The 144,179-nt window shown below is 44.2% G+C and overlaps 2 protein-coding genes across 3 annotated transcripts; both read left to right on the top strand.

Moving 5' to 3' along the window:
• The first annotated feature begins 3,516 nt into the window (after nt 1–3,516).
• Nucleotides 3,517–93,237, top strand: CEP126 (centrosomal protein 126). Its single transcript, XM_032844082.1, is given in 13 exon segments — nt 3,517–3,807; nt 8,038–8,157; nt 50,487–50,632; nt 56,201–56,312; nt 66,101–66,299; nt 69,417–71,364; nt 79,064–79,176; nt 83,334–83,409; nt 84,960–85,100; nt 85,103–85,144; nt 85,147–85,167; nt 88,962–89,026; nt 92,767–93,237. Coding segments are annotated over 13 exon segments (3,174 nt in total). The 5' UTR covers nt 3,517–3,679; the 3' UTR covers nt 92,830–93,237.
• A 22,629-nt stretch (nt 93,238–115,866) lies between these two features.
• CFAP300 (cilia and flagella associated protein 300) lies at nt 115,867–137,156 on the top strand. 2 transcript variants are annotated; one of them, XM_032844083.1, is made up of 7 exons: nt 115,867–116,039; nt 116,653–116,734; nt 122,603–122,678; nt 127,524–127,690; nt 130,487–130,659; nt 135,368–135,434; nt 136,481–137,156. In XM_032844083.1, exons 1-7 carry the CDS (start codon nt 115,930–115,932, stop codon nt 136,607–136,609), a joined length of 804 nt encoding a protein of 267 aa, XP_032699974.1. In that variant the 5' UTR covers nt 115,867–115,929; the 3' UTR covers nt 136,610–137,156. The 2 variants fall into 2 exon arrangements, with proteins under 2 accessions (XP_032699974.1, XP_032699975.1); XM_032844084.1 differs by lacking the exons at nt 135,368–135,434; nt 136,481–137,156 and adding an exon at nt 131,119–131,184 and having other exon boundaries at nt 115,869–116,039.
• Nucleotides 137,157–144,179: the final 7,023 nt, after the last annotated feature.

The following is a 144,179-nucleotide window of genomic DNA, read 5'->3' on the forward strand; positions in this document are numbered from 1 at the left end:
TTGTAATTTTAAATCAGCCAGATGTTAAAATTCTTTGTCCTTTCATAGCTTTCCCAGAAACAAATCCAGGAAATTCTTACTGGAGCAAGAAAATACTTCAGCAGAAGATGGAAAAAAATTGGTCTCAGCCAAGATGAAAGTGAAAGCTCAGAAAATGGTCCCTCACAGGCTGCTTTGCATAACTTACAAGGTTATCACAGTATTCAAGTTAGGTAAGTTATATGGACATGCTTTGTAACCACAAAGGGGTTATTGTTTCTTTTGTAAACAGAACATCGTTAACAATTTATGAGGCATGTTAATGACCTTAGATGTCTACTAGGCATCTCCTCCCTAGCTCATGTCTGAAGCCCAAATCTTACTCCTTCCACTTTCAACCTGTTGCTCCCCATCTCAGTACGAGGCAGTACCCTTCATCCAGTTGGTCCAGCCCCAAATCACAGAGTCACATTTAATTCTTTTTTCACTCACATGAAACACAACCATTTCACCCCCTTGCCACCACCATTCATCAAGACCTCTTACCAGCCCAAGGCTTAAAATTCTGAACACTTCTGGGGCGCCTGGGTGGCTCAGTCGGTTATGTGACTGCCTTGGGCTCAGGTCGTGATCCCACTGTCCTGGGATAGAGCCTCCCGTGGGCTTCTGGTTCAGTGGGGAGCCTGCTTCTCCTTCTTCCTCTACCCCTTCCCCCACTTATGCTTGCTCTCTTTCCAATAAAAATAAAATCTCTAAAAATAAATAAAATTTGAACACTTCTTAGCACCTCAATTACCATCATCTTACTCCCAGCCTCCATTATCTCTCACCTACTATAACAACACTCAAACTAGTCTCATCGTGTCTAGTCTTATCAACTATGGTCTAAGCTTCCCTACAGTAGCTGGAGGGATTCTTTCTAAAAGTTAACTTAAGGTCATATTGTGCTCTAGCTCAAAACTCTCCGAGGGCTTCCTCTTCATTTGAGGTTGGATTTTACACTGATTCCTTGAATACCGTATCAGTCCCCACTAAACCTGAGGTACATCCCCAAAGCAGTTCTCCAATCTCGTGTGTTAGCACACTTCCCTTCCCTCACCCTGTTCTAGATGGTGTCTTCCTGCTGCTCTATGAACACAGCAAATGTAATTCTGCCCTCGGAGCCTTTTGTGCCAACAGCATCCTCTGCCTATAATATTCTACATCCGACTCTCTGAATGGCAGCCTCTTTCTTCATTTAGACTCTGCCCTAATTTCCTTTAATCAGAGGCTTTCCCTGAGCACCATTGCTAAAATAGAGCTCTATCAGTCTCTAGCCCGCTACAGTTCTCCATTTTTCCTCAGAGTACTTTTCACTACCTCATATATTCTGGGGGGAGGGGGGAGAGAAAAATGAATACAAGCTTCATGAGCATAGGGATTTTGAAGTTTTGTTCACCACTGTATCCCCAGCAGCTAGAAAGTCTTTGGCACATTCTAGATGCTCAATATACATTTCCTTAATAGAAGAATGAATTATATATGTTATAAAAGAATGAATAAAATATTTACAAAATAAAAATATTATTTAACATATACATAGTGTTATACTGTGGGTTTTTTTTTTAACATTTTATTTATTTATTTGACAGAGAGAGAGATCACAAGTAGGCAGAGGCAGGCAGAGAGAGAGGAGGAAGCAGGCTCCCTGCCAAGCAGAGAGCCCGATGCGGGGCTTGATCCCAGGACTCTGGGATCATGACCTGAGCCAAAGGCAGAGGCTTTAACCCACTGAGCCACCCAGGTGCCCCTATACTGTGGTTTTAAAGTACAAAAGAATTAAGCATTATACTCAATTCAGATGTCTCTTCTGACAAAATATAGAGATTTAGCATAACATTCTTTTTTTATTGCTTGAATCATACTTGACTTTCCTATCAAGAGATAAAGTTTACAAATGCCTCAAATTATCTATTGTCCAAATATCTAATCTTAAGCCCTCTTTTTTTAAAATCTAGGACTATACAACTTAAATAAATGTGGAAACTTGATTAATATTTTGAAGAAATAATTGAAAGGTTTAAAAGAAAACATACTGTGATTTTAAAAAGCTAACAACACTGTGTTTAAAATTTATCTTTTTCTTGGTCACCATTGCAAAGCAACATTTGAATGAAGAATAATTAATATGAATGAACATTTCTAGGCATTTGAGAAACCAAGACATGCTTCTTAATGCTAACAGTCCATGCAACAAAGCAAGAAAGTGCTTAGTAATTACAAAATGCCCAGCTAATAAGACAGTGAAAGCTCGATGCCTAACTACTCTCACCAGCAAATCCGGTCTTCTCACTTTTGCATGCACTTGGCAGTGCCGGCTTCTCTTACTCTGATTGAAAGACGCCCTAGAGAACAGTAGGAACAGAATCAAGGTCAACGCCATGGCTAGGCCGGTCTAAAATTTGCCAAGATAGCTAATGGTCTGTGTATACACATTTAGCCTTTCTTTGCCAAAATTATATATTCTATATTCTTGGCATTGTCCTGAGTATGTGCTTTGTGCGTTCAATCAAAACTGGGTATGTTGTGGTACTTTAAAATCTCTGTCACCAGATGACATTTCAATCTGGGTCACTGCATCCAACTTTGCAAAATCGGTCTTAAATAGTTTCAACGGGAAAGTTTATTGACCTCTAAAAATGAAATTAGTTCACAAAGGCAGAGACATTTTAATGCTGGGCGAGCGATTTTTATTGGGTTTGTGCGTTCTGCTTCCAATCCGGGAGTCTCCCCCCACCCCCACACACACACCTGGCTGAAACACAGTCGGGATTTATATGTAATTTCCTATTGAGCTCCAACCACAGTTTTCAGCCTTTTTTCAGAGTTTCGCTTGCAAAGCCATTACGCGGACGGCTCGGAAGTCACCGGGTTTGCGCCCTTCCCGCTGCCGCGGAGCTCTGCGCTGTGCGTGGGCGCACCCCCCCGGGGATCTCCGACTTAAATACCGACTCCTTCCAGGCCGCCGACGCGACGACGGGCCGTGTCCGAATCCTGCAGCCGCGGCAGGACCCGTCGCGAGTGGGGGCAGGGACAAGGCAAGAGAGAGACCGCGGAGGGGCCGGTGCGCGGACGCAGAGCGAGGGAAGTCGCCCATCAAGCGGAGGGAGGGGCGGTGTCTGGGGATCCGGACGCCCCCCAAGACCCCCAGCTCGAACCCCACAAGCTTCGGTGGTCCCACCGACAATCCCTACCCTCCTACCCTGAACGACCCCGCGGCAACCCTCCCACCGCTCGACACCCGCACAACACCCTCGGCACCAGGGAGTGAGGACTGAGCCGGGGACTCTCACGCCACGCAGCTCGGGGCTGCTGCGCAGACTCGTTCCCGCGAGGCCGGGCCCCGCCCACGCCGCCTATTGGCCGCCCTGCGCTTGGCCCCGCCCCGCCCCGCCCCGCGCCCGGGTTTCCGTCGCCAAGGACGCGGCGTCCGTTGGTTGCCAAGATGGCGGCGGCGTCCGCGGGGTTGCTGCCGCCCCCTCCGCCAGTGCCGGGCAAGGTCGCCGCCGCAGCCGCCGCAGCCACCACCGCTGCTGCACGGAAACCGGGACTGGCGCGGCCAACCCCTCCGCGCCCGTGACGCGAGGCCTGAGGGACGGAGTGGAGGGGGGAAGCGAAGGACGCCGGGGCTGCCATGAGGGAGGCGACGCTGAGGTGAAGGATGCTGGCCTGGAGGCCTGGGGCCCGGAGCGTGGTCGCTGGACGGGGCCCCGAGTCGTCGGACGCCCGCGACGGAGCCCCCCTCAGCCCCCGCTTGGGCCGCGGGAGCTGCCGGCCTGCCGCCGACCTGTATCCTTCCCGGGGGTGGTGGCCGGGGTGCTGGCCTGGGCGGCGGACCCTCGCCCCCTGGGGGCCCGGACGTGGGGCAGGACGGGCGGTGGGGTTCGCCGTTCCTCCGCCGGCCGGCTCAGTCAGCCCCCTGCGCCCCCGCCCCCTCCCCCTCCCCGCCGCCGTCCGGGCCCGCGCGCGCGGGTCCCAGCCCCTGTCCCGGCCGCGTCTGTGCGCCCGCACCCCCAACACGGCCGTCCGGCTCTGTGCGCGCCGGGCCCCCGCTCCGCCGTCGGGGTCCGTCCAGCCCGGTGCCCCCCTACCCATCCCGTCCGGGTCCGTGCGCGCCCCCCACCCCGCCGCCCGGGTCCGTGAGTCCCGTCCCTCCATCCCGACTAGGGTGTCCTGCCCCGCGCCGGGCGTCGCAGCTAGATGTCCTGGAACGTCGGGGCGCTGCCGTGTTCTGTGCACCCCCCTTCGGCGTGCCACGGGGAGGGAAGAATCCCCCAAGTGCAGCGTCTCCCTGTCCTTCGAGAGTCCCAGTTAGCAGGTTAAGCTAGCACAGCCGGGTTCTTTCGCAGAGCGGTGGGTTCGCGGCGTGGGTGTCCGGCTGTGCGGGGGCCGCCCTCCCCAGCGCCAGCTGCAGCCCGGTGGGAGCCGCCACGGCTGCGCCGCAGAGAGCTCAGCAGGAAAGAGTTCGGGGTGCGCAACATGCGAGCGTGTGTCCGCCTTCTGAGGACGCTAGGACGGTGACAAGTCGCGTGGGTGCTGCCCGGGGCCGGGACTGGCGGTGAAGGCGGTGACTCCGCGCTCGCTCCCGCCGCAGAGTGCGGGGACTTCTGTCTCGGCTCTGCGGGTGCCCTTAACCAATCCCCCTTCCCCCCCAACCCCGCCCCCGCGCTCGACCCCCGGTTCTGAGAGGCCGCGCTTTCACTGCGACCGAGCAGGGCCTCTGACAGCGGGTGCGGACTCGGGCCGGCGCTGCGCTGGGTTCTGGGGTGCGGACCCCGTGACAGTGAGGACGGCAGGTGTGGTCGGAGCTGCGGCTGGCCTCTCGCCAAGCCATCATCATTCCTGCCGGCCCATGCTGGTCCCCAAAGCTGCGCGCTCAGACGTGTGTTCTGAAGTAAATGGGATCCTTGCGTTTGGATTTGATCTTGTTCCCCTGACACTGTATTCTCATGCACACTACGCCGACCCTGATTTAGTCCCAACTGGAAAGGAGGGAAGCAGGGTCGATGGCTCATTGACAGGGTCAGGAATGAAAAGGTCATAGACTTCATTTTTTAAATTTATGTCGTAAGAACACTGGCTCAACATCAGAGAAAATATTTGTGAATAGAATTAGTAGCATCTCAAAGGAACAAAACCCAACATTAATTCCAGAATTGTAATCATGGTTTCTTGTAAAGAAATACATTACTACAAATATACCTAAATGCTACATCTGTGGTTAAAAGTAAGCAAGTTGTAAACGGCTATTTCAGTAGACGCCCGAGAGGCGTTAATGAAATCCAGCAAGTTCTGCTAATACGTGTTTGTGTATATAATACACGTACAAATGTACCTGCATATCTATCTGCCAGTTTATACGTAAAATATATCTATGGAAGTTTAAATTGGGATAGAGGAATTCTTTTTGAACATTGTAAGGGCTATGACACTAAATCAAGAATATCATATTACTAATTGGAAAAACACTTAAGTACCTTTTGGAAGTATTTGAATGTTCTTAGTGTCTGTGATGTTTTCCGCTGTATGCCTGTTACAGAGTAGGAGCTCAGATTTATTGCACAAATAACTAAATGGGGGGAGAAAAAATGAAAAAACTTTAGTCATGAAATAAGCAAGTGCCTTGGTAAAATTTCTACATGTAATTTCTGAATATGAATCCAATTTTCAGAGACCATCCGGCTTTCTGTTGAAGATGTTTTCTTTCTTGAGTCAGAATCCCCTGACTGTAAAGACTATGAAAGAACAAAACCCTATCAAGTTCATCCAATTAAAATTAACTAAATTTCATTTCGATCTAGAATAGAAATAGAATAAATTTTTCTTTAACAAAATGTGAAAGATCTCTCATGTTCCCTTCATACTGGGCCTCTTTTTTCTCATAAATGTCTCCTCTTCTCCCCTTCATTTTATTTGAGTGCACACCTTGCCTGCCCCTTCTCTACCTGGTTTGTTCCCTATTTTTGATGACCTGCACATGTTCTCCCACCCACATCCTTGGTCCTTTGCACCCCTGTTCCTCTGCCTCAACCACCCAAAAACTACAGAGTCCTACTTCTCTGCTCCTTCACTCGAGTAATAAAAATGCTGTCAGAGAAAAACCATGAAACAATACAGACTGGCTTCACTCAGATGCATGGTTTCCAAGCTTTCTCTGAACAGGAATAGGGATCTCTGCTGTGCCTCTTAATGCCCATGCCAGATCTTTATCATTTCCCGCAGCTCTCAGTAGACTGTCTTAGTACATCATGAGACAACGGACACCAGGAAGGCTCTCAGGTCCCTCTTCACAAACAACACAAATCCACATACTACCAACCACCACTCCCTGCCCCCAACCCCATCTTTTTTTCTAAGCTCACTGATGGGCTATCACTTTTACTATAGAAGATGAGTCTGTTCCCCTGTGTCTTATTATCCTTTTTTCCCCTTCCTCTGTACCCCCAGATTATAAATTGTCCCGCCTTATAATTTACTTTGAACTTATAATGGCATTCTCTCCCTCCAGCCTAAAAACACACTCAGGTCTTGGCTATCCTTAAAATGAACTAAACTAACAGTCAAACCCTTTGATCATAAGAACCCTTTTAACTTTATTCTAGTATCTCCTGTCTCCGTATTCAGAAAAAAGAGTAGTCTAAATTCACTATCTCTACTTTGAGTCACAGTCGGTACACATTCCAAAATTCTAATAAAATGTAAATATGAAATTGTAAAAGAATACTGACAGAAAATAGAATTTCATATTTTTCATGTGTCCAAAGGTATAGTAAGTTTACCTTTTGAAAGGAGAGAAATTTTAAGGGACAAGTGTTTCAATGGTGATTGATTAGTTTAAAACTTTAGTGGAAGGAGAAATTGTATAACTATAATGATCTGGGAAAAATATTTAATACTATAACAGGATTAATATCTACACTATCTATTGAATTTATTAAAATTCATTTTTTAAAAAAATCAAGTTCTCAATAGATGAATGGCCAATGACTGTGAGCTAACAACTCACCAAAGAGGAAAATAAAAATTAGTAATCATACATGGAAAGTAGTCTATTGTGCTAATACATGTATAATAAAACATGGTTTTCTACACGGTCTTTCTAGGAAAAAAAAGTACTATCCTATGCTTATGAGGTTTTGAAACATATATGCATTTTTAATGACCTAAGTTTGTATAACCCTTTTAGAAACCTATTTTTGTCTATAAGTCACCAAAAGCTGTAAAAGAATGCATATATCTTTTGTCCTGTGTATCTACTGCAAATTTTCTGCAAGGAAATTGTTCAGTGACATTTTATTAAGCCATTATTGTATTTTAAGCACCGTGTCAGGCATTGGAATTACAGAAATATGGAGGAGACATGTACTCATAGGATGTACTCATGAAGGTGTCGGGTCGTCCAGTGAGGGTTTTCTCCTAGAAAAGAGGAGGGGAACTGCTCCAGGTGGCCCTGAACCACGGGTGGAGTTGGCCATGCTTGTGCTGGGAGATGATGGCATGATGTGCTGTGACTGGTTCTGTTAGTATCTTTGTGTGTGGGGCCATAGGATTCATGCAGGGAAGTGCTGAGAATTGAAGTTGAAAATACAGACCAGATTATAATGCTTTATATACTAGGTCAGGAGCTTTGGAGTTTATCGTGAGTGTGACAGGGAGCTTTAAGAAAACAACAATGAATGAGAAATCCAATCAGATTTGCATTTAGCAGGTTTCGTGAGGTTCCTAATGAATGAGAAGATATATATGCAGTCTCCTTATCGGAGCTCATGATGTCCAAAAGAACAATTTTTTTTTTCCCCAGGGAAAGTGAGATATATTTCAGTTCTAATACCGAATCAGCTTTTTTGTTTCCACAGAACATTTGCTGGTCACATACTAACACTGCTGTGTACACCGATTAGTTGTTCCACAAAAAATCATCGCATCCTTAGTATGAGGCCATAGTCATATTTATCAGGTGGCGCTGACACTCATCCCCTGAGGTAAAAGCTGTTGTCCTTAACTTTGTGCTATCATTAGAGATATGAAAATGCATCTGGAGAAAAATCTAGAAGAAGAGCGTCAGATATTACTGCAGCAACAAAAAATATGTCGAATTCGAGCACGTAAATATTTTGTGGAATCAAACCGGAGAAAAAAGTAAGTGTATTTTCTTCAGAAGTGTAGAAATTCAGTCATTTTAAGTTAATAGTTTCTCTACTTTGTAGCATTTTATGAACCTAAGTCATGACATTGCTTTAACTGTAAAACACTGATCGAGATTTGTGTGCCTTCATGAATTTTCTTACTGTGTCTCTGCCTAAAGCACAAAGGTGGTGGTGTGCTCATTCCACTGTGGGGGCCATAGCAGTCTTTCTTGTCACAGAACTTCTTGTCGCACTGCCACAGGATGGCTGAAAAATGTGCTGTCTTCCTTGTTTTCTGTATCCTTTCACTGTAAAGTAAAAGATGACTAATTAGTGTTTAGTCTCTAATGGAATGTAATTTGATTTTTTTTTAAGATTTTTATTTATTTATTTGACAGACAGAGATCACAAGCAGGCAGAGAGGCAGGCAGAGAGAGAGGAAGGGAAGCAGGCTCCCTGCTGAGCAGAGAGCCCGGTGCGGGACTCGATCCCAGACCGGGATCATGCCCTGAGCCGAAGGCAGAGGCTTAACCCACTGAGCCACCCGGGTGCCCCGGAATGTAATTTGATTTTAATTTACTATGCACTTTTATATAACTTTTCTAGATAGCTATGCTCATTCATCCAATCAGAAAATGGGTGAAAATGTAAATAATGGTGGAAATAGGTTGCAAAGACTATTGTGACTACCATAAAAAAAAAAAGCTTTCTAAGCTGAAAGCCTAATAAAGTGGAAGTATGAACCATCCAGTCACTGCTCACCATTTTTCCAGATTTCTTTGAATAATTAATTTTGTTTTTTAGACAGATTGTTAATAATGTTTTCGCTACCTTGTCTGTATTTCGTCAGTACATCAATAGCACATCCCTAGAGTGTATAAACTACATCATTGGGCATGTGTTGCAAATCCTGTTTGGGGAATACAGAATTGTTTACCTGTAACTTTTTCTGGCATTGTATTTCTCTTTAGATTAACTCTTATATTGTCTGGTATAGTTGAAGTTACTTAATGAAGCTTGTGTTTTGTATTTGTGTCTTCCTGTTTTTCTCCTACCTCTTATCTCTGGGGGCATATAAAAGGCACATGACAGGTGTTCAGTAAAGACACGTAGTCATATGCTGAATCAGTCATGGGCTCTGGAGTCAGAAATCTAGGTTTAAGTCCCCATTCCATGAGTTAGAGCAATTTAATCTCTTTGAGCCTCGGTTTCTCAGTTATGATTAGAATTAATAGCATCCATTTCAAGGGATTATTATGTAAAGCAAAAAGGTAGTGTTAGGAATAGTTGAAAACATGTGGAAAATATTTATCACACTGACCAGTAGTGCTTCTTCCTTAGTTTATTTTGTTGAATAAGAATTAATATTTGTCAATTGTGTGTTTTCTAACAATTGAGCTACTTTGTAAAATAGCACAAAGTACCTTCCTGTCTTCTCTCATCATCAAACACTTTTCTCTTTAAAAAAACAAAATTCTAATGTAGAAAGAAGACAAATTTTGGTTTAAAATTCTAAGAAGCAGAACATTTTCCAATATAATTTATGTTTTATATTTCTGTTACCCTACAGTGCTGTGTAAAGATACTTTAAAATTTCTTTTTAAAGCTAATAGTTTTTCTTTTTAAAAGGGAGCCAAATTATTTGTGCACTTCCTAATTTCAGAATATGTCTATCATCATGGCCTTTTTGACCTTGCCAATATCTATCCATTTATGTTTTACATCATCTAAGGTTATGCTGTCCACTTACATTATGGTCACACTGTTTTTCTTTAAAAAACCATTTTTCTTACAAGCAGAAACGTTCTCCTTCCACTCTTAGTGAGTTATGTTTTGACATTAACAGTGCTGTGTCCCCTGTAGTTTTCAAAGGAAAACGTTCACAACATCAGCTTCTCTACTTATTGCCATCAATTGCTTAAAATTACACACATTGTAATTTTCTGGTTATTTGCTACTGCTTGGCCTTCCTATTTGCCAGTATTTTTCTTATATGTTTTTATTATATTCTCAAGTTTTCTATTCTCTCATTTAGTATCTATAGAAGGGAGTCCCCTTTGTTTTACTCCCAAGACCTCTACCTTCACCACTACCTTCAGTAGACACTGCCCGGTATGCACTGGTTATCTTTAGGCCTAATGTGTAACTGGCATTCTGGGACTTCCCTTTCTTGCTCTTGCCTCCACAGCATCCCTTTTGTTTTGTTTTACAACATTAGTTCACTGGATCACGTCTTCCCAGAGTTCTCCAATATGCTGTTGTGTAGACCAAATGATCTTTAGACATCACGTAAAGAAATGAACTATTTCCTACATTTTTTTAATTTTCAATTTTAGAACTGTCTTTGGTCAGTAACTGAACAGGCATTTATGTACTGAATGAGCATAACTGGCTGAGTACCACCGATTAAGCATTGTGTCAGGAAAAAAAATTGTTTATTCTATTATTAAACTTCAGAAATGGCAATATGATTTAATGTGATTTCATAAGGAAAAAATTGAAATACATTTTAAGAAGTATGCAAAAGGAGTCTCAGGTAGTTTTTTTTAAGTTTGTTATAATTTTGTTTTTCAATTTTTTTTTTTTTAAGATTTTACTTATTTAATTGACAGAACAGGAAAGCACAAGCAGGGGAAGCAGCAGAGGGAGAGGGAGAAGCAGTGGAGCAGGGAGCCCGATGTGGGGCTCGATCCTAGGACCCTGGGATCGTGACCTGGGCCGAAGTCAGTTGTTTAACTGAGCCACCCAGATGCCCCTAGATTTTAAGAAGTGTGCAAAAGGAGCTTCAGATAGTTTTAAGTTTGTTTTAATTTTGTTTCTTCAATTTGTGTTTTTCGATTTCAGATATGAGTGAAATCATGTGGCATTTGTTTTTCTCCTTTTGGTTCATTTCACTTAACATAATACTCTGAGGTTTCATGCATGTTGTCACCATTGGCAGGATTTCATTACATTTTATGGCTGAGTAGTATTCCAATGTATCAATATATCTTTTTTATTCATTTGTCTACTGATAGGCACTCAATATGTTGACTATTTTAATTACTGCTGCAGTGAACATAAGAATGCATATATTTTTTAAATTACTGTTTTTACGTTATTCAGATAAATATCTGGAAACGGAAGAGCTGGGTCATAATGTAGTTCTATTCTTCGTTTATTGCGGAATCTACATGTGAGTTTCCATAGTGTTTGCACCAATTTGCAATGTCAGCGGTAGTGGGTAAGAGTTCCCCCTTCTCCGTATCCTCCCCAATGGCTCTGATTTCTCCTCGATAGCAGCCATTCTTGCCGTGAGGTGATTTCTTACAGGGGTTCTGACTTGAATTGCTCTAGTGATTAGTGGTGCCGAGCATCCTATTCAGATGCCTGTCGACCATCTGTGTGTCTTTGGAAAAATTTCTTTCAGATCCTCCGCCCATTTTTAACCAAGTTGTTCATTTTTTTGTTCTTGAGTTGCATGAATTCTTTACATATTTTAGATGTTAACCCCTTATTGGATATACGGTTTGAGAGTCAGCTATATGGTGTGCAATTCAGCAGGCTGCCTTTTCACTTTGCTGACGGTTTCCTTTGCTGTGCGGAAGCATTTGTTGGATGTGGTTCCATTTGTCGATTTTTTCTTTTTGTTGTAGTTGTTCCCTTTGCTTTTGTTCCCTTTGCTTTCAAAAAACCAGTAGCTGTGACTGACATGAAGGAGCTTACTGCCTGTGTTTTCTTCTAGGAGTTTTACGGCTTCAGGTCTTACATTCAAGCATTTAATCCATTTTAAGTTAGTTTGTGTGTATGGTGTAAGACAGTAGTCTAATTCCATTCTTTTGCAGTTTTTTTTGTTTTGAAGTTCTTCCGTTTCCTCAGCACCATTAATCAAAGAGACTGTCCTTTCTCCATTGTGTGTTCTTGGCTTCTTTGTCATACATTAATTATCTGTATATGTGTAGGTGTATTTCTGGTTTCTCAATCCGGTTCCATTATCTGTGTGTCTCTTTTTATACCAGTAACATACCGTTTTGATTACTATAGGTTTGTAGTATAGTGCGATATCAGGGGGTGTGATACCTCCAGCTCTGTTCTTTCTCAATATTGTTTTGACTATTTCACATCTTTTGTGATCCCATACAAATTTTAGAACGATTCTGTTCTGCAAAGTATGCCGTTGGTGTTTTGATAGGGATTGCTTTGAATCTATAGATTGCTTGATGTGGTGTGGACATTCTCCATGCTCTATGTAGTATGGGATTCTTCTAATTCTTCTAATCTGTGATCATAGAATACCTTTACATTTATTTGTGTCTTCAGTTTCTTTCACCAGTGTCTTATAGCTTTCAGTGTAGAGGGCTTTATGCCCTTGGTTACATTTATTGCCAGATATCTTACTCTTTTTGATGCAGTTGTAAATGGGATTGTTTTCTTGATTTATCCTTCTGACGCATCATTATTAGTGTAGAGAAATGCAGTGGATTTCTGTATATTGATTTTGTAACCTGCAACTTTACTGAATTTATTTATTCTAACAGTTTTTTTTTTGGTAGATTCTTTAGGGTTTTCTGTATATAGTATCATGTCATCTGATAATAGTGACAATATTGTTTCTATCTTTGTGATTCGAATGCCTTGTTTTTTCCTTGCCTAAGTGCCTTGGCTGGGACTTCCAGGACTCTGTTGGATACTAGTGCCAAGAGTGAGCATCCACATCTTGCTCCTGTTCTTAGAGGATCACCATTATGATATTAGCAGTGGGATTATCGTGTGTGGCTTTTATTATGTTTAGGTACTTTCCCTCTCTACCCACTTTGAGTTTTTATCATAAATGTTGAATTTTGTCAAATGCTTTTTCTGCATGTATTGACATGATCATATAATTTTTATCTTTCATTTTGTTAATGTGGTGACTCTGTTTAACTGATTGCGGGTGTTGAACCATCCTTACATCCCAGGAATACATCCCGTTTGATCCTGGCGTATAATCCTTTTAATGTATTGTTGGATTTGGTTTTCTAAAATACGTTGATGATTCTTCCATCTGTGTTCATCAAGGATTTTGGCCTGTAGTTTTCCTTTTTTGTGATGTCTTTTTCTGGTTCTCATATCAGGGCAATGCTGGCCTTGTAGAATTGTTTGGGCTTTCATTCCTCTTCAATTTTTTTGGAAGAGTTTGAGAAGTATACATAATAAATCTTCTTTGAATATTTGGTAGAGTATGCCGGTGACGTCTTTTGGTCCTGGACTTTTGTTTTGGAGGGAGATTTTTGATTATTGATTCATTCTCCTTACTAATAATTTGTCAGTTCTAATTTTTTATTTCATTATGATTCAGTCTTGGAAGATTGTATGTTCATAGGAAATTATCTGTTTCTTCCAGATTTTCCAGTTTATTGAAGTATAATTGCTCCTAATAATCTGGTATGATCCTTTGTATATCTGTAATGTCAGTTGTAATTTCTCCTCTTTCATTTCTAATTGTATTTATTTGGGTTCTCTCTCTCTCTTCTCTTCTTGGTTAGTCTAGTCCTAGCTGGAGTTTGCTGATTTTGTTTATCTTTTCAAAGAACCAGCTCTTAGTAGTTTCATTGATCTTTTCTACTATCCTTTTAGTCTCCATGCATTTCTTTCCACTCTGAACCTATTTTCCTCCTTCTACTACTTTGGGACTTTGTTGTTCTTTTTCTAGTTCCTTTAGATATAAAGTTAGATTGTTTCACCTTTTTTTTTTTGTATTTTGAGGAAGATCTGTCTTGCTATGAACTTCCCTCTTAGAATAGCTTTTGCTGTATATAGATTTTGGCATGTTATATTTCTGTTTTTATTTCTCCCTAGGTTTTTTTTTTAAATTTCTTCTATTACCCAGTAGTTGCTCAGTAACATGCTCTTTAATTTCCACATACCTGTAGTTTTCCCATTTGTCTTCTCATAATTAACTTCTAGTTTTATACAATTATGTTTGGAAAAGATATTTGATTGATATGTTTTTAATCTTCTTGAATTTATTGAGATTGTTTTGTAGTCCAACATGTGATCTATCCTAGAGAATGTTTTATGTACACTTGAAAAGAATGTGTATTTTGCTGCTTTTGGATGGAATGTTCTGTAAATATTAAGTCCATCTCATCTAATGTGTTTTTGAAGGCTGATGTTTCCTTGTTGATTATTTTGTCTGAAAGATCTATCCATTAATGAAACATGGATATTGAAGTTTCCTACTATTAGGATATTGTTTTCAATTTCTCTCTTTAAGTCTGTTAATGTTCGCTTTATATATTTTGGTACTTCTATCCTGGGTACATGTATATTTGTAAATGTTATATTTTTTGGTGGATTAACCCCTTTATCATTATACAGTGCCCTCTTTGCCTCAAGTTACAGTCTTTGTTTTAAAGTGTATTTTGTCCGATAATGAGTATAATAACTACTCCAGCTTTCTTTTCATTTTCATTTACATGAAATATCTTTTTCCATTCCTTTACTTTTCAGGTCCATGTGTGCTTATTTCTCAAGCTAGTCTCTCGTAGGCAACATACAGATAAGTCTTGGTTTTTTAAATCCATTCAGTTACTCTTTTGATTGGTGAATTTAGGCCATTTACATTTAAAATAATTATTGATAAATGTGCACTTATTGCAATTTTGTTAATTGTTTTATGGCTATTTCTGTTGTTTCTCTTTGTTCCTTTCTTCTCTTGTCTTTTGTGGTGTGGCTTTCTGTAGTGTTATGTTTAGATTCCTTTTTTTTTTTCTTTTGGTATTTACTATAAGTTATTTCCTTGTGATTACTGTGAGATGCGTATAAAATATCCTATGTAAATAGCATCCTTTTTTAGTTGATAGCAACTAAATTTTAAACACATTCCAAAGCTTTATCTTTTTATAACCCCCCTATGTTTTATATTTTCAATGACCTATTTTACATCTTTTTATCTCATGTTTCCCTTAACTATTTATTGTACTTTTAATTAATTTTACTACTTTTGTCTTTTAACCTTCATGCTGGCTTTATAAGTGATTGATCTACTACCATTGTTATATATTTACCTTTTCCAATGAGGTTTTTACTTTTCTGTGTTTCCTTATTAATTAGTGCCATTTTTTTTTCAGCTTAAAGAAATTTCTCTAACATTTCTTATAAGGCTAGTTTAGTGGTGATGAACTCCTTTTACTCTAAATCTGTCCTTCAAGTCTGAGTGGTAACTTGGCTCTGTAGAGAATTTTCAATTGAAATGTGTTGTTTTGTTTGTTTGTCTGTATAGCACCTTCAGTTTATGTCATGCCACTCTCTTCTGGCCTGTCACGTTTCTGCTGGAAGATCTCCTGAGAGTTTGTGGAGTTTCCCTTGTATATAACAAATTGTTTTTCCTTGCTGCTTTTAGGATTCTCTCTTTATATTTAACTTTTACCATTTTAATTATAATATGTCTCATATGGATTTCTTTGTGTTCATCTTATTTGGAACTCTCTGGGCTTCCTGGGTCTGGGTGTCTGATTCCTTCCCCAGGTTGAGGAAGGTTCCAGCCATTATTTCTCAGATATTTTTTCTGGCTCTTTCTATATGTTGTCATCTTCTAGGCTCTCTATAATATGAATGTTGTTCTGCCTGCTCTTGTCCCAAAGGTCCCTTACAGTGTCTTCACTGTTATTATTTTTATAATGATTTTATTTATTCATTGGCGAGAGATACAGAGACAGACAGAGGGAGCACAAGCAGGGGGAGAGGCAGAGGGGGAGGGAGAAGCAGACTCCCTGCAGAGCTGGGAGCCCACATGGGGCTTGATCCCAGGACCTGGAAATCATGACCTGAGCCGAAGGCAGACGCTTAACCATCTGAGCCACCCAGGCACCCCTGTCTTCACCGTTCTTAATCCCTGTTTAATTTTACTGCTCAGTCTGTGTGGGTTCCACTGCTTTGTCTTCTGGCTCATTGATTTGTTCAGCTTCATTCAGGCTGCTGTCGAGCCCTTCTGGCAGAGTTTTCAGTTCAGTTACAACTTCTGTTTGCTACATGATGTTTATCCATTCTTCTTCCAAGTGTGGTGAACATCTTTATAACCATTACTTTGAACTCTTTATCAGGTAGATTTCTTATTACCATTTCATTAGCTTTTTCTAAGCTATTATCTTGTTCTTTCTTTTGGAACACATTCATCTTTGTCCTCATTTTTCCTAATGCTTTATGTTTGTTTCTACATATTTATATAAGGCAGCAACCTCTCCCAGTCTTGAAGGGGTGGCCTCGTGTAAAAGATGTCCTATGAGGCCGAGAAGCACAGTCTCCCTCGTCAGCAGAGCAAGACACTCAGGAACTATCTCCTGTGTGGCCTGTGTGCACTCTTACTGTGGTGAGACCATGGCTGTGCACGCTCGTAGGCAGGGCTGAAGCTCAGTCTGGCTGCAGGAAGCATCTGAGACTGTTGCCATGTTTCAGCAGGCTAGGATAGCCTCTGACCCCAGCTGTGACACATTCCTGACCATGCACACACTGTGGGCATGACTCCTGGGGACACACCCACTGTTGCTAGCAGCAGATTAGAGGGAAATTCCAAAAGGCTGCTCCCTGGTGCTGGAGTTAGTAAGGTCAACTGAGATAACAAAAATGGCCTTCTGCCATTGTCTCAGTCCCAGGGGAGAGTCCCTACTGTTTCCCAACCCTCTGGCAGACACGTAAAGGTTCATAAATGGGTCACTCTTACCTGTTGTCTGTGCGCAGTTCAGATTGGTGTTTGAGTCCTTGCAAAAGCCTTTTAGAGTGAGTTTTCTCTTCCCTACAGTTTTATAGTTTTCCTGAACATAATCCCTGTTGATTTTCGAAGACTGGTATTTCGGGGCTCATCTCTCCTGTGCAGAATCTAAGGTTTGAGGCACCTGGTATGAAGCTGGAAGCTCTTACTCCTCAGGGAAATATTCCATACCTTTTATATCCCTTCTGATTATGACTCACAGCAACTGGGGTGCCATTTTTCCCCTAGCAAATTTGTATTTCTGCCTCTTTCCCTTACTGATGTTGTCCTTTTATCTTTTGTTGTGGAGGCTCCATTCATTCCATTTTCAGGTCCCTTTCAGAGGGAGTTATTCCATATGTAGTTGTAAATTTGTGTCCATGGGAGAAGGTGGTTCAGGATCTTGCTAGGGTTTTATCTTGAACCCAACTCAGCCTTCAGATAGTTTTAAAATACTAAAGTAAGCATATAGACTTAAAAGTTCAGATGATGATCAGAAAAAATTTCTGTGTAACTAACCAGCAGAATAAGAGAGAAAAGGACAGAATGCAGAAAATTCCCCAAGTAAAGAGAAGAAAGACTACCAGGTAATAAGTGAGGGGCAAGGACTTGGGAAGACTCACTAAAATCTATGATAAAAAAAAAAAAAATACCCTAAAGGCAGAAGGAAATTACCTAAAGAATCATGGAATGAATACCTGTTGATCATGAAATAATGGGGTATCTGCATTATCTGTTTGTGAAAATGATGGAGTTTGAAGTTTCCCATGAAGCAGAAAATTTGTACCCTTTAATAAATAAGAAGAAATTATACTTTAAGCAATAAGTCATACTTATCACATTTATCACTTGAATATATATCATAAGCTAAAAAATATACAATGATTCAAATTAGGTCAGATGTCAGTATGTGTAAATATCCCTGGGTGTATTATGCATAATATGTTAATAGAAAATTAAAGGAATTTAGGATATTTACAAGTAATCTTTGACCATTTAACAATGTTCTAGGGGATAGCCATTTCCTCACCAAACTCAAAATCATGTTTGCTGGGAGACTTAAAGATTCATATACTAAAGATAAAAAATAAAATGCATGATTCTTGCCCTGAAATTGCTACTAGTGAAGTAATAAAGGTTGGCAACGCTGTGTATTAAATACTGTGACAGTCTCCTATGTGGTTCTGTGTCACGGCCAGCGTGACAAATCGATCAGGAACATGAGGGTAAGAGGATGGTGAAAAGAAATTAAGAGACAAAGAGATGGGGGCAGGAGGAGCACTGAGGAGGATGTCCAACAGTACCGATTTTATTCCACATCTTACAAGCATTTATAAGGCAGATCACAATAGGAGGAGTAATACATCAGTACCTAGTCAGATGACCGCAAGTTTCTATAACAAGTTTACATTAACTACAAACAAATCTCGTGATGCCAGGTAGTCACGGCTAATGCCATTAGCTACTATTGATACTAAGAAGTTACAATCAACCAGGGAGTGGATTATGGGAGGTACAGGAACAACAAGGACCAACTAAGAATATGACCCTAACCACATTGTTCCCTTCTATAGGGAGAGCATGTGGGAAGTCACGTAGGCGAGCGCACGACACATAGCACAGACCCTTTCTCAGTGCTACTCAACCTTTCCTGTCCGTAACCCTTTATTAAGGCATTTGGACTTAAGGGAGACACAAGTCAGGGCCTGGTTTGGTCCTCGTCTCAAGCCTTATTGTGGCCTCCAACAGTTCTGTGGGAACATACTCACACGCTGCAGGATGAGAGAAGAACTCCAGGAAGAATAAAGTCTTATTGGATGACCAGGAGTTTCCAGGGTCCTGAGGGGTAAGCATGTTTAACACAAAGAGGACAATATGTGAAAAAGTTTAATGTTGTAAAATACAAGACAAAAATTTTATGTCATTTATACAGGAAAATGTGAAAAAGTATCAGGAGATGAAATTATAGAGTTGGTTGGAAATATTTCATAACATAACTTCTTTGCCAAGCTAAAGAAATTAAACCCTATCCTTAGTACTTGGGAGATGCTGTTGAAGGAGGAAAATCAGAGTGTCATAATCAGATTTATATTTTAGCTCATCACAGCAAAGGGTTGGAGGGTGAAATGAAAGCAATTGGTGGCAGAGAGAACAAGTTAGAAAGTTGTTTTACTGACCTGGGGAGAACATGAGCGCAGAAGCAGGGTTGTGACTGAGTGGGTAGGGTCTGTAGGAGTCCAAGGTCAGGTATGGGCGGTATGTGGAGAGCATTGTCAGAAAGGGAATACTTAAAGCTTATATTTTTATATTTTTCATATAAGTCATTCTAAATTACAGTGTACATTTCTGTGATCTTTTATACAGATTATAATAAATATTGTTTGAGTTTTCCTTTACACCCTAGGATGATGATTATAAGCATCAAATATTCTTTGTTTTCTTGCTGTTTTTCCCTTGAGCTGTTAAGCTTTATTTAGTTCAAGATAGTGGCCTGACAGTAAGTTTGGTGCATTTATCTGTTAAAGATTTTCTCTTTCACTGTTAGCTGAAATTTCTCTTTTTTAAATTAAAGTCTTTATTTTAAGATAATTGTAGATTCACAAGCAGTTGTAAAAAAATAGAGATCCCATAGTACCCTTTACTCAGTTTCCCCCAGTGATAGAATCTTGAAAAATTATAGTTCAGTCTCACAACCCGAACCATGCCCTCTTCACAGTCAAGATACAGAACACCTGCGTCATCGCCAAGATTCCTCGCACTGCCCTTTCATAGTGACACCCACTTCCCTCCCACTCCTACCCCTGGAAATCACTAATCTGTCCTGATTTCTATAGTTTTTTCATTTCGAGGGTGTTATATAAATGCCATCATACTGTATGTAATGTTTTGGAATTGACTTTTTTCACTCGGCACAATACTCTGGAATTCATCCAGGTTGTCGTGTGCGTCAGTAGTTCATCTTGTTTTATTGCTGTGTGTTTTCCGTGATACAGATGCACCAAAGTGTGCTTAGCCGTTCCTTCATTGAAGGGCATCTGGCTGATTTCCTGTTTGGGTTACTATGAATAAAGCTGCTATAAACATTCATGTATAGGTTTTTGTGTGATTATAAATTTTTATTTCTTTGTATAAATGACTGGAAGTACAACTGCTGGATCATGGTGGTTGCACGTTACTGTGTTAAGAAATTGCCAGACTGGGTTTCACAGTGACTGTGCCCACTAACACTGTCAGATCCCAGTTTTCCACATTCTCACCAGCATTGATGGTGTTAGTGTTTTTTTATTTTAACCACTTTTATGGGTGTGTAGTAATATCTCACTGTATTTTTAATTTTCATTTCCCTAATGGCTAGTGATGTACCATATTTTTTCATGCATATATTTGCTATCTGCTTAACCTCTTTAATGACATTTTTGTTAGTGTCTTTTGTATGTTTTCTAATCAGATTACATGCTTTTTCACTGTTGAGTGTGAGAGGACTATATACATTCTAGATACTTTGACAGACATCTACTCTGGATCTTCTCTTTTCATCTTCTTCACTGGGTCTTTCCTGGAGCAACACTGACTATTTTTATAAAGTCTGGTTTGTCCGTTTTTCTTTTTATACATTGTGCTTTGGTGTCAAGTCTAAGAACTCTTTGCTTAACCCTAGATCTAGAACATTTTCTCCTGTTTTTTTTTTCTAAAAGTTTATATTTTTATATTTCATGGTTTTATAGTCCATGATTCATTGTGAGTTAATTTCTGTATAAAAAATAAGACTTAGGACCCCATCTTCAAAATTCAGTTGAGCATATTCATGTGGGTCTATTTCTGGGTTTTCTTTTCTGTTTATCTGTATATTGTTGTGTCCACCAATACCTTAATTTTGATTGTGATTGTGTAGCCATATAATATGTAGTTACAGAATTATGATTGTACTGCCATATCATGTCTAGTTATGGAATTGTGATTGTGGCGCGGTATCGTGTGTAGTTATGGAATTGTATCGAGTGTAGTTATAGAATTGTATCATATGTAGTTATGGAATTGTATCGAGTGTAGTTACAGAATTGTGATTGTGCCACCATATCGTGTGTAGGTATGGAATTGTGATTGTGTCGCCATCTCAAGTGTAGTTATGGAACTGTGATTGTGTACCTATAAGGTCAGTCTCCAAATCATATAGACTGATTCCTCCCACTTGATTCTTTTTTAGAATTCTTTTAGGTATTCTAATTCCTTTGTCTTTATATGTAATATTTAGCATTCCTTATCTGTAAAAAATATTGATGAGATTTTTATAAATTGCCTTCTACCTTTATATCTACATGGTGTGGGGAGAACTGACATGTTTGTTGAGTCTCCTAATAAATTTACTGAGTTTTTTATTTCAGTTATTCCTTTTTTCAATTCTAAAATTTTGAGTTGATTCTTCTTTATATTGATTCTTGATATCTTCTACTTTTTGAGACTTTGTATTTTTCCATTTGTGCACATGTTCATAATTTCTCATTGAGCACCATTAGCAAGGCCGCTTTACAGTCTTTGTCAGATCATCCTAACCTCTCTGTCATCTTGGTGTTGGCATCTGGTTTTTCACTCAGTTTGAGATCTTCCTGGTTCTTGGAATAAGTGGTTTTCTGTTGAAAGCTGGGTGCTGTCCTATTGAGGAGTATGGAGGTGGACACTGTGTCTGTGCTGACGGACGGAGGTGGACACCCGGCTGCGGCAGGGTCCCCCTGACTGCAGCAGTAGTGGGCGCTGCACTGGCCCCTGCTGTGGTTCCCATGGACTCCCCAGTGCGAGTGGCCTTAGGACTGTTCTTGGGGAGCGCTGGGTGCCTTATGGCATCTGGACCCTGCAGGGGAACGGAGGCGAGGGGTGCAAGCCCACCACTGCAGCAGGAGTTCTGGGGGTACAGGTCGCAGCGGGCAAGTCCCAGCCCTGCACTCACCTGCCGTCTGTAGGCCTGGCTTCTCCTTGTCCCGTCCAGGGGCACAAAGAGCAAGCTTCAGCTGCGGCTGGTTTTGGGGGTTGTTGACCTGGACCCGCTGCCCGCTTCTTCCACTGATGGGCTATATGAAGTCCTTGGTAAGGCCCTACAGTCCCAAGTTGGTCTGCTTCCTACTTTCCCCCGTTTACAGGCCCCTTCTTTCTTCTTAAATCATGTCTAGGATTTGCATTTGCATTTGCACTTAGTAGGAAAACTAGCAGAAAGTAGTTCTACCTCTGTCTTACCTGAAGCAGAATTTGTTTCTTTTCAATGTCAGTATTTCTCTTTGAGAACTGGCTCCTTAACTGGATGCCTGGGGAGCTTAGCGGGTTGAGCAGGGACTCTTGGTTTCTGCTCAGGTCCTGACCTGCGCTCAGCAGGGAGTCTGCTCCTCCCTCTCCTTCTGCTCCTTGCCCCCTCCCCTGCTCACTGGTGTGCTCTCTCAAATAAATAAAATCCAATAAATAAATAAATAAATAAATAAATAAATAAGAACCAACCCCCACGCTTTTCTTCTTTTATATTTCTAATACATTGTGACCTAGTAAATAGAGGATCTTCTTAGAACTGAATCTGAGAGGGGCACCTGGGTGGCTCAGTGGGTTAAAGCCTCTGCCTTCAGCTCAGGTCATGATCCCAGAGTCCTGGGATCAAGCCCCGCATCGGGCTCTCTGCTCAGCGGGAAGCCTGCTTCCCCACCCCCGCTGCCTGCCTCTCTGCCTACTTGTGATTTCTGTCGTCAAATAAACAAATAAAATCTTAAAAAAAAAAAAAAAAGAACTGAATCTGAGATAAGAATATATGTGAATACTAATACGTGGAACATAAGAGATAGTGCGGAGGACCACAGGGGAAGGGTGGGGAAACCGCGTGGGAAGAAATCAAAGAGGGAGACAAACTGTGAGAGACCCTGGACTCCAGGAAACAGACTGGTTGCTGGAGTGGGGAAGAGTCAAGGGCTGGGGTAACTGGGTGATGGGCATGAAGGAGGGCATGTGATGTGATGAGCACTGGGTGTTTCACGCAACTGATAAATCACTGAACATTACCCTAAAAACTAATGGTGTACTGTATGTTGACTAGTTGAATTTAAATTTAAAAAGAAGGGGCTCCTGGGGGGCTCAGTGGGTTAAACCTCTGCTCAGGTCATGGTCACAGCGTCCTGGGATTGAGCTCTGCATTGGGCTCTCTGCTCAGCAGGGAGCCTGCTTCCCCCTCTCTCTCTGCCTGCCTCTCTGCCTACTTGTGATCTCTCTCTCTGTCAAATAAATAAAATCTTTAAAAAAAAGAAAAAAATATATGTGAATAAGAACCTAAGAGACTCTCTAATGATTAAAAGTTATAGCTCAGTCATTAAGTATCTGCTTTTCGACTAGAATCATGATCCCAGGGTCCTGGGGTCGAGCCCTGCATCAGGCTCTCTGTTGGGTGGGGAGCCTGCTTTTTCCTCTCCCACGCCCTCTGCTTGTGTTGCCTCTCTTGCTGTGTGTCTCTCTGTCAAATAAATAAATAAACATTAAAAAAAAGTTATTAACTTTAGATAATTGGTATTGGCATGTTATTTTGGCTGACACATAAATCTGTAAAAGAAATGAGGTACTATTTTGGTAGTTTCCCTTTGTAGTATGTGCATTACTAGTTCTGTGTGGCAAATTGGAATATAGATGTTTGTTGTTTGGGTGTTTTTTCCTCCCGTAGTGTGTTAAAGGTTGTTTTAAAAATCTCACTTACTTTCTAGTCAAGGAAAAGATAATCAGTTGGAAATACAATTTGCAATACAGGTTTTTGGAATTTCAAATAATTTTAAGTGTTAGCAAGTATGGAATTAACAATCTGTGATACATGTTTCTTTGTCAAGCAGTGAAAAGTGAAAGTATATTCTTGGGGTTAATTTTATTTCTTATAGGCTGTTGGCATTATTATTTATTTAAGATGTAATTATGCTTTATTCCTGAAAACTACTTTTTCTCCAGTTGTATGTTTTTAATTGGAGTGATATTCTATTTTTAAAGGTCTTTAATTTCTAATTATCGCAAAATAGTTTTTAAACTTAAATATGATCATATCTTTAAAAAAGATCATATCTCTAGAAATTTGTAACTACCTAAATCTGAAATATAGTTCCATCTAGGAAAAAAAATTACGTTACAAAAGGCCAGCTTTCCAATTTTGCCTATGTCTCTTGTGGCCTCAGGAACTCTTAATAGTATACATCAGTCCTGTTGTTAAAGTTATTGCCATTGACAGCTATTTCTTCACTTTTCAGCAGTATTTCCAGCAGATGAAAATGATATTCCATAACTGTGAATTCCTGGGAAACCAAAACAAACAATTTGACATGTGCTGTCAATGATGCAGGGGCTCGCTTTGAGCCCAGGGGCCATACAAGTTTAAGAGGCACAGTTGCATGTGTTAAACACACCCTTCAAAATTTGCTAAGGAACATTATGCATAGTACCCAAGTTTGGAAGACAGTCGAAATGTCCATCAACAGGTGAATATACAAAGAAAATGTGATAGGTATACACACCATGTAACGTGACTTCAGCCTTAAGAAAAGAGGGCTATCCTGCCATTTGTGACACCGTGAATGAACTTGGAGGACATTATGCTAAGTGAAATGAGCCAAAGACAGACGAGTATCATAGGATCTCACTTACATGTGGAATCCAAAAAAAAGTTGAACTCATAGTAGCAGAGTGGATTGGTGGTTACCGGAGGCTGGGAGGAGGGGCTGGGGAAAAGAAGACATAATGATCACAGGGTACAGACTTTCAGCTATAAGATGAGTAAGTTCTGGAAATCTACAGCGTGATGTACCAGCATGATGTACAGTACAACATGATGACTGTAGTTAATAACATATTCTATGCCCGAAATTTGCAAGTTTTCTCACCACCCAAAAACCAAACAAACAAACAACTATGGGAAGAGAAAGATGTGTGTACAACTTCGTTGTGGCAATCATTTCACAATGTATCCACATAAAGACATATAGACATGTTGTACAGCTTAAATATGTTGTTTTTATTTTTCAAAAATAAATGAGTTTTTTTAAGTTGCAAAGACAGATCATTTTTCTTCTGTGAGAAAGGTTAATTCCAGGCTTAATGGGAAGCAGCAACATACTCTTCCAGCTCTGAATCCTGCAACGGCAGAGAAGCTGTCTTTCTTGTTTTTGTCACCAGATATTTTGATTCCTGTAGCGCTTCCTGTAGCACCGGGCATATAACAGCATAAAAGGAACTCGGGAACTAGGGAAAGAACTCTATTCATCATCTCTACAATTTCTTATTAAAACTTTTTTATTAGGTCCGTCATTGAGTTCAGGAGCAAAAACGTTTGCTTCTTGGTCATGTTCCATCCCTGGTTTAATTTTATTCAGTCTAGCACATGTTTTCTTTCCTATGGTCCTGGGAAGTACCGTGTGAAATTATTACTAAGCTCTATATACATTGGAGTTCAGAGAACAATATGAGATAATAGTGATGATAACTTACTATCAAAACCACTCTCTGGTTATAGCAAGGAAAACATCACATGTTAGCTTTAGAGATTCATTATTCCTCATTACCAAACTTTGCTGAACTGGTATTATTTTTGTTTTCTCAAAATGCTAGTTTCTCTCCTCCTCCTGTCCCCCACCCCAAACTCAGGACCTCAACATGCTGTTTCTTCTACCTAGAGCACTTTTCCCTACCGACTTCTTTCCATGACTGGCCTTATTCTGAATTTTTAAACTTTTAAAATTGTTTCCAGAAATATTCCCTGTTTCACCTTATTTAAAGTGAGTTCCCTTGGCTCTCTGTCTTAGACTAGTGTTTTTCACTTCACAGCACTTCTGACAATCAGTAATTCGTTGTTAATTGGTTTTGTTAGCTTGCTTCATGAGATTATGAATAACTGCACAGACCATTGCTGTTGTATCCCCAGCAGGTAATAGTAAGTCAAAATAATAGATAAGCACTCTTCACGTGCTCTGATTATATTTGCAGTTGACACGTGGTCAAGCGTCCATCCCACAGTTATTTATTAAACATCTTTGAAGTGCAAGGCTTGGTGTTAGGCACAGAAATTCCAGAATTTAAAATTTTAGTCCCTGTACTCAATAAACTTATAGTCAGATGGAGGAGACAGTTAAAATGAATGACTTCTTTTATGCAGCAATTCTGTGTATTTCCAGATATGTTTGTTTCAAACACTGTGTTTTGTACTGACACAGACATTATCCTTATGATACTTTGAGTCTAATAAGCAATACAGAAAAGTAAACAGATAGTTACAATTGAGCGAGATAAACACTGCGATAAAGGTAAGCTTAGGGTCCCATAGGAAGGCAAATTTGTGTTCTGTGTGGATGTTGGGGATAGAGATGCCTTAAAGGGAAGAGACAGGTTATGCCGTCTGCAGTAAAGTCATTAAAACCCAGGAGGAGTCAGAGTCAATTCTTCTATTTAGTGATTATGTGACCCTGAAAAACTAACCCTTCTAACTGCTTTGTCATTCATTCAACTCACGGAACTGTTGTGGCCAAAGCAAGGTCGTAGGCACAAACTCTTTGTAGAGTGCCCCGCCGCAGTGAGCTCTTGTGAGAAATGAGGCCTATTCTCACTGCAGCCCCACGGCTCACCCTCTGCTGTGAGGATCGGCGCTTGGCCAGCTGCCTTCTTTCTCCCCAACTTTCCATCTAGATCGGTCCCTAGAATCCTGATTGCATCCCCTGTCCAGAAGATGGAAGTCAGCTATATAAACAGTGACCCATAAATATAGTGTCTTTGGAGAGAGAGCAGACATGGGAAGTGTTCACCCCCTAAAAAAGAAAAGTAAGGCCAAGCAGTTGAAGACATGTGGTTGTATCAGAAATTTACTAGAACTCAAATTGAGGTAAATCTGGATGCAAGTAATTTTTAGGTGTGTAACGGATTCTTCACTTACAGCTTCTATTTTTGTCTGTAATGAAGAATGTGAGTAGGGCACCTGCATGGCTCAGTTGGTTGAGGGGCTCAGGTCATGATCTTGGGGTCCTGAGATCAAGCCCTGTGTCGTGCTCCCTGCTCAACGAAAGTGTGCTTCTCCCTCTCCCTCTGGTGCTCACCCGGCTCATTCATTCTCTCTCTCCCTCTCTCTCTCTCTTTCTCTCTCTCTCTGTCAAACAAATAAATAAAATCTTAAAAAAAAAAAAAAAAGAATGTGAGAGGGAAGTAGACGGTGGTATTGTGGAAGGTGTGGTAAGACGGGTAGGTATTTGATAGGTATGAAGGATGAAGCATGAAGAGTCATTACTGCTCCTCATTGTCACTTCTAACCATGGCTCACTCTTTAAAATCCATCACCTCTTTTATTTTTTAACATTCTTTTTACTGAAGTGTAGTCGACATACGCAATGTTACATGAGTTTTAGGCATGCAACATAATGATTGCACATCTCCATACCTTGTGTTCACCACAAGTCTGGACGCCATCTGTCCCCATATGACCCTGTCACAATGTCATTGACTCTTCCTATACTGTGCCTTCCCTCCCCTGACTTACTCATTCCATAACTAGAATGCTGTGCCTCCCCCGCCCTCCGCCCATTTTGCCCATCTGCCCACCCCTCCCCTTTGGCATCTACCAGTTTTTTTCTCTATTTAATATGTATATGTTTCTGCTTTGTTTGTTTCTTTTGTCTTTTGGATTCCACATATGGGTGAAGTCATGTGGTATTTGTCTTTCTCAGTTGGACTTATTTCACTTAGCATAACACCTTCTAGTTCCGTATGTTGTCGCCTATGGCAAGCTCATTCCTTTTTATGGTTAATATCCCATGGTATATGTGCGTGCGTGTGTGCATGTGTGTCGATAGACAGAGAGAATAAACACATCTTTATCCATGCCTTTATCGATGCAACTGAGGTTGCTTCCATACTGTGGCTATTGTAAATAATGCTACAGTAAACATAGGGGTGCATATATCTTTTTAAATTAGTGTTTTATTTTCTTTTTTTAAGGATTTTGTTTATTTATTAGAGAGAGACAGCAGACAGGGACAGAGGGAAATGGAGAGACAGGGACCGGATGTGGGACTCAATCCTAGGACTGTGAGATCATGCCCTGAGCTGATGCAGATACTTAATCAATCGAGCCACTCAGGCACCCCACGTGTTTTGTTTTCTTTAGATATGTATCCAGTAGTAGAATTACTGGATCATAGGATATTTCTATTTTTAACCTTTTGAGGAGACTCCATACTGTTTTCCACAGTGGCTGCACCGGCTTGCATTCCCACCAACAGTGCGTGAGGGTTCCCTTTTCTCCACATCCTCGCCAATACTTGTTTCTTACAGTTTGGATTTTGGCCATTCTGACCGGTGTGAGGTGATATCTCATTGTGGTTTTGGTTTTCATTTCCCTGATGATGAGTGATGTGGAGCATCTTTTCATGTCCTTGTTGGCCATCTGTGTGTCCTTTTTGGGAAAATGTCTACGCAGGTCTTCCAACCATGTTTAATGGGATTGTTTATTTTTTTGGTGTTGAGTGGTATAAGTTCTTTATTTATTTTGGATATTTACCCCTTATCAGATGTATCATTTTGTAAATATCTTCTCCCATTCAGTAGATTGCCTTTTCATTCTGTCAGTGGTTTCCTTCACTGTGCCAGGGATTTTTACAAAAGATGTAGTCCCAATAGTTTATTTTTGCTTTTCTTTTTCTTGCCTAAGGAGACATATCTTGAAAAATGTTGCTATGGCTGACATCCTAGAGATTACTGCCTCTGCTTTCTTTTAGGAGTTTGATGGTTTCAAGTCTGACATTTAGGTCTTTAAACCATTTTGAGTTTATTTTTGTGTCTGATGTAAGAAAGTGGTCCAGTTTCATTCTTTTGCATGTAGCTGTTCGGTTTTCTGCCAGCTCATTTGTTCTCAGAGAAGTCTCCTGAAGGTTCCCTCCCCTCCAGCAAACTTCTGGGGTTAGTCCACAGGTCTCCTTCCTGTCTGCCCTAGGCGTCTTCCAAACTGCTGCTTGGGCGTGCATCTCAGTGGGGTTCTCTGTTCCACTCCCTCCTTCCAGCGGAGACTCCAGTCCCTATTGCCTTTGGGCTCTCCCAGAGCTAAACACACTGGTTTTAAAGTACCGGGAGTTAAGCCCCACTGATTGTAAAATCTCAAGAAGTTAAGCCCCACTGGTTTTCAAGGCCAAATGTTACAGGGATTTGTCTTCCCAGGACAGGACCCCCCCCCCCACCCCGTGTCTGGGTACCCGGTGGGGGGTGTTTTTTCCTCCCTTCTTTGTGGTGCTTGCGGTGTCCCTTCCATTTGTGGTTAATCTCCCTGGGAGTCTGGCTCCTGACCACATCTCCACCCCTGCTGCCCTCTCTGATGGGGCCTCCTCTCTACCATCAACTGTGGAGAGTCTGTTCTGCTTGTCTTGGGGTGGGTTTCTTGGTGGGTTGACTGACTGAGGTGGCTTGTTACCAAGGTGTATCTGTGGGATGAGGTAAGCCTAGGAGATCCTCCTCCTCCGCCATCTTCCCGGATTCCCACCTCGACTTCTATTATGAGGCTTGTCCTGGGTGGCCTCAGGATGGCTCAAACTGTCTCTTCTGCTGTGTCTGACCACACTCCCCTCCCCTGGCTGCTGCAGCCACACTGGCCAAGGCCTGCCTTCTGAGCCCTGGAAAAGGACTAGTTTGAATGGAAATGTGTCTTCCTCAACTGGAGATGGTGAGGTCCGTCTGTCATCCCCAAGAACTCCAGGTCTCAAGTCCTTCGAGCTACACCCACAGCTCAGCACTGATCATATGCTCTTGACACTGGTGGGGAGGGGAGATGGATCTCCACACGGGATCAAGCCTTCCCCTGTGGAAAAATTGGCCCCCACGGCACAAAGGGGAGGCAGTGAACCCTCACTCTCCAATCCTTGTTCTCTCTTGGAGACTCCCCTATATCTTTTGATTGGAGCATTTAGACCATTTACATTTAATTATTGAAAGATACGTACTTACTGCCATTTTGTTCATTGTTTTCTGGTTTTTATAGTTCTCTGTTCGTTTCTTCTTTTGCTTTCTTTCCATGTGATTGATGACTTTCTTTAGTGTTATGCTTGGCTTGCTTTCTCTATTTTTTGTGTCTATTATAGGTTTTTGGCTTGTGGTTGCTCTGAGATTCATATATAACATCCTAAGTATATAGAAGTCTGTATTAAGTTGATATCACTTAAGTTCAAACACATTGTAAAAGAACTTTATTTTTACTGCCTTCTCCATGTTTTATGTAAATGTTGTCATATTTTACATCCTCTTTATTTTGAGTTCCCTTAATTTTTTAGATATAATAATTTTACCTCTTTTGTCTTTTAACTGTCATACTAGCTTTGTGAGTGATTGCTCTATTACCTTTACTGTATGTTTCCTTTTACTCATTTTTTCTTTTTATAATTTTCTTCTATTTATGGCCTTCCCGTCCCCCCACCCCCAAAAGAAGTCCCTTTCACATTTCTTGTAAGGCTGGTTTAGTGGTGATGAACTCCTTTAGATTTTTTTTTTTTTTTTTTTTGGTCTGGGAAGCTCTCTCTCATTCAATTCTGAATGATAACCTTGCCAAGTAGAGTATTCTTAGTTCTAGGGTTGTTCCTTTTAGCATTTTAAATATATCATGACACCCTCTTCTGGCCTGCAAAGTTTCTGTTGAAAAAATCAGATGACAGATTTCAGCTTATAGGGTTTCCCTTGTACCTAATTAGTTTCTTTTTTGCTGCTTTTAAAATTTTCTCTTGGTCTTTAATCTTTGACATTTTAATTATTATGCATCATGGTGTAGACCTCTATGGGTTCATCCTGTCTGGAACTCTCTGTGCTTCCTGAACCTGGATCTCTGTTTCCTCCCCAGGTTAGGAAGGTTTTCTGCTATTATTTCTTCAAATAAGCTTTCTACCCCTTTCTCTCTCTCTCTCTTCTCCTTAGGAGATCCCTATGATACAAATATTTGTTTGCTTGATGTCGTCCAAGAGATCCTTTAACCTATCTTTTTTTTTCTTTTCATTTTGCTGTTCAGCTTGAGTGTGCTGATCCATTCTCCTGCATCCTCTAATGTACTGTTGATTCCTTCTAGTGTATTTTTTCATTTCAGTTATTATATGCTTTGATTCTTGATTGGTTCTCTTTTATATTTTCTGTCTGAATTTAAAGTTTTCACTGAGTTCATCCACTCTCCTCTCCAATGAGGTAAGCATCTTGAAGACCATTACTTTGAATTCTTTATCAGGTTATCTCCATTTCATTTAGTTCTTTTTCTGAGGATTTTGTCTTGTTATTTGAAGCATATTCCTTTGTCTTCATTTTGCTTGACTTTCTGTGTTTGTTTCTATGAATTAGATGGAACATCGAATTTTCCTAAATGTAAAGGAATCATCTTATGTATCGTTCATTGTCCCTTGTGTAGATTGTGCATGCCTGGTGACTTGGCTGGCTGACTAGAGCTATTATGGCTGACATAGTCTGGGGACCCCGGGGCAACCTATGCTGTGGCGACCCTGGTGGGATAGCCAGAGCTAAAATGGGTGTGGGCCAGAGTGGGCAGAGGGTGCCCTGGTCCCCAGGATCTTTTAAAACATATGCTATCTAACTATACTGTTCACTACTATCTCTCATTATTAAAGTGATCTATAGATCCTCTGTGTCATTGCTTGGAAGTTTTAGCACCTGGCTATTCTTACCTCCTTACCACCATTCCAGTGATCATTCTTGGTAATTTCAGTATCTTCATAGATCATCCATCCATCATAGTGACCCATCATTTTCTTGAACTTACCCCATTCAGTGGCATCTCACCTCATCTACTACCAATTATTCCTCCCCCTCCAAAATTTCAATTTTAGGAATCTCAGTCTGTGATCTGTACCTCCTATCTGTGTCACTTCTGTTAGTAACCTGAGTTTATCAATTCTAAGACCCCATCCCAGTCCATTTCTCTTATCATCTTAACTTTGTTGTCCTTATCTCTCATATTCTCACTTCTGTTCAAACTGAGCTTCTTACTCTGTGGTTTGCTATTGTCATTCCCTTGCATATACCTTCAAATCCCCTGTAGTTGGTCTCCACCCCTCAGCAACCACTGTTCTAATTTCTGTCATCAGAATTCGTTTTGCCAGTTCCTGCACTTTTGTTAATGGTCTCTTTCACTAATATTGAAATTTATTCATGTCATTACATACATCAGTAGTTCATTTTTTTTTTATTACTGAGGGGTATTGCGTTGTAAGGATATACCATAATTTGTTTATCCATTCTCCTATTGATGGACCATAAGTTGTTCTAATTGGGGGCTATTAATAAAGCTGCTGACTGAAAGATAATTCCAGCTGAAATTGTAAAGACATGAAAGAATCAGTAAGAGATCTTTTTGTGGACATATGTTTCATTTCCCCTGAGTAAAGGTAGAATTGCTAGATCCTAGGGCACATGTATGTGTCCCATATATGAACCTGTCAAAAAGCTTTCCGAAAGGACTGACCATTTTACCTACCAGCAGTGTACATGTGCGTGAGCTCCTGTCGCTTCGTAACTTTCCCACTGAATCTTTTTAATTTTAGCCGTATAGTAAATATGTCGTGGCTTTAATTTGCACTTCCCTTATTAGTGCTTTTTATGTGATTTTTGTGACATCTCTCAAATGTTTTGTCCATTTTTAATGGACTGTTTGTCTTATTGCATTGTAAGATTTTTTATGTACTCTGGATAGAGTTCCTTTGTCAGAGACACATACTGCAAGTATCTTCTTCCAATCTGTGGCCTGCCTTTTTATTTTCTTAATGAAATCTTTCAAAAAGCAGTTTTAAGTTTTGATGAAGTATAGTTTGTCAATTTTTTGTTATGTAGTTAGTGCTTTTTCTGTACTCCCTAAGACGTTTTGCCTATCCCAAGATTATGAAGTGTTTTCTTGTTATTCTTCTGGAAAGTTCATACTTTTAGCTTTTATTTATCGTCTATCTCAATTATTCGTATGTGGTGTTATGTAAGGTTGAGTTTCACTTTTTTAAGTTGAGTTAGTTGTTCCAGCCGCATTTGTTTAAAAAAAAAATCCATTCTACATTTAGAGGTTTTGTCACCTTTTTTTAAAAATGAGTGTACGTGAGGGTGTATTTCTGTGTTCCATATTATATTCCATTGGTCTGTTTATCTTATACCAATACTGCACTGCCTTGATTACTGTGACGTTGTGTCAGAAATTGTCAACAGTACTGTTAACATTTGGGTTAAGATTGTGCTTTGTCATGGGGGACTACCTCCGTGTTACAAGATGGTGAGCAGCGTCCTGGCCTCTACTACTAGATATCATGAGTGCACCCCAGTGGCAGCAATTACAACATTTCCAGACATTGCCCAATGTTTACTGAGAGGGAAAGGGACAAATTGCCCCCAGTTGAGAACCACTGTTTTAGAGTGAAATAATGTAGTGCGCACTCTCCTGTTTTGTTTTAATTCAAGATTGTTTGGCCTATTGTAAGTATTTTTGCTTTTCCATACACATAAACCTGCCTGGTTTTGAGTGGGATTATGATGAACATACAGATCAATTTAGGGAGAATTGGTATAACAATATTGAGTATTGTAATACGTGAAATTCATGAACATAGTATATTTCTCCCTCTTTCCTCTGTGTACGTGTGTGCAGTTTCTCACAGCTGTTTTTTCTCGGTATTATTGGAAAGTTCTTACACGTCTTTTGTTATGTAACTTAGGCACTTCATATTCTGTGATGCTGTTGTAAATTGATTTATTTAAATTTCATTTTCCATTGTTATGTAGAAATACAATTGATTTTTCTATGTTGACCTGGTATTCTGAGAACTTGTTAAATCCACTCATTAATTCTAAATTCCTTAGTGTATTCCATTTGTATAATCATGTCATCTGCAAATAAAAGGAATCTAACAGGGGTGCCTGGGTGGCTCAGTGGGTTAGAGCCTCTGCCTTGGGCTTGGGTCATGGTCCCAGGGTCCTGGGATAGAGCCCCGCATCGGGCTCTAGCCCCGCATCGGGCTCTAGCCCCGCATCGGGCTCTCTGCTCCGTGGAGAGCCTGCTTCCTCCTCTCTCTCTGCCTGCCTCTCTGTCTACTTGTGATCTCTCTCTGTCAAATAAATAAAAAAATAAAATGTTTAAAAAAAAAAAAAGGAATCTAACATCTACCTTTCCAGTTGATGCCTTTTATTTTTATGTTGGCCTTACTGAACTTTCTAGGACTCCAGTGTAATGAGCAGTCAAAGCAATCTGAGTGAGATTTTTTTGCCATCTGTCCCTTTGGAGGGAAGTAGTAACCATTTTACTGTTAACCGCCCAGCTCGCTATGGATTTGGGTAGATGCCCCTTATCAGACAGAGTTTCGTTTCATTCCTAGTTTGCTAGCAATGTTCTTATCGCGAACATGCATTGACTATTATCATATACCTTCCTCCTTTATTCAGTCAGTGTGGTTAATTTCCCTGATAAATATTGCTGTGTCAAGTCACCCTTGCCTTCCAGGGGTGGCTCTCATTTGGTAATGATATGGGAGTGTTTTAATAGACTGAGGGATTTTATTTGCTAGTATTCTGTGAATGATTTTTGTGTGATGTTTGAGAGATGTTGACCTATAAATTCCTTATAGAATCTTTGTCAGGTTTGGAAATCAGGGGTTATTCAGGCCTTATGAACTATGTTGGGGAAGTGTTTCCTCCACTTTGTATTTGGAAAAAGGTTGTATGATTGTTATTTATCCTTTAAATGTTTGACAGAGATGATAATAAAATATCTGAACCTGGAGTTTTCTTTGTAGGAAGCTTACTAATTGTAAATTATTTTTAATAATAAGTACAAAGTTTTTCACATTTTTCTTTGTCAGTTTTGGTAAATTGATTTTTTTCAAGAAATTGGTCCATTTTATCTAAGTTGTTAAATTTATTAGCATAAAGTTCATATTATTCTTTTAATGTCTGTGATACATATTTGTAGTGATATATCCGGTCTTTTATTCATGATAGTGGTAATTTTTGTTTGCTATTTTTTTCTTCATTCTTTTTTTTTTTTCATTCATCATTCTTGGTAGCTTATCAATTTTACTAAAATTTTCGTGCACAACTTTAGTCTGTGTGGTCTCTATTTTTTAGTTAACTGTTTCATTAGTTTCTTTATAAGTTCTTTTCACTTCAGGATAAATTTGTACATCTTCTAGCCTTTTAAGGTGGGAACTAAAATCATTGATTTTAAACTTCTCCTTTACCACTATAGGCATTTAAGGTCATAAGTTCTCTCTGAATCACTGCACTTGGTAAGCCCGGTGCGTGGCGCTTCCACGTTTGTGTAGTTTAAAAAGCTTTGCTACTTCCCTTTTGATTTCATTTTTGAACTCTAACTTATTTAGAAACTTTTTTTAAAATTTCCAATTATTGAGGTTTTCTAGACATTATAATTGATTTCTGATGCAAATCTGTTTTGATCAGAGAACATTCTTCTGTAAGATTTAAGTCTTAGGAAATTCATTAACATTTGTTTTATGGCCCAATGTAAGAGTTCTTATGTTGTACTTATGTAAGTATATTCTTATAACATATTCTTATGTAAGAATATGTCTTACAGTTGTTGGGTATAAATAGTTGTTCTGTAAATACAATAAGGTCAAGGTAGTCGATAGTTTTGTTCATATCTTCTGTATTATGATCCTTTTTTATCTGACTAGTCTGTCAATTACTGAGAGATGTTACGATATGCAACTATAATCATGGACTCATCAGTTTCTCCCTTTAGTTCTGTGTTTGTTTCATGTGTTTTGGAAGTCTCTTACTAGGTGTATACATACTTACTATTTTTATGTTTTCCTGATGAATTAACTCTTCTATCATTATCAAATGTTGTTTTCATCTCTGCTAACAGCCCTTTTCTTAAAGCCTGCTTTGATGTTAATATAGTCAAATGTCTTCTACTGTTTGATCTTTTTTGCTTTCAGAAACTACCTGTATTTGTGGAGGTCTTCCTCGGTCTTACTTTATATTCAGTCTAGCAAGAGCTGAATCAGAAACTGAAGAACTGTAAAGGATCTGAGATACTGACCTACATTCAAGCTAATGATTACCAAGATTTCGTCTGTGGGTGTCAGGCTGATAGAAAGCAAATCCCCTCATTCAGAGACAAAGACTGTATATTGTCATGGAAAAAGCAGCAGCCAAAGCTCTCTTGCATGGTTTCCTAAACTCCAGTCCCCAAAGGGCAGTGCCCTGTGGGTCCGGTGGTTCCTGCACAGAGTAGGAACTAGTGCATTACAATATAGGAACCACAAAATGTGGAAACTCTGATCTTACATATCCAGAGAGAAAGAAACCTTATCTTTGCTCTGGGATATGAGCACTCTCTGGAGCCAGGAAGGAGAGATCTTTGTCTCCAGGAAGGGAGAGCTCTCTAAGCTTTACTATCCTGGAATGTCTCTTTATACAAACACTTTTTTTTTTAATTTAACTTTATTTTTTCAGTGTTCCAAGATTGTTTATGCACCACACCCAGTGCTCCATGCAATACGTGCCCTCCTTAATACCCATGGCCAGGCTCACCCAACCTTCCCCCTCCCTCCCCTCCAAAACCCTCAGTGTATATACAAACACTTTGAACTTGGCTGTGAATGTCTTCATTTGGAGGATCATGAATATTTGTGGAGAATTGTCTCCCAAAAACAAGACTCTGCCTTGTAAATGGAGTGTTTAGTCCATTGACATCTAACAATTCCTAAAACTGTTTGATGTGGGTGTGTCATTTAGCTATTTGTTTTCTGTCCATTCTATATTTTTCCTCTTTATTTTTCCTCCTTTCCTGCCTCCCTTTCAGTTAGTAAAAAAAAAAAAATTAATTTTACTTTTCTTTAGTGGCTCCTCTAGGGGTTATAGTATTCATTCTTAACTATTTAGAGTTATAATTGGACCATTTCACATAAATATAAAGGTCCTTCAAGTTTACAATTCTGTCTGTCCTCCTCCCCCATCCTGATACCCTTTGTGCTAATGAATTTCCATATATCCGCATGTTATAAAGTTCAAATACAGTGCTGTAATTTCTGCATTAAACCTCAGTTGTCTTTTTACCAGTGAGACAGACAGAAGAACTTGCTCTTTTCCATTCACCCGCATATTTGTTGTTTCTGGTGGTGTTGGCTGGGGTCTGTAGGTCCGTGTTTCCGTCTTTGACCTGAAGAACTTCCTTGTGCACTTTTTGCAGGGCAGGATTGTGTCCATAAACACTCTGAGTTTTTACTTATCTAAACATAACTTTATTCTGCTTTTGTTTTTGAAAGATAGTTGCACTGAATATGGAATTCTGAGTTCACAGCCATTTTCTTTAGCACTATCAAAATGCCATTCCGTCTGCTGACCTCCACCCTTCTGAGAAGTTAGCAGTCGTTGGGAGTGCTGTTCTCCACATATAATGTGTCTTTTCTATGACAACTTTGAAGGTACATTTTTTTTAATTTTATTTTTTTTTTCAGTGTTCCAAAATTCACTGTGTTTGTACCACACCCAGTGCTCCGTGCAATCCGTGCCCTCCTTAATACCCACCACCAGGCTCACCCAACCCCCCACCCCCTCCCCTCAAAACCCTCAGATTGTTTCTCAGAGTCCACAGTCTCTCATGGTTTGTCTCCCCCTCCGATTTCCCCCGACTCACTTCTCCTCTCCATCTCCCAACGTCCTCCGTGTTATTCTTTATGCTCCACAAGTAAGTGAAACCATATGATAATTGACTTTCTCTGCTTGACTTATTTCACTCAGCATAATCTCTTCCAGTCCTGTCCATGTTGCTACAAAAGTTGGGTACTCATCCTTTCTGATGGAGGCATAATACTCCATAGTGTATATGGACCACATCTTCCTTATCCATTCGTCCGTTGAAGGGCATCTTGGTTCTTTCCACAGTTTGGCGACTGTGGCCATTGCTGATATGAACACTGGGGTACAGATGGCCCTTCTTTTCACTACATCTGGATCTTTGGGGTAAATACCCAGTAGTGCAATTGCAGGGTCATAGGGAAGCTCTATTTTTAATTTCTTAAGGAATCTCCACACTGTTCTCCAAAGTGACTGCACCAACCTTGGATTCCCATCAACAGTGTAAGAGGGTTCCCCTTTCTCCACATCCTCTCCAACACACGTTGTTTCCTGTCTTGCTAATTTTGGCCATTCTAACTGGTGTAAGGTCGTATCTCAATGTGGTTTTGATTTGAATCTTCCTGATGGCTAATGATGAATATTTTTTCATGTGTCTGTTAACCATTTGCATGTCTTCTTTGGAGAAGTGTCTGTTCATGTCTTCTGCCCATTTTTTGACATGATTATCTGTTTCGTGTGTGTTGAGTTTGAGGAGTTTGAGGAGTTCTTTATAGATCTTGGGTATCAGCCTTTGTCTGTAGTGTCATTTGTGAATATCTTCTCACATTCCACGGGTTGCCTCTTTGTTTTGTTGACTGTTTCCTTTGCTGTGCAGAAGCTTTTGACCTTGATGAAGTTCCAAAAGTTCATTTTCACTTTTGTTTCCTTTGCCTTTGGAGACATATCTTGAAAGAAGTTGCTGTGGCCAATGTCGAAGAGGTTACTGCCTATGTTCTGCTCTAGGATTTTGATAGATTCTTGCCTCACGTTGAGGTCTTTTATCCATTTCGAGTTTATCTTTGTGTATGGTGTAAGAGAGTGGTTGGGTTTCTTTCTTCTTCACATAGCTGTCCCAATTTTCCCAGCACCATTTATTGAAGAGACTATCTTTTTTCCACTCTATATTTTTTCCTGCTTTGACGAAGATTATTTGGACCATAGAGTTGAGGGTCCATATCTGACCTCTCTACTCTATTCCACTGGTCTATGTGTCTGTTTTTGTGTCAGTACCATGCTGTCTTGGTGATCACAGCTTTGTAGTAAAGCTTGAAATCAGGCAACATGAGGCCCCCAGTTTTGTTTTTCTTTTTCAACATTTCCTTAGTAATTCTGGGTCTCTTCTGGTTCCGTACACATCCTGATCTCAAAGGGAAGGCTGTCAGCTTTTCCCCATTGAGGATATTCACTGTGGGTTTTTCATAGATAGATTTTATGAAGTTGAGGAATGTTCCCTCTATCCCTATACTTCGAAGCCTTTAATCAGGAACCGATGCTGTATCTTGTCAAATGTTTTTTCTGCATCAATTGAGAGAACCATGTGGTTCTTCTCTCTTCTCTTATTGATTTGTTCTATCACATTGACTGATTGGCAAATGTTGAACCACCCTTGCATCCCATGGATAAATCCCACCTGGTCATGGTGGATAATCTTTTTAATGTACTGTTGGATCCTATTAGCTAGGATCTTGTTGAGAATCCTGGCATCCATATTCATCGGGGATATTGGTCTTAAATTCTTCTTTTTGGTGGGGTCTTTGCCTGGTTTGGGGATCAGGGTAATGCTGGCTTCATAAAAGAGTCCAGAAGTCTTCCTTCTGTTTCTATTTTTTGAAATAGCTTCAGGAGAATAGATATTATTTCTTTTTTGAAAGTTTGGTAGAATTCCCCAGGGAATCCGTCAAGTCCTGGGCTCTTGTTTTTTGGGAGGTTTTTGATCACTGCTTCAATCTCGTTACTAGATATTGGTCTATTCAGGTTGTCAGTTTCTTCCTGATTCAGTTTTGGAAGTTTATAGGATTCCGTTTTGTCTAAGTTGCTTAACTTATTGGCATATAGCTGTTGATAATAATTTCTGGTGATTCTATTTCCTTGGTGTTGGTCGTGATGTCCCCCTTTTCACTCATAATTTTATTAACTTGGGTCCTCTCTGTCTCTCTCTCTTTTTTGGGGTGGGGGGATTAGTTTGGCCAGTGGTTTATAGATCTTATTGATTCTTTCAAAAAACCAGCTTCTAGTTTCGTTGGTGTGTTCTACTATATCTCTAGTTACTATCTCATTGATCTCTGCTCTAATCTTGATTATTTCCCTTCTTGTGTGGGGGTTGACTTAATTTGTTATTGATTCTCCGGTTCTTTAAGATGTAAAGAGAGCTGGTGTATTCTGGATTTTTTTTTTTTTTTTTTTTTTTTTTGAGGGAGGCTTGGATTGCTATGTATTTCCCTCTTAGGACTGCCTGTGCCGTATCCCATAGGTTTTGGACTGAAATGTCTTCATTCTCATTGGTTTCCATGAATTGTTTAAGTTCTTCTTGATTTTCTGGTTGATCCAAACATTCTTCAGCAGGGTGATCTTTAGCTTCCAAGTGTTTGAATTCCTTCCAAACTTTTTCTTATGGTTGAGTTCCAGTTTCAAAGCATTATAGTCTGAGAATATGCAGGGAATAATCTCAGTCTTTTTGTATCAGTTGAGCCCTGATTTGTGACCCAGTTTGTGGTCTATTCTGGAGAAAGTTCCATGCGCACTAGAGAAGAATGAGTATTCTGTTGCTTTAGGATGGAATGTTCTGTGTATATCTGTGAGGTCCATCTGGTCCAATGTGTCATTCAGTGCTCTTGTTTCTTTATTGATTTTCTGCTTCGATGATCTGTCTATTACTGAGAGAGGCGTGTTAAGATCTCCTACTATTACTGTATTCATATCAGTGTGGCTCTTTATCTTGATTAACAGTTGTCTTATGTAGTTGGCTGCTCCCGTATGGTGCGCATAAGTATTTACAATTATTAGATCTTCTTGGTGGATAGACCCTTTAAGAATGATGTAGTGTCCTTCTTTATCTCTGACTACAGTCTTTAGTTTAAAATCTAATTTATTTGATACGAGAATCACTACCCCAGCTTTCTTTTGAGTCCCATTGGCATGAAAGATGCTTCTCCATCCCTTCATTTTTCAGTCTGATGTATCCTTAGGTTCCAAATGGGTCTCTTGTAGACAACATATGGACAGGTGCTGTCGTTTTATCCAATCTGCCACCCTGTGCCATTTTATGGGAGCATTTAGGCCATTCACATTGAGAGTAATTATTGAAAGATACATTTTTATTGACATCATGTTGCCTGTGAAGTCCTTGTTTCTATAGATTGTCTCTGTAAATTTCTATTCGTGACACTCTTGGGTTCTTTCTTCTTTTATAGAGCCCCCCACCCCACTTAATATTTCTTGTAGTGCCAGCTTGATGGTCACATACTCTTTTAAACCTTGCCAGTCTTGGAAGCTCTTTATCTCTCCATGCATTCTGAATGTCAGCCTTGCTGGATAAAGTATTCTTGGCTGCATGTTCTTCTCATTTAGTTCCCTGAATATGGCTTGTCAGCCCTTTCTGACTTGCCAGGTTTCTGTGGACAGGTCTGACGTTATTCTGATGTACCTTCCCCTGTATGTAAGGAATCTCTTCCCCCTAACTGCTCTCAAAAGCTCTTGTCTAAAAATTACGATTCGTCAGTCTTCCAATCAGGTACCTCGAGGTCTTTCTAGATTCGTTGATCTTGGTGGGGGTGTTCTTTCTACCTCTAGGACATGAACGCTGGTTCCATTCCCCAGATTGGGAAAATTTTCATGGATAATTTGTTCAACTATATCTTCTAGTCTTCTTTCTTTCTCCTCCCCCTCAGGGATCCCAAAAATCTGACATTGGAACGTTTCATGGAGACATTTATTTCCCTAATTCTGTTTCTGTGGCTTCTAAGCTGTTTGTTCCAGGCCTCCTCCTGATCCTTTTTGTCTATCAGTTTGTCCTCTAGATCACTAATTCTATATTCTGCTTTGGTTACCCTAGCTGTTAGAGTATTTAGATTAGATTGCATCTCATTAGTAGCATTTTTAACTTCTTCCCAAACAGCTTTCACTTCTGCCCTAATGGATTCCATGCTGTCACTAATGGGTTTTCTCTAACCTAGCCATTGCCTGGATAATTGTTACCCTGAATTCCCTCTCCAACATAATGTTTATGTCCATACCCAATAGCTCTGATGGAGAGGGCCCAGTCGCTGAATTTTTCCTCTGTTGGGTGTTCCTCCTCCTAGTCATTTTGGTGAGAGGTGGTTGAGGGGATGTGTAGCTGATTATATCAACCACGATCCAGGCAAGGTGCAGCCTGGAATGCTTCTGAGCAGTCAGAAGTCACCACCAAAAAGAAAGAAAAAAGAAAAAAAGAGAGAAAGAGACAGAAAAAAAAAAAAAAGGACCCAGCCAGAATGGGCCCCAAGGTAAGATTTATAAGGTATACAAACAAAAACGGACAAACAAAAAGACCGACTAAAGTAAATGACGAGAAAAAAAAAAAAGAATCCTGTTAAAAAGACCCCAAGGATAAGATTTATACGATAACCAGAACAAAAACAAATCTAGAGAAACACTAACAGAAGACAAAGATGGGAGGAGGGTGTTTATAAATCCTCCGTGTGGGGAGGAAGCTTATTTCGTGCTTCCTGGGTGTATCTTGATATCTTTGTTAAAGGACTCCACTTTCCAGAGATAAAGGGGGGACTAAAGCTGGTTTATATATAGGGGTAGAATTGATTAGGAAAATAGGATTACCTTGAAGCTTATATCTATATATATATTTTAAAAAATAGAAAAGAAAAAGACACAGGTATATGTATGCAAAAAGGTTATTATGGAATATGTTGTATTAAACCTCTAGTTGTAATGGTAAGTAGGTTAAAAAAATTAAAAAGAACAAGAATAGTGAGAACAAATTAAAAATTAAAGTTGTATCTATGAAATATACAGGTTTTAGGGCAACACCAGGAGCTTAATATATTGTTTTCCCCTGATATTGGGGTTTTACAGCTTTATGGGGACCCTGTGGTGGTTGTCCTCTCGTTCTTTTGGCTGACTTTGGGGGGAGGCTGCCTCATTGTTTTTCAGTCAGTCTTGCTTGGGTTGAGTCCTCCTGCCCCCCTATCAAGGGGCTGGGCTCTGGAATCCGGTTTTTCAGGCTTTTGTTCTCTGGAGGTTTTTGTTCTTTGGTGGCTTTTCATGGCTTTTCTGAGGTTGAGGGGAAAGCGAACTGCACCCAGATCTCCATCTCAGAGAGAAGCCTCAGTCTGCTCCCCTCTGGGTGGTCCAGAACACACAGACTCGCCCTCTGTAAACTCTGCTGAGCCATGGAACCTCCCACAGGCAGTGCACATCCCCAGCCACTGTCTCAGGGGTTGCCCAAAGCGCCTGCTTGTCTCTGCACCTGCTTGTCTCTGCTACTAAAACTGTGAGCGATGTGGGTCCAGGGAACCCGCTTCTGGTGGCTGCCTTTGCCGGGACTGCTGTGTGGTTTTCGCAGGTTGCTGCCCAGAGATCTTGCTGAGTTCCTGGGAGTGTCCAGACCCTCTGCTGGTCCACTGGCTAGCGCCAACAAAGAGCACTCAGGCGCGGGTAGGGAGCGAGGTAAGCGCAGAGTGCAAAAGGCTGTGGTTCTAGAGAGCGCCCACCAGACTCCCTCATGGGGTTAGGGTTAAACCAGCCAAGCCCCAGCCTATGGGGCAAGCTGCGCAACCCTGGGGGCTCCCGGACCAGGAGCTGGATGCCCTGCCGCTGCACTCTCTCTGGCACAGGTGGTCCCCGGCGGTGGCCATCCTAGGACCATGGGCTTAGGCCCGAGGCCATGACTGCCCGATTTCACCAGCTGCCCTTTAAGATCTTGTGCTCTTTTTGAGTGCTTTTAACCAGACTCCAAGTTACTGCTGGTCCCCAACCACAGGGCACTTTCATACTGGGGTATTACTTTCCAATGGGTCCCTCCCCGTTCTGTTTATCCTCTTTATCAGCCCGAACTCACTCTGCTTTCTTTACCTCTCCACTGAGGTCTTCTGTCCCTGTAGAGATCCAAAAGTGTATAATCCTACGTCTCAGGCTGATTTCATGGGTGTTCAGAGTGTTCTGGTAGATGACCAGCTGGCTTTAGGGGACCGGTTGAAACAGCCTCCACTACTTCTCCACCATCTTGCCCCTCCTCCCTGAAGATACTATTTTTATCTTTTGTTCCCAGGGGTTTGACTAAAATCTGCTTAGGCCTACTTTGTTGGTTATTATCTAGTAGTTCGCTGAGATTCTCTCATCTGTGATTTAACATTTTTTCATCAGATTTGGGATATTTTAGGCCAGAGTCTTCAAATGTTTTCTGCCCTACTCGCTCTCTTTTTTCCTTAATTTCTGGGACTCCAGTTACACATGTATTGTACACTTTACACATAATAATGACCACTTATCATTTAGAGACCCACAGGTCACTAAACCTGCTACATGTTCTTTTCTTCATCTTTTTTGTTTTGTTCTCAGTTTAGATAATTTCTGTGAATCTGTCCTCAAGTTTATGGATTTTCTTCTGATATCCCCAATCTGCTGTTCACCTACTAGGCACATTTTTATTTCAGATTTTATCATTTCAGTTGCAAAATTTTCATTTGTTTTTTTTTTTTTTTAGTAATTTTCATTTTTCTTTTATGTTTTTTGTCTTTTCAGTGCTCAAACTGTAACAAGTCCTCACAATTTACTATTTTACATTTTCTAATATAAAACCATTGTGAATATCAATTACATTTTATCTCTCATTCTAGTAATAATGGATAGTGTGTAACAAATTTTTTATTGTTATTCCTTCCTCACTGGAATCTTCTCAGGATCTCTTATCTTTACAATACCTATGGGATAGTTATTCATTCATTTTGCCAGTTTTGAGATACTAAACAATGAATAACTTTTGCTTCTTTTTTTGTGTGTCTGATACTCCACATAAATATTTAATGTCTTAATTTGATGACTCAGGTAAGAGATCTAACTGAACTACTTCAGATACCTGAGATAGAGGAGAGTTTACAAAACCATTATTTAACAAATTCCCTTAAGCATTTAGACAGCCCTGGATTTCTCAAGACAACTCACAGGTATATAATTTTTTCTAGAGTTAGCTTCATATCAGCTCTCAAAGAAAGCATTTTCCCTGAGGTTGGGGGAGAATCTAAAAGGATCACTGAGGCATCACTAAAATAAATCAGTAATACATACCAGCTAAGATTTCCTTCTTATCTAACTAGATAAATGTAAATTGTTCTTATTACCAGTGAAATGGTACTTTAGAAGAAAAATACAAAAATAAAAAGAAACCTGAAACAGACTTCTCTGTTAAAAAAAAAAAGATGTGATAAGTGTAAGGAGTTTTGTACAGTTACTTGCTGCACTCTCAATGGTGAGAAATAAAGATGACAGCTGTCTGCGTTGGTGACGGTAGTTCACGGACACTCTGAAACTGAATTCATGACCTCGTGCTCTTTACTGAGAATACTCTACTATAAAAATAGTAACTTCCTATATGCCCCCTAAATTTTCTTAGTCAGAAAAGCATATATAGTAAGTGGATTAATAAATCCTTTATAATTAGCATAATTAAATTAAATAATTTTTATTAATAAAGATTTGTCCCCATCCTCACTAAATAAATGTTAACTGGGGAAAAGAATTGGTTAAAAGTTGTTATTCTGGTCATTTACTGCTGTATAACAAGCACCCTGCAGTGGAGTGGCTTCCGACGACAGTTCATTACCGTGGTGTGTGCAGTGGCTCACTCGGAGGTCTGCTGCTGGCGCCCCAGGATCCCTGCTGTGAGCAATATTACCCGAAGGCCTGCTGAGCTGCACCCCTGAGATGGCTTCTGGTCATTTGCTCCTGGGCTTGGGTGCCAAGGAGAGCTGGAGGATAGCCACGCCTCTCTTTCCATGCTCCCTCTCCCTTTTGCTAGCGGGGCCTGACCAGCGTGGTGATGTCAAGGTTGCCAAATTTCTTACAGGGTCTGGCTTTTTCTAGAGCAAGCATGCCACAGACCAAATTGGAAGCTGCAAGGTTTCGAAGCTAGCAACACTTCTCTAAAGGTCTGTTGGTGAGCAGAGAGTCACAGGTCCAGGCTGATTGGAGCAGAGAGGACTGCATGATCTTGGTTCTTTGGAGATGAGCTACCAGAGGAGTGCGCTCACATTGGAGCCCCTTGACACTGCCGTCTTAGCCTCAAGGGAAAGCATATGAATTTAGAACATCCCGAGTTCATTCTGTTGGCTTCTGGCTTCTGCCCAGTGCAGCTTAGCCCCCTGTGCATAAAGGAAACTAGAATACTAGTTAATGCCTCCATTTAGTGGCCTCTCTTCTATCTCCTTTCAAAGGCTGCATCAAAACAAAAAGCGGTCTGCCATATATTTTATTTTTCTTTTCTCAACTCCCAATTCTCTCTTTATAGTTATTTCCAATTTAGATATCATAAGATTCATGTGCAACTTGAACCCCTGCCTTTCTCCTCCCTCAAAGGTTACCTTCATCTAATCGAGTGGAAATCAAGGGCAAGAGTAGGAAAGTAGCTTTTTGTCTTACCTCCCACCCTAATTGTTCATATGCTATCATTTCCCCACATCAGCTGGCCCTAGCTGTCCCCGGTGTTGTTGGGGCTTGCTGCTAGTTATTGCCCAGAATTTTTGGATTGGTTCCCTTGATAGTCTGCCTGTGTGGCAGCAGAAGTATCAGCGTCTGTCTGGCAGGTCCACTGGTCCAGGATCCCCTCACGCAAGGCTGTCGGGGGTATCCCACTTTATTGAAGGGGTTGAACGGGTGAAGCTTTAGTTTTCGGGGTGGAATAATTCCTTCTTGGGTGGACACGGCTCATGTGTTATATAACATTCGCATCCCTGGTCCTGGGGAACTGAAATCTGGTGGCCCACCCTAATTATTGTGATAGCCACAGCTCTTCCAGACGCTCCCAAGCACTCCTGGTGAAGGCAAATGTTGCAGATTTAAAACTACTAGATTAGAGTCATTAAAGAAAACTCTATTTAAAAACAGAAAAATTTCATAAAATTAACAACTATATGTTTTCCTGTAATCAAAGGGAAAACTGCGAAGTTTCGCGAATCCCTTTAAAGGCCTTCTTAGTTTTTAACCTGGTTTCCTTGTCTTTCCCTGTCTCTAAAATCCTTTCCTCTTCACAAAACCACACTGCCTACCAGCAGAGATTCTAGTCTGTTAATACAGCCACTAACCTCATGTGTCTGCTGAGCACTTAAAATGTGACTAATCCAAACTGAAATATGAAAATACACTTAGTACAAAAAAGATAAAATATTCTAATAATTTTTATATTGATACATTTTGAAATATTTTTGATATAAGGTAAATAAATTGTTGAAATTAATTTCTACCAGTTTTTTAAATGTGACTACCAGGAAATTTTAAATTACATGTGTAGCTTACAGGTTTGTCTTGTTTTTTTTTAAAGGTTTTATTTATTTATTTGACAGAGAGAGCACAAGCAAGGGGAGCAGCAGAGGAAGAGGGAGAAGGCGGCTCCCCACTGAGCAGGGACCTGGGGTCATGACATGAGCCAAAGGCAGATGCTTAACTTACTAAGCCACCCAGGCGCCCCTGGGTTATGTTCTGTTTCCAGTGGGCAGTGCTGATAAATTATGTCTCACTGTGGGGCCCAGGGGTTCGGTCTGGTGGGGTAAAGGAACTTAAAGCTGAACTTGCACTGTACATTATATAAGGTTGGGGAAGCACAGTCAGTCTGAAAGACCTGGGGGATTCTTATTTTTTACTCTGATAAAACACACATAACACAACATTTACCATTTTTAAGTAAGCCACGTAAGTGGTACGAAGTACATTCACATTGCTGTACAACTGTCACCATCATCTTCCCAACTGAATATACCTGTTAGACACTTAACGCCCCACACCCTTTCACCCAGCCCCTGGCAGCCACTTTACTGCTTTCTGTCTTTGAATTTGACTAGTCTAGGTAATATGATGGTGGAGTAAGAATATTTGTCCTTCTACGATTGGCTTATTTTACTTAGTGGGATGTATTCAGGGTTCGTCCATGTTGTGGCATATGTCAGGGCTTCCTTCCTCTCTCATTCTGTTGTATGTGTACGCCACTTTTGTTTATGCATCTGTCAAGGGACACTTCAGTTGTTTCCACCTTCTCGCTGTTGTGAACAATGCTTTTATGAACATAAGTACACAAACATTTGTTTGAGCCGCTGCTCTCACTTCCTTGGGGTATGTTCCCAGGGGTGGAATTGCCAGATCATACTGGGATTCTCAGTAATTTTTTGAGGACTCACCATACCCTTTTTACAACAACTGCCTGTTTTGCATTCCCACCAGCTTACAAGGATTCCACTTTCTTTATATCCTCATAAGTACTTAAAACTTTCTGGGTTTTGTTCTGTTTTGTTTTTAACAGTGGCCATCCTAATGGGCATGAAGTGGTATCTCATTGCAGTTTTGATTTGCATTTTCCTAATGTTTAGTGAAGTTGAGCATCTTTTCATGATCTTGTTGATATTTGTATATCTTCTTTGGAGAAATATGTGTTCCAGTCCTTTGCCTGTTGTTAAAGCAGATTATTTTTGTTGTTGTCCAAATGTGGGAGTTTTTTAATATATTCCTGAATCAATTGTTTAACAGATAGATGATTTGTAAATATGTTTTTGCATTCTCTCAGTTGCCTTTTCACTTTTGATAGTGTTCTTTGATGCATAAACACCCTTTAATTTTTATATAGTCCAACTTTTTCTTTTGTTGACTATGCTTTTGACATCCTATCCAAGAAATCATTTACAAATCCAATGAAGCTTTCTCCCTATGTTTTTCTCTAAGAGTTCATAGTTTTAGCTCTTATGTTTAGGTCTTTTATCTATTTTGAGTTAATTTTTGCATATGTTGTAAGATAAGGGTCCATTTTCATTCTTTTGCATATGGATATCCAGTTTTCCCACCATCATTTGTTGAAAAAGACTGCTTCTTCTTCATTGAATGGTTTTGGCACCCTTGTGGAAAATTATTTTACCACACAAGGGTTTATTTCTAGGCTCTCTAATCTATTCCACTGACGTATCTGTCTTTATGCTGTGGCTGTACTACCTTGATTACCATAAATTTGAAGTAAGTTTTTAAATCAGAATGTTGTGGCTATTTGCGGGTCCCTCGAGATTTCATATAAATTTTAAGGTGAATTTTTTAATTAAGTCTACTAGTGCATGAACATAGGATATCTTTCCATTTACGTGTATTTTTTTAAAAAATTTCAGCAATGTTTTGTATTTTTGGTGTCCAAGTCTTTTACCTGTTTGGCTAAGTTTATTCCCAAGCATTTTATTCTTTTTGATGCTACTGTAAATGGGATTGCTTTCTTAATTTCCTATCTAGATTATTAATTGTTAGTATATAGAAATGCAACTGATTCTTGTGTATTGATTTTATATCCTACAACTTTGCTGAATTTATTTACTAGTCCTAACAGTGTTTTTGTGGAACCTTTAAAGTTTTCTGCATATAATATGCCACCTGTGAACAGAGATAATTTTGCCTTTTTTCTCTCCATTTTGGATGCCTTTTATTTACTCCTCTTGCTCTGACTAGGACTTCCAGTATTATGTTGAATCAAGTGCTGAAAGCAGGCTTCCTTACCTTGACTTGAGGGGACTCTTGAAGGAGATTATGTGGGAGTGCCTACCTGTGGCACTCCTCCACTATCTCCTACCTGCCACAGGGGTAGGACTGTTAGAAGATTTGTAACCTACTTCCCAGAATTGTAGTTCCCTAAATCTCAGTTACTTGGACAATAATAATGCTCAGGCCAGTGAATGTCTTTGGAAGGATGGTTACTAGTAACCCATGACACTAAAAATCTTGAAGAGTTCTTATCTACCCATACATCCCATACATTCCAAAGAGCAGAACCACTTGGCAGTTTCTTAACCAGTGAGTCACCAGCTTCCTTCTTCATTTTTCTCATTGTCCAGTAAATAATTACTGAAACACACATACACACGTTTTCCACAAACAAAATTAATTTTTTGAAACAGTTGAAAGTAGAGAACATGAACTCAAGTGCCCAGGCAATCAGAAATAAATGAAATAGGAAAGTTAAGAAAAATAGGGACTGATAAAGGTTATGGGCAGGTGTTTGTTGTCATGTCTGGATAGGAGTTCAGGGTTGACAAATCTTGCAGATTTTCAAGAGAAGGTGGAGTCAAGATTTTTATGTAAGTTGTAAGGATTTCTAGCATAGTTCAGACTTAATATGACAGTCAATTTTAAACTTTTGGTCTAAAAGAAGAAGAAAGATCCATGGTATTATCTTTTTTTTTTTTTTTAAGATTTTATTAATTTATTTGACAAGAGAGAGAGATCACAAGTAGGCAGAAAGGCAATCAGAGAGAGAGGAGGAAGAAGCAGGCTCCCCGCTGAGCAGAGAGCCCCATGCGGGCCTCGATCCCAGGACCCTGGGACCATGACCTGAGCCAAAGGCAGAGGCTTTAATCCACTGAGCCACCCAGGCACCCACCGTGGTATTATCTTAATTGCCCTATGATTTGCAAGGCTGCTTCTTTCACCAATGAATTTATTTTTCTCATTCCAGAAAATAGTGTAGCTTTTTAGTAAAGAATTCTTCCACAGCAGGCTTTCAGAGGTGAGAACATGGATGCAGGCCTGTGAGAAATTAGAAATAAGAGCCTTCCCTTAGTTGCAAAAGGCCTGGATAAAGTTCTGGAATTGCTACATATAAAGATACTAAGATTGTTAGTGAAGAGCCCTTTTTTTTTTTTTTAATTTAAAATGTGTTGTTTCTAAGTAAGTAGACTTTTGAAATATGAAAACATAACAAATCATTAGTTTGAAACTATTTTCTGTGTTCAGATTTTTAAGACTTATTCCCTCATTCAGTTATCTACTTTGTGTTTCACATATAGAGCTTTTGAAGAAAAACGAAAAGAACAAGAAGAAAAAGAACAACAAATCAGAGAACAAATACTTCAACAAAGAAAAGAGAAGTTTGAAGAAGTCACTGAAAAATTCCAGCGCGCTCATATTCCTCTTTCACAACGGAGGAGAGCAGGTATCTGAACTTCTAGAACAATATGAGGATAAAAACGAAAATGAAGGGCTCCTGGGTGGCTCAGTTGATTAAGCTTATGCTTTCAGCTCAGGTCATGATACAGGGTCCTGGGCTCAAGCCCCACACTGGGCTCCCTGCTTAGTGGGGATCTGCTTCTCCTTCTCCCTCTGTCTGCCTGTTTGTACTCTCTCTCTGTCAAATTAAAAAAAAAAAAATCTTAAAAAAATGAAAATGTTATATTCAACCTGAGTAGACAATAAAATGGTAAATTAAGAAAAAGAAGTATAAATTCAAACTAAAAAGCATACCTTTTGAGCAATAAGACTTGAACCAAATGAAAAATTATAATTTGATTTAGGTTTAATTTGGAGAATATATTGTTGGCTCCATTAGTAAATTTTGAAAGTTCACAAGTGTGATTCTACTTCATACCAGCTTACAGTGTTTTGTCTTTTCTAAAACTGATGAAGTAAACAGGGAATTTAACGTTTAGATTTAGCAAATTAGCATCACATTCATTCTGGCATTTTATTCACATTTTGGTTGAAATTCTTACCTAAGAGACTGACAAAATAAAAAGAAATTGTACAGAGTATTATAATCTAACAATCTAAGGCCAGGAATCAATTAAGAATTTAAATACGATTATAGTTGATTCTTTGGTACCATATCTACATTTTTTATGCCTTAAATAGTAACACGGAATTAAGTATAAAATGTCAAAGCTTCACAAAGAAAAGGACAGGGGCACCTGAGTGGCTCAGTTGGTTAGTATCTGACTCTTGATTTCAGCTCAGGTCATGATCTAAGGGTCATGAGATTGAGACCCATGTCAGGCTCTGCACACTGGGCATGGAACCTACCTAAGATTCTCTTCTCTTCCTCTGCCCCTTTCCTAACCCCTCCTTACACACATGTGCTCTCTCTAAGAGGAAGGAAGGAAGGAAGGAAGGAAGGACGGACGGACAAGCAGAACCTTTATATTCAGCAAACGAATGTTGTACTAGACTGTACTTAGCCCTGGGCTGAGATAGAAAGATAACCATTCTCTACCATTAAAGATCTCACAGCTTATTTTGGAGATGAAAATAATGTAAACAATATCAATAAATGTATTGAGAATCTCTGTGGTAACAGAATGTGTAAATTTCTGTGTGAACATAAAAGGAAGAATGCTAACCCTATACGGGAACATCGAGGACACCATCCCTGGAAAAATGACTGAATTTGCATCTTGAAGAATGAGCATTTTGCCAAGCAAAGAGAAAAAAAATTAAAATCCCCAACAGGGGGCGCCTGGGTGGCTCAGTGGGTTAAAGCCTCTGCCTCCGGCTCAGGTCACGAACTCAGGGTCCTGGGATGGGCTCTCTGCTTGGCAGGGAGCCTGCTTCCCCATCTCTCTCTCGCTGCCTCTCTGCCTACTTGTGATCTCTTTCTGTCAAATAAATAAATAAAATCTTTTAAAAAAATAAAATAAAATCCCCAACAGAAGGAAAAACTTTTACAAATAAATTATGTATTTTAATGCATCCTGAAGCATAGGATGGGAGAAGATGAAGAAGAATGAATGTGAGACTAGAAAACAAGCTAGAACCAATGCTCAAAGCGCTTGGCATATCATGCTAGAAATTTCACTCATATCCAAAATATAATCCACCTAAAGTTTTTTTAAAAGCAACCTATTACTGGGGCACCTGGGTGGCTCAGTGGGTTAAAGCCTCTGCCTTCGGCTCAGGTCATGATCTCAGGGTCCTGGGATCGAGGCCCACATCGGGCTCTCTGCTCAGCGGGGAGCCTGCTGTCTCTCTCTGTCTGCCTCTCTGCCTACTTGTGATCTCTGTCTGTCAAATAAATAAGTAAAATCTTTAAAAAAAAAAAAAAAAGCAACCTATTACTGTGTAAGAGTCCCTACTGTAATTGAAAAGCAATCTGATAACATTAAGTGAGGATGATATGAGACCGCTAGTAATACCCCTAAAAATAACAATGGCTTAAATATGATATGGGTTTATTTTTCTCTTGTATAATGTGAAGTCCTGAGGTAAGCAGTCACAGCTGGTTTGAGGACTATGGGGTGTCACTGGGAGCTCAGATGCCTTCTGTCTCTCGGCTCAACTATCCTTAGTTTGTGATTTTTATCTTCACCCTCCTGGTCACATTTTAGCTGCTGAAGCTCCAGCATCACACCAATGTTGTAGGCAGGAAGAAGGGAGAATTGTAAAGAACAAAAGGTTGTACCTCTGAGCTCCTTTTAAATTATTTTCCTAACAGTGTCCATCTGTCTACTTCTGTATAATCAGCAACGCCATGGGCAGGGAAGACTGACAGAACAAAAGTGTTGAGTAATTCTGCATCGCTGCTCTGACTGTGAGTGTGCGGTCTGTTGCCAAGAAAGGAAGGGAAGATGGATAGTGGTAGGTGGGAAACTTGAGGGTCTCTACTACAATTAGATCTGTTTATGAGAAAGATAATTACTGTGACAACATGGAGGTAGATGGAAGTGAAAACATACTGAAGTAGATAGACTAGCACGAGACTGTTCTAGTGCTTATGGCAGGAGGGGGGGCAAGCTGTCCTGCATATTGAGAAAAGTGGTAGTATATTCAAGAGATAGAATCCGTAGATTTCAGTTACTAATTGATGGAGAGTGGGGAAAGTCTAGATGGAGAGCATTGCCCCTAGGACTTAGCAGAGAGTCTCACATATTTTTATACTTTTTTAAGGAATTAATTATTTTGATAGATGATGATAATATCAAGATTATGGATAAAGAAGGAGAATCAGATTAGAGGTGTGAATGATCATTAAGTTTTAAATGCATTGATTTTGAGCCTTCTGTCAGCAACTAGAAATATGGGTCTGTGGGGAACCTAGGGGACTCAGTCGGTTGGGCATCTGCCTTCAGCTCAGGTCATGATTCCAGGGTCCTGGGATCAAATCCCTCATTGGGCTCCTTACTCAGCAGGGAGCCTGCTTCTCCCCTACCCTCTGCCTGCCGCTCCCCCTGCTTGTGCTCGCTCACACTCTCTTTTCTCTCTGTGTCAAGTAAATAAAGTCTTATTAAAAAAAAAAGAAAAGAAATATGGGTCTGAAATTTAAGAAAAAAATGGAATAGAGATGTATATTTAAGAGTCACTAAGAGGGGCGCCTGGGTGGCCCAGTTGGTTAAGCGACTGCCTTCCGCTCAGGTCATGATCCTGGAATCCTGGGATCAAGTCCGGTATCAGGCTCTCTGCTTGGCAGGGAATTTGCTTCTCCCTCTGACCCTCCCCTTTCTAATGCTCTCTCCCTCTCTCTCTCTCTCTCTCTCATTCTCTCTCTCTTTCAAATAAATAAATAAAATCTTAAAAAAAAAAAAAGATTCACTAATGAGTGATATATACTTGATAAATGAAGCCATGGGGGAGAAACGCTAAACCACAGGGTATAGACCACAGATTGAGGGTAGGGCCTAACATAGAATCTTTTTTTTTTTTTTCCTAAAATAGAATCATACACTACTATTTACTGTAGATAGACAAGAGAAACTAAAAGACTTTTGAGAAGTCCTTCTCAAGAATGCACAATGGCAAAAGCAAACAAAGAAAATAATGTATAAGAAGGCATAGGAGAAGGTAGTTTGAAGAAAGATGATGTGGTCAGTTACTATAAATGCCTGAGAAAATTACTTACCACTTATGGGAATTATTTGCCCCAAAGAGGGCGCCAACTACCAAAAGGTCTGGGTACAAAGAGTCAGGAGTTTTAGCAAAAACAAATGACACACTCACACAATGGAATAATATACAGTTATTAGAAGAAGTGATGGAGAAACTTTGTGGACTGATGTGGAAAGTTTTCTAGCAGAAGGAGGTTTACTGTGAAGTTACTAAGGCTTGAGTTTCATGAGCCCTCACTGTCACAGCCCCTACACCTCATTTTATATGACTACTTTTGCATTATTTTTTTCTTTTTTTTTTTAAGATTTATTTATTTTTTTGACAGAGATCACAAGTAGGCGGAGAGACAGGCAGAGAGAGAGGAGGAAGCAGGCTCCCCGCTGAGCAGAGAGCCCGATGCGGGGCTCGATCCCAGGATCCTGGGATCATGACCTGGGCGGAAGGCAGAGGCTTAACCCACTGAGCCACCCAGGCACCCCTGCATTATTTTTTCTTAATGAAGTCCCCCAAGTTACATAAGCTGTATGCTCATATAAAACTTGTATCTATCCCTGATTTTCAGGACATATTGTTAGTCATTAAAAAACGGTCCAGATCACAAGATATAATATTCTGCCTTCCGGTGAGAAAAGGGGGAAATTAGAGTACATATTTATATTTGCATAAAGAAACAGTTATAGTATATACAAATGATCAAGAGCAAGACTTCCAAATGTGTATTATGTATATTTTTTAGCTTCTAATATGGATATATTATGCAAAATACCAAGTTAATATTTTAAGAAAATTCAGTGTTGTGAATGAAGAGCAGAAACAGCTATGAAGGACAACTATTACGTAATTGTCTTATTCGTTTAGTTTATTCCCAAACCCGAAGGTTGCCCGAGACAGTTTGGAGGTGTCCGTGGAGAGCTCGAGAGTCGGCTCCCCCACCTCCATGCCTTGAGTTTTCTGCGGTCGGTGACTGCGGGAAAACCTACCCTCCGCTTAAGCGGACGGCGGGAGAAGCCGCGCCACTGGCAGGCGGCCGTGCTTCCCCTGGAGCAGCAGGGCGGGAAGAGCGCTGGGCGACGTAGGACCAGAAGGGCGCTCTGAGTGCCGTGCACCGCCGAAGGCTGCGGGGGGCGGGCGCTCACGGGCAGCAGGGCTGGTTAGAGGAGGTGCCGCACGTATGTAGACAAACGTCCACAGACTCTCTGACCCTGAACTGGGGCCCAGTCTCCTCCGTTGCAAAATGGACATTGAAATAGCGTCAGCTTCATGGGCCGTAGTGAGGATTAAATTAGTTAACACAGCACGCTTGAAAATAATGTCTGTAACAGTAAGCGCCCCGTGAACAGTAGTTGGTGTTTTTTACACTCCCCATTTTCTTCTTAAAAATATTAGTAAGCTTTGGGGCACGTGGGTAGCTCAGTTGGTTGAATGGCGGACTCTTATTTCGCTCAGGTCGTGGCCTCAGGGTTGAGGGATGCAGCCCGCCTCTGGCTTCGCCGTCTGCAGGAAGTCTACTTAAGAGTCTCTCCCTCTCCCTCTCTCCTCCCTCTGCTGGGGCACTCTTGTTCTCTCCCCCCGCCCCAATAAATAAATCTTTAAAAAATAAAAAAATATTCGTAAATTTTGTCAGAATCAAATCTAGATCAAATATAGTGGGGTTTACATGCCAGAATGAAGAGCCTGGACATTTCTCAAAGTCTTTTCCGGTTAAATATTCTCAAAATTGGCGACGTAACAGTTTCTGTGTGGGGAATTAGATATCTAAATTTAAAATAGTTACACTATTTTAAAAGATACTTTCTTTTTACAAAAGCTTTAAAGTACTATTTTATTATTGCCCAATCTTATATAAGAAAGAGATAATTGAAGATGAAGTGATTCTGTACTATTTGATTTTTCTCTATTATCCCTTTAGTTTTTCAAAAACGAGTTCCTCTGTTGGAAGACGCCCTCAAGCAAATTCAAGAATCCAATTTAAAATCAGAAGTAAACCTCCTCCCTTCCTACAGACCAACAATAAATTGGAGGTAAGTAATTTATTATTACAATGTATAATTATTAATATGTAACAATTATACAGCTTTCTGCTGAGTTTGTAGGCCTTTTCATCAGTTACTTCTCACCTTTGTTGTAGAGTTTACTATTTTATTTTCATAGATTAATTTGAGGTAGAGGAGAATATAAGTTGCCCAAGAATAAGGCAAAATTCTAACTCATCTTTGGTATTACAGTGCTGCCTATATTGAATATTTTTTAATGGAAGCCATCACTAAAACCGTTTTAAAATACTGATGTTCATTATTTATCTTTACTGAGAGGAAAAAATGTGTTGAATTGTAGTAATATAAGTTTAGATAAAAGGAGTAATTTATGGTAGAAATGGGTTTTTCCTCACGGAAAAATATTTCTTGGATGTCTTGAAAAAGCGAATGTCTCCTGGTTCCTCTCTAGAGTAGCTTAAATGAATCACCAAGGAGCAGTAGGATGGATCAAACCAGAGTACCCTGGACCATCTTATATTTTCCATTTATTTATTATAATTGTTTATTGAAGCTACAACATGCATAGCACTAGATCAGGCATTGTAAAGGGGATGTGGGGAGTATAACCCTATAAAATGCAATTCCTAGTATACGATCTAGGAAAGAAGCGAAAGTGCTTCAAAAAGTATAGAAGAGTGCTGGGGCACCTGGGTGGCTCAGTGGGTTGAGCCTCTGCATTCGGCTCAGGTCATGATCTCGAGGTCCTGGGATCGAGTCTAGATCAGCTTTTCGTTTTTAATAGGTCATTCCAGTCTCCTGTGAACAAATGTGAATAATGGATTGAAAGAGGACAAAACAGGAGACTATTTCAATATATGTCATTGAAATTACGTGAGCTCAGAGCGCTAGAGAAAGAGGTGGGCTTCTGGTCACAGAACACCGCACAGTGGATGGGACACAGCCACGAGGGTGTGTACTGTGATGACAGATCTAGGACAGAGCACCGAGAACAGCCACATTTAAGGAAGCAGAAGACAGAGGCCTCCAGATAGGAGCAGAAGGGTTGATGCAGGACTAGGAGAGGGTTGTATCACAGAAACTGAGGAAGGGTAGGGTTTCTTGGGGAAAAAAAGCAGTTTATAGAGATCAGATGGCTTCTAGGGAGTCAGTAACACAGTTGTTATCCTGCCCCGGAACAGGTGGCACATTTAAGAGGGGTGATGGGAGAGGGGTTAATGAAGGAACTGGAAAGCCAGAACAGGTTGGAGGAGCCCCCCAAGAACTGGCCACCACAGAATCAGTATTACCCTCACAGACCTGACCTGTTGATGTGTGTACCCGCAGAAGAGGGCTGCCAGACAGACCCTCGTGTCCTCGGTGGAGGAGCCCAGCACAGTGGAAGCTAGAAGACCAATGATCAAAAACGTCTTTCTCCTGTCACCTTGGCTCTTGCTAGTGCCTTCCATTGGCCAAACCGAGCCATAAACCAAAAGACAAAGGATCATTTCATCTCTGCCAAGCAGAGACAAGTGGAGAAGCATGGAAAGTGAATCTGGAAAAGAGAGGGTATCCAGTGCAGATGCAGTGTGTCCCCTCTGTTGCATAGGAAGCAGTCAGCCTGGGACTGCTGTCACAGTAGTGTAAGGGAGGGGGTGGGAACAGAAAAGAGAGTGCCATGGGTGGAAAAGAAATGGAGAGTGAGACAGTAAAGATAAGTGTTTGTCTATGAAAGGAAAAGAGTGATAGAACAATAGCCTGAAAGGATGACATCAAACTGGTGAGTCCCAGAACTGAGGCCAGAAAGATAGAGGAGGAAACTATGTTGAGTGTCTTACATTCCTCTTTTGAGCATGACAGTGATCGGCATGGTTGACCCTGTGAGTGAGATGCGGTTCTCCTCTCAGGACAGGTCTGCAGCTACATTATAATGCACATGTAATACATGTAAGGGGGTCTGTTACAGAAATATTAGCAAAGCGATCAAGTATGAAATGTAAAGTTGGGAAGAAGCTTGAAGGACAAGTACCAGATGTCCAATGAGGGGGCGTAGGTTGGGTTGAGCACCTCCAGGCCTGCAGTGCGGTAGAAGACACAGACCCCTAAGGACGTAGAGCTTGTCTGGAGTGGCAGGATTGTAGGGTATGTTGCTAGTAGGAGGAGATATACTAGAAATGTAGATTGAGATACAATGTGAAATATTTTTATGGCTAGCTGGGAAGTTTGAAGTTTGTTCTGTAACTGGTAGAGAAGCAGTGAAGGTTTTTAATCAAGGACTGATTTTTTTTAAACTTATTTATTTGAGAGAGAGAGAGAGAGAGAGAGCAGGAGAGGAGTGTAGGGGAGGAGCAGAGGGAGAGGGAGAAGCAGACTCCCCGCTGAGCAAGGAGTCTGACTCAGTTTCCGTCCCAGGATCCTGGGATCATGACCCGAGCCAAAGGCAGACGCTTCACTGACTGAGCCCCCCAGGATCCCCAATCAGGGACTGATAAAATCCTCTTTGTCATTGTAGAAAGATATTGGTGTGAATGTTGGAAAATGAAAGGATGGAAAGAAACTGAAGGCGACAAGAGAAGATTAATGGGATAATCCAAAGGATAGATCATTACTGCTTAAACTGGAATAGTACTATTCTATATAGCAGGAAAATGATAGGTCTGTAAAGGAATAAAAATATTGTGAGTGGGTAGAAGGAAAGGATGAGAGAAGGAATGATACACCTTTTCACAGCACAGAGAAGTGATGTAAGAAAGAGGATTTAAGAATGTTGACCAGATAGAAGGATAAAATGTGGAACATGGAGTGATTAATGGCAGGGAAATTAGGAGGTATCCAGCCATGAATTTAAAAGGACTTACGTTAAAAGGATAGTAGTAGTGAAGTCGGAAAGAAGGATAGAAGGAAAATACATTTCATAGAAATAGATTATGGAGGGGCACCTGGGTGGCTCTGTGGGTTGAGCCTCTGCCTTCGGCTCAGGTCATGATCCCAAGGTCCTGGGATCGAGCCCCACATCAGGCTCTCTGCTCAGCAGGGAGCCTGCTTTACCCCCTCTCTCTGCCTGCCCCTCTGCCTACTTGGGATCTTCGTCTGTCAGATAAATAAATAAAATCTTAAAAAAAAAAAAAAAAAGAAATAGATTATGGAAGTTAAATGATGAGTTTGGTGTATGATAGGATAAAGAAAATGAAAAAAAAAGCAAAAATGATCCAAAGAAGCTGAAATTTTGAGTCTTGATGATTGAGAGAATTTGTTGACTTTAAAAATAAAAAGAAATGAAATGGTACAAGTTTGGCAAGATATTGCTAAATTTCCTTGCAGGTGTCTGAATTGAGGGGATACATATCCAAGTACAAATGTATAAAAACAACTGGACCTAAAATGAAGTGAGAGACCCAGACTATGTAAATATAGTTGAAAGTCATGAATTGTTTATGTTGTTGCTTCATTTTTGTATGTAGTTATGTCCCCCCAGCCCGACCATGATATTCTAGGGAACAGTTGCTATAAATGGTACACAAGCAGGTACTCCCTGCGGCAGACCACAGAGCAGTCAGTCCTTGCTATGCCCCTCTCCCCACACATGACAGCTCAGCTACGAGCAACAAGCTACGGGCGTGGGTGTGTAGCCACCTTCATTAGACCCCATGTTCCAAACAGGAACCATGTTGATGGCTCCATGTGGATAATGTCTAGGTCCATGGGAGAGACATGTCCAGTCGTAAGAATTCCCACACTTGGGGAAAACCAAAGTTGTAGCTTCACATCAGCTCTCTGTGGTTGATGCAGTCCTCTGGGTTACACAGAGTGTGGGTGGATAAGCAAAGAGGAGGGTCCCATAACCCTCACAAATTTCAGCATAATAATTAAAAGTGATTCTTCAGATCAAGTGCACCTTGTAAAAACTCACCAAAATGCATAGTAGTTTTGTTAAGTTAGATGAAATTTCAGAACTTTACTGGATTTCAATACATTAGTGCTTTTTAAAATTTATTTATTTATTTATTTATTTGAGAGAGAGAGAGAGAGAGAGAATAAGCAGTGGGACGGGCAGAGGGAGAGGGAGAGAGAAGCAGACTCCCACCTGAGCAGGAAGACCGATGGCAGGGTTCGATCCCAGGACTCCGAGATCACGACATGAGCCGAAGGCAGGTGCTTCACCAACTGAGCCACCCAGGTGCCCCAGTACATTTGCTTTGACACCAAAACTTCACAGATTAAAACTGCAGTTCAGTCAGTATCTTCTTAACAGAATTACCTGGAGTAAGGAGATAAAATAATTATGTCTCTTTTGACCTTTTGGAAGTTTTTTTTTTTTTTTTAGTTTTACAAGCATATTTAATAGATCATTTATAAAGCAAGGGTCCAGTTCAATGTTTGGCTGCTCTCTGGATTTCGGGAGCAAAGCTCCAGGTCTTCATAAGATGGTGCCCATGGGGATGAGCTTCCCCTAAGGGCATGGGGACCAACGGAGTGAGTTCCTAATCTTGATGATGCTTGAGATTTGTCCTGCCATGTTAGGTCAAGCAAATCACATTAATTTTCTTTGGAACTTAGTCCCCCAGCACTTAATATGACTGCACAATATTTACCAGATGCTTAACGAGGTGCTCTGTTTGGGAAAAAACACCACTTATTCAAAAACACTATTGATGTGCAACACCAGATTATACTGTGTAGCTGTCAAGTCCCTTCGAGTTTGTTTGTTGTTTTTTTTTTTTTTCAATTGCGGGTCATTTTCTGATTCTCACTTTTGGGGTTCTTAAATCTTAACAAGCATCACCAATAATAAATACCAAGAGTCCATTTAAACTTTTTTTTAAGTTGCAGCAAATAGCTGTTCTGATAAAATAAAAGTAACAATCAGTGATGGAGCTCTGAGCTCCCAAAAGGAATCCACACCCTCCGTCAGTCCGCTTTGTCTTTCCCAGGACCTGCAGCATTTTTCCCCCTCCCTAAATAACCAAGATAAATAAGTTAGAATGTGGCCGTTTTGTCATGCTTATGAGACTACAGTTCTCAATTTGGGGTTAAAGGTTTGGGCTGCTATAAAAATGTCGTTTTAAAATACATTTTGAATTGTAAGAACAAAAGTAATTTTTTGTTTTTTTTTTTTCATTTAATTGGAATAATTTTCAGGTTCTACATATAGGGTAGTTATAAATTTAAAGCATTAGGCATTTATTGGTGAATAATGTATATATCCCCATTCAAAGAAATATAAGTGAATGACATTGAAATAAAGTCTTGGAGTTTACTATAAAAAAGAAATTCCAGGGATGCCTGGGTGGCTCAGTTCATTAAGCAGCTGCCTTCTGCTCAGGTCGTGATCCCAGGCATCATCGACCCTTGGGATCCAGTCCCACATCCGGCTCCTGACTTAGCAGGAAGCCTGTTTCTCCCTCCCACTCTGCCTGCTGCGCTCCCTGCCGGTACTCTCCCTCTCTGTTAAATGAATAAATAAAATTTAAAAAAAAAAAAAAAAAAGAAAGAAAGAAAGGAAGGAAGGAAGGAAGGAAGGAAGAAAGAAAGAAATTAATTCCAGCATATAAAGGACGTGCAAAGAAAGGAACTCAAGAAAGAACCTGAGAAGGAACAACTAGAAAAGTAGGAAAATAACCAGGAAAGCATGGGGACATGCAAACCAAGGGGATTAAAGTAAAAAAGACAGCAGCGATGCAGAAGTGTCTGTTTTTAGTTAATCTCCAGCAAAAGCAGTACCTGGGGGCGCGGGAAGAAGCCAGGCAGCAGTGGCTGAGGAAGCTGCGGAGGTGAAGGCCGCTTAGCTCTAGAGTACTCCGTGGGGAAGGCAAGATGACAGACATTGAGAGGGGGAGTTCAGAGTATTAAAAATTCCAAATCACTTTGCATTGTTGTGTACGGGTTTTCCTTGCTCACAGGCTTCTTTTTCTGCATATCCGTTCTCAGCCTTCGTGTTGTCAGATATTTTCTTTTTTTTTTTTTTAAGATTTTATTCATTTGACAGACAGAGATCACAAGTTGGCACAGAGAGAGGAGGAAGCAGATTCCCCGCTGAGCAGGGAGCCCAGTGCGGGTCTCAGTCCCAGAACCCTGAGATCATGACCTGAGCCCAGTGGCTCAACCCACTGAGCCACCCAGGTGCCCCCAGATATTTTCAATTAAAAAAAAAGGCTCTGTAGTGCTAGGAATGAAGGTATAGACATTTTTCACTCGACACTGTACCTTTCCTTAAAGTCTTAGAAGAGATGAAGTGTGAGAACAACTCTGATTTCCCTGTAGCACCCAAACGTATAGTTAGCATTATCCACATCTATGCTGGGGCCCCTGAGTAACATACATCGTTTGTTTTCCGAGAGATGACCTCCATTCTAAATTAGAGTACATAGTTTTCACTTATCATTGTAATGTGCTATTTTGACTATGACAGTCTATACCTATCTGTATGTATACACACGCACATGAGTGTTATATATCTGGAAAACAACAAATGTATAGAATTTACAGAGAGAACACTATGACTAACTTATTAAAACACTGAATTTCTCTCCACAGATAACTAACAGTGTTCAATAACGTGTATGAAAATGCTTTGTAAATTATAAAATGCTATACAAATATGAAATATTAGAATATTAAGGATCAGGTGTTAGGTTAATAGAAATACATTTTTTATTTATTGAAAATATGATTAAGGTACAATATTGATAAGCTATTGTCACATTAAAAATCCACTATATGTGGAATATAAAACCTAGAACGTGTTAAGGAATAAAGTAATGGCAGGAAACAGGGAGCATCCAAAGTAGTTGATGCTGTCAGTACTCATACACAATTGTTCCAATGTGGAAAATACTAGTGGCAGGTAAACATAATTTAAGATATCAGCAATACGATCATCTAAAGGCAAAAAATTGTACGAAAAACTAGAAGGCATTTAATGCTAAAGCCTCAAGAGCAATCAGAGAATATACCTACGAAGACGGAACCTGCCTCAGGAAATAATGAGATGTAAGAATGTTAATAAAGAACTAACATTAAAATCAGCTTCCGTCACAGCCAAATCCTTATCACGTTTGTGTAATGTACTTCACCCTTCTGACAGATGCAAGGGAGAAGAAGCTGTATTTTCCCCCATATTAAGTTTTTATACTTTAAAATGCTGTTGTCAGATATCTATCTCCAATATCCATGTATGTGCAGCGACACAGCTGATCTGAGCCACAGGCAACCCTGAGAGATCTGGCCAGAGCTGAGCAGTGATCTATTTGACCTCTGTTTTTCCTTTGTACCAGTAATTTAAACCAGATTTTCTAGCCCACATTCATTACCTATATGACCACCAGACTTCTAAAAGATGAAAATACTCTTGAGAGGAGTCAGAAGAAGGGAGCGTGAGTAAGCTGCACACACGGCTCAGCACATGTGAGAGGACACTGGTTGGTCAGACGAACACATGCATGGACCCTCAGGACAAAAATATACTAGGAATCAAAAGCCTAGAGGCAGCCTGAAAAGCGTCAACAACAAAAAGAACATCTTAACAAGGCTTTCTCTCTGCCTGCCTGTCCATATGCTTTCCAACCTGTGCAGATCCATTCCTGCCTGTCCGGCTGTCTCCGCACCTTATCCCTACTTAGCTCAGCTCTCCCCTCCACGGGCCCCGTTGCTATCTCACCATTCCCAGATTCTTCCTAGCTGTCCGACTGTCTCTGCCCCTCACCAGCCCCAAACCTTGCCTGTCCGTCCATCTGTCCCCTCTGCTCTCCCAAAGACCTCTTTACCGGCCTCGGTACTATCCTACCCAGTCAAATATCTTCCTCACCCTCCAGCGCCAGGGACCCCTAGCTTCCCCAGCAGTTTCCCACATCTACCAGCCCCGGTTCCTTCCGGCCCACCTGACTGTCTACCCCACCCACCCCGAAGTTCCACAATCACCCCTCATCCTGACTCACAGAGCAAGTTACTTTACACAACTTTCAGACCCAAACATTTCCCTCCACAGCGTTCTCCTCCAGCCACTCTAATGCCTGCCCTCATTCGTCGTTCCCTTCCAGCTCGACTGGTTGTTTCCCCAACCCCTTTGGAAGCTCTCCCCGTCCTGAAGCCTTCCTGTTTATCCGCTCATCCCCCTCCTCAACCAGTCCCCACTCTTTCTGATCTCGGCCAGTTGCCTGAACACCCCGCCACCTTGGATCCTCTTTGGTCCATCGAGCGGTCTGTTCCACAACCCCCCCCAGTGTCAGATCTGCCGCAGGCCTTTGTAGACCATCGTCTCGCCTCAGTTCACTGCCACCCACCTCTCTGCCGCTCCCCAGGCTCTTCCTTGTCTTCATCACCTTCTGCTTCCACACCTTCTTTGTCCCCCGTGCAGTCCTCTTCCTCCATCCTTTCCTCTTCTTTACCCTCCTCTCCCGCCTCTCCGTCCTTACCTCCTCCATCTGACTATCTGTTTTCTCCTCTGCGTTCAGCTCCCTCTCTAATCCATCCCATGTCTTCCTCCTTTCCCCCCACGCTTTACTCTCCCTCTCTTCCTACATCCTCATCTTTTATTCCTGGTCATCCCCTCAACCTTCCTCACTGGGGGAAGAAAGTAGAGAAGAGAAGAGAAGCAAGTGGAGTAGAGAAGAAAGAAATAGAGAAGAAAAAGTTGAGAGACATCAACTTTAAAGGTAAATAAATTGGGTTTATTAGATATTTTGTAGATCTAGCAATATTTTGTTTGGGAAAGGTGACTGAAGGGGAAGGAGTCTGTGAGAATAGGAAAACCTGAAAGGCAGAGAGAGAAACACACTCTCAGCGCTCAGGAACTTGTGTTAAATACCTTCTTGCTCTCCATCACCTCCCTGCGGTCACAAAAAAAGATAGGCTGGAATCCAGTAACCATACACCTTGACTATTCCAGTTTGTCCAAATAAAGATATATATGTGTATTGGAGATAGGTATATGTTACATGTGGCTATGTATCCTACAAACATTTTTATCCTCATTAAAACAGGAGTCATCGAAGTGAGCTGGGGCTGAGTGCTCTTGGGAATCCCGCTGCCTGCCAGTGCAGTGCATCAGGAGTCAGCTGTTTGATACCCTTCCTTCCCACCCCCAAAACAGTGCTGCTCTGCTCTTTGCTTCTCACTCTGTACCTGTGCTGAAGTAGAACTTGCTAGACCTTTCCAGAAGACGCAGAATTCTAATAGAAGGTGGCGTCGCCCACTGATGTCCTGTGGGTGGCACTTCAGCACACTACAGGCAGAGCCTGCGCTAAAGATACACCTTGTGTGGCCTGAAAACCAGCTGGTCTTTGTGACACAGCTGAAAACAAGTGTGATTATCCTCCTTCATCAAGGAAGAATCCAGGCTTCCGAACTTCGTAAAGTAGGATGGAAATTCCTGTCTGCCCCAAACAGGCAGTTTTCATATTTTCTATCTGCTTGACTCTTCAACCAACTTTATTTAGGTTACGGGAATACCTACCAGCGCTAACATCAGCTCAGAGCTAAGGGTAGTGCAGCACATTTTTATCCAGATAGGAACGCTCTTGTAGAACTAAGGAACGACTCTCCGTATCTACAGGAGTTCCTTCTCCATCTGGTCCAAACAGTAAGAGAAACAGGACTTTGTAATCGAAGCCATGAATAATTGGGTATTCTTACATGAAGGTGGGCTGCTTTATTGGCACTATAACCCCACAACCATTTTTATTCTACTAGTGACTGCCTTAAATTCCCTTTCCAATATCCTTAGATCTGAACACAGACCCCCCCCACACACCCAGACAACATAAATGTGTCATTTGTATAGATAGGGAGAGGTTAACTTTATTTAAATGTACTAAATATTTTTTATGTATGGTTCACAGAGCTATAGATAATGCCTTGCCTTCATCATTGTCAAAAAATGATCACAAGCATCAGAAACATCTCTTATCCAAAATCAATTGTGGTAAAGAATTGAAGGAAAACAACAGGGCAAACTTGGCTACTAACAAAGATGCGTTCCAGCTTAAACTGGAAGAAACTCAGAAACTCCTAGAAGATCAGCATCTAAGCAGTTTGCAAGTATGAAACTATAAATATGTTAATAATAATTTAGTATCTAGTAATAAATGTCCCATCTCTGCCGTGATTTACACTAAAGAAAAGTATGCCATTAACCAAGGATAGGATGTGGATGAGTCAGTACAAATTCATCATAGATACTACGGAAATAATTGTTTAGATTTCTCTACCTTTTTGATCCTTTCTCACTCTGCTTTCTCTATTCTTTTTCCATCTCTTATATTTGGAAAAATACGCTCTATGAATGTTATTTTCTGATGAAACATGAAAGCTATTTAAAACTACAATGTAATATAAGTATCATTGTTGGAGACTGGATTATAAAAAGCATCCTGAAAATTCTAATACTTGTGGACATTAGGTTCTTAATGAAAATATATCACAATTAGCTAGAAATGGCCTTTCTGTTCTATCTCTGTTCATGCCTTCACTTAGGTTTTTTTCCCACAAAGTCTGGATTTCACCTGATTTTCCTGAAATGTTCATGTACTTTATTTTTCATGAGTAATTACACCCATTTATGAGATTCTTAGTAGGCTGATATCAAGATTAAACTCATAACCTTGGCCTGATTGATCCAGTAACTAAATAATAATAACAAGGCTTTAAAAAAAAAAAGGAAAGCAGGAGGCTGCTTCTGGCTACGATGAAATGCCTTCCTGTCATAAACAACGATAATTCTGAATAAAACATATGAAACAGCTGTTTTTAGACATTAGGCAATAGACAATATAGGACAGGATCTTGAAAAAAGGAAAACCAATGAGATAAGCCCTATAATCTCATAGGCTTTTTACCTGGACATATCCTTTGGCCAAGCCTCAGAAAAAAATCCACACCCCCTGCAGAGGCACATGAACATTAAATTAAGCTACGCAGCACAGGGAGTGTGGTCGGTCAGTGGTATGGTGCAGGGACAGACACAGCCACACTTGGGGTGAACAGAGCGTGGTGTGTGGGCCTGTCAAGTCCCTGTGTTGCACACCCAAAACTCAGGGAACATTGTGTGTCAGCCGATCTCAAGTCTAAAAAAATGAAAAATTTGAAAATTTATCTAGAGGGGAAAAGAAAGATCCATAGCACGTGAGTAAACAAAGATAAGACAGACCACATTAAGGTTGGGCCAGAATACAGTAAAGTATTTTTGAAGTTCTGAGATCTGAAAACTCCCGGCCTAAAATTCTATATCCAGCTGGCAATATCCTTCTGGAACGAAGGCAAAATGGGCATCTTCCGACAAACAGAGCCGACCAGCCCGCACTCCCCAGCTCTCGCCCAGCATCGGCACTATACGAAATGTCCCTGGAGGCTTTTCAGGCAGAAGGAAAATGGTATCAGATGAAAACTCAGATCTGTCGTGATAGCGGGTTAGTGGTGGTTAGTGGTGGATAGGTGTGGACTGCCAGCAGATGGTTCTGGATTGTTTGATAAGGTGGGTATGGGTGACTGATTTGTCAAAATCCATCAAACTATACATTTAAAATGGGTGCATTTGGCAGATAAGTCTACCTCAAGGGCATTGATTTTAAAACTGAAACAAAGACAAACTAAAAGTGTAAACCAGTACAATTCGCATATCAGTAACTTACAAGCAAACGTTGAAGTTGATAATGTTTCATTTCTTAGTGATGAGACAAAATCTGGGGGGAAAAGTATAGTGAAATCAGAAACTTGCTAAACAACTTCTCAGGCGCTTTGGGGTATGAGGCCATCACAGACCTGTAACAACAAAAATCTTAGAGCCATGAATATCACACATACATCTAGAAAGACCCTCAGACCCAGAGTTCTACATCTCATTAGATTCATCTCAAAGGAAGCTCTCGAGGGTTTGCTTGTGACTGTCTGTCAAAGCAGCTCGGCCTCAGAAACAGGTGTGCACGGAGTGTGCTCTATTTTGTTCCCATGAGGCTGAGTGCCCATCATTTTCAAAAAACACCAAAGCACCGAGGATGTATATAAGTAGGTGGTAGATGCCAGTAATGTCAAACTCTCATTTCAAAACTTATTTCATGTTAATATGTCAATAAGCGTTAACTATAGAGACTAAAATGTTTTATTCTGGAATTGATTTACTGGGCTTCTTCATTTATTTAATGGGCTAGAAAAATAAGATATTTTTGTTCAATATCAGAATATTTAATTTTTCTAAAATTTGTAAAAAAAAGGGGGGACAGTCATTTCCTTTCTTTTGAGTCCATTTAACTTTTTGACAAGATTTACAATCTGAAATCCTCTTGAATATATTTATTTATATGTGATACTAATTAATGCATTCTAGGTATATGTGAGAAATTAGAAATATCTTGAAACACATACCATACTTTGAAGTGACGATGAAATTTTATTAAAGACTGATAAGTTCCATGAAATTTCATTGAATTAGTGATGAGAATGTCTATGAAATTCATAAAAATTATTACCTGTTCTAAGTCTCAAGGACTCTTTAAAATCAATAATTGTCAATTCTACATCCTAATTAGAATTGCCTGGAGTACTTAAAAATACAAATACATGGATCCCATCCAGGTAGTAAATCATTAGGACCCAGCATAGTTATTTGTACAAAGCTCTTCCCGTGATTGTAACCTGCAGTCAGAGTCTAGAACCCCACAGTGTAGGTAGGCCACGAGAGTCCCTGCTTTCAGAAGATGCGTCCCTACGGGTGGGAACCTCACACTGGGGTCACAGAGTTTTCAGAAGCCTCATGCAAGTCCAGTGAAGCTTTCAGGGGAAAAAAATACCCTTTGTAAATAACTATTTTTCACATGGTGTTATAAAACCTTCAACAAATTCAGTACTCCCAGTGGACTAGGAATAGTAACATTATTTTCTAAGCTATAAACATAGTTAGAATAAAGAGGTAGTTGCTTTAGGCACAGAAACTAGAGCAAACACAATTTATCCTAAGTCTTCGTTGGCTCCCTCTTTTTCCCTCTGAGGACTACGCCAGGAATACAGATCACTTAGACACTTCGGCTGTTGATAGTCATAGTACTTTATTGTTTTATGCCAAGGGCAGGAGGGCTCAGTACAGTGGTGTATCAACTCATTAATTTTGGTTGTTTAAAAAGTTCTAAGCTATAGAACAATGTTCTTTTTTTTTTCTTCTTTCAGATATTTTGTGATGAAGTTAATCAAATAACAAATTCTGAAACCCTCTCGAGTACAGACAGTCTTGAGGCTGGGGAACATGAAGAAATATACTTAACACTGACGGAGGAGCTCTGCGCACGGAGCCAGAGGAACTCCCTCTCTCTCCCACCCGTAGACCTGCGGTCAGCTAGTCTGAGCGGCGGTGATGAGCGCGAACTGTCATTCTCCAGAACTCAGCGTGTAAACAAGCGGCTCGTACACGTAAGTGACCCGGAGGCTGAGACTGTCACACCTGTCTCCGATAGTTTAAGAGAAGCGAATGCCCCGCCTCCTCGTGACTGTCTGAGCGGCGCGGAACCAAATCCGCCCGCGGAGAGCGCGACCGAGAGTGCCGAGCGCTCGGAAGCCTCCGTGTCCGGCCGCCCCGTATTCGGAAGGGGTGGGAAATGCACCGTGAGAGCAGCCGGCCCCTGTGCCGGCACCTTCAAAAGGGAGAGACCCTTTGTTCCCGAGAGCCCGACATTTAAATTCAGCAGAGTCGCGACCGGGACCGCTGCAGATGGTCTCGCGCGGGAGCCCGCGCCGTCTGCGGACCGCGGCGGCGCGTCGTGCGTGCCCGAGGCGACCCGCACAGCTCTGCCCCGCGGCGGGCCGGCGGCGAGGCCCTCGCCAGAGAGCAGCCTGCGGAGACCGGCCGGCCCGGCGCCGCGTCCGGCCACGTTGGGCGGCTTGGCCGAGGTCAAAGATGACGGGTTAGCGGCCGCCCGCCGAAGTAAGGAAGACCCGCCCTTGTTTTCAGGCTTCCCCGCTGCCTCTGGCCCTCCCGGCTCTGCGTCGGACGGTGGGAAACGCGCAAGAGCCCAGACAGCAGCCTCGGGGTGTTCCGTCGCCGCTAAGGGCGACTCGGCCGGGCCGCGCAGGACGGTGAAGCGCAGCGCGCACGAGAGCGGCGGCGGGAGCTTCCTGAAGAGCATTTTAAAAAAAGAGCCCAAGGGCGAGCGCGGCCGTTTGAAGGCGCCGGTGGCAAAGCACAGCTGCAAGTGCGGAGGTCCGGGAGCGGCTCCGCGAGTCGGCGCTGAACTAGCGAAACAGAGGGCTACGGAGACCGCAAAGACGGTTAAAAAACTGAGGTGGTTTGACGAACCTGGAGATCCCGCGGGCCCGGCGCTGAAGAGCAGGACGGGGCCGTGTCCACAGCGGGGTCCGCCTTTCCGCCCTCAGCCGCGCGGGGGAGCTGCGGGCTGGGGGGCGCGCGCCCTGAGCGCCGCGGGGGCAGCGCGGCAGCAGGAGGACGGCGTCTCCGAGACGGCCGCGGTGCCTCTCACCTGTTTCGTGCCTTCCGGCTGCGGCGCGGCCGAACACGCCCGGCCGACCTCAGGAGCGGGGGGACGGCCACCCCCGTGGCCCCGGGGGGCCTCTAAAGCTGAGACGACGAGGCCGCGCGGTGCCGGGGCCCGCAGGAGAACGAGATCGGCCCCCGCGCAGGGCGCGCTGTCGTGCGCACTTGGAAGGGACGCCGCGCCCCGGCCGCGATCGGCGGGCAGAGCCCGCGGCCCCTGGGCAGCTCAGGGCGCACCGCCTGTGCCTCCGCCTCCGCCCCGCAGCACGAGCTGTAGGAGCCCAGGGGCGTTTGGCTGCCCTGCAGCGCCGCATGGAGACCCGCAGCCGGTGACGGCGCCAGGCTGCCTCCGCGCCAGCCCCGTGCTTCCCCCGGAGCGCGGCTGGCTCGGCGCGTGGGGTCGGGAAGGCGGCGGACGGATCGCACACGTGCCTTCGGGGCCCGGGCCTGCGACGCCTTCTCCACCGCGTTGTTCGCGGCGCCGGGCCCGCGCCGAAGCAGGCGGCACGGGGGCTCGTCCTGCCCGCGGAGATGGCCGCCGCCCGCCGCTCATCAGGGCCGTCCGGGAGGAGTCGGTTCCCCGACGGACGGCGCGGAGTGACGCGCGCGGCCACAGGGAACCGGATGCTGGTAAGCGCGCGCGTCCGTACCGAGCGCGCAGCCTAGGAAGTTCTGCGGGGCTTTCCGCGTGCAGCTGCGGTGCGGTGCTCCCCGCAGACCCCACACGGAACGGGGACCCGGCCGCGCAGAAACATGCCTCTGCACCGTCTGTCCTTGTCTCTGTCGGTGCCTTTCCCTTTCCTGTAAACACGTGGCCAGCTGCCTCGTTACACGCTAGTGAGACGTGCGCCCAGCCCTCCTGCTCCTGCCCCGAGCCCTGGCCGCGCTCTGCTCAGCCCTTGGCGCGCGGGTTTGCCTGCGCACAGGTGATGAGCTCCCTGTCCACGCCGGTACCCTTAGTCGCTGGCTGACTCCTCCCCAAGCCCTTGTCCTCTGGGGAGTGAACTAGATGCCCCCTGAGTTTTCCTGCCAGGAGGAATCACCTGCCTCTTGAAAAAGATAGGACTTGGGAAAAAAAAACCAGAAAAGCAATTCTTTTCCCAAAGCTAAGAGTAACTAGGTGATGTAAAGAGGGAGTTAGTTTAAAATGTAATATTCAGAGTCTTCTTTAATTAGACAGATTTTAAGGACGGGGGCTTTCCTTGTCATTCGTCGCTGTCTGCCCAGGTCCTGGCAGTTGGTAGTCACCCACACTTTTCTTAAATTGAGGGCACAGAAGTCATATTAGCAGATGGGAAGCTAAATACAAAGACTCTAAAAATTTACAGTACTTGTCTGCAAAAATAATTTTTGTTCATTTTTTAAAAAGATTTTATTTATTTGACAGAGACACAGCGAGAGAGGGAACACAAACAGGGAGAGTGGGAGAGGGAGAAGCAGGCTTCCCACCGAGCGGGGAGCCCGATGCAGGACTCTACCCCTGGACCCTGGGATCATGACCTGAGCCGAAGGCAGACACTAAATGACTGAGCCACCCAGGCGCCCCCCTTTTTTTTTTTCCGTTTTTCATCACAAGTGCCCTCCTTCTCCCCATCACCTGTTTCACCCATACCCCACCCACCTCCCCTCTGAGGACCCTCAGTTGTATTCTTTATAGTTAAGAATCTGTTTCTTGGCAAAAACCAAGATTTTTAAAAATTATTTTTCTCACTAACGATTTCATTATCTTTTAATCTAGGATTTTACAATGTGACTTTAGTTTTCACACTACATCCAAAAAAAAAAAAAACATATAGATTGAGTAAAAACCCTTGTGTACCTGTATGTATGTCTGTATATACCCCACGTCCCACCAGTTTGTTCTCTAGAGTTGAAGAGTCTGTTTTTGGTTTGTCACCTTTTTTTGTTTGCTGTGTTTCTTAAATTCTACATACAAGTGAGATCATATGGTATTTGTCTTCCTCTGACTTATTTTGTTTAGCATTAAACTCTCCAGATCCACCCCTGTGGTTGCAAATGGCAAGATGTCATGCTTTATGTGGCAGAGTAGTATTCCTCTGTGCGTGTGTGTGTGTGTGTGTGACGTCCCCTTTATCCCTTCATCTATCAGTAGACACTTGGACTGCTTCCATAATTTATTGGATCACATGGTAGCTCTGTTTTTAATTTTTGAGGCATCTCCACACTGTTTTCCACTGGGGCTGCAGCAGTTCGCACTCCCCCCAGCGGTGCACCTGGGCGCCTTTTTCTCCACATCCTCGCTGGCACTTGTCCCTTGTGTTTAGTTTAGTCATTCCGTCAGGCGTGAGGTGGGATCTCCTTGTGGTTTTGATTGGCATCTCCCTGACGATGAGTGACGATGAGCGTCTTTTCATGTGTCTCTTGCCATCTGGATGTCTTCTCTGGAGAAATGTCTCTTCATGTCTCCTGCCCATTTTTAATTGGGTTATTTGTTTTTTGGGTGTTGAGTTATATCAGTTCTTTATATATTTCGGATACTAACCCTTTCTTGGAAATGTCATTTGCTGATATCTTCTCCCATTCAGTTGTTGTCTTTTAGTTTTATTGATTGTTTTCCTTTGCTCTGCTGAACCTTTCTATTTTAATGTTGTCCCAATAGTTTATTTTTGCTCTTGTTTCCCTCACCTCAGGAGACATATCTGGAAAAATGTTGCTGCAGCCAATATCAGAGAAAGTAGTGCCTGTGCTCTCTTCTAGGATTTTTGTGGTTTCGGGTTTCTTATTTAGGTCGTTAGTCCATATCAAGTTTATTTTTGTGTGCAGTGTGAGAAGCTGGTCCGGTTTCATTGTTTTGCATGTGGCTGTCCAGTGTTCCCAGCACCATTTGTTGATGAGACTTTTTTCCTGTTGCATATTCTTGTCTATTTTGTTCAAGATTCATGGACCATATAGTGGTGGGTTTACTTCTGGATTTTCTGTTCCAGTGAGCTGGGTTCGTGCCCGTACCTCACTGTTTTGATGACTGTGGCTTCCTAGTGTATCTTAAAATCTGGGATTGTGATACCTCGAGCTTTACTTTTCTTTTTCAAGGTTGCTCTGGCTATTGGAGGTCTTTTGTGGTTCCCTGCACATTTTGGGATTGTTCCAGCTCTGTGAAAAATGCTATTCTTATTTTGATAGTGATTGCATTAGATCTGTAGATTGCTTTAGGGACTATGGACATTGTAGTAACATTTGTTCTTCCAGCCCAGGAACACGGAATATCTTTCCATTCATTTCTGTCATCTTCAGTTTCTTCTATCAGTGTTTTATAGTTTTCAGAGTACAGGGCTTTCACCTCCTTTATTAAGTTTATTCCTAGATATTTTATTCTTTTTGGTGCAGTTGTAAGTATGTTTTCTTCATCTCTCTGCTACTTCATTATCAGTACATAGAAATGGAACAGGTTTCTGTCTGTTGATTTTATATCCTGCAACCTCGGAATTCATTTCTCAGTTCTAGCAGTTTTCTGGGGGAGTCTTTAGAGTTTTCTCTATGTAGTATTATGTCATCTGCAAATACTGAAAATTTTACTCCTTTCTTACTGATTTGGATGCCTTTTATTTCTTTTTGTTGTCTAATTGCTGCAGCAAGGACTTCCAGTACTGTGTTGAATGAAAGTGGTGAAAGCAGACACCCTTGCCTTATTTCTGACCGTAGGGGAAAACCTCTTGTTTTTCCCCACTGAGTATGATGTTAGCTGTGGGTTTTTCGTATCAGGCCTTTATTATGTTGAGGTTCAGTCCCTCTAAACCTACTTTGCTGAGGGTTTTTAATCTTGAATAGATCTTGTACTTTGTCAAATGTTGTTTTTCTGCATCTATTGAAACAGGTATATGGGTCTTACCCTTTATTAATGTGGTATATCACAGTGATTGATTTGTAAATATTGAACCACCTTGCAGCCTAGGAATAAATCCCACTCCATCTCAGTGAATGATTTTTTTAATGTATTGTTGGATTCAGTTTGCTTACGTTTCGGAAAGAAAAAAGATAACTGTCTTGACAATGTTTATTAAAAAAGAGAGAGAGAGAGAGAGAATCCACACAAAACTAAACCCCCAAAAAAGGGTTTGCCGTAGTTTTTAAAAATTTAATATAATTTTAGGCAATAATGAGCAGATCTTTGGAAGTATTGCTATAGTCTACATTATTTTTTATATTGTCTGTGTATTTCAGTGGTTATTTAAACAAACTGGGGTGACACGGCTCTGGAAACTGGGGTCATGTCCAATGAAGGAGCACAAGCCTGAGAGATGTGATAGCTGTGTACAAATACTTGAAGGTTTACTGTATGAAAGAAAGAGAAAACAGAACTACACGAAGGGTAAAACTCGCAAGGATGTTTTCAGCTCAGTGTACAGGAGGGTTTGCGCTAAGACCACCAACCATGTGAGAGGCTGGGGCTCCCCATCGCTGAGCTGTTTGAGCAGCAGCTGAATGTCTGTGGGTGAGGAAGGTGGATCTCCAGGGAAAGGGGGACCTGTCGACTTCCAGGGTTTCTTCCAAAGCTATCATTCTCAGAACATCTCCAGAATTTGTCCTGATGTTTATAATTAAGAATACTGTACATTTTAAATATGTAATAATTAATGATTAATAGCTTTATTTTGAGTTTTGGTAGAAAAACTATTATGTGTAGAATTTTCACATGAGAAATTTGGCCAAAGATGCCAGTGCAAACTTTATATTTATATTTTGCAAATATACCAAAGTTCTCAGCTACTATATTAATTATTAGATAGTATTTAACTGCATGTATATGAATGGAACAATACACAGTTTTAAGCATGTACTGTATGTGTTCCCGGAATCAGTAATTTACAATCCACAAAGCTGAAATCTACACAAAGAACAATAAAGCTCAAAAACAAACAATTATGCTACAAATCAAGAAAGTACAAAAGTGTTGGCAGGTCTTGACTCCAGAAGATTTACACACAGGCTGAGGGAAGAGACAAATTCTTGACACAGCAGTCATGTGGCCAAGAAGATGTTCACTTAAAGTATTTTTAAAGCTCTTCAGAAATGGAAAGATAGGGACTTTCCAAGATCTTCTTACGCATAGAAAACAGTGTAGAGACTCTTTTGATGCCCAAACGATCTCGCTAGAAACTGTAATATTTTGCATACGTAGCCTAGCGTAGTTAGCATCTAGCTTACCCACGTGGGTGGGAATAAAATAATGCATTGCTTCTTGAGCTGTAGGTTGTGTCTCATTAGTGGATTATGAAATCAACTTCATGAGTGGTGATCAGAATTTTTTAAATAAAATACAATTTTAGTATCAGAATGTTCGAAGATAGAAACTACCAGAGGGCATCATATATTGTAAAGGTGTATGTGTTCCACAGAACTGTGCATCCATCCTGGATCACAATGCAAAATGGATTTCTTTCTGTGAGACACAGATCCGAAGGAAAGTTACTAGCAGAGAGGGAAAGAGCTAGAATTTCAGAGTTCAAGATCAGCTGCTTGGAGGTAAATTCCAGCTTTGCCCTTTACTGACTCTGTGACCTCAGGGAAGTTACTCTTCCTTCCTCGTGCCTAATTTCTTTATCTGTAAAAATAATGATGATAATAGTGCCTACAACTTTAAAACAATGCCTGGGCAGTTACAAATGTTGAACTGATCTTAGCTGGAATTATGTTATTATTTCTTACTCTCAAAGGTCAGGTGTTCAGTTACTAGGCAACTTCCAAGAAAGTTGCAGCTGTGTTTTTATATGTATGTACAGCTGTGGATTTTATATGTATGTACAGCTGTGGTTTTATATGTATGTACAGCTGTGGTTTTATATGTATGTACAGCTGTGGTTTTATATGGATTCTTACAGTGTATGTATATGTATGTATAAGTATACGTATTATACATACGGATATGTATACTTAACGGTGTCTGCATTTAACTATATGTGTACAGTCAGATATAGAACGTATACCACTATTAGTAAAAATTTTGAGCACACACATACATGCTATACACATGTATTACTGTACTAATACATAACCTTAATCAGAAATAGAAATATTTAAAGAATGAGATAAAAATGAAATACAAACTTTTAAAGTAATTAGAAGTTTATATTTTATAAGCAATACATTTTTTTTACATTTTTAAATAATTTTTAAAGTAATTTTATGTATTCTCTAAAATACTTTTTCTCTAATGTATTACTAATAATGTTCTGAATGTTTAGTTTCAAATATCTTACCAATTATGATGACTTCATTTCGTATACCATTATTAGCTAATATCTCAAAGTACAACATGCATTTAGGTTAAGTTTATTTTTATAATTTAATAATTTTTCAATTTGTGACTCTAACTTTGTTAGAAATATAATTATACTGTCATTGTCATTATGTGGCAAAGAGTTTATAAGGAGAATAAGAGAGAAATCAGCTCTTTGTCTTATTCACTATGTTGTGTTATTTTATCTTTGATCTCTGGTTTTACAAGAATAAGTTTTTTTGCAGAAAAATACTTGTTTTTATTGTGAGATAATTGACATGACATTGTGTGTAAGCTTAAGGTGTACTATGTATTGATTTGATACATTTATGTATCACAATATGATTACTGCCGTAGCTAGCTAACACCTCGGTCAGTCACATAATTGTCGTTTCCTTGTTGTGGTGAGGACATGTAAGGGCTGGTCTCTCAGTGACTTTGAAGTGTGTGCTGCGGTGCTGCGGACTGCAAGCGCGGTGCGTGGGCCGGGGCTCCAGAGCTCGTTCATCTTCTAACTGCAAGTTTGTACTTGGACCAGCGTCTTGATTCCCACACCCCTAGCCTCTCTAACCACTCTCCAACAGTTTCTGCTAGTTCCGCTTTTTACATTTCTTGGTTTTAAGTAGGTACCGTGCGCAACGTGGGGCTTGCACTCGGAACCCTGAGATTAAGAGTTGCGTGTTCTACCACTGAGCCAGTCAGGTGCCCGTAGTTCAGCTGGCTGAGTGGTGATACCGAACAGTATTTGCCTTTATGTGACTTACTTCACTTAACGTAATACCCTCAAGGTCCCATGCATGTTGTCACAAATGGCAGGACCTCCTTCCTTCTCATGGCTGAATTACATTCTCTTTGTATAAACCATGTCTTCTTTAGTCATTCATCCATTGATGGATATTTAGGATGTTCTGTACCTTAGCTATTATTAATAACAAAGAGCAGGAAAATACTTACATACCCCACAAACTCCCATGTTTGACAGATGATTGAATAATCAATTTAACTTCCCAAAGAAATAGCATTGCTATTAAAACAAGTTAAATCATAAAATATTAACAGTCAAAGAAACTTCTACATCATCTAGTCTAGGGGTCTGCAAACTATAGTCTATGGGCCAAATCCACCTATTTTTATAAATCACCTATTTTAATAAATAAAGTTTTATTGGCACAAAGCCACAATCATTCGTATACATATTGTCAGTTTTCACTCTCTAAGTTTTTATTCAAATTCCAGTTAGTTAACATACAGTGTAATATTGGTTTCAGGTGTAAAATACATTGATTCAACAGTTGCATACAACACCCAGTGCTCATCACTACTACCTGTGTCGTCATCCTCCATCCCCGTCCCCCATCTAGCCCATCTCCCAGCCTCCTCCCCTCTGGTCACCTGCAGTGTGTTCTCTGTAGTTGAGACTCTGGTTCTTGATTTGCTTCTCTCTCTCTCTCAGAATAGGTTTTTGATGAGTCATACAAAAAGCATAGAAAAAATAATATCCATATGTGCGCTACTCACCTTAAAATGTTGCACAAACAGTGGAGGCACCACAAAAGTCTTCTTCAGGCTCTTCCATTTTATGAAGACTCATCCAGATGAGATGACCACACGTCCACTCAGCGGGCACACGTACCACTCACAGTGCAGGAGGCAGGGGAGCGCGGGCGACCGGTAGCAGCGCCCTTCTCTCCCGGAGGGCCCGTGCTCTTCTCCGAGAGAGCGTTGTTCACTGGGTGCAGTCCACCGCCGTCGACCTTGCAGCCGTGCAAGGCGCCAGGGTCAAGCCCGTAGTAGCACAGGGACGTCGAGATTGAACAGAAGGTGGGACCGTAGTCTGTTTTTCCACACAGCATGTGTTTGGCTGTCCTCCTGGCCCTGCGGCAGCACACTCGGGAGGCCACCGGCGGAAACTAGGGACCCTTCAGAAGCAGAGATTTTGTGTGACTCATTACTGTAACTGTGCCGTGCATGGCACGTGTAACAGGAACTCAGTGAGCGTTTTATGACCAAACGAGTGAGCGAATTGAGGGTGATTCGTAAGTTCATGCCTGTAACGTACGTGGTTAATTTTGAATTTTTGTGGCATTGTTTAAGGCTCTCCTGTTGTAAGAAGAAAGCGAATTGTTGAAGATAAGCAGAGAAGCCTTTTCGAACAGAAAAGACAAAACCCTGAATCTGCAGGAAAGAAGTGTGACGAGCGCGCGAATGTAAGTGTGGTGTTAGCAACGCTGTCCCTTCCGTAGTGGAAGATCGCCTGGAAACAGAACGTTCTCGAAGGACTGTGATTTTGCTGTGAAGTGTGGACCGCAGCATAAATGTAACTACGGCCAGGGTCAGTAGGAAGCAGCCCAGGGATCTCTACCCTAGGGACTTAGCATACTGGACTCGTTTGCCCTCCTCTCTTTGTGCGACCAGTTACTAACGAAGTCGTTAAACCAACCGCAACAAACCAGCCTTATTTTATTTATTTAATAAAATAAATACATGATATTTGTTACATGACAAATTGATACATGTTATTCGCAACCAAGTTTTTAAGTGTACATGAAAGAAGAAAAACAGAAAAGCAAATGAGAGCCCCGGACAGAGGAAGTTAAGTGTGAATCACGAAGACTAGCTCGTGTGTTAAATGTGCTCCGTGGAGGGGACCGGAGCTTCCTGCCGGATGCGGCGGAGGTCAGCAGGGTGGGGAGTTCGCTTCTCAGGGGCCCCTGATCGCGATGCTGTTTGAGGCGCTGTTAGGAAGACACACTCGCCCTGAGGCCCTGCTGCGGGCGACGCGGAGATGCCTCTTCACGGTCAGCAGCGGGCGAAGCAGGAGCTTCATGTGGCTGTTTGAGACAGAGGTTCAGTCAACGTCAGACGCTTAATAGACGTCATTTTAAAATTAGTGGATGTCATCCTTTGAGAGCTAAGTAAATGTGACCTAAATATAACATTTTCTGGACATGTAACCTCATCCGAGGATTGAATTTAAAATATTAAAACAGGGGCGCCTGGGTGACTGAGTCAGTTGAGTGTCGGCCTTCGGCTGGGGTCGTGATCCTGGGGTTGAGACTGCAGCTCCCTCTCTTGTTCCCCGTTTCTGCTCTCTGTCTTGCTCTGTCAAATAAATAAAATCTTAATTAAATAAATAAACTATTAAAACATCTAGATGGATAAGTAAATAGCATTTCACTAGAATTTCTACTCTAAATAGCACCTCTGACGTTTGATAGCACTGGAATAGAGTGCCTTAGGAAGAATTTATATCTGACTTATAAGTTCAGGATTCGATTATTTGTATATTGTAGGAACCATTTTTATATATATAAATAAGATGTTTACTGTGGAGGAAAATCAACCGTGACGTGTTTTTTTTTAATTAATTATGTTTATTAACATATAATGTATTATTTGCTCAGGGGTACAGGTCTGTGACTCGTCAGGCTGACACACTTCACAGCACTCACCATAGCACATGCCCTCCCCAATGTCTATCACCCACCACCCTCTCCCTGCCTTCCCCCAGCAACCTTCCACTGGTTTCCTGAGATTAAGAGTCTCACATGGTTTGTCTCCCTCCCAATCCCTCTAGTTTCATTTTTGCCTTCCTTACCCCCCAAGTCCCCCACTTTGCCTCTCAAATTCCTCATAACAGATCATATGATAATTGTCTTTCTCTGACTGATTTATTTCGCTCAGCATAATACCCTCTAGTTCCATCCATGTCATTGCAAGTGGCAAGATTTCATTTCCTCTGATGGCTGCATAGTATTCCATTGTGTATATATACCACATCTTTATCCATTCGTCTGTTGATGGACATCTAGGTTCTTTCCATAGTTTGGCTATTGTGGACATTGCTGCTATAAACATTCGGGTGCCCGTGCCCCTTCACATCATTACATCTGTATCTTTAGGGTAAATACCCAGTAGTGTGATTGCTGGGTCATAGGGTAGCTCTATTTTCAACTTCTTGAGGAACCTCCATGCTGTTTTCCAGAGTAGCTGCACCAGCTTGCATTCCCACCAACAGTGTAGGAGGCTTCCCCTTTCTCTGCATCTTCTCCAACATCTGTCATTTCCTGACTTGTTAATTTTAGCCATTCTGACTGGTGTGAGGTGGGTTCTCATTGTGGTTTTGATTTGTATTTCCCTGATGCCGAGTGATATGGAGCACTTTTTCATGTGTCTGTTGGCCATCTGGATGTCCTCTTTGCAGAAATGTCTGTTCATGAACAGGACGTATTCTTAACAGCAAGACAAATATCATTTAGTTCTGTACAATGTAGTAAAGTTGCATGTGACCATGCTATTCTTTTTTTTTTTCAGTGTTCTAAGATTCATTGTTTATGCACCACACCCAATGCTCCATGCAATACTGCCTTCCTTAATACCCACCACCAGGTCCTCCCAACCCCCCACTCCTCTCCCCTCCAAGACCCCCAGTTTACTTCTCAGAGTCAGACTGTCTCACAGTCTCTTTTGGTTCGTCTCTACCTCCAGTTTCCCCCAATTCCATTCTCCCCATCTCCCAACGTCCTCCATGTTATTCCTTATGCTCCACAGATCAGTGAAACCATATGATAACTGACTCTCTCTGCTTGACTTATTTCACTCAGCATAATCTCTTCCAGTCCCGTCCATGTTGCTACAAAAGTTGGGTATTCATCCTTTCTGATGGAGGCACAATACTCCATAGTGTATACGGACCACATCTTCCTTATCCATTCATCCATTGATGGGCATCTTGGTTCTTTCCATAGTTTGGTGACTTATGGCCATTGCTGCTATGAACATTGGGGTACAGATGGCCCTTAATTTCGTTACATCTATATCTTTGGGGCAAATACCCAGTTGTGCAACTGCAGGGTCATAGGGAAGCTCTATTTTTAATTTCTTAAGGAAATACCATGCTATTCTTTTTTTTTTTAAGATTTTATTTATTTATTTGACAGACAGAGATCACAAGTAGGCAGAGAGGCAGGTGGGGGAGGGGGAGGCGGGAAGCAGGCTCCCTGCTAAGCAGAGAGCCCAATGTGGGGCTCAATCCCAGGACCCCAAGATCATGACCTGAGCGGAAGGCAGAGGCTTAACCCACTGAGCCACCCACAGGTGCCCCAATACCGTGCTATTCTTAATGCTTAGTACCCAGCACTCACTCACAGACCCACCTCCTGGTGGTCGGTACCATACCGCCTGAGAAGGCCTTCCTTCAGCTACCGTGTTGTTCACATCAGACGTCTCAGAACCTGTCAAGTGAACAAGGGCTATTTGTGTAAATGGATTTTAAATGCAAAGCACTATACAGTTGTCATAGCGACAACAAAAACCAGACTAAATTTGAAGTGCTCCGATGAGTGTGCTCCCTAAATTCATCTTTGCCTTTCTGGGTCTTACTCTGTCCTGTGTGTGCCCCTTTGCGTGCTGGTGGCCTGCTTTTGAGCCCTTGTGTGTTCTTTCCAGAAGCCCCACGTCCGCCTTCCACTCACACACCTGCCTACATCTTCCACAGCCTCGTTAGCTTCAGAGTAGGTCCGTGTCCCTGAGTCAAAATCGAGATTTAAAGTTTAATTTGTTTCAGCTCTCTTGTTCTGCTTTGATATTTGGTGTTTTGTTTTTTAACTGAAGAGCTGCCGCAGGAGTGCAGTTACCATAGCGACGGCCCCATCGCCTTGTAGCAGGAAATGTATTTAATCAAACTTCGATCCGTGAAGGTGGGAGAAGCGAGTCCCGCTTTGTGCCAGGACTGTGTCCACGCAGGGGCCCTCCAGCCCCCAAGGGAGGCCAGGCGCACCCGAGAGTGCGAGGACAGGGCTCTCGCAGACGGCTGCACCAGCGACTTGGGACCGGCCAGCTGAGGACAGGCCAGGGACAGGGGTAGCCAGGCCACCAGCTGAGCACAGGTGTGCGGCAGCCCAGCCCGCTGCGTCCAGCCAGTCCGCACAGCACTGAGGAGTGTGCCCGCGGCCTGGCCTGCGAGGCTCCCCACTCACAGCTCTGTACAAGTCTTGTCCTTGTCACTAGTCCCCGTTGGAGCCTCTGCCCTTACAATGAAACACCGATTCGGTCATAAACCTTACGTTAACTGTTGCTGTTCCTTTAAGTAGCACCCTACTTCCCCGCTTCCAAAGACCCAAGATAACAGGGCAACCTGAAACTTTTCCAAAATTGACAGGAAACATTTTCTTAAACATTGAGGTATCCTAGAAAGGCCTTATCCCAGTAATTTTTGATTTCTGCTCCATGAAAAAGGAAATATACAGGTTACATGAGCAGTGATAACTGAAACTATATAGAGCGCACATGTTTCTTTTAATAAATGTATATCGTGAGTATTTAAATATGGAAACCTATTCTGATGTAATATTATATTTTGTAGAATTTGGAGCAAAGTGCCCAGCCAAGTTCAAGTGAGCCAAAACACACTACAAGGTGTACTTCTGATGTTGAAGAAGGTATGTTTCAGTTTAAAGGTGTTCTCTGAGCTTTGTTCCTAATGATTTCATTTTTTGTTATGTGTGTTTTCCCAAATACACACACAGCACGTGACAGGTAAGCCACCATGTGGGTTTTGAGCCCCTTATCCTGCACATGCGGACTGGACTGTCGCCAGGTGTGTGCGTTCTAAGAGATAATGAATTGAGCATCTTTCTACATGAAGCTTTTCCCTGACTTTTCAATCATTTCCATAAGACAGAGATCCGAGGGATCACAATTACAGTATTTGACGTGTCGTTGGCACCTGGTAACTATTTGCCACATGAATTCTCTGTATTAAATGAATACTGGATCAGAGGAAATAAGCATTGTTACAGCTCCTTATGCAGATTCAAAAGTATTTTTCTGAGAAATAACATTTAAAACTTTTCTGGGATATATGCCAACTTGACGAAGAATTATTTCTATGATTTGCTTACAAAGAAATTTTGCATGTATCTTTACTTTTGGTGAATTGCTCCTTTATATGGTTTTCTCTATAGATATTGGAGTTTTGTTATTTCCTTACTGATTTTTGCAAATTCTTTAAATATTAAGGGTTCTACTATTCATATTAGTTGCAAATGTTTTTATTACTTTATTATTTGCATTTTATTCTATTTATGTGTTTATATTTAGAAGACTTCCTTTTTATTGTTTCATTCAACAAATGATTGAGAGCTAATTGCCTGCCGACAGCTACATATTGGATATAGAATAATGCACAAAACACACAGAAGTCTTGCCTTTCAGAAACTTCAAATCTATTAGGGAAGACCACCCTTTAAATAAACACGTTCTCTAGTCTTTACTTAGTGATTTCCCCATTACTTTTAAGACCGAAGAGCCTTCCCAATACAGAAGTTCAGAGTGTTTCTTTCTTTCTCCTCTAGATTGCTCAAATGGTTTCATTCCTTAAGGTCTTTACTTTCCTTTGAATTTGTTTAAGTGAATGATGTACAGGAAAACTGCAAATTGATTCTTTTATAAGCAGCAAACTAATTTGCTCAGTCACCTTTCCCTTTCCTCAAGACTCGGATTCTTCTCGGATCATACGTCAAATTCTCGTGTGTTCATGGGTCTGTCCCTCGGCAATCAGTTCTGTTCAGCCCATCCTCTCCTTTTCTAACTTTTCTTCGCTTTCCTTTTATTTTACTCTTTTATTCATAACTTATCTTAATCGTTACTCTAAAGACAATCTACTTTAACTTCTCTTTGAATTACCAATGGATAACAAAAACACAACACAAACATAATCTAAAGGTGATATGTTTTTCCTTCAGCTCAGATAACATGCGAGGGGTGTTCATGGCCTCCCCGTCATCTTGAATTTCTGTTTTTTTAATCAGGGATGAGAAAATGCTAGCTGCAGATAATCCCAATAAATAAAATGCAAAGTAACAGAAGATTTACTGGGTTTCTATTTGTGAAGTGAATACACACAGATGCATGTCAGTTAAGTAGGGATGTGGGAAGATCACAAAGACAAAAAAGGGATCAAAGAATACTTAATGTAAAGTTTCTGTAGTTTCAGATAGTACTTCTCAGTTTTTGATGGCTGAAAACCTAGTGAAAGCTTCAGTGCCTGAGGATGAAATTCTCACTGTCATGAGCGGCCGGCAGCTACAGAAACCAAATCTGTCTTTAAATAAGACCCAGCCGTTTAACATCTTTTGCTCTCAGCTGCGGAACAGAAGCTCGTCCAATCCCTCAGTCCCTCAGTGAGAGGTTCTGCTGTGAGTGCAGAAGACCACCTTTCATAAGAAATGTTATATTTTGTACTTAGACCATTTTAATTTAATTTAAAAATTGGAAATAAAAATACAAAATGTATCCAGATTATTAGGTACTTAAATGAAATACATAACAGTTAAAAAATATTTTTGAGCAGGGGTGCCTGGGTGGCTCAGTCAGTTAAGTCTTGATTTCAGCTCAGACTGTGATCTCAGGGTCCTGAAGTTGAGCGTGCCATCAGGCTCCGTGCTCAGCACAGAGTCGGCTTGAGATCTCTCTCTCCCCCTCTCCCCACCCTCTCCCTCTCTCTAAAATATATGTGAACATATGTGTGTGTGTGTGTGTGTGTGTGTGTATGTGTGTGTGTTTGGGTATACCCTACTATTTCAAGTGTACCATACTCAGGTCAGTTATGATGATGTTAATTTCTTTGACAGGCTTGTCTGTCTTCTAGAAATGTATGAATTCTCTTCTATTTCAGCAACGCAACAGGCTAGGTATCTTTACTGACATCTTTCAAAAACAACCATAAATTCCAGATTAAGTATTTTTTAAAATCTTACATATAACAATAAACTGGTAAGAATATAAGGAATTCCTTCGGGAGAAGGACAGAGGAAGAAGGAGAGAGAGAATCTTAAGCAGTCTGCACGCTTAGCACGGAGCCAGCTGTGGGGCTAGATCTCACGACCCTGAGATCATGACTTGAGCGGAAATCAAGAGTCAGACACTTAACTGACTGAGCCCCCCAGGCGCCTGAATATAAGGAATACTTAAGACTAGGAACTGAATATAGATAAAGCCCAGAAAGCTGAGAATGCTGTATCTAGCTGGTGTCTTGAGATTTCTTTAACCCACACGTGAAACTGAGCTTTGCTCTTCACGGCTTCACAGAAGAAGGAACGGGTGACAAAACCCAGGGCCTACTCAAGCCGGTGGTCTCCCAGGAGATCCGCCCCCCACCCCCACATGAGCCGGGCCTCCCGAAGACCTGGAGCCTGCGGACAGACACGCGCACCAGGACGGGGAGGGCTGGAAGAGGCTCGCACGTCTTGAGTTTCAGGATTGAGCAGATGAGGGAGGAAGACGCACAGGCTTTTCTCACCTCCCTCTGTGTGTCTGTGCAGGATGTAGCACTTTCTCTGTGAGGTTTTGTTAATACCACATTCTTAACAAAGGAAATTCTAAAGACTGCATTTCAGAAAACCAAGAGTAATCTCAGATGGACAGTCCGAGGGGGGAAATTTTAACCAACATTATGCAAAACAAAAACAAAAAATTAATAAAGTAGCGTGTGTTTCAAAGACAATAATATAGCTGTTAAAAGTAATGTATAAGTTGGGAGAACATAAACGGTGTTAAAGTGTAGTAGGCTTCTTCTTAAGGAATTCGGTACAGTTCAACTTTTTTTATTCAAGTATAACTAACATACAGTGTTGCATTTGTCGCAGGCGTACAATACAGTGATGCCACAGTGTGTGCATAACTCAGTGCTCATCACCATAAGTACATTCCTCGTTCCCATCTCCCCTCACCCTGCCCTCCGCCCCTCCCATGACCGTCAGCTTGTCTTCCACAGTTCAGTTTGTTTCTTGGTTTGCCTTTTTTTTTTCTTTGCTCATTTGCTTTCTTAAATTCCACATATGAGTGAAATTGTACATTCTTTGTCCTTCTCTGACTGACTTATTTCACATAGCGTTATGCTCTCTGGGTCAGATTAACTTTAGATATTGGTAAAGGAAGTATGCTTCTGATAGTTACAAGGGTCACAATGAAAGGACCAGAATAAAGTATACAATTTCCAAACTGGTAAAGAAGAAAAGTGGCATACAAATATATATATGTATACGCATACACACACATATCTCAAATTGATTCAAAATAAGACAAAAATGGAGAGAAAAATAAACACAGAAGACACAGAACGGATAGAAATATGGTACTGTGAAATGCTGAGTACAAATGTACTTACAAGGAATGTGTGGATTGTATGTTAAAAGATCTTTTTAAAATCTATGCTTTTATGACAGCCATATTTTGTTTATAAACTATGTATTTAAAGTTTTAAATACAGGTAGAGAAGAGCTGAAAATAAAAAGTTGGAAAATATGTACCAAGCAAATTCTAACCAAAAGAAAACTTATTTCAATGTATTATTATCAGACGAAATTGACTATAACGCAGAAAACATTAGCAGACATAAAAAAGATCATGATGATTGAAGCTTTAATTTAGGAGAAATATATAAAACATTTTCATTTTACATGCATTTAGGAACATGCGTCAAAATATATAAAATGTGTTTTGGCCATTGTGGGAGGTTCCTTTTTCTGCGCTGCTAGTAACTGATGGAACAAACAGACAAAGTAAATCAATAGATGTGTAGGAATCAACCAGGGTTCCGAAAGTGATTAAAGGGACACATTCTTTGCAAGTATAGGTGGATGATTTATTAAAATGAGCCACATATTATATCATAAAACAAGCCTGGAGCATTACAAAGGATTGGAGTTATGCACAGACTCTGACCACAATGCAATTTAGCTAAAAATGAGTAACAAAAAGATAACCATTAAGAAGCACATTTCTAGGGGTGCCTGGGTGGCTCAGTTGGTTAGGGGTCCAACTCTTGATTTTGTCTTAGGTCGTGATCTCAGGATCATGGAATCGAGCCCCACGTCCAGCTCCCTGCTCAGCATAGAATCTGCTTGTCCCTCTCCTCCTCCTCCCCGCTTGTGCTCACTTGCTCCCTCTCTCTCTCTCAAATAAATAAAATCTTAAAACATATTTCTTTTTTTTCTTTTTAAAAATTTTATTTATTTATCTGACAGAGATCACAAGTAGGCTGAGAGGCAGGCAGAGGGGGAGGGAGAAGCAGGCTCCCTGACTCCATCCCAGGACTCTGAGATCATGACCCGAGCCGAAGGCAGAGGCTTTAACCCACTGAGCCACCCAGGCGCCCCGAAACATATTTCTAAATAAACTGTGGTTCAGAGAAAATATCATAATGAAAATTACAAAACATTCACTTATTTTAGAAAGAGGACATAATCTCTTTAGAAAGAGAGCTCACCTGTGGCAGAGTATGGAAGAAAGAAATGCCACGTTCCATACAAGCTGATATTGGGAATTCTGCTTAAATTTTTAACGAAGTGTTGAAGTATAAATGTGAACTACTCTGAGAATGGGAGCCACAGACAAGGCCCCGAAGCCCGCTGCAGAACCTTCTACAGAGCGGAGGCTGTGGGGTCCTGCAACAGAGGCAGCGAGACTGCTGGGGGGAAGGGAAGGGGGAGAAAAAAAGCTTCTACTCTGTGGGCAGGGAGGCAGAAGAGGCTGGGCCCAGAGCCTCAGAAGTCTCCCACTGTCTGTTGGAGGACGGGCACAAAAGTCTGTTGCATAAAACTTGTCAGAGATATAAGACAGATGTGACAACGAGAACAGATAGCTTTCCTGGCAGCTCCAAGAGGAATTTCCTTTTGGTTTAAAGAAAAAGAAGAAGAAAGACAAATGGAAAAGAAAACCCAGTATTTGTATAAAGATTGCTATAGAATGGTCAAAGTATTAGGAATTCCTTTTTATCAACTTAAGTTTTATGTCCTTGTTTTTAACCAAACTACTTCTGTTTCCTACCTAATATTAGTGTAAACACCATTTCTGGACACAATAGGAAAAAGACTCTTAACTCAGTTTTAGTATTTTGTTATACCAGAATTTAGTATCTGATTCTTTAGTGGTTTTTCTTGGTCAATATACATAACTGAATTACTTTTGTGTCGTGGCATAATTCTTTCAGATGTACAAGAAGCCATTTGCAAGAATCCATCCATCAAAAATACCTTACAAATAATACCACTTCTGGTAAGCATTTTAAAAAGCTTTTTTTTTTCTTATTTTAGGAAATGTCGTGATTTCATGTGTAAGCCTCCTGTACTGAAATTAATTTTTCTCGAGATTGGCTTTTAGCAAGTTTTCCGCCTCAGTTAACTTTCAATTATGACATGTTTTGTTAGAATCAGCAAATATCTTCTCATTTACAAAGATCAAAATACGAAGTTTTTTTTACATCCGGAATATTCCATCATTCGTGGGAACAACAACAGGGATCAGTGTACTACTCTCCAGATAATTTTGGGTGTGTAGCCTAGCTGGGAAATTACTAAGAATTCTACCTTGGTAAGGTTTCCACCTTTGCTTCCGTCCCTTTCATGTCTTTGAAGTTCAAAACGAGACATTGCTATTTGGAAGGTTTTTTTATTTTTTGCCTTAACAACTGAATTCTGGTAAATATACACATATAAATGGCAATTTATTGCATTAAGGAATTTTCAGGCTAACAGGGAGAAAGAGCCCATGGAAAGTGTACACCGGTCACTGTAATGTGACTTGAGACCATGTGTGGGCGGCACAGCCTTAGGAAATCGCAGAAGGAAGAGATGGTAGTGGCCAGAGGTGGCCAGAGACAGGTCTCTGGAAAGGGCATCTGGGACTACGATGCTTTCTGTAGTGTCACGATCCTCAAGGTGGGTGTTCAACAAGGAGACGTTGGTTAGGGGATTAACCAGGTGCTCGCTCAGTTCTGAAATCTGGAGGGAGAAGTGAGATTACGCAAGTCTGCTTCATTCCCTATTATTTTCTGTCACGTAAACAACGGGATGCATTTCTTACCACCTTTTAGATTTTTCTTATGTCCTAGATACGCCCGTAAGTAGTAAGAGGCTGCCCCTGCCTTCTTACGCTTTTTCTTTCCCTCTGGGCAAATGGTTCCCGGAAGCAGCCTTTCTGCTGCCCTGAGTGGTACACACAGCGCCTGGGACATCTGTCACGGCCCCTGACAGCTGTGGACGCGGTTGTTCTTCACGTGCCGGCTGGCGTTTTGCTCAGCCTGTCACCGCTGCCGATTGGGCCACTTCAGCAATTCCTCAGTGACAATTTTCGTGCGTCTGAATGTGTGACAGTTTTGTTGTTTGTGGCATCAGTGGTTGTCCCCTCCCCGGAGCGGGAGAAAGCCCGCGGCGAGGGAGATCACTTCTCTCCGCCGCCGCTCAGGCTGCGAACAGGGTGTGACCCCGGACGGCGGGCGGCCTGACGGCTGACACTGCCGAGTGAGGAGCGGGAGGGCCGCGGTGTGCACAGAAGCCTCGGCTGGGGCCTGCAGGGCTCCTAGTGTAGACGAACGACCCGACCGCTGACAGGCCAGACTCGCTTCTCTCTGACCTCCCACCCCGCTGGGACACTTGGTAACCGTGAGCTTCTTTTAGTCTCCTCATCTCTTGCGTCGTCATCACTGCCCTAGGTCGGGGACCTTCCATTTATTTTCGGGAGAAATGGTCTAAAACCACAGACGTTGACTGCTTGTTTGAACAGCTGACGTGAAAAGCATCCACCCCTCCCCCATCAGAACTGCTTCATTTGCCTGTTCTGCAGGGGATCGCAACATTTATTTGCCCTTTCTCTACCATTTTGATTTTTACTTTTCAATTGGATTCGCTGATTGTTGACATTCTGTCATACTTGCTTATCCGACAGACGGAAGGACGGTGGATGGATGGAAGAGTAGAAAGAACAGAGGAGGAAAGGACAGGAGAGACGCGCGCGCGTGTGCGCACGCGCGCACACACGCACACGCACGCGCGCGCGCACGCGCACCCGTGAGCTGTCCGAAAGTCAGTTGCAGACAGGACGGTATTTCCCCACTAAACCTTAAGCATCCGTGTTCTCCTAAGAACAGACTCTCCTGCGTGACGGCAGCAGCGCCCCCCAGGGGCGGAACGCTGCCGCACACTCAGATTTAGATTCTCCCGCTGGAAGAGAACGTGAGAAAGTGTCTCCTGTGGCGGCTGTCCTCCTCCGCGCCGGACGCAGCCCGGGGTTAGCGGGCGCGGTGGTTGCCTGCTCCCCCGCCTCTCCAGCCTTCCCTGCGCACCGACCCCTCTCCAGAGGCTGAGCCCGGGGCCCCGTCGGCTGTCCCATGACGCGGAGGCTCCCGATGGTGTTCTCAGTAGATGCGGCTTAACGTGGGTGGTGGACGCAGAGTTTCAAAGTTGGTGTTCTCAGAGCTGCTTTTATCACCTGCTTGATTCTGCCTCTATCTTGGCTTCAGGTGTTCTGTTTAGCTGCTTTTAATTCATTTTGAGTCCAGAAGACAGATGTCCAAGCTTTTAGAGTTACGTGTAAAGCACGCATAATACGTGCTTCGTGCCTCGAACGGGTTTAGCTCGTCTTCCGTCTTCTGTTTTCATCACGATAGGGGTCGTCTTTAGTCCCGATCCACTGGCCTCTGGAAAGCTTTCAAAAGTTGTTCCTGTCTGTCCGTCACAACGTCAAATAAGTAAAATTATTCAGTTATTATTATTATTATTAAATTAAATTAAAATTATTATTAGTTCTAGAAAGGCACGGTGTAATCATGTTCCTATACTTTGTGTGCATGACACAAGAAACCACCACAGCTACCTCGTTTTTACCAGGACACTAGTGCTATAGCCCAGTTCTCTCCATATAATGGCAGAAATATCTGTTCAGGAATATTTGTTGGTTTGGAGATGTTGCAGGTAAGGTTTTTATTAATGTTTCTTATTTTATTTTACATTTCCACCCCAATGTTTTCATACCCATATGAACTTATAAGAATTTCTTTTCAAATGATAATGTATGTCATGTGTGTCCAGCTTTATAATTTAAAACATTATGTAGTTAACCCAGGAACTGAATTACTCAGCAGAGCAACACTCACTCTTACCTGAGAAATCTACCAGATGCCCCAATATAGAAAACTCAAATGTTGTTGGTTTAAGATTTGAGAATTTATGTTTAATTCCCAAAGATCATACACCTCTCTGGAGAGTGCACAACCTGGGCGAAGTTTATACATTCATGCACATTCACATTCATGCACATTAATTAATACTCTTTGGTGGCAAGTGGACCTTATTGTTGCCAGATGGTTTCACACACACACTCTTGTGTAATCTTCTAAGTGAGGGACATCAAGTAATTCTCTCGAGTCTGAGAAACGTCCAGGGGCAGAGCCAGGTTTGGCCCTTTCCCCTGTTCCCCCCCCCAAATCTCTTCTCCCTTTTGTAATTCTTACTCCAGTTGATGCCACCATCGTCCCCCAGATTTCCCAGTCAGAGTGTGTGCCTCATCCAGGCTTCGCGGGGTCCCGCAGCCCCGACAGTAGACCGCCCTAAGGGCACTAAGCGAGCCTCCGCCGCACCCAGGACTCTTCCCTCCTGCGGCAGGTGTCTTAGTCCCGCCTCGGGGTTCCCGGCCTTAGCCCCGCAGCATCCTGGGGTGTTCTCTGAGCCGCCGCTGCCTCTCCTAGAGCAGAAGACCACCCCTTCTGACCGCTCACACGGCAGATGATGACAAGGCAGCTCCTAAGCACATTTCCACTGACAGAAAGAGTGGAGATGAGGGGTTCTTGCAATGAGTGTGCTGCCTTCCACCGCTGGGACTCGTGGGGACCGAGGGCTCTGCAGCCTGACAGGGACCGAAGTGCCCTTTCGTGTCCCGCCGCAGTCTGTGATCTGTGAAGAGAGGCCCGCGGGAAAGCCCGTGAGTGCTGCGCGCAGTGACCCGGTGCCCTTGTGTTACAGAACAGCCGGCCGAGGGGCAGCCGGTCTCCGGGGGTCGGATCCAGGCTGCAGAGGAAATACTGACGGACCGCGGCGGCCAGTAGTACTGTTCTCGCGGCCGTTGACAACGGCCTGTAAATAGAGCATAGATTTCCGCATTTGTTAAGGATTTAAATACTACAACCATAAGGTAAAGGTAAATCATAACATGAGTAATGGAGATAAGTTGACTAGTTTACATTTATGCTACAAGGTTGTTATATATTTTATTGATAATACATTTTTAGTGAATGGAAATGCTTCATTGTTTTTAATGAGCATGCTACTGAAAACGCATGCATTATATTTGAAAATAAAACAGGGTATTTTGTTATTCAGATTATGTATTAGCTGTAGTTGTGAAGCTTTGTTTTTCTGAAATTCCTAATAAATTCTATTAAATTTTGGTACAGTGGTGTAAAAAGCTCATGATTAATCAATAATACCCCATATAAACAGTAAAGCCATCTAAGACTTGGAAGGATCTCTGTACTTGGAGGTGTTACCAAAGGGTGTTAATTGCGAAAACCAAAAGAAACTCCTTGTGTAATCATGAAACTCCTTCTATGATTTTAGAAGTTTTCTGTAGAATTATGATAATTTCATATATCTTTTTACTTTCCCTCACCCACTTCTACTTCAGGCTCTCATCTAGACAGTCCGGGAAAGCTGACAGATGGCATTTCTAAGTGTGGTGGACTGGCAGAGTAAAATCTGTCGTGTCAATCCCATCTTAGGGGCGCCCGGGGGGCTCAGTCGGCTGAGTGGCTGTCTCTTGGTCTCAGCTCAAGTCTTGATCTCAGGGTCGTGAGTTCATGCCCCGCATTGGGCTCCTATTTTAAAAGTTTTCAGCTCTCTCCCTTTGGCTGCTAGAGGGACTGTGCGTATTAGGCTCTCTGTATCCTGAGTCCTCCCTGCTTGCACTAATGCCCAGACCCCTTGCAGGTCCCCAGCCTGCTGTCCCATGCCTCTCTGCCCAACTGCACACTGTCCCCCTAGCTCAGAATGCCTTCGTCAACCTCCACTGACATCTGCCTGAATCACGTTTACTCTTCTAAATTCTACTCAGGTTGAACATTCTCTAATGTTTCCTAATAATTCTCTGCCACCTTTGTATAAATTATGTCCTTTGCATTCTGAACCACAATTATTTCTGTATATGTATCCCTCTTGTAGATAAAGTGCTCCTGGCAGCTAACGGTTGTCACTGGTGTCTGTCCCCTGAGGAACTAAAGTGGGGGACACAGCGGCAGATCATAATAACGAAGGAAAGGAAAATATTCAACTGTGCAATTTATCAAGCCCCAACTGTGTGCTAGGTGCTGCTCCGTGTATTAGGGAGAAGTAAAAACAAAAGTAATTACTTTCTTCTATCACGGACTTACATTTTAGTCGGGAATACAGATTTCCAACATAAGCAGCCGTCACCGGAAGGTTAGAAGGCGCGGCGAACGGAAAGCTGGGCGGGGGCGTGGCGGAGTACTGGGGTAGACGTGAGCCCGCTGGGGTGGACAGAGACGGTGTCTGAGGACTGAAGGGAGGGGAGCCAGCCCTGGCAGCCGCAGGGGAGCAGAGCGGCCAGAGGGCAGGAAAGTAGGCTGTTCTCCTAGCGAGGACTGGGGAGCCGGTGGGGGTGTCGGGAGGAAAAGAAAGCGAACAGAGGATTGGAGCAGGGCTTCCTGTCACCCATGGCTGGTGGCAAAATGCATTTCCTACTCTGAGAGGTCCAGGGTGGGACCGAGACCATACCAGGGCTGCTGCTCCCTGGACCCATGTGGAACCACAAGGGTCTGGAACATAACCTTGGCCGCATATTGAAATCACATGAGGAACTTTAAAAAATCTTGATGTCTGGGTTACCCCGGGGGACAATTTGAGCACTGAGATTTTTTAAAGGTCCCCAGACAAATTATAATGAGAAGCCAAGGGTAAGAAACAGTAATGCAAACAAGTAATGGGGCCGGGGATCGAATCCAGTCTGGGCGCCCTCTCCGGCTGGCGGGCTTGGGGACGACCCAAGGGCAGCGACCATGCTGCGGACAGTGTCTTTCTGGACCCGCCTCGCCCCCCGTCCACCGCAGAGGTGGCCGTACACGTGACTGACCGGTACTGGTGGTTAGGAGTGCGGGAAGAGCTCCGTGGGGCTCCGCCGGGAGCAGCTGGCTTCCCTCCTCACCGGCAACAGATGCAGGCTCTTCCCATTCCCTGCTTCCTGGGTTCGGGGTTCAGGACTGTTCCCGCAGGGGGTTTGCTGCACTCTCAGAGTCCGCCCTGAGTACCGAAAAGCCCATGGAGGAGGGGACAGACTGACGCAGGGCACCCAGCTTCTTCACGCCACAGCATCTTCTAGCCACAGCCCAGTGACCTCAGCAGCAGCCTCACCCCCCGGCCACCGCAGGCATCGGCTGACACCCACGGGGACCTCGACACCCAAGCCCCCTCCTCCTCACTGACGCAGGCTCTGGAGTCTGCACCTCTGTTGTCCCCTCCCAGACCCTCCTTCTCCAGTTCCTCCCATAGGGGGTAAGATGTCATTCTTGTATTCCCTAGTCCCACGATTCTTAACAGCGGCTGTGTTGTCCTGACTGATACAGTCTGATGGAGGAGACACACGTGGGAGATGAATGCGATTCTGAATTTTGGGGAAAAAAAGCTTCTGAGTTAGCAAAATGGATATCGCTCTAGAGAATGAAAAGGAGAGAAGAGCCTCCCAGGTCTAGATGAGACAGAACCAGGAGACAGGGAAGAAGCAGGGTGAGAAACACCGTCCTGGTAAGTGCCCCAATTATCTAGAAAGAAATTTCAAATAAGGAACTTGAAATACAGATGCTAAAATATTAGGACTTATAACTACGCTCTCACATCTGAACTTTTAATGAAATTATAAAACGGGCATTTCCAAAATGGGAATTTTACCTTTTTGAGTAGAATGGTACTGAGGACACGAGGATTGAGGCCAGTGGTTCTAGGAGAACTCAGGCAGGCCTCACCAAATTAGGTCATTTTCTGACATGCCGATCCAGTGTGTAGCTGCAGGGTTTGGGCAGCTGTGTGTCCGCTGCTGCGTCACATGTCCAGGAGGAGAACGGGGACAGGACTAGCAGCTGCAGGGATGAAGTGACTTCTCTCTCTCTAGGACTGGGCGCACCTGTTTGCCAGCACCATTCCCAGGAAAGCAAGTGAGCCACCGGACGGCTCCTGAAGTGGTGTCCCAACCTGGGCTTGGAGAGCAGCGAGGTCCGGCAGGGCTCCGGGGAGAGCCAGCTCCGCGCTCAGGTGCAGGAGACCCGGCGCTGCTCCCTGAGGGTAGAGCACACCCACGTCCTTCCCGGAGCACCAGTGCCGGGAGCAGCTGCAGAGTGATGGAAATAGACGTGAACTAGAAATGTCTGTTTATGAAACCTCTTACGGTAACTTGTGAGGGCATTTTACAAAAAAAAAATGGTATTTGGGTTTTTTTTTTAATTATCCATTTGGGTATAATATATAGTCCCAAAGTTACCACAGCCCCCAAAATGGCCCTTGGTGGCAGCGTCAGAGCCAAGGTTAGCTCTCTGTGTGGCAGAGGGAGGCCCTCCCGGGACCCTGGGATCACACTGTCTTCCAAAACGAACGGTTGGCACTTTGGGACTACAAAAAAAATTTTTTTTACATTAGAAGATAATGAATCAAAATTGGAAACTGCAAGATTTAAGGGAGCAAATTCTTGTGGCCTTTTAATGACCCTGCTCACTTCTGGTTTGCAGAGCCTGGCCTGGGAGGTGAGGGACCACACCCTGCCACATACGGACACGTGCTGTTACTTCACCCCAACGGACAGCCCAAGAGCCACGTGTTCGTCGCCGTTGACAGAGGAGCGCAGAGGCTCAGAGACGAGCCCACCCCCCGCCGGCCCGCCCCCCAGGGTCACGTAGCTGGTCAGTTGCGGCATCGCAGTGCACACCCAGGTCTGTCTGGCTGCAGCCCCCGTGTTCTTCCTGCCATGCTCTCTGGGGAAAGTAGGAACTACGGGACCAGTTAGGGAGAAGGGAAAAGGAAATGAAAAAAGGACAGCAACAGGAAACATTTTGTACTTTCCTATTTGGGGAGGAGAAGCATAGGACTTAGGAAAAGTCAAAGCTAACAGAAAAGTTAAAGGTCAGGTTTTAAAAAACAGAAAGCTGCACACCTCTACTAGTAAATATTTGAGGCATTTTTCACGCATCAAGATACAGTTTTGTGAATTGGGATATTATTTATAAAATGACATTCCAGTGGGCGAAGCAGGCCAAAGGGCTACGCCATGATTTCTGTGGAGCCTTCCAAGCACCTTGGATTACAACTCAGCTTTCTTTTTTTTTTAAAGCAAGGATTTGTACTTAGGTGTTACCATCGCTGTACTTGGCATCAGACCACGTGCCAAGCCCACGCCACAGCTGATAGTCCCTCTTACCTTTTATCTGTGTCCCAAGTCCAAGTCAAGGTGAGGGATATTGCAGAAAAGCGACAGGTGCTTCCTGATGAGGCCCGATGGGCCAATGCATCTCCCGGGGCAGCAGAGGTGAGTGCCGGGGGCAGGAGGCCCTGGGAAGTGATCCTCAGGGCTCCTGGAGGCCCCTGGCTGCACAGGGGGCTTCTCTTCCCCTCCACAGGGTTCCTGTGGTCACTAGTGCTCATTGGCTTCTGGCATATGTCTCATCGAAAAGTAAACACAACCCGTTTCGCAGGAGGAGAAAATCCATTGTGTACTGATCGACTGAAAGGAAAGCCTACCTGCCAGGAAAAAGGACTTTGTCTTGCAATGAAGACGCCTCCCCTGGAATGAGAGCTAGTGGTTTCTGGAAGCTTCTGTCAGAGGTTGTGCAGTGCTGCGTATGAGCAGGATCTCCTCTCCTCCCAGCAACCCAGTGAGCCCGGAACCAAGTTGTGGGCACACTCCACACAGAAGAGCTGAGTCATGTGCCTAAGGTCACGGAGACAGGAAAGGACATCTCTGGGAGTGAAACCAAGGTCTGTTTGACCGTAGTGCTCACTTACCCCTTGTCATGGGCAGCCGGCTCCCACGGCAGCGCAGAAGTCTCTAGATGATTTTTGGGCATATCTACAAGATCAAAAACTTTCACAAGAAAACGCATCTGCCATTTGGATGGAGAACTGTTTAATTAACCGCACGAGTGGGTAGGGCGGGTTGAAACTTGAGTCTGTTAGCTTCATAGACCCCAGGTGGAATGTTCTAGGCACCCTGTGTCCTTCGTGCTAATGGTGTCACGCTGCTCACCTGCTAACTGGATTCCAAACAAACTCCTTTAACTCTTGGGCGAGTTCAGTAAGAAAGGAAGAACAAGGATGAGCTAGTCTCAGCCTGCATTTCTCAAGTTCTTAGCATCCCCCAAGTTTTCCCAGAGGAAAGATGTGGAGACCTTCTCCGAAGGTTACCCTTGGAAATCCCCTCCCCTTTTCCTGTGTGGCAGGCCATGAGTGTCCCTCACCCTGGCCGGTCCCAGCAGTCTGTGTGGGGTTTGCTCTGGGGGCTGGGTGGCTATTTTCCTGCGGCCCCTGCGAAACCCAGGGTGTCAGTGAGCACAGAGACGGCGTCTGAAGGGATCCCACTCCAGCACCTTCCCCGAATGCACATGTGCTCAGGTGTGACACGTGCCCTTTGAGGCCCTGTGTGTGGGACAGGCCACAGCTGGAGGAAGAAAACGGAGCTTGGCCTCCTAGGGACTTGCTGTAAAGGGACTCCGCTCTGTGGACTCCGCTCTGCTGGGAGAATCAGGAGCTCGTGGTGTGAGAGGGGGCTCTGCGGGCAGAGGGGAGAGGACGCACAGCTTGAGGGGCTGCAGTGGGACTGCAGCTGGGGCTCCGCGTGGGCCGGCAGGGCCCCAGGCTGGAACCGGCCGGGGTGACTTCCTGCACTCTGTCTCAGCATGCGACTCAGTCATCCTGGGCCACCCAGTAGGCCCTTAAATAATGGGAAATCCACAGTCAGAGAATACGTTTAACTGCAATTTCCTATCTGCCATAATCAGTTGTAAAACTGGGTCGTCACTATTAAACCCTTTGCTCTGCGATTTCTGTGAAACTGCTGTGACATACTGCCCTCTAGTGGCTCCAAAACAATGGCCTTCGCACCACTATCAAAGCCAGTAGCTCCTACTCTAAAATTGCGGGTTTATGTTTTTGATTTAAATTCAGCTAGCCCACCTGCAGTACGTCACTGCTTTCAGACGGAGTGTGCAGCAGTCCAGCAGCTGCGTGTAACGCCCAGAGCTCATCACATCACGCGCCCTCCTTCCGCCCGTCACCCGGTTACCCCAGCCCTCGCTCCCTTCTGAGTCCCGGAGTCCAGAGTCTCTCACGGTTTGTCTCCCTCCCTGATTTCTCCCCCTTCAGTCTTCCCTCTTTCCCCTGCGGTCCTCTGCTCTATTCCTTATGTTCCATCTGTGAGTGACTCCATAGGATACTTGTTCTCTGCCTGACTGGCTTCACTCCGCACAATCCCATCCAGTCCCCTCCACGTTGGTGCAAAAGCTGGGTGTCCGTCCTTTCTGATGGCCGAGGAATAGTCCCTTATGTATGTGGACCACATCTTCTTTACCCATTCGTCTGTCGAAGGGCATTTTGGCTCCTTCCAGTGTGGCAGTTGTGGCCATTGCTACTATCAACACTGGGGTGTGTGTGCCCCTTCTTTTTCCTCCATCGGTATCTTTGGGGTAAATGCCCAGTAGAGTGATTGCTGGGTCATAGGGTAGCTCTATTTTCAACTTTTTGAGGAACCTCCATGCTGTTTTCCAGAGCGGCCGCACCAGCTTGCATTCCCACCAACAGTGTAGGAGGTTCCCCTTTCTCCGCATCTTCACCGACATCTGTCGTTTCCTGACTTGTTAATTTTAGCCATTCTGACTGGTGTGAGGTGGTATCTCACTGTGGTTTTGATTTGTATTTCTCTAATGGCTAGTGATGTGGAGCATTTTTCATGTGTCTGTGAGCCATTTGTATTATCTCATTTGGAAAAGTGTCTGTTCATGTCTTCTGGCCATTTTTTTTAAATATTTTATTTATTTATTTGAGAGAGACACAGTGAGAGAGAGCATGAGCGAGGAGAAGGTCAGAGAGAGAAGCAGACTCCCCGTGGAGCTGGGAGCCCGATACGGGACTCGATCCCGGGACTCCGGGATCATGACCTGAGCCTAAGGCAATCGTCCAACCAACTGAGCCACCCAGGCGTCCCTCTTCTGGCCATTTTTTGACATGATTATCGTGTTGAGTTTGAGGAGTTCTTTATAGATCTTGGATATCAGCCCTTTGTCTGTACTGTCACTTGCAAATATCTTCTCCCATTCCGCGGCTTTTCTCTTTGTTTTGTTGACTGTCTCCTTTGCTGCGCAGAAGCTTTTTATCTTGATGAAGTGTTTTTTTTTTTTTCCCTTTGTTTTGAACTTTTAGTACTTCATTTTTGCCTTTGTTTCCTTTGCCTTTGGTGACATGTCTAGCAAGAAGTTGCTGCAACTGAGCTCAAAGAAGTTTCTACCTGTGTTCTCCTTTAGGATTTTGATGAATTCCTGTCTCACATTTCATCCAGTTTGAGTCTATGTTTGTGCGTGGTGTGAAGAAATGGTCCAGTTTCATTCTTCTGCATGTGCCTGTCCAGTTTTCCCAACACCATTTATTGAAGAGTCTGTCTTTTTCCATTGGACATTCTTTCCTGCTTTGTCGAAGATTTGTTGACCATAGAGCTAAGGGTCTATTTCTGGGATCCCTATTTTGTTCCATTGATCTATGTGTCTGTTTTTGTGCCAGTACCATGCTGTCTTGATGATGACAGCTTTGTTACAGAGCTTGAAGTCAGCCCCCCAGTTTTGGTTTTCTTTTTCAACATTGCCTTGTATTCAGGATGTCTTCTGGTTCCATACAAATTTTAGGATTGTTTGTTCTAACTCCATGAAAAATGTTGATGGCATTTTGATAGGGATTGCATTGAAAGTATAGATTGCTCTAGGACAGATATTTTAACAATATTCTTCCCATCCATGAGCATGGAATGTTTTTCCTGCACTCTGTCTCTTTCTGTCCTCCTCAGTCTCTTTCTAAGTGTTTTATAGTTTCTAGAGTACAGCTCTTTTACCTCTTTGGTTAGGTTTATTCCTGGGTATCTCATGGGTTTTGGTGCAATTATAAATGGGATTGATTCCTTCATTTATCTTTCTTCTCTCACATTGTTAGTGTGTAGAAATGTAACTTTTCTGGAATGTGAGAGTGGTTTGACATTCGCAAATCTTTTCTTTAAGAAAAGAAAAGACAAGAATCATATGATCCTCTTGATGCAGAAAAAGCATTTGACAAAGTACAGCATCCCTTCTTGATTAAAACTCTTCAAAGTTTGGGGCACCTGGGTGGGTTAGTCGGTTAAAGCCTCTGCCTTCGGCTCAGGTCATGATCTCAGGGTCCTGGGATCGAGCCCCGCATCGGGCTCTCTGCTCAGCGGGGAGCCTGCTTCCCTTCCTCTCTCTGCCTGCCTCTCTGCCTACTTGTGGTCTCTGTGTGTCAGATGAATAAAATCTTAAAAAAAAAAAACTCTTCAAAGTTAGGGATAGAGGGAACATACCTCAATATCATCAAAGCCATCTATGAAAAGCCCACGGTGAATATCATTCTCAATGGGGAAAAACCGAGAGCCTTTCCCCTAAGGTCAGGAACACGATCAGGAACACGACAGGGATGTCCACTATCACCACTGCTCTTCAGCATAGTACTAGAAGTCCTGGTCTCAGCAACCAGACAGTAAGAAGAAATAAAAGGCATCCGAATCAGCAAAGAAGTCAAACACTCTCTCTTTACAGATTACATGATACTCTGTGAAAAACCCCAAAGACTCCACCCCAAATTTCTAGAACTTATACGCAGCTCAGCATTGTGGCAGGATACAAAACACGGGTTTAGACACATGAAAAAATGCTCCACATCACTCGGCATCAGGGAAATGCAAATGAAAACCACAGTGAGATATCACCTCACACCAGCCAGAATGGCTAAAATTAACAAGTCAGGAAACCAGAGATGTTGGAGAGGATGTGGAGAAAGGGGAACCTCCTCCACTGTTGGTGGGAACGCAAGCTGGTGCAGCCGCTCCGGTAATTGTATGGAGTTAACTCAAAAAGATACAAATAGGGCTACCCTAAGACCCAGCAATCGCACTACTGGGTACTTACCCCAAAGATAAAAAAAAAATATTGATTCGAAGGGATGCATGCACCCCGATGTTTACAGCAGCAATGTCCACAATAAGCAAACTATGGAAAGAGCCCAGATGTCCATCAGCAGATGAATGGATAAAAAAGAGGTGGTTCATATATACAATGGAATATTACTCAGCCATCAGAAAGGATGAAATCCCAGGGTGCCTGGGTGGCGCAGCTGTTAAGTGTCTGCCTTCAGCTCAGGTCATGATCCTGGAGTCATGGGATCGAGCCCCGCGTTGAGCTTCCTGCTCAGCGGGGAGTCTGCTTCTTGCTCTGCCCCCACTCATGTTCTCTGTCTCTCTCTCAAATAAACAAAATCAGCGAAATCTCGCAATTTGCAAAGACATAGAGCTAGAGCGTATTATGGTAAGCAAAATAAGTCAGAGAAAGATATACCATATGCATGTGTGGAATTTAAGGGAAAGAAACAAAGAAAAAAGAGGGATAAACAAAAAGCCAAACTCTTCCCTCTAGAGAACAAACTGATGGTTACCAGCGGGGAGGGGATCTGGGTTGGGGGAACTGGTTGGGGAGAAAGGCACCCATCGTGATGAGCACCGGGCGGGGAAGGGAAGTGTTGAATCACTGTATTGTACACCAGAATTAATACTGTACGGTATGTTAACTTACTGGAATTAAAATTTAAAGACTTAAAAAAAAACAAACAGTGCTTGTTGTTTTCTTGTCTTGGCTTTTGTAGGTAAAACTACCGTGAACGTGTGGTGCAGGTGCGTCCGAGGTGGCCGTTCTGCCTGCCTTAGATGAGCTCCCAGATGTGGAATTGCCAGATCCTCATGGTAGTTTGTTTTTAATTTGGGGGGAATTGAATGTTAACTAAACTTACTGTGACCTTCATTTTACAATACATAGATACATGACATCATTATGTCATACACCTAAAACTAATACAACATTATATTCTACTTGTATCTCAATTTTTTAAAATGCTAATTACAGGCAATAAGGTATCTTCCCTTAGTAATAGCCTGCCACCCAGTTTGAAAATCAGTGGCCTCTGAAAACATTTTTTTTATTTTAATGTATCATTATAGAGTATGGTTCATGATATCATTCATTCTGAAAGTAGAGATGATCTAACTTTTTCTCAAATAGTAAGTTTGCATAAGTATAAAATACAGAAAAATTCCCTGTACCCTATAACTGATAATTACACCAAGTAAATATATTTCCTAATTTAAACGCATTTCACATGTGTAATGTTACACAAGTCTCTCCTACAAACCTCTCTACTTTTCGTCTTCAGAGTTAAAGACTGAATTTCGTCATGTAAGGATAACAAGATACTAACAATATGTAGTAAACCTTATGGTTATAATAGGAAAATTTAATAAAACACTCTACATGACAATAAGGACATTGTTAAATTGCGTACATTCATATACGCCTTTATACAATCATTATACATTACATAATCATTAAAATCACGTTTTTAATGAATACTTAACAGGGACACCTGGGGGCTCAGTGGGTAAAGCTTCTGCCTTCAGCTTAGGTCCTGATCCCGGGGTCCTGCCACAGAGCATTGGCAGTAATGCTAGTAGGATTTCAGGGGATTTTTACTTTATCCTAACAAATTTTTACGTTTTCACACTGTGTATTTCATACCTTTATTATCATTTTTATCAGATAAGGTCCAAACCCGTGAAAGTGTCTGAGACTGTCCCCTTTGATAAAAGTGTGCAGGAGAGGAGAGCGGGCCCTGCCAGGTCCTGGGGCTGCAGGTCCGGCAGAGCAGAACCCCCACGAGGAGCTTGAGTCCACATGCCACAGGGGCACCTTCTGAGCCATTTCCACCACTATTTTTGAAAGGGCTCCTGTACGTCCAGAATGGAAGATGAGTGACCAACGCATACCCCTGCTTTCCTTCCTCCTGTAACTCAGCCCAAGCTCTTAGCAGAGGAGGCGCCACAGGAGGGCAGACTGGGTAAGTCAAGGGCGGCCTCATGACTGCTATTGCTTGTAGGTCCAAAACTTGGGTTATGACCCCAAAGTATTTATGAAACACCTCAAATGGTTCTAAGTCTCCGTCTGTGGTATTTTACCCTCATTGTATTGCTTATGTAGTCATTGTCCTAATGTCTTTCTCTTGAGATTACTATAATGTCCAGATATTTTTTTTAAGATTTTATTTATTTGACAGAGAGAAATCACAAGCAGGCAGAGAGGCAGGCAGAGAGAGAGGGGGAAGCAGGCTCCCTGCTGAGCAGAGAGCCCGATGCGGGGCTCAATCCCAGGACCCTGGAATCGTGACCTGAGCCGAAGGCAGAGGCTTAATCCACTGAGCCACCCAGGCACCCCATACTGTCCAGATAGTAAAAGAAGTTTGTGCAGTAAACTCTCAAAGAGTTTGCCATTAGTGCAGCTGACACATGGTGTCACACCTGCGTCAGGTGTGTGTGCGGTGCTCTGAGCCCCCATTTGTCCCCACACAACGCAGTGACACCACTGCCTATAACTTGCAGAGAATTCGAAAGCACGAAGGAACTTGACATCTCTTCCAGACTCCTCATGGAGTCATGGAGACAACCCAAGCACCTCCCAAATGACCTTGGTTAAAACACTGATGTCTATGATTCCAATGTTCACGAGAATTAAACTAGTATTTTGCCTCTTTGCTTTCTAAATTGCATCATAGAAAGAGAAGAAAAAAATAATTACAGAAAAGTGAAAGCTTTGCAAGTTACTGTATTTATTGGAAATCAACTCAAACCTACGTGACTGATGTGTGCATTCAAGCAACACGACCGTCCTGAACACCTCTTAAGTCATCACTGTGCCTGGGGCTTCAGACCAGCAGAGACCCCGTCCAGTCCGGCTGTTGGTACACGTAGAGCCTTTGAGCTCTTAAGGGCTCGTCCACAAGCAGTTGCAGCAGAGTGTGGTCAGCATTATAGCAGGAGTAACTCAGATGGTAAGGGGGTCGCAGCTCTAACCCAGGCTGGGGGGTTGGGTAGGCAGGCTCCCTGGAGCCCGGGGCTGCAGCAGCGAGACCTGATGGATGGGTCACACCAGCCAAGGCGAGGAAGGAGAAAGGGGGATCTCAGGCCACACCTGCTCGACTTCGCCCCACAAATCCCTCAGTCAGACCACAGAGCAGGCTTCCAGGCGAGAAGAGCAATGCAATATTCACCTTTTCCTTCTGCCCTGTCCTGAACCCAACTTCAGTGACAGCTAAAGGATGCGAAGGAGTGGGTCCCCAGACAGGAGAGAAGACCGCAGCAAGTCTGCGAAGGCGGGAGAGCAGGCAGTCAGGTGCTCACTGACCCACGTGACCGAGGCAGGCCGCAGGAGAAGCCTAGAAGCCCGATGGTCTGGCTTGCACAACCACAGAGAAGCTCGGGTTTAAAGGACAATAGGGAACCCTGGAAACGGCGGGCTTGGGGGTGGTCAGTAAAGTGAGGTCAGAACAGGATTAGCTGAAAGTCTTTTTAAGAAGCAAGTAGACCCCAGATCCAGGTCCCCGTACAGATGGGTGGCCCCTTCTTTTACCAAAGCAGAAACATTTAACAAAACTAAGAACAGAAGATCCTATTTTTAACCTGTTAAAGGGCTCTCCATGGTGACTGTGCACCTAACAGAAGCCTCTTCAGGACAGGCGGGGCTCGTGGGCCATCTGGCTGGACTATCAGCAGCTGAGAGCCCCCTGCGCTCAGGCCCAGGCCCCTCACACATGGGGTCACGCTCAGTCCCTTAGGGCAGCCTCACCCCTTGCCTGGTTGACATGGAGGTAAAAGATGGGCCTTTCACCCCGGCGGCTCAGTCAGTGAAGCCTCTGCCCTTGGCTCAGGTCGTGACTTCAGGGTCCTGGGATCGAGTCCCACATTGGGGCTCTCTGCTCGGCAGGGAGCCTGCTTCCCCCTCCCCATCTGCCTGCCGCTGCCCCCGCTCCTGTTCTTGCTTGCTCTCTCTCTCTCAAGTAAATAAATACAGTCTTCAACAACAACAACAAAAACAAGACAGACCCCTTTGCTTCAAGACAGGACAAGTCTTAAAAGCATGACCATACACCAGCAAGAAACAGAAAATGTCAGTTTTTTAAATAAAAGATATCAAAGGGGTGCCTGGGTGGCTCAGTCCATTAAGCTTCTGACTCTTGATCCCGGCCCAGGTCTTGATCACAGGGTCATGAGTTCAAGCCCCGCACTGGGGTCCACAAACAAACAAACGATACCAGTTACATCAATGACAAAAATTTTAAGTACCCATGATGAGTCTTTTGAAAGATATGCAAGTCTTTTCTGGAAAAAAAATATTTTATATATATTTATATATATATACACACATATATATATGTACATATATATACATACACATGTATATATATACATAACATGCTGAAAGACCTCTGAATAAAGTGTCTTTTAAGATCCAGCACTCTGTAAGACCTACAGCATCACAGGGCATGAACACTCCGCCTCAGAAAGAGGTCACTTCTTCTCATTGACCTTAATTATTCGAAGTGATTCCAACCAAAACATTAGCAGGCTCTTTGTGGGGTTTGACAAGCAGCTCCAAAAATGTACGTGAAGAAAGAAAGAAATCTAGGAAACAAGGCAGCTCCGGGGGCCACGAGCATGCTGCCCACTGCCCTCCACTGTAGGAGCCTGACTGACCCCAGGCCCTCGGCGCTCTGCTCTGTCAGCCGCCCAGCCCATGCCTGCCATGCACGGGTCCAGCAAACGCCATCGTTCCTACAGTGCGCCGCCTGCGAAGAGACGCGCCTCCGATGGGCCACTTGGAGGCCCTTCCTTCCTGCGGACCTTCCCTCACGGCCACACTTGCCTTGTGGGCTGATAGGCCCCTCGGCTTCTCACTCCATATTTTGTTCACAGGCGTTTCCCTAATTGAATCTTCGCTCATGGAACCCTGACTTGGTGTCTGGCTCTAAGAGGACCCAGTGCCAAGGCAGAATGAAATCCCCAGGGGTGCTGATAAGGACTGCAGCTGAGCACCAGGCCTCGGAAGCGCTGGTCAGGACCAGTGTGAAAGGGACGGCTGTGAGAAGATGAAAGTGAGACGAAACCTACCGTGCTCGAGCGCTCTTCTCTTGTACTCTGGCTGAGTGAGAGCTAGCAAGAATGAAAGATGGATGATTTTTTAATAACCAAGATAAAAAGTTGGACAAGACAAAAACATATTCATAGTATAGTACATGACAACAGCAAAAATATGTATTTACCTAGTCATAAGAATGCAATTATTAAATATTAACATAAAAATTACACTATATTGGTGAGTATTTTAGTAGGTTGAAAGGAGGGGAAATGCGGAGAAGCGTGGGGAGTGGGATGAGAAATGTCAAGGAGGAGTTCAACATACACATATGACACAGAACAGTCAAGAAAAAAAAGGAGACAGTAGAGGCACTTTGTTTGGAAATACAGGATTAAATACAAAAGCTGAAGGAATTAAAAGTGTGTCTACTGAGAGGGAGTGGAGATTGGTGTCCCTGACTATCTCATGATAATACTTGTAGATTTTTACCTTAACTTTGGTACAGTTTAAGTGAAAAATAATTATTAAACATGAGATTGCAAAATATGACAATCATATGTGGCAATCATAATTTGACAAATCAACCAAAAGCAAATACTACCATGTAAATAAAGAGGTGATTCATAAGAGAACTAAAAATGCGAATAAGAATATAAAGACATTTCATTTCAGAATTAGTAAAATGAAAGTTAAAATAGAAAAAGCAATGAAAGTGCTTCTAGATCTATCTTCTGGAGAATCCAAACATGTCCACACAAAAACCTGTACCCAAACGTTATCAGCGCTTTCCGTAGTAGCATTCTCCGGCAACTGAAGGATGGATAGATAAAAGGTGATGCATCCACATAATGGAATATTATTCAGCAACAGAGAAGAAGGACGTTCTGACACGTGACAGCGTAGAAGAATCTCGAACACCCACCTCGTGCTGAGTGAAAGAAGCCAGTCACGCAAGGCCACGTATTGTATGATTCCACTTGTATGAAATGTCCACAGGAGCAGAAGAGAGCTTAGTGCCGGCTCGAATGAGTTGCCAGAGGCTGGTGGAGGGAAAAATATGGAGTTGCTGCTAGTGGGTGTGGAGTTATTTTATGCAGTTCTGAAAATATTCTAAAATTAGATAGTGGGGATGATTGCACAATTCTTTTTTTTTTTAAGATTTTATTTATTAGAGAGAGAGAGAGAGCACAACTGGGGGAGGGGTAGAGGGAGAGGGAGAAGCAGGCTTCCCGCTGAGCAGGGATCCCGAGGGGACTCAGTCCCAGGACTCCTGGCAGATGCTCAATTCACTGAGCCACTCTGGCGTCCCTGGTCGCACAATTCTGTGACTGTGTTAAAAACCACTGAATTATATACTTTATATTACGGTATGTGAACTACATCTCAATAAAACCTGTCAAAAATAAAACCACACACAAAAAAACATTTAAAATATTTTAAAAAATGAGAATGGTAGAGCAGAAGAAAATAGTAAGATTAAGAGAAAGAAATACGGTGCCTGGGTGGCTCAGTGGGTTAAGCCTCTGCCTTCTGCTCAGGTCATGATCCCAGGGTCCTGGGATCGAGCCCCGCGTCGGGCTCTCTGCTCGGCGGGGAGCCTGCTTCCTTCTCTCTCTCTGCCTGCCTCTCTGCCTACTTGTGATCTCTGTCTGTCAAATAAATAAAATCTTAAGAGAAATATAAGAAAACCAAAAAACCACAACTGTGTTTCGTGGTTAAATGTATGAGTGACACATCACAGAGATCCTCACTCATGGTGTCACAGACTGAAGTTCGTCTTGAACTTGGACACAGGAAGTATGAGTCACATTCCTTTCTTGGTTAAAGATTTTTAAGTAATCTCTGCACCAAACATGGGGCTTGAACCCATAACCCGAGATCAAGAGTCACAAGTGCTCCTAACTGAGCCAGCCAGACGCCCTGAGTCATATTTCTCTCAATGTGTTATTTATACCTACAAAATACTTTTTCTTACGTACCAGTTACCCTCCAACACGCATAGGAAAGTTTGAATAGCTGAAGATAACATTTCTAAGGTCTAGGGATTCGAATAAAGACCTGCCACGGAATCGACTGTATCAACATAGAGAAGTAGAATTGTTTTCTCCTTAGTTTGAGGGAGGGAAAAAAAAAAAAAAAGAATAAATGGGATTTTTAAAAAAACAACTATTGGGGCGCCCGGGTGGCTCAGTCATTTGAGTGTCTGACTCTTGATTCCAGTTCAGATGAGAATCTCGCAGTCCTGAGATCGAGCCCCACGTTGGACTCCATGCTCAATGGGGAGGCTGCTGGAGACTCTCTCTCCCTCTCCCTCCTGCTCACTCCCTTTCTCTCTCTCTCAAATAAATCAACTTTAAAAAAAAAAGGTATTAAAGCTATAGGCTTAACATGCCCATACTGCGCTTCTAGGAGAATGGAGCTGATGTACCCCAGTACAAAATATCCGTGTACTTATTTAGGTTTCTTTCCAAATGTGCATTACTACCCCAAGCGAGTAAGGTTTTCAAATGGCATTTAACAAAATGGATCTGGAGGCAAAAATACCGTCAAAGGCCCAGAGAGGCTATCCGAGCATTACAAGACGAGGCTTGGAAGGTGTGTGTGGCCAGGAAGCCAAGGGGACCTTTCATCCAAATGAATCATGAGCCATGAAGCCACCTGTTAAATGGGGAAAATGAAATCAGCCTGTTACATAAAACTCTCTCCTCACCTTCCAGTTTATTTCCATGACAAGCTGGAAATGACATGGGATTTAACTGGCAGGGTTTGCTTTTAATTGTTGGGGATTTGTAAGTCAGATGGAAACAAAAGAAAATCTCTCCCCAGAAAGCCCTGATGAGCGCCCGTCATGCACATGCTCTCGCTCACATCGGTTCCTAAAGAGCTCCCGGCCTTTCAGTTCTCAGCTTTGATAACTCAAGAAACAGCAGATGAAACACACCTTTTACAAGTTTTTAAAGAACATAAGAACAAAACAAGAACCACAGGAAGGGGCAGGGCGTTCTGCCCCTCGCCCCGGCCGTTTGGAAGGTGGGGTGGGCACCGCACCCAGCGGGCAGGTCTGCCTCGAGCCCGCCGTACTGGCAGTGGTTAGAAATGCTGACCCCTCGTTCAAGTCTGCATCTTGCAAAATAACCTCACCGTAGTCTTGTTTGGATGTACTACTTTGAGGACTTCCCACTTTCAAGAAGAGCGATCATTTTCGTGTCCCACAATCTCCAAAATACATTTAGTTTTAAGGCAAAATTCAAACTTCCTGTTAGTGAAATATTTTGATACATCTTTTTTCGGATTAAAGCAGTCAACGTAAGTTAACGTCTGTGACTTGACGACAGATTCAAGTACCCAGAGCTTCTGTGAGGACCCTTGCCCCAAGCCTTCATCAGCGAGGGTACTTGGGTAATCCTCCAGAAGCAAACATGATTTGCGGTCTGGGCAGCTTTTGAACAAATTGCAGTAATCACAATTTCTTGACCTTTATAATTGATGTCAGTTGACGCTACGATAATTTAATGATAGTTTATCGAGCACTTGCCGCATGCCAGGCATGCGGACACAGCATGAGAACCTCACTTGGTTCTCAAGGCCTTACCATGCAGGTGCAGTAACCCTCCCTTTACCACCCGGGAACAGGGACCGCCGAGAAGTTAGAGCTGCCCAAAGGCGCACGCAGAGTAAGTAAAGCCGGAACCGCAGGCCCGGACATGGGGCCCCAGAACTTACACTCTGAACTGCTATTCCACCTCTTAGAACTCCAAGCGAATTTCCTCCGGCCCATATCGTGACTGTGACCAGTCCATAAAGGCCTAGAAATGTGTCCAGACCACAGACTAGACACACCCAGAGCCGGACTGTAAGGACACAGAGGAGCTGGCCACTAAACGAGTATTTTAACTCTCTTTTTAGCAATGGTCATTTCTTCAGGGGGAGAGAAAGGATTTCAAACATTGTAAAGTCAAAGAATCGTTTTTGCAAGTGTGACTGTAGTCTGTGCTTCGATTTCCCAAACGGGGAAGAGTGGCGCCACTTCCACAAAAGCAGGAAAGGCAAAGCCATACTCGCCTTCCTCCCCAACAGACCCCAGACTCGTCCCAAGATTTCAGGGGTCCATGGAGGACAACCTGGGAATCACTGAGGTCGACAGATTGCCATAGACCTGACAGATCTTATTCTCTGAAAATCACTGGACAAAATGTCTAATGTTCTTGTCGACAAAGGAGGTAACTAGAACCCTTACACTACGGGTAAGCAACGATACGTCTTCCTGTCTCTGCCTGATGGCTCTGTGCGCAGTCCTGCTGCGCCCAGCAGCTTTCATTGGTAGCTCGAAGTTGCCGACGACATGCCCAGGACACCAACGGGGGCCATTGGCAGAGCCTGGCCAGACGTAGTCCAAGAGCGCATGAGCTGCAGGCAGCTCAGGAACACACGTGTCAAAACGCGGAATATTGTCCATAGAAATCTTTTTGGAAGGACTCCAAGGATTCAAAACTTCGTCTTAATATAAGAAACCCCAAAGTTAGCTCACCTAGCACGGAGTTAATTTTCCAGTTGTGTGAATTCCCGCCCTGCTCCCCAGGCTGCAGAAATGGATGGCTCCCCAGACCACAAGGTTGTGATGCCAAAATTAGAACAGGAAACTAAACTTCAAGAAGGCAGAGTGAACTACAAATTAAATAATCTGAAAACATACTAAAACCTGTGTAAGGAGCCAAGATCGCAAAACCTGGGGACAGGTGTTAACTGGTCCAGGGGTCCCAAAGAGAGGTCCGGGTCAAATGCTGTTCTTGGTTTCACTTAGTACACGGCCAACGTGCAGAGCCTGGGTTGACAGGCAAGCACAAAGGTCCAGGGTGGGGATAGACACAATTCCCTCCAAGGCAGGACAGAATCAGCATTTTCCTGGTTAACCCAGTGAGTGGGAAGTGAATGGGGGTTCATATGACCTGTTTCAGCTTCTAAGCACCCTTGCACATGTACCAAATCCTTGAACTGAGTCAGCATCGAAGGCAATCTTCGTGCTTTTCCACTCGGCATGTGATGTGTGGCAGAGGGCAGGGTCGCTGGCCCCCTTGACTCCAGGAAGTGGTGGCACCTGGGGCAGGCTGCCAGGAAAGACTGGCTGTTGCAGCCTCTGCTGGTTTCTGGGAAAGCGTCGTGAATGCGCTGGAAGAAGGCTCAGCAGTACTAACTCACCTAACAGAATGACGTGACAGCCCATGGAAAATGTCTAGAACGTCGTGCGGTGAAACGGGACGTGTTCAAAAATACTAGGCATTACAGCTGACCTTTGGACAACAGTGATTTGAACTGTGTGGGCCTGCTCATACCTGATAGTTCTCAATAAATATCGTACGGTAAGTGCTCTGAATGTATTTCTCTTCCTTTTGCTTTTCTTAGTAACGTTTTCTCTAGCTGACTTTCTTGTAAGAATAAGGACTCACAGAGAGAGCAGACACTGTGCTCAGTGACCACGTCACGGGTAGGCCCTGGGTAACAGTGCGCTCTTAGTAGTTGCGTGCATTTTGGGCGCAGGCCATTGGTGCCCCTAAGCCTCCCTCTGTTCAAAGGCCGGCTGCATTTTATTACTACGGTATCACCACCGTGGTCATCACATCATCCCAGGGTTATTATCCTGCCACCTGCCGACCCTCCGGGTACTGGTCAGCTCCCTGGTGGTCGAGCGAGATCATGGCACCATGAAGTGGGAGTGTTTCAGCCCAAATCTGGAATAAGGGCAAAGCTAGGTCTAGAAAGCATATGAACGCCGTCTTATTTTTTTAAAGATTTTATTCATTTGAGAGAGAGAGCGCATGAGCGGGGGGAGGGGCAGAGGGAGAGGCCACGCCGAGCAGGGAGCAGGGAGCTGGACTCCGGGCTCAATCCCAGGACCCTGAGATCACGACCTGAGCCGAAGGACATGTAACTGACTGAGCCACCCAGGTGCCCCGCATATGTGGAATTTAAGAAACAAAACAAACGAGCAAAGGAAGAAGAGATAACAAGGCAAACCAAGAAACAGAGTCTGAACTACAGAGAACACGCTGCTGGTGACAGACGGAAGGGCGTGGGGCATGAAGGAGGGCACCTGTCGTGCTGACTGATATAAAGACGTGGAATTAACATTACACTGTATGTTAACTAACCAGAATTTAAATAAAAACTTTAAAAAGAGAATCCGTAGTATTTCCGAAAATGGATGTAAAAGGTAAGAGATCGGAACAGAAGGACCAACTGAAGACCCACTTACAGAGCGTTCACAGCGCCAAAGCCCCTCTTGACCCCAGCACGGTGGGTGCTTGCCATGTTTATTCTCACCCGGAGAAGGCTGATGCTTTAGTCTCCGGAGACGTCTCTGAGGGCAGGATGCCAGGGATGCCAACACTAATCCTGACCCTAACCTCAACCCTGACCCTAAAACTTCACGTACCACTAACCCCTCACGTAACCAGTAACCCCTAACCCTAACCTTAAACTTAGCCCTCTGGAGAGGTCTCTGTAGTGCAGGCCAAAAGACCTCTACCCTCACCCTGCCCTAACTCTAACCCTAACCCATGCTCTGGTCCTAATTGGAACCCTAATCCTGGGGGAAACAACAGATTTGGGACCTATGTACAACAGAGTATTACTCAGTCATAAAAACAGAAGGAAACTTACAAAAATATATGTAGAGCTAGGTCAACTGGGTAGCCATATGGGGGAAAAAATTAGCTTTAAAAAATATTTTGAGATGGATCATAGACATAAATGTGAAACTATTGCCATAATTCTATGTAGGCAAAAAAAAATGGTACAAAAAAAAGAATTATTTGTACTTCATTAAAATTCGAATTCGTGACATCAAAGTTATAAGCAAGCTATAGACAAAAGTGAAAATATTTGAGGAGTGCCTGGCTGGTTCAGGCAGTGGAGCACGCTACTCTCGATCTTGAGGTCATGAGTTCAAGCCCCACACCGGGCTTAGAGCTTACTTAAAAGAAAAAATATTTGCAACGCATCTAGTTGGCAATGGACTTACATCCAGACGAAACATTTTCTAAAACTAAATTTTAAAAATATGGACAATGCTTCATGGACAAAACACTTAAATAAGTATATCATTAAAGAAAATATTCAAATGGCCAATATGTCTATTAAAAAAATTGCTCGACAACAACTATCAAGGAAACCCAAGTTCAAAATCACAACGAGAAATATAACCTCAGCAGAGAGCCTAAAATTTTTAAAAACTAATGCTATGTGTTGGCAAGAATGTAGAACTGGAAATTTGATGCCAGCTGGTTGGAGTGTAAATTCATCCCCTTTAGAAAATGTTTTGGCAGTATACAGTACAGCAAGACCTACTTAGACCCTATGACCAAGCTCTTCCAATGTTGTATATATTTCCAAAAGGAATAAGGGTGAGTTCATCCAAAAAAAAAAAAAAAAAAAAAAAGGCCCCCAAATGTTCTTATCTGCTTTCAAAATAGTTTCACACTGTAAACCCAAAAGTGTCAGCGGTGGGCATCCTCATGCAATGGACAGTAATCAGTAACAGAAAATAACGCACATCTTCCCCAACTTACAGTAGGATTCAATCTCAACAAGCCCATTATAAACTGGAAATGTCAGGAGTCAGAAACGCGTTTGCTGCATGCCTACTGAACGTCATAGCTCAGGGCCCTGCAGCCTACGCCGGGCTGCTAGCATCTCGCACAGACAGACACTGTCGGGACAGCGACAGGGCGGAGCGGCAGGACGTGTTCACACTGGAGGTGAGCTTAGGGGCTCTTCGCCCTCGTGATCGCGTGGCTGACGTAGCTGATGGGACGGCACTAGCCCAGGAAAGACCAAAACTTAAAAGTCCACCCGCCTAGTTCCTACTGAATCAGTATTGCCTTCACACCCTCCCAAAGTTGAGAAACGGTTCAGTCGAACCATCGTGTCCAGATACACTGCTGTTAGACGAAACAAAACCAATGGAGAGAAAAGTTAATTTTCAGTAGAAACTCCTAGGTATTTGTTTCGGGCACCTGTGGCTCAGCTGGTAAAGCGATGGGAGCCAGTCTCACGGTTCTGAGTTCAAGCTGTAGGCTGGGTATAACAATTACTTAAAAATAAATTTTTTAAAAAAATAAACATAATATAAATAAGTGAGTACTTTTATCAACCAGCACTCCCTACGGAGTGTGTATGGAAAAGTCTTTTAGCCTTCAGATGTAAATCGAAAAGAACAAAAGCCAAATGGTAAAAGAGAATAGTTTTCCAACTAGTCATACAGACTTATGTCTTCCAAAATAAACCTAATTAACTCAAAATAATGTCTTCAGAAATGTCTGAGTCCTGCAGCTGAACCAGAAAACTGAGATAGCAGGCTTCGGGTTAGGAAATCAACCTATGTGAGTAGTTATGATTAGGAGTCCATTTCAGCAAGAAGGCACCTGCACCCCTCTCTCCCAGGGCCGCTGGGACCGGAGCAGGAGCAGGAGCCTGAGCGCGGGGATGCAGGTTGCCCCGGGAAAGGGGGAGAGGGGTGTACCCTTCTCCGCCTGGCCCCGCCCCCGCCACGAGCCCGGCCTCCTCCGCGTGGCCCCGCCCCTGCCGTCAGCAGTACCTCTTCCGCGTGGCCCCGCCCCCTCGGCCTCGCGCCCGCCGTAAGGCTCGGCTCCTCAGCCTGGCCCCACCTCCATCTCGCCCCGCCCCCACGACGTTCCAGGCCTCCTCCGTGCGGCCCCGCCCCCACCGCGAACCTGACCTCCTGCGCCGGAGCAGTCCCGTGACCCTGCCCCCACTCCCCCACTCCCCCACCCCCTCCCCGCCGCTCCTTCCCCGCCCCAGGATCCTCGTGGCCCCGCCCCCTGCCGCACGAGGCAACGTCTGGCCTCCTCGTCTCCTTGGAAACGGGCCCCACTTCCGCTGAGCGAGGGGGGCGATGGCGGCCGGGGACCCGGGGGACTTGGGCGGCTACTACTTCAGATTCCTGCCTCAGAAAACCTTCCAGTGTCTGAGTACCCCGGAGACCACCAGCCGGCTCCGCCAGTGGTGAGAGGCCGAGGGCAGGGCTGGGCGAGCCCCTGGGCCCGGCGGCGGGGTCCGAACCGCGCGCAGCACCGCCTCCGCGGGGATGGGGGGCAGGGGGGCGTGCCGGGAGCGCGCCTCGCCGACGGCCCCGCGCAGACCTCTCTCCTCGCCCCGCCCCGCGCTGACCCCCTGAACCCCCATCCCTCCGCTCCCGCTCGGGGTCCGGCCGCGCGCCGGCCCCGGCCTGTTCCCGCCCCCTCCCGCCCCGCGCCCTTGCTGGCCCCTCCCCCAGGCTGATCCCGCCCCTTCCCGCTCCGGCCCTTCCCTTCGCACCGCCTCACGCTGATCCCGCCCCTCTCGCTCCGCGCTGACCGCCCCCCATCCCACCCCCATCCCTCCGCTCGGGCTCCGGCCCGGCTGCGTGCTGGGCCCCCGCATCCTCCCGCCCTCTCCCGCCCTCTCCCGCCCCTCCCGCTCCGCGCCCACAATGACCCTCTCCCGGGACCGGAGCCCTTGCTGGCCCCTCCCCCAGGCTGACCCCGCCCCGCGCTGACAGTCCCTGTCCCCTCTGACCACGCCCCGGTCTGGCCCCTCCTACCGCCCGCGCCCGCGCTGACCGCCCCCTCCCCCGCAGGTCCATGCTGGGCAGAGTGGCGGCGCAGGCGTTCGGCTTCGACCAGACGTTCCAGGCGTACCGCAAGGATGACTTCGTCATGGTTGGTGTGAGGGTAGGGGGTCCTGGGCAGCCGGGCCCCGGCTGGACACGGGGGAGCTCACCGCGGGGGTACTCCCCAACCCCCTGGCAGGCCTGCAGAGGCGACCGCGTGGGGAAGGGGAGCTGCCCGACCGCAGGAGTTCGGGTGCCGTCGTTAGACCCGCAGGCACACGGGACAGGGTGCTCCGTCCGCGCTGCACGGGGGGCTGCGGGGGCTGCGGTGCGCGGTGGGGGGGCTGGCGGGGGGGGGGGGTGCACGCACAGCGGGGCACCGACAGCAGGTAGTCTCCCGCGCGCGTGCGCCTGGGGAGGAGGGGTCCTTCAGTCCACCTGGGCCGGGTGAGGGCCGCAGAGCGAGCGGGGGTGCTTGTCAGGCAAGTGCCGGATCCAGGTGTCCGTGGGGGCGGTCCTCCTCCCACCCGCTGCAGGAGCTGCTGCTCCCTGTGGTCCCTCCAGGTGTCCGGGCCCCTCTGCTCTTTGCGCAGGATTGGCCACGGGCGGAAGGACCACCCTGCCCAGTGTAATCTCTTTCCAAATAAGGACAGCCTCGTGGGTGCCTGGGTGGCTCAGTGGGTTAAGCCTCTACCTTTGGCTCAGGTCATGATCTCAGGGTGCTGTGATCGAGCCCCACATCGGGCTCCCTGCTCGGCGGGGAGCCTGCTTCCCCCGCTCTCTCTGCCTGCCTCTCTGCCTACTTGTGATCTGTCAAATAAATGAATTTTTTTTTTTAAATCTTAAAAAAAAAATAAGTACAGCCTCGTTCTGAGGCTCCAGCGAGGACAGAGATGGGGGGTAGGGATGAGTGCTTCTCAACCCTTGATACAGGGTAAGGTGGTCAAACGTCTTTCCCTTTCCTGAAGATACTATTATAACAGTAAGATAACATAATTTTGTTATGATCATGTGACATTTCTCAAGTTATCATCGTTAGATTTTTCATTCATACCAGCACTGGCTTTCAAATTGATAGAGATCTTTAAAATCAGGACTGTAATTCACTGAGTTCAAGTGCTACAGAAATTTCCTTATGAATCATCTATTCAATAAATGTTTGTCGAATGCTTAACTAGTTCCCTGCCGGAGGATGTTGAGAAGACAGAGAGACCTGGTCCCAACTTGCAAGGCACTGAAGCTGGAAATGTGAAAAATTCTCTGCAACACAGTAAAATAATTGCTACAGTGGAGGACACAAGGTGCCTTCCACACAGAAGCATCACCTAATGGAGGGGCGTTGGCGTCAGGAAAAACTTCATGGAGAAAGGCATAAAACAAATTAGGGTTGTTCAACAGACACAGAATTCTTCAACAAATTCAAAATTTATCCATAAAGCACGACAGATTTTCATACCAGGCTATTTTTTTCTAAATTTCAAAATCTTCATGTTTATTTATAAATATCCCCATATTTCAGTTCAAAGAAATGTACCTAGAGAAACATTATTTTTGCTCACGTCACTGAATTGGAGGCCGGGGAGCATAGTGGCTCAGACTGTGGACCGGGAGGGAATCCGCCCTGAAGCTCATGAACCCTCGGGCCCCCTTGCTGGCCAGGAAGGCCTTTCCACGGAACTCAGAGGGATCTAGCAGTATGTCCCATAGTCCTGTGTTTCTGAACATTTCCTAAGATAGACACCTTTGTTTTCTGAGAGTTCCTAAAGCTGTATAAACTTAGGGCCAGAGGAAACCCAGATCCTCCCCTGATTTGGCCTCTGGCTGTCTGTTCAGATCCCACCACTGCCACAGCCTAGCTCTGTGACACTGGGCACGTCCCTTCACCACCTGAGCTTCTGTTTGCTGTTCTGCAACATGATCCTAGTGCTTGGCACATAAATACTTTTGAGTATGAAAATAATGCTGAGTGTCTGATGGCTTATAAAGAAGATTAAAGGAGACTGGGGTACCTGGCTGGGTCAGGCGGTAGGACGTGCTTGATATCAGGGCTGTGAGTTCAAGCCCCATGCTGGGCGTAGAGAGGACTTAAAAAATCAAATCTTAAAAAAAAAAAAAAAGGAAAAAGATTAAAGGAAGTAATATATTCAGCAAAATGCTTGGCTCATAATAAGTAATATTATTAATATTTGTTTACTACCTTACAAAGTGTTTTTACTTTTTTTTTTTAAGCTTTTATTTGAGAGAGAGGGTGAGTGCATAAGCACAAGGAGAGAGGAGGGGCAGAAGGAGAGGCAGAGGCAGACTTCCCCCTGAACAGGGAGCCCACAGCACTGGACTGCATCCCAGGACCATATCCCAGGACCACGGGATCATGACCTGAGCCGAAGGCAGACATCTAACTGGTAGAGCCCCCCAGGCGCCCCACAAAGTGTTTCTCTGGAGCAGTAGTGACTCGTGGTGCCAGATTGAGTTTCAGCGCCTCTTAGACATTTGTCACTAATCTTTACAACAGTCTAGTAAATTTGGGGTTTTGACCCCCATTTTTCAGCTTAGAAAACAGAGGCTCAAAATGGTTGAATACTTTGTGCAGGAATGCACAGCAAATGGTAAGACCCAGGGGCCTCGTGACACAAGCTTCCATGTCATTTCTACTATAAACGCTCGTAACTGAACAAAGGGTATTGCTTAAACCTAGAGTTCCAGATTTAAAATGTTCCCTTTCAATTTTAAAAACAAATTTATGGGGACGTCTGGGTGGCTCAGTGGGTGAAGCCTCTGCCCTTGGCTCGCGTCATGATCTCAGGGTCCTGGGATCGAGCCCCGCATCGCATCGGGCTCTCTGCTCAGCAGGGAGCCTGCTTCCCCCTCTCTCTCTGCCTGCTCTCTGCCTACTTGTGATCTCTCTCTGTCAAATAAATAAATAAAATCTTTAAAAAAACAAATTTAGGTTCCTAAAGTTGATTTGTGAGAGAGTAAAAAGCTGGAAGGAAGGAAGGAATCATTCCCTCCACCAGCATTTCCGTGGTCTCTGGATCTGGACGGAGGAAAAAGACCCCATGCAAGAGAGGGATGCGGTCCTGGCTAGTGCTGAGAGCGAGAAGGCAGGTGGCCTATGGCCCAGGCCAGGATGCAGACTCCCTGGTGGCACAAAAGAGAAGGCCGTCTTGGATTTGGTTTGGTTTGGTTTCCACGGAGGCACTCAGAGGAGGGTTCACAAAAGACAAGCTCCTCGAGATGGGCCCTGAAAGATAGGAGTTTGTTAGGTGGACAATGTGGGGGATAATAGGAGATGGGTAGGAGGGTACATTAGATGACCTATGCCGTGCGGAGGAGTGTGGGCTTTATCTGGCTAACAAGGAGTTGCCGCGAGGTTTTCCGGAAGCCAGTAACACTCACAATCCTGCCATCACCTCGGCAGAGCTGTGGAGGGTAGCTTGTTAGCACTGAGTCTGGCAGCCGTGAGGCCAGCCTGGCAACTTCTCCTGCAGACAGTAGAGCATGACAGCAGCACAGGAATGGCCTGGAGAGATGCTTCGGAGGAAGGCAGTATTCAAGGACTCAGGATATTGAGGATAAGGTGGGGGAGAGGGGATTGCAGAGGATGAACACATTTCTGATTGAGCTGACTGGGGTGGTAGATGATGCCATTAAAGCCGCAGAAAATGCAAAAGAATAAACAAGAAAACTGAGTTCAGCTTCAGGCATTCTGATCTTGAAATACACGAAGTGGCAATACCCTGGATTGTTGAATCTAAGATCCTGCTTTGCGTCTCAAGAGAGAGGTCCAGGCTCGGTATGCGGTGTGGCGTTCTCCCCGTGGGACGAAGGGTGGGGAGGGGACTCTTGCACATAAGGCAGGGAAGCGAGTTAGACAGCTTTCTCAAGGTCTGCTCACACTTAATGGCCTTGTGCCACAGGGACTAGGAGGGCAGGCCTCGAGCTGAGCACAGTGCTGTCCCATATAAAGTTGGGTTCCTTAAGGACGAAGAGAATGGATGTTGGCTGAGAAGCCAACAATCTGCAGGACAGATAACAGTCAAGATTCTACTCCATTTCGTATGGGTGGCATATGACGGATGTACACTGAAAAATCTATGTTATATAAAAGAATATATTAATTTAGAAATACTTTTCCCAGTGTCACATCTTACAAAACAAGTTTAATGTCTACGTGCACTTGGCCGTCAGTGTCTTTACCAGTGTGACTTGTGTGGGCGCCATCTACTGTATTTCCGGAGCACAACAGCTTCCCTGGAGTTGAGATAGTCCCATCTCATGGCTCCCTGGAAATTCTGTAACAAACCCAAGATGTCATTTACATATATTAGGGCAGGGCTTTTTGGTGTTTTTTGTTTTATTCTTTAGGTGCATAATTAGCCCCAACAACATAACAGCTATCATGTTGCTTTATTTGAGGGGCTTTAGAAAGACTCACCTGCCTTGGCTTTGGGTCATTTCACTACAGCTCCCTTAGACTGCTTCCATTACAATGGCCTATAAAATTCAGTTTTAAGTCGATACTAAAAAGATTGAGTTGATATTCTTTCCCCCTAGGAGTAATTACTAAATCTGAATTAAATTTCCCTTTTACTGATTTTTCCAGAAGACGTCTAAAAAACATTCAAAACCAGTATTGATTGAGCTTAATCCAGGTTATGTTTCTTTTCAAAATATATATTACACAAGTTAATTGCACAAATGCTCTTTAGCTTGTAAGGCTTTATAAAGTTATAAGACAACTTGCTTTTTTTTGCTGAGAAGTAGTTTTGGGGAAAAGTTATATTTTTGTAAGTGGCCATATAGGATACCTGTGAAGTGTTTACCTTTATCCCTCCACTGCTAGACTGTCAACGCCATTGAAAGAGGAATTTCTGCCTTGCGCGATGTCGGCGTTCACACTGATGTCATTAATCTTCACGCTGCACACTTGGTCCTCTTCACTAGTCCCTTTCTCATTAAACAACATTCATTGTGCCTGGAAATGACATTCATGAAAAGATTGCCGGGTCATCTGTGGTTCCTCCTCCTCTCTCTGCCCCGCCCTCCTGTACCGTCACCGAGTCCACTCCCTTCTCCACCTCCCTACCCCCTTCTGTCCTCTTGGCTCACGGAGCATCAGACCTTCGTGGGTCTCAGCAGTACCTCCCCTCTGCACTATTCTCCTCGTAGCCCTTCAGGTCATTCCCCACACCGCCGCCAGAATGAGCGGTGAAAAACAGGACGGATCAAGCTTTCCTTGCTTAAATCTCTGTAGTGTCTTCCTGCTGCATTAAATCAAAATACTCACCCATTTAAATCTGCATTACATTAAGATTGAAATTTGTGACTAGACCTACAAGGTCAATGGCTTAAAAACCAGCAAGCAAACACTCCTGAAAGGTGAGCACGCAGGCTGTCCTGACTTGGTTCCAGCACGACACTAAAAAGACTCTTTCTTAAAGGGGAGAAATTAGCAAGTTTAAAGTCTGTGAGAAAGGAAGGGACATCCCATTCGAGGAAAGTGGAGAGGCTCCTTGTGACCAGAGTCAGAAGCAGGGATGGTCTGATGAGGTTAGAAGGTCAAAGCTGTCATTCTTCTGTGTGTCCCTTGGGTAGAATTCAGTTGCTGAAGACTTTTAGATGGAGCTGTAGTTGGGGCAGTGGAGCGGCGATTCCTAAATTACCTGGGAAAACAAAATTGAAGATTGAAGAAATATATATAACCTCCTGCTTTTTACTGGAAATCGTTAGTTTCTATTTATTAAGTCCCAAAGATACCCGTACTTGGACATACAGCGTTGTTCATACTTGAAGGTAACAACCTGAAGTTAACAAAACTTCATTTCTTTATAAAAGATTTATTAGACATTTTACCCATTTAAAATTGTCCTCCCCAATTTGACTTAAATGAGATTTTGTTATAGTTATTTTAGAAGTTAATTCTTGCTACTGTTCATAATAAATTACCTAACTGGCTTCCCTCAAATTTGTCTTTCAGGCTTTCTTCAAAGACCCAAATGTTATTCCCAATTTGAAGTTACTTTCAGATTCTTCTGGACAGTGGATCACATTGGGTAAATAAAACTTACCGTCATCTTTTCAGATGACGTTTTATTATAGTGACACAGTTTTGCTCAGGCATTTCATTATCCGCATCCACACTGCAGTTAATGACGGGCTGGTTTGCTCACATCAGGGTCTCCAGAGAGTCCTTGCTTCTGTCCTGGCCTGACGCACAAGTCTCATTCTCTCTTTGCATTCACTGGGGAAGTAGTTCTTGCGCCTTCTGAGGACTCTGCGAGATGCAGGGAACGGTAAGGGGAACTCCGGAAACTGGCCGACATGGACAGACCAGTGCAGTAGTTCACCGGCAAGAGGACAAGGGCATCATGGAAGATTCTACTGATGTGAGGGTGCCGCCGCCCCGTCTTTGGGGACCGAGGAAGCAGCTGCCACGAAGCATTCCTAAAGTAATACATAAAGCCACGGAAGACAGTCTTAAATTCTCACAAAGAGAATTTCATATATGTAATAATTTCATAGTACCTTGAAACGTAGCTAGAGATCTTTAAAGAAAATCACCCAGGGGTGCCTGGGCGGCTGAGTCGGTTGAGCGTCCAACTCTAGATTTGGGCTCAGGTGGCAATCTCCGGGTCCGGGGATCGAGCTCTGCGTCACCGTCATCGTCATCGTCAAATTACCCAAACACTTAGTAACATTCAAATCTCTTAAATAGCTCTCAGGCCAAGGAATTAACCGGAGTTAATAGAAAAGGCTATTCTAAAAACAAAAACGTGAACAGTATATTTCAAATTTTAGATTGAGGTGTTTTAACAATAGAACAAATTGTTGTTCCTTTTAGGAGGAAAATCTGGTTAGTAATGTGGCTCTGTGCTCAAGAAAAACTAAGTGGATTTTAAATGAGATGGGCTGTTTTGGTAAATTCGTATATTGCGTGTTCATGGAATTCTAGTATAACACAAAAACTACTTAAAGTATTAGTCAAGACCAAGGTGACCAATAGTTCATGATGTTAGAATTCGTGGGTCACATTTTATTGCTTTTGGCTAAGACCACTGCAAAATTTATAAAGGGAAAAGCTGGTACAGGGTGATCTTAAGAGTATTACACAGTTAAACTATCCGAGCAGATGTACCCACCGGTTCAGAATCTTCAAAAAGAAATCACCAGAGGCACATGTCACAGTGTTTATAAAACGTGTTTGGCATAACTTCAGTCAATTCCTTTATAAAATAAGCTTCGTTTAGAAAAAAGTCAACCTTCCCCCGTATTGGTAGACCCTTCACAGAGCCTGAGACAGTACCGACTTTGGTCCTGGGGTTTAGCAAAGGCCCTGCGACAGAGCGCTTCTGAAATTCCACATGCGCGCGGCAGAACCAATTAGAGGGCCTCCGGCAAGGGGACGCAGCATTCCAAGTCCGAGGCAGAAGTCTCCAGGCGTTTGCAAGGGACCTTCTGGACCTTCTGCCAGCTTCTCTTTGTCTGAATTATTGGCCGTCTTCCCTCTTTTTCCTCTGCGGGCCTTTAGAAGCAAAATAAACATCTTTTCAACGTGAGAGAGCAGACATTCTTCTAGCGGGCGAACCGCTTCGGAGAGCGTCCCAGCCGGCTCTGGTGCCTGGCCTGCCGCTGCTGGGGCCGCTGTGTCCCCTCCGCCAGTGGCCACGGCCACGGCCCTCTGCTCACGGACACGCTGAGCCCTTTGCTGGCTGACGCATAACGGACGCGTCCTCTGTGCTCAGTGAAGTTGTTATTGTTATTATGAATCCCTGTTTCACCAACGCAGGGTCAGATTTGGGAGCTCAGTCACCGGCACCGTCTTAAGGCTGGCTGGGCTCAGCGGAGCTGAAAGTCAGATCCAGGCCCCAGACTTCCAGACCCTAACCTCTGCGCGCTCCTGCCTCTGCCATTTCAGGTTTGAGACAAGCACTGTCAGAAAAGCAAAAAATAAGTAGGAAAGCCCCTGTGTATGTTAATGCTGGTATCAAGGGGAAAAATATGTTCTTCACTTCGTGTGTGATCCTAGCGGAGCACTACGGACCCCGCAAACGCTGGAGACGGAGATTCACTGTATTCCTGCGAGACGGCTGGCACGTTGCTACGGGCTGAAGTACGTCCCCTCCAAATTCTTGTGTTAAGCTCTAGCCCCCAGTGTTACAGTATTTGGAGATGAGGCCTTTGGAAGATGATTATTTGAAAGTGTGCAGTGGGGACCGGTTGGGAGGCGTTGAGTGCCTCCCAGCCCAGATATATGATGGGAAGCTTGATCCTGGAGAGGGGTCGAGCAGGAATGAGGACCTCGTATCAGAAACAGGAGGAAAGACAGCCCATGGAATGGTAGAGACCTTGGCTGGATGATGATGTAGTGTTTTGCGGAAGGTAGAACTTGGAAGTGATAAAATTGTGTGTTTAGCTGAGATCTCTAAACCAGGTGGTGTGGGAGCTGCCTGGTTCTTCCTGGATGTTTATAATAAAGCAAGAAAGGAAAAAGATGGGTTGAAGAAGGAATTGTTAAGGAGGAACCAGAGCTTGAAGATTTGGAATATCCTCAGCCTTTTCATAGTGTTAAAAAAGAGAGAGAGAGGGATTCGTCTGGAGAGAACAGAGGCACCTGGATGACTGTGTGACGCGGAGAGCGTGCACGTAACTGGGACTCACCCAGCCGCTCCAGCAGAAGCCCGGGATCGGGGTGGGGTGGTGCCCGCAAAGACGGCCAGTGTGAGGGACGGGACAGACCATAGATCCTACGGGACCAGACAGGGAGCCACTGGGCTTCAGACACGGCTGTTCTTCAGGAGCACAGAAGGGCTGAAAGGCAGCTCAGGTCCTCAGGGCCACCCTCCGTGTCAGGAACACGCGGAAGGGGACACCTCAGAGGCTGAGCCACGGTCCCCAGCAGGTCGGGAGGGCAGAGCATTGAACCAAAGGAGAGTATTCTTGAGGCTTAAAAACGTCAGGAAATTTCCCTTGCCAGGTTTCAGGCTTGCTTGGGACCATCACCCCCTTTTTTTCTGCTTCTCCTCTTTGGAATGGACATGTCTGTTCCTTGTCTCCCTGTCGTATTTTGGAAGCATGTAACTTGTCTGGTTTCGCAGGTTCCCAGCTGCAGAGGAATTTTGCACTGGGATGACTGACCGTCCAGTCTTGCCCATATCTGATTGAGGGGATCTGTAGGGGAGACTTTGGACTCTGGACTTTAGGCTTGGTGCTAGAATGAGGTGAGACTTTGGGGGCTGTTAGGATAAGTGTGTTTTGCATGTGAGAAACACATGAGTTGGCAGGGGGGTGCGGGAGAGGCAGAATGCTGTGGACTGAATTGTATCCCTTCAAAACTCAGTTGATGAAGCTCGGACCCCACCCAAAACCCCCATCTCAAAATACCGTTGCGCTCGGGAGTTAGGACTACAATATGTTTTTGGAGGATATAATTCAGTCCATAGCAAATGCTCTTTCTATGCTTCTGATCAAATGGTTTGAATTTAATGACGTTTCTCGCCGTCCAAGTCCTCCTGCCACTCGTCCCATCAGAGCTAGGGCATGTTTATGAACATGGCCTGTTGCCCAATGTCAGCCCCTCCTCCGCTGGCCACCAGCCCGTCTCTGAAGACTGGATCCACACGCTCCTGCTTAGACACAGTTCCTGTCTCCAGACACCCATCGTGCCTCCCACAAGCCCGGCTCAGGACTGGAGCGAGGCAGCAGGTCCTGGCCGGACTCCGGGTGGACTGCCGAGGAGGAAGTGCGACCAGCGCTACTCTTCTCAAGCTCCAGCTCCTCCTTGCGTCGGAGACGAGGCACGTGAGTCAGGGAAAGGGAAGACGGAGGGCTCCCCCACCACGGTATGTTGTTCTAGGGAGCACCTGCAAAGAACATCCCCACCCCTTTACAGCTGAGGGCGTGTGCACTCGCACATGAAAGACAGAAAAATTGGGGTGCCTGGGTGGCTCATTGGGTTAAAGCCTCTGCCTTCAGCTCAGGTCATGATCTCAGGGTCCTGGGATCGAGCCCTGTGTCGGGCTCTCTGCTCAGCAGGGGGCCTGCTTCCCTTCCTGTTTCTCCGCCTGCCTCTCTGCCTACTTGTGATCTCCGTCTGTCAAATAAATAAATAAAATCTTAAAAAAAAAAAGAGAAAAATTGATTCACTGAGACGATAATAAAAATATTCTTTTTAATCTCTGTGTCTTTCTGTAATTTAGAAGAACCTCTAATAATGGAAAATCCGTTCCTAAAGGACACATTCAGGAAATCGGCTTGGGGTAGGGGAAGGTGTGGAGGGGGGAGAACTATAGCTACAAGAGGAAAATAGACAAAACACTGTGGTTGCAGATTTCTCTAGTTCCAGCCTTGCGATGACTCCATCAAGGCTTGGTCTGAAGCTTACCTTGACTGGGAAAAGCTAGTTTTCATAATAAACGCTGTAAATGAGATCACAAGGGAGAAATTTTTAAATGAAGAGAAAAAATTTCCAGACCTCCTCAGGACTTTAGAAACACTCGTTACTTAATTAAAGTTTTTGTAATGTGAATTATAAGGCATTGAACATAATACAAACGCAAAATCATTTCACAAAGTGGTTCCTATGCTTTTATAGGCACTTCTGACGTATGGGTTAAAAGTGATGTAAGAACACCTACACAAAACATGTATCTCATGTTCAAGTGTTTCTAATTTACATATCCTTCATGTAGGCCTGAAATATTGAAATTTTGTTATAGACTTTTAATGATCAAAATGAACAAACTGCAAAATTAGAGCTTAATAAAATCCCTAAACTTTTAAATATATCAGGATATATGTTATATTTGGCTACTTAGAATTTCTGCATGGTGGTACTTATTTTGGGAATCATTGAGAATACTAAACTAATTTTTATATCTCTATAAAATAATATTTTTCAGGAACTGAAGTGAAAAAAATTGAAGCTATAAATGTTCCTTGTACACAGCTTTCCATGTCATTTTTTAACCGGTTGTATGATGAAAATATTGTACGAGACAATGGACATATTGTTAAATGTTTGGATTCTTTTTGTGATCCCTTTCCTGTTTCTGATGAGTTACGAAAAGTAAGTATAGATTTTTTAAATTTCACTAATGGAATTTTATTTCAGGAAATGCTTAATGTCAAAAACTTTTGCCTGCCTAAAATACATAATCTTCTTTCAACAATAATGATCAGCAAGGCATTCATGGGACTTTTCCTATCGACTTACTTATTTGTATATTTCAGTTTTCAACCAGATGCTACTGACTTTTATGCGTACAGGCCAGAGATGCTGCTAGACGCCATACAAGGTGCAGGACGACCCCCACGGTGACTTCTCAGACCCGACATGTTAGTGGTGCTGGGGTCGAGAGATCCCCTCAACATGGGGCTCCTAACGTATCACGTCAATGTATAAAAACATCCCTGTAGTACTAATCCTTTGATCTCTCTGGTGAGATCAAAAAAGCCATTTGATTAACTCATTTCTGTTTTGGTGAGAGGTGTACTGAACTTGAATCAGAAGACCTAGATTATTTACCTAATTCCTGAGTTACTGTTCATCAGATAGTAGTAACATTAGGCAAATCACTCGCTATCTGAGCCGGAAATTCTTATCTGCACCACACGGTATTAAAGTACCTAAGCAGGGGAGATAGGGCTTCTGGGTGGTGCAGTGGATTAGGCTAGTGGGTTAGTCTGACTCTTGGTGCCGCTCGGGTGGTGGTCCCGGGGCTGTGAGACCGAGTCGCGCATCACGCTTCACGCTCAGTGCTGTCTCAACATTCTCCCTCTGCCCCCCACAGTGAATGTCTTTTAAATGCCCATTTGGGGCGCCTGGCTGGCTCAGTGAGAAGAGCCTGTGACTCTTGATCTCAAGCTCATGGGTTTGAGCCCCGCGTTGGGCATAGAGAGGACTTAAATAAATTCAAAAAACAAAACTGCCCATTCTATCCTCTTTCTGAAATTACTGAGATAATGAGTTGAGAAAGCATTTAAATGCACTTTTTTAAAAGTGTGAAATGTTAAAATGAAACGTATTATTGTCATCATTGTTTTAATTTGAAGAAAGACTACAAAGTGGTTAAAAATTAGGGTTTCTTTTTTTTTTTAAGATTTTGTTTATTTATTTGACAGAGATCCGAAGTAGGCAGAGAGGCAGGAAGGGAAGCAGGCTCCCCCCTGAGCAGAGAGCCTGATGCGGGGCTCAATCCAGGACCCTGAGATCATGACCTGAGCTGAAGGCAGAGGCACAACCCACTGAGCCACCCAGGCGCCCCAGGGCTTCTTTTTTTTGGTTTTTTTTTTTTTTTTTTTTAAACCCAGCCTCTGCTGCGGGTTTCTCCTCTTCCTACCGCGGCCGGGGACGTGCCTCTCGGTGGGGTCGCATGTCCCGTCCGGCTCTGCTTCCTTGGGGCCCCACGGGTGTCTGCTCCTGGGGCTCTGCCTGCGCACGTGCCCGTCGGAGTCCAGGCACCTGCCCTCGCTCCGGGGAGCCTCGAGGCCACCGCCTCTCCCTGCGCTGCGTCTGTCTTCGGCCTCTCCGGGAGCCGCCCCGTGCGCAGGCCGCGCCAGACTCCGCTCTCCTGCGCGGCGCCTCTCTCTGCGGCTGCCCAGCTCCTTGCTGCTCGGCGGCCGCGGGCGAGGGTGTGACCTGGCCGCGCCCTGGCTGAAGAACGCGAACGCAGGCCTCCAGCGTTAGGCTGAGCCGGGCAGCCGCAGCGCCCGTGTCCCCTCGCGGGACAACCACGTGCTTCCCCGTGGCGGGGTGGGGGGGGGGGGGGGGGGGGGGCACAGCCCGACTCCTTCAGCACCACCGGCCTACCCTCCGAGGGCCCTGCAGCTGCCGGCTGTGCTCATGGGGAGGGGCAGAGCAGCCAGCACGGGCACTGCTGCCCCCCATGTCCCCAGAGTCCTCGCGCTCCTGTATCTTCAGATTATGCGGCCCCATCAGTTCAGTGAGGAGAGCGGTCCCTAAGGAGTGTGTCTTCATCATTCCTGAGCGCTCTGTCACTCTGGGGTTAAGCCAGATGTTTGGGTAGCTGCGAGGGGGGGAGGGGGGCCGGGAGCCCACGCGGCGACCTGTCTTCTCGCGGTGGAGATGGGCTTCCGCAAACTCATGGTAAGTCACTGTGCATGGACAGCACCACGAACTTGATTGTGTTTTAACGCCTCTTGCCTGGCAACCTTGTGATGAGTGTTCGTCAGAGACCCGGGTGTAGACGGTTCGAGGGAAGAAACATATGGTGTGTTGTGCACTCATCCCTCATTTGTAGCTGCCAGGTCAACAAACGAGTCAGTTGTGTCACACCCCGCGGTACAAGGACATCACCCCCATATCACACAGTCCTGCTGTTTGTTGAAGGAGCTGGCAGGGTCTCCAGAGAGCAGGAGTCGGTGTAGACTGGTGGTTGCAGGAAGCAGAAGCGTGAGAGGGCTGGGGAGGCCAGGCACACGCTCCGGGGGGATTAGGATGCCACCACTGGGGTGGCCTCCAGATTGAAGTGAAGGCTGTAGGCCTTACAGGACGGAGAGGCTTGTCCACTTACTTAGGGCTCCTTGACTGCCCAGAAGTTTCCTGGCATGTCCACGCTAGCAGTGCAGTAGCACAGGGACTAAGGACAGAAACGAGTACGGAGGAGCAGAGGGGAGGAGAACGCTTAGATCGCGTTTTACTCTTTCCACTGAGCCTCAGGACGTCGGGGGAAGACGGAGGGAGGACGGGAGCCGGCCTCACAGATCACTCCTTTCCGTGGTTCCGATCGCTTCTTAAAATAGGCCTAAGATTATCTGTAAATGAGTAAATTGGGAGTTCTGAAAACAGGACTTAGAACCTCAGATCATGTTACGTGAAGATGAATTTTATCGTCGTCCGTAGGTGCTGCTCGTGGAAGACTCTGAGAAGTATGACATATTCAGCCAACCCGACAGAGAGGAGTTTCTGTTCTGTCTTTTCAAACATCTCTGCCTGGGCGGAGCCCTTTGTCAGTACGAGGACGTGCTTTCCCCGTATCTGCAGACCACAAAGCTCCTCTACAAAGATCTTGTGAGGTAACGTGGCCAGAGCGCAGCGGACACATCGTGGGTGGCGGGCTCGCCTGCGTCTGCTGGGGTCCCATTAGCTCCCGACTGTGTGAGCGCGGCGCCCTGGGGCCGTCCCACGGCCGCCCACTGTCCCTGCATCCCTGGCAGACCGGCCACCACATGGCGCCTGCCCCCGGGCCTGTGCGGGGCTGACGCTCACCGGTCACCGTGGTTCCCAGGAGGGGGAAGGATTCCCGTCTGGCCGCAATGTCAGTCCAAATCCCAGTCCGTTTGAGGTATCCTGCTGAGGAGCTTTTTTCTTTTTGAAGATCAGACTGGGGTAAAAACTTTATAAATCATTTGTTTCTACTTTCATTGGGTTGGGTTTTCAGTGATGCAGACCCTGCTTCACCTTCACAGGCTAAAATGATAGGAACCGTGAAAGCAAAGGGTCCTGGGTTTACTTAGAAAACTTTACTTTCCTAGGAAATCAGCAAAATTAGCTTCTCATCGGATTCTTGACTGTTGCTTATAATCACCCCAGTTCTCACTTGTGCTCCGTGTGCCTGATGACTGCGCAGCAAACTGCATGATTTCATTGTCTTGCTTCGTGGTTTGGATATGATTTTAAAAGCAGAAAATTTTTTTAATTTGTCTCTGATTTTTGTGAAAAAGTGACTGTATTCATACATAAAGATGGCGAAAAGAGCTACGTTTGAAACAGAATTCAGAAAAACATATACATACTTCCATTCTGAATATTCTGTCCTTGTCATTTGCAGCTCATGAAAACGTCAAAGCTGGCTTCTGGCACCGCCTTGTAGCGTGCCTCGTGCTGCATACACATGCACACACCCGCACGCAGCCTGCTGCCTCCGCAGCATGCTCTGCTCCACTGCCACACGCACTGAGGAACTCCTCACCACCCTGCGTGGTGGAGGGGATTCTGCTGGGGGTGTTTGAAATAGAAATAAATGCAGACCAACGACCTTGAGAAACTGACATTTTCCCCAGCGTTCCCTTCCCTGGATTCTCACCTGTGACTCACTCCTGCGCTCCTTGGTGCTAAGAACATGTACGGCTCTGGGGGGGGACAGCCATTTGTCAAATTAAGAGTCAAAACATAGAGCATCTTACGGAAAGAATAGGAATCGAGTCCACAGACTCATTTTAGCAGGCAAGGGGCAGGTGTTAATTTTGTGCACGGAGCCAGGCTCCAGAGAGACAAGAGGAGCATCAGACAGTCCTTGACCTTAAGGAGATTATTAGAAACTAACATATCATAAAGGAATTGTTTAAAATATTTCAGGTAAAAATGTTATGAAATCAAGTGTTCAGTTTTTTGTAGGCAGATATTTGAAGCTCTTGATACTGCAATAAATGCCCCAGAAGTGCAAAAGGGGAGATTGTCAGAGTGGCTGTGAGCAGTTGGGGAGTCTGGATGGAATGGAGCCCCCGAGGCTGGTGCAGAGAAGGACAACCTGTCCCCACCATGGCTCCCCAGGCATCACATCCCAAGTCACAGTTACAGTATTGCTCTTACTAGAGAACCACTAAGTATTTCTCTTGATCCGAGTTTAAACATGCTTACGAGTTTTGTTGCTGAATGAGGAGGAGATGTGGAATTGTCTTCCCAAAGCAACTTTGGTAGAAAGTTTAGATTAGAATAAATATTGGCTGAAGATGGTGGAAGTGCCAACACCAGGCAGTTGGATGGATTAGGGGGTCACAGTCCCTTCAGAGCTCTGCGAGCTCTGCGAGTTTGCTTACCCCTCACACCGCCTGTGGCCTTTCTCACTTGAGTTGTGCTGACTCGGGTCAGGTGCCTTGTCATTTGGTTAAGGGGAGGACAGAGCATGGGTCACTACCACTCTTACCGAGGGACGTGGTAACTCCAGGTGCTATTGGTAATTTCAGAATCCTGAGCCACAGGTTGTTTGTACCAAAGACAGACTCATTTTCTTCTGTTCCTTCCCTTGACTTTTGGGGGTTTTCACATTTTTTAGAGACTGTCTGCTGTCTTTCTACCTGTACGCACAGTAGTGGCTGTACCTCATCTCCCCTGTCCCGGCAGAGAAACGTCACCACCAGTCCCCTCCGGAAAAGCCCACCGAGCTGCACGTCTGTAGCGCCACTGGTGCACCACAGGGCTGGGCGCTAAGGGTCTCTGGCTCACACAGAAGGCTCGAAAGGTTCTCAAGATAGTTTTTCCCTTCTCCGTTATTACGTGGCCTATAAAATAACACTTGTTAAAGGTCCTGGGAAATGCCTTCTCTTCAAGGATTATGGTTCTTCTAAATAATAGGGTGGCACCTGAGAACCATTTCGTTAGAGAGCGGATGACCAGTTGTTTCCTTCCATTTCCGAAACGTCGGCGCAGAAGTACTTGCGTGGTTACTAGTGCTGTTTTTCCCTTTTCGGCTTCCAGTATCAAGCACATGCTCTAGTCAGAGTTTTTGGAGAGGCTTTCTAAACTGCGTATCTGCCCCAGATGGGACATTGCAGAGTTTGAACTGAGGGGCTTGGACTGTGGCTTCCGACAGTGACGACGCAGAGGAATTCTTGTTCCCCCAACTGAGCGGCTCCGAGCCGGGTCTGCAACGTGTGCGGGCAGCGTGGGATCCCGCCTCGGAAATGAGCATCGCTGATCTTAAGAAACCGCTCATTATTTTATTTCTAAACCATTAGTATAAACACACTTTTAAACAGAACTCTAGGGAAATAATGTTCTCGTACCCTTGAAAGCTCGCTGGCCTGGTGGGAGGGGCTGAGCCCCACAGCTGGGGAGGCGCTGCTGCGGGCCTCCCGGCCTGGAGCCCGGGTGGGTATCTTCTAGTTGGCGAGGCGATATAGGGCAGGTGATGCGCTACTTGAGCTGTAAAAAAATAAGAAATTATTTTAGCGCTACTTTAAAGTAAGAGTAATACAGGATCAGAGGAAATAAAATGGAATAATACCGTTTATTTCTGTTAGGAACCAACTTCTAATAACGTTCAAATCGTAGATCCTTTTTTGTAAGTAACACAGTTATGGTGCGTGTTGGTATGTTTGAGTGATTGTTAAATACTAAGTTTTCTTCTAAGTTTATTTGATAAGCATAAACTTTTATAAGGGATTGTTTGGGGCTTTTGGGGTAATAGTTTTAAACTGGGCTGATTTGCATACAGTAAAGTGGACAAACCCTAGTGTACCTACAGCGTAGTGAATTTTTATGTCTTTGCCCCTATAACCACCTGCAAGTCAAGACTTAAAATCAGTTCTGACCGTAGCTGTGTTGTGTTTTGATTCAGGTGTTACGTAGCTGTGTACACTATCAGTGTTTTGTGCGTACTGGTTACAGCCATCCCCTGTGTAAGCACAGAATCTGGAGTGTAATCTTCGGTTTTTAAGCAATCTGTGTTAAGCATTTGAGAAATAAAAGAAAATGACGTTGGGGCTCTGGGGTGGCTCAGTCTCTTGAGCGTAGAACTCTCCACCTCAATTCAAGTGTCCAGCTCAGGGTCGTCAATTTAAGCCCCATGTCAGGCTCTGCGCTGGGCATGGAGCCTGATTTTAAAAAGAGAGTGACTTCAATCCATGTCATAGAGATACAAGAAAATTAATTCCATGATTCCTGGGTTTAAATTTGAATGGAATGTTTTCAAGATAAAAACTGCCTAAGAACTTTGAACCCAGAAATGAGTGGAGTCTGGCCACCAGTAGGGGCACAAGCTGACACACACTCACATGCACACTCACGCTCTACACCATGCCCCTTCCTTCTCCTCATCTCTCCCTCCCCGTTACTCTTCATGTGTAGGGAAGGAGAAGCAGTACTTGGGCCTCTACAGTGAAAAAGACAGATGTCTTCTGTTAAGTGTCACCTACACGTGACCCACGTGAGGCGTGCCATGTGTAAGCGAGTGCAGGGAAAAGGACGGCACGCCGTGTCACCTGACCGTGCTTCGGGAAATAAATGCCTTAAATACCTTGCTTAACTTCTCCGGTTCTGTCATCTATAAACTTGGTAGAATAGTGCCAACCCAGCCCCCCGAGCTGCGCGACCTTCACACGAAGTCCAGCATGTCAGGGCGTTTGGCAGATTGTGACGTGTCACAAAGATCACGCGTCTGAGTCTCTCGCTGTGGCTCATCCCCCATGTCCCAGCGTGGCCCCCAGCACACATGCCACCGGCGGTCTACCATGGGGAGACAGAAAACGACTGTCGCGTGACGAAGCATAACCCGCATCTAACAGTGCTCTTCATCCCGCTCAGTTCTCGTGGAATCCTCACGGGAACGGTGGCTTGCCCACCTCACATGGGAGAAAAGTGATGTCCAGGGGGCTGGTGCCACCCAGTGTGCAACGGTCACTCGGGGGCTGAACTGCCACATGCGCCGAGGTGGTTAGACCCAGAGTGCACGTGCTCGTACCTGCCCCGTGCGGCTGTCTACACTCCAGTCCCACTCCTACCAGCTCCTCATTTTCTAGAAACTGTCTCTGGCCTGGGAGACCTTTCGTCATCAGAGCGCAGCGCCTCCAACCGTCCAGGTTCATTTGCGGCCGTTCGGCTGGGTGACCTTGCCCCGTCCTTGGATGAAGCCGCAGACGCCGTCCGTTTCAAACCCGTCTGTGTGGACGTTATCTGTTTGTTATGTATGAATAAGAGCACCCAAGGGCTAACACAGACCCGTATTTTAAGTGTCTCGTGCCAGTGTTTGCTGTTTTTAAAATATACCCTTTTCCCCCATTTTAGTGTTCGGCAGAATCCTCAGACCAAGAAAATACAAATTACTTCTTCCGTCTTTAAAGTCACGGCATATGTAAGTGCGGAGGGGGGACTCGCAGGCGATCAGTTTACTGCTTGTTACTCAAAGGGCTGTTTCAGCTGCCATGAGCACAGCCCCTTCAAGGTTACGCCTGGGAGAGAAGGCGAGGGTCGTTAGTGCTTTGTTAAAAGTGAAGGTTGGTGAGCTATGCTTTCTGTGGAGAGTCACCGGACTTCTCCCCTCCTTTCTGTTGTCCACGGCTGATAACTGTCCTCACGCATTCACGACCCGTGTCTGCGAGTGGGATGGAGTCGGACACAGTTCTCTAGGCTCCAAGCCACAGTGCAGATGACAAGCAAATAAGAAGGCCCTAAATGCTTGAAGTCTAGGGCCCTACAAAGATTATTTGCATATTTGAAGCAGTTTCTAAGTTCCGTTCCTTTATTTAATAACTTAACAAATATTATTGACCATCTATTGGGTATCAGCTACCGTCTTGGGCTAGGGCACTTTTTGTTGGTAAACAAGAGAAACGTAATTGCTTCCCTCATAGTAGAAAAGGACCACATTCTGAAGGAAAGCAAAGATAGAAGAACATTGCAAAATAGAAATGTTTGCAATAGTGACACTTTAAAAACACTTTTACAAAAGATAAGATTTCCTTTTGGGCTCTAAAATCCTTAAGGTCAAGAATTATGTGTGGTACAGTAAGTATGTACAGTAAACTGTTCCATCAACAGATATTTTAAAATAGCAATTTTTTAAAAAGATTTTATTTATTTATTTGACAGACAGAGATCACAAGCAGGCAGAGAGGCAGGCAGAGAGAGGAAGGGAAGCAGGTTCCCTGCTGAGCAGAGAGCCCGATGCGGGGCTCGATCCCAGGACCCTGGGAACATGACCTGAGCCTAAGGCAGAGGCTTAACCCACTGAGCCACCCAGGCACCCCAAAATAGCAATTATTTACAAAATTACTGTCAAAAGATTTGATATATGTTCATGACATTTTAGCAGAAAATACAGAATAGTCAAATATGTTGGCTGTTACTTAAATGTCGTCACAGACTAAGTCCTCTGTAACGTGGCTTCATCTCTTTCAGGACGCCGCTGGCATGTGCTACCCTTCGACGAAGAGCCACGAGCAGACCTTCTCTTACTTCATTGTGGATCCGATCAAGCGTCATGTTCATGTTTTATACCACTCTCACGGGGTGGGGGAAATGTCCTAACACTGTTCTTTCAGAGTCTCTATTTTGATCCTGTTTTATATTCCAATTTTTAATTTCAATGCCCGTTTATAGGTAAACATTTACTTTGCAAGTTTATTCCAGTAAAATACAGAGAACCTGCTTGGAGCAGAAGGAAACGAATACCAAGGTGCCTTCCTGTACGTGTATCTGGAGCTGTAACGTAAGGACCGAATTCCGTCCCGAACACAGTCGACACTAGTGCAGTCGTGGAATTTTTACAGAAGGTTAAAAAAACTAAAAATCTAGTTCATATTTGTTGCATTAAGATTCACGTAAGTCCTCAATTTTCCATGTGTTTTGTTTTAGAAGCCAGTTAGTTGTGGGTTGAAATTGTGGCGGGAAACCTGAGATCGCTCTATTGATCATTAATATGAACGGTTCGCTTTTTTAAATCTGAGTTTCATTTCCTTACACTTCCTTATTGCATAAAGATTTACATCTCTAGGGCTGTGAAGTGCCTCACAATTCCTTTGCTTCATTTTTCCCACTTAAGATCCTCAATAAAAAAGTAATGTTGTGAAAGTCATCGCCAACTCTGCCATCACATAACAGAGCTGCAGCCGTCCGCCCCCTCACCCCCCTCCCGCATGGCTCATGGCTCGGAGAGGAGCCGCCCACGCGGGGAGAGCCGTCCCGATGGTATCAGGTTGGTGGAGGAGTAGAGAGCAGGCGCCTCACGCTGCATTCTCCTGTGCGCTCGTTATGTTCGTAGGAGGAATGTGTGACTTAAGATTTTTTAATGGAAAGAACGACAAGGGGTGTCTGGCTGCCTCAGTCCTTGGAGCAGGCTCTGGATCTCGGGGCTACAGGTTCGAGCCCCACGTTGCGGGTAGAGAATCCTTAAAAATAGAATCTTGAAAGAGAGAGGGAGTGAGGGAGGAAGAGAGACGTGACTGGCGTGCATCCAAGGTGATGAAGAGCGGGCCGTCCGTGCTGAGGCTCTGGGGGGAGGTACGCCTGGAACCTGTTGTGAGGATAGGGACGGCAACCTGGGGTTCGTCCCTGTGGATTGATCTGGAAAGCTGTTGGCAGTTGGGGTAGGGCGCTCAGGGCAGCTTGTCTCACTTCCCATGCAGTGCTTGGCACATTAAATATTGGTTGAACGAGTATTTTCCAGACACGCTCCTAATATCTGTAGGTATTCTTAAACCATATGAGAAATAAAATGAAGAACTAAACACGCCAGCCCTGCCGCATCCCGCGCAGACCCTGCAGCCTGGGGGCCCTCTCCTAGGCGCGCACTTGGCCAGTCAGTGCTGCGAGGTAGCGTCCTGCTTCCTCTGGGGAAACCCTCAGTCTCAGCTGGTGGGGCCGCGTCGTGTGAGCCTGTGTCTGCAGTGCCTTGGCCTGGCTGCCTCGGAGGAGTGGGTGGGCTGTCAGCTCCTGCAGGGGGCGGGCGTGGGGGCGGGAAGCAGGAGGCCCTGGGGTCCAGGTCCACAGCCTGAGCTGGAGACTGCTCCTGCGGGGTGGCCAGTGTTCTTTCTTTGCTTCAGAGGCCTTTGAGGAGTGTGGCTCCGTTGTCCTGGGATCGTTGTTTTCAGGACCCATCTGTGACGGTGACCGTGCCTATCAGCAGCACTGAGGGCAAGAGGGCGCTGAAGCCGGGCGGCTCGACAGCCCGGGCTCTTGATCCTGCCCGTGCTTGCGGTGTGACTGAGCTCACTGTCATGTCTCATGCCTGACTTGCCTCATCTGTAAAATGGGGACGGTAGGGCTTTCCTTCACAGGTCCCTGTGAGAATCCCGTACGTTCGTTGTCTCACTGGGCTCAGGATGGCGCCAAGCCCCGTGGCCTCTGTGTGCGTTTGGGCTCTTTTCACTCGCGAGGAAAGAAACATGAAAAAATGGGGAGCGAAACTGCCTGCATACAAAGGTAAGAAACTGTCTTCCCTAAGGTCAGAGTTGCTTTTTCACAGGTTCTGTTATTATGGGTTTGAGCTGAGTGGGTACAGGAGGTCAGGAGGTGGGGGGCAGGGGGGCGAGTCCTCTGCTCTGGCCCCTGGAGACGCAGAGGACGTGCTTGTGTGTCCGAGAACCTCTGTGGTAGCACTTTGCAAACACAGGATGGTCTGCCCGCCTCGCCTGTCTGCAGTTGCTCAAAAGGGGTCATGAAAACAGGACTTGGTTGTCTGTGGCTAACCCTGAGCCCCCCGAGCTCCCTGTGCCTGGTACGGTGCCTCACGCTCAATGGACACTTGGTGTCTGTTCTCCGGGAGACAGGGAGAAGGTGGCCGTGGAGGGGTGGGGTGGACGTTCCCAGAGCATCCTCACACTCAGGCTGTCCTACACACTGTTCTGACCCTGACAGAGCCACACTGGGTGGGACTAGACACCCAGCCTGGCTGCGACTAGACCCCCCAGCCCAGGCATGGGACAGCAGCAGCCCCGGAACCCGCTGTCACCAGGTGGAAATGGAAGCTGGGGGACCAGCGACAACAGAGCGGTTTCCTGAGACTCAAGAGCATTCTCCGGAAATTCCGAATGTTACTCAAGGGAAAAAGGCCCACCGGAGTATAATCTGGACCAGCCTAAGGTGTCTTAGGCTGAAGACCAGAGAACTTGGGACACTGGGGTCCCGTGAGCAAAGAGCATGCAGAGGTATGAATCACAGGTGGTTTGGGGGCTAGCAGGGGCTGAGAAGGCCAAGGCAGGAATTGTGTGTAATGACTCAGAGGAGGCAGCTTGACCCGGTCACTGGGGGCTGTGGGGACAAAACTAAGAGATGGTGACGCAGAGCCGTTGTTAAAGACTTCTGAGCAAGGCAGTAGCATCACAAAAACGCTATTCTGGAAAGATGAGTCTGGCAGTGACAAATTGGGGAGAAGAAAGTCCAAAGTCCAGAGATCAAAGAGAAGATTATCATAGTTGTCAAAGCACAGAGCTGCCCCATCTGAGCTACTATCGAGGGAAACCTTTCCGGGCATCCTGAAGTATGTGACAATGGATTGCTCAGCAGAAAAAAATCAAATACGGCCCCCAAAACATTAGCAACGGGGTGAATTATGACGTGAATTTGAGGTACCAAAGACTGAGAAGTAGGAACTGTGGTAGGAAGTTGTGGTCTTGGAGGGGAAATCCCTTGTCCTGCCCTGTCATTCGTGTCCCAGCCCCAGGCTCGACCAACTTCAGTCGGTCATTGCGGCTTTGAAAACCTGACTGCGACAGCCAGAACAACTGCCTGCAGGGGTCTTATCCAGGGGACCGGCCAGGACCCGTCTTTTTCCAAGTGTCAGTGGATCGCCTACTACATGCTGGGCACTTCCCAGGCACTTGCAGCAGACACAGCAGTGAACACGTTGGACAGAACTTCAACGCGCTGGAGAGTTTCCGTCCAGGTGCCCACAACAGCGTTAGGTGCAAGGAGATATACGAAGAAATACCTAGTTGCTCTCAAGAAACCTCAAGTTTTGCTGGGGTCAGGACTCACAGTTGTCAGTTTTTTCAGTCTGACGGATGTGAAGTGGTCTCTCTATGATTTCACTCGGTCTCTGTATGAGCTGGAGCATTATTCTGTGTGATTCCCTTGGCCACGGATACAGATGTTGGTGGCAGCCGCAGTGCTCTGCTCTCCACTTCGTCAGTTGAGAGAGACAATGGATAAAAGAACAGAGCAAAGAACAAATGGGAAGTCTGCGGTCGTACAGTAAAAACCACATTTAGCAGCGTCAGACCCGCAGCCCAGCCGCTGCCATCCCTGACCTCTTTGTCCTGACCTGGCACACGAGTAAAGGTCAAGGCAACAGACAAGGCAAGCTGGGTTTGTTTGTTGTGGGTTTTTTTGTTTTATTTTTTTTAAAGAGGAAAAATAAATCCCTGGGCTTTAGCAAAGACTAGGAACCTGCAAATTATTTTTCTTGCCCTTTTTCATGATTAGAAAGCTGTGTGAGAGAAATAGTAAAGTGAAAGTCAGTTGTAGCAACATAAATTAACTTTTATTCAACCAGATTCTTGATCAACTTTCACCCTGTATTCCCTTAACATAGACTAGAACAGTTGTGCTGCTTCAAAGGACTTCATCAGACAAGGTCAAGCAGGGCAGCAAAGCTCCAAGGGTTAAGGCCTGGAGGGCGCATAACAGGCTTCCTTAAAATCGGGCAGCAGGGCTGCTAACGTCTACTGGATGCCAGGCACAGTGCTAATCCTGCGAACACCACGAAAAGACACAAAATCGCCACTTCTAAAAAAAAAAGCACAGGCTAGTGAGAAAAATAAGTAAAGATTTTCTAGAAAATAAATCGCAAGTGATTAGTCTGAGGGGCACCGGCCTGGCTTGGTGGACACGGCCCGGGACTCTTCATCCTGGGATTGTGTGACCCCACGTTGGACACAGAGCTCACTTGAAGAATGAGAAAAACAATTTCTTTAAAAAGAGTGGTTAGTCTGAGAAGACCCCTCCAAGGAGGTAACATCTGAACTGAGATGTCAGCGTTTGAACGTTCTCAGCAAAACAGCACAGGCGGCCTGAGACGGGACTTTAGCGTGTCCCCGGCACTGACAGATGTCCCTGTGGATGGGCATAGCGGGCGAGAAGGGGTGGCCTGAGTCGAAGCTGGGGGATATATCGTGCATATCTTAAAAGCCAATGAAATGAGTTTGGAATTTAATGGTTGTGCCATGGGGAACCACTATAAGGTTTTAAGCAAGGGAGTGGTGTACATTTTTAAAAGATAGAAAGAGCGCTGTGGCTACTGTCCGGTAGATGGAGTGAGAAGACCAGGAACCGCTCGCCGTCTACTGAGACGTGAAGGCAGTTTGGGCGCGGATGGCTTCGGTGAAGGTGGAGCACGATGGGCCCAATTGTGTCCTCCCCAAAAGTCCTATGTTGAAGAACCTCAGAGTATGCCTGTGTGAGGAGATGAGACCTTCCAGGAGGTAATCATGGTGACGTGAGGTCCTACTGCACGGCCTTCATCCAGTGGGACTGGCGTCCCGGTAAGAGGTTAGGACACAGAGGCCCGGAGGGACGGCCGTGCAAGGACACCAGAAGGCCGCAGCCTCCAAGCTGAGGGGAACCTCAGGAGAAGCCAACCTTGCTGACACCTGGAGGCTGGACTTCTGGCCTCCAGAGTCTATGGGAAAATTAATTTCCATCACCACGCTCTGTGATACGTTGTTAGCAGAAGCGTCGCCGAGTAACATACGAGGGAGGTGGACGTGTTCGGGCGGATTTTTGGACCCAGAAGCAGTGTTACTTGTTGGACTGAGCTGGAGGTGGGGAGGGGAGATTAGAGAAGTCGAGGCTGCGACTTGGTGTCCTGGTGTCAGAACTTTTAAAACGCGTCTGCTTAAAAATGTGTGAGGAAACACCTTACGCAATAAAAGGGCAGCAGTTGAGCGAAGGTCCTGGAGTCTGATGGGAATTACGCGGAGCGGGGTAGGGGCGGCCGGCTGCGCAGTGCGCGGAGCGGCCTCCGGTCTCGCGCGGGGCGTGCACGGGCCGCAGCCGGAGGGCGCGCTGGGAAAGAAAGGAGCAGGATAACACTTGTGCAAGTGAAAGTGCCAAGCAGGAGGCGGTGGCGGCGTCATCCCGGTTGGCGGTCGTGTGCGGGACACGTTGCACCGGGTGAGAACAGCGCGGGCGGGGAAGAGTGTGGGAACGGGTGGGCGGGAGTGAGACAGGCCGGATGGGGCCTGGGACTGGCCGGAACCGGCTGCAGGAGTCAGGGGTGAGCGGAGCCGCGCGCGACGTCTCTGGGAAGGTCGGAGGGGCCGCAGACGCTTCGGAGCCTCGCGCGTCCGCATGTGCCCCTGCATCCAGCAGCGGGAGCCAGAAAGGAAAGGCGACCGGGACACCCGCCATTTCCTGTATGGGCAGCAGTCTCTCCTGGCGTAGTTTTCTTTAAGACCTTCTTGGGGTCAAGATCCATGCCTAGCACAGTGCTTTGTACAAAAACTTGATAAATGTTGCAGATAGGGTAAGTAATCTATCATATTTTTACTTTTTTGGTAAAAGAGAGCAGTCTGGCAAGGTGGGTCTGGGCCCAGAACCAGAAAGTCCGGCTCTTCCACCGAGGAGCTGTGTGGCTTTGGGCGGTTTAACCCGGTGCTGCCCAGCAGAGCTTCTTGCAGTAAGGGGAGGGAATGTTCTAGATGTGTGCTACTACGTCCCAGAACCATTCGCCCCAGCTGCAGCGGCTGAGCACAGGAAACGGGCTCGTGTGCTCACGGAACTGGGGTTTCCCTTGAACATGTGGCTACGGCCGCCACACGGCCCACCACCCGGGCAGCTCTCTAGAGACATCAGGCTCTGCTGTAAACAAGGAGACCGGGCTAGGTGACCCCCTTACCTTCTACTTGGAAATGCTGTAATTCCAGCCAACAAAAGAAATTCCTGTGCACATTTTAAGAGTTCAGATTTTGACTTCCAAAAACAAAATATCACTTCTAAAGAATGTTAAATTTTACACCCTAGAAAAGGCGTAAATATGTAAACGGTATAAAATAAGCATGCAAATACTGATGTTCACAAATGTTGATCGCGTATGTGAGGTTTTGGGGAGCGCACCGTGTTTGTCATATTGTGACATCACCTGGAGAAGAGCACGGGGCACTTGGAGGGACACAGAAGCCTGTTTGGCAGTTACTGAGTTGATGAGAGAGACAAGACACTGAGTACTCGGGAGGAACTGGGATCGTTTGGAAGAAGAGGCAGAGGGCAGACGTAGGAATTGTATTCAAGCATAGGAACCGTTCCCAGGGATGCTGTCCGGATGTTCTCTGCCTCGTGGACAGAGCACGAGAAAGACGTCAGCTGGGTATGGAGGCGCCTCCAGAGAGTTTGGCATATTAAATTCTCAAAAGAAATTTAGTTTTTAATTTTTTTTAAAAAACATTGAAGATATGTGTACCTTGAAACAATAGCCATGGAATGTTAAAACTACAAACAGATTGGAGTCAGGACTTAACGGCTCTTTTAGGACCGGAGTCATCGTCAGCTTTCAGGTAAGATTTTAGACATCGCTGTTTGAGGTCCTTCACAACACGAGTTTTCAATTGTCCAATACATATTATATGCTAGATACTGATATTTATAGAATAAATAAGATTAAGGGGACACTTATCTACAAAACAGTGAAGATATTTACCTTGCATATGTACAAAGCATAATACTTATTATTTATAGAACAAAAACAGAATATGGAGTATTATATCAAGTAGTGGTTCTCAAGCATTAGTGTGAATCAGAACCAGCTAGAGGACTCGTTAAGACCGACAGCTGTGTCCCCTCTGGGGTGTCCATGGGTCTGGGTTACGGCCTGAGAACGTACGTGTCTTATCAAATTCTCTGTGATGCTCACGGGGGTCACACCTTGAGAACTGTTGAGACAGAGAACATATTCTTCATATTTTCAGAAGTCACCTTTATTGATAGCATAGTTTAGTAAAGTATAGGCAATGGTGAGCTCTGGTAGCCTCTGCTTTCAAGCCGAGATGTGGAAAGCGCACTCTGTAGAGGGCACAGCCCTGGACAGGCTCCCTGGGGCCTCCAGGATGTGCCCCACATGAGTTCTGCCCTGAGCCTGGAGGGCTTTAGACTGCAAAATTCTTCA

Source organism: Lontra canadensis, unplaced genomic scaffold (assembly GCF_010015895.1).
Source record: "Lontra canadensis isolate GAN:19392208 unplaced genomic scaffold, GSC_riverotter_1.0 scaffold147, whole genome shotgun sequence".
Taxonomy (NCBI): Eukaryota; Metazoa; Chordata; class Mammalia; order Carnivora; family Mustelidae; genus Lontra; species Lontra canadensis.

Bases quoted from the DNA above. Each gene is read 5' to 3' on its own strand.
- CFAP300 (XM_032844083.1), top strand. From the start codon at position 115,930: ATGGCGGCCGGGGACCCGGGGGACTTGGGCGGCTACTACTTCAGATTC. The intron at 127,691-130,486 runs GTAAGTATAGAT...CGTCGTCCGTAG, and splicing joins TTTCTGATGAGTTACGAAAA to GTGCTGCTCGTGGAAGACTC. The intron at 130,660-135,367 runs GTAACGTGGCCA...CCCCCATTTTAG, and splicing joins CTCTACAAAGATCTTGTGAG to TGTTCGGCAGAATCCTCAGA.